General features: G+C 41.1%; 4 protein-coding genes and 1 long non-coding RNA gene across 8 annotated transcripts in view; 2 read left to right on the forward strand and 3 right to left on the reverse strand.

Moving 5' to 3' along the window:
• The window catches only part of TMEM151B (transmembrane protein 151B), a 1,470-nt gene extending 370 nt beyond the window's left edge, over nt 1–1,100 (reverse strand). Inside the window, exon 1 of the mRNA XM_063290375.1 lies at nt 1–1,100. This exon is cut by the window's left edge and continues 370 nt beyond it. Coding sequence (XP_063146445.1) covers nt 1–1,100 — 1,100 coding nt within the window.
• Nucleotides 1,101–46,383: 45,283 nt separating this feature from the next.
• On the forward strand, nt 46,384–80,521 carry NFKBIE (NFKB inhibitor epsilon). Its single transcript, XM_063304993.1, has 6 exons — nt 46,384–46,931; nt 74,559–74,661; nt 76,211–76,439; nt 76,557–76,645; nt 77,622–77,870; nt 79,852–80,521. Exons 1-6 carry the CDS (start codon nt 46,573–46,575, stop codon nt 79,924–79,926), a joined length of 1,104 nt encoding a protein of 367 aa, XP_063161063.1. The 5' UTR covers nt 46,384–46,572; the 3' UTR covers nt 79,927–80,521.
• On the reverse strand, nt 77,191–86,137 carry LOC134498748 (uncharacterized). Of its 3 annotated transcripts, XR_010068059.1 has the most exons (4): nt 85,565–86,137; nt 80,481–80,598; nt 79,860–79,929; nt 77,191–77,909 (listed from the first exon to the last, which is right to left on the reverse strand). It is a non-coding gene; the product is annotated as an uncharacterized LOC134498748 (long non-coding RNA). The 3 variants fall into 3 exon arrangements; XR_010068058.1 differs by lacking the exon at nt 79,860–79,929; XR_010068057.1 differs by having other exon boundaries at nt 79,860–80,598.
• Nucleotides 86,138–86,222: 85 nt separating this feature from the next.
• SLC35B2 (solute carrier family 35 member B2) lies at nt 86,223–100,863 on the forward strand. 2 transcript variants are annotated; one of them, XM_063305043.1, is made up of 4 exons: nt 86,223–86,344; nt 94,821–95,014; nt 96,287–96,447; nt 98,305–100,863. In XM_063305043.1, the coding sequence occupies exons 1-4, from the start codon at nt 86,334–86,336 to the stop codon at nt 99,241–99,243; spliced, it is 1,305 nt and encodes a 434-aa protein (XP_063161113.1). In that variant the 5' UTR covers nt 86,223–86,333; the 3' UTR covers nt 99,244–100,863. The 2 variants fall into 2 exon arrangements, with proteins under 2 accessions (XP_063161113.1, XP_063161106.1); XM_063305036.1 differs by having other exon boundaries at nt 86,235–86,344; nt 94,818–95,014.
• A 1,295-nt stretch (nt 100,864–102,158) lies between these two features.
• On the reverse strand, nt 102,159–120,304 carry HSP90AB1 (heat shock protein 90 alpha family class B member 1). Its single transcript, XM_063305023.1, has 12 exons — nt 120,168–120,304; nt 118,676–118,822; nt 116,557–116,763; nt 115,459–115,618; nt 113,978–114,111; nt 110,666–110,980; nt 108,880–109,045; nt 107,075–107,265; nt 106,572–106,719; nt 103,620–103,888; nt 103,167–103,500; nt 102,159–102,408 (listed from the first exon to the last, which is right to left on the reverse strand). The coding sequence occupies exons 2-12, from the start codon at nt 118,820–118,822 to the stop codon at nt 102,299–102,301; spliced, it is 2,181 nt and encodes a 726-aa protein (XP_063161093.1). The 5' UTR covers nt 120,168–120,304; the 3' UTR covers nt 102,159–102,298.
• Nucleotides 120,305–121,896: the final 1,592 nt, after the last annotated feature.

A 121,896-nucleotide genomic window follows, 5' to 3' on the forward strand; every position in this document is an offset into this window, starting at 1 on the left:
CTCCCATAATGGCAGGAAGAGTAAGTAGGGCAACCAGACAGACCTACCAAATCCATAAGGACAGCCTCTGAGTAGCTAGGCACCAATTGCTGGTTGGAGCGGATGTGCCACTCTAACTCTGTGCTATCGACTGTGTTGACTCGAGGCATCCGTCGGCAGAAAGGACGCTCTTCAGCTGGTGTTACTGCCACATAATCAAATCCAAAGAGTTTTTCTACATGGTAGTGGACGTAAGAAGTGCGGAACTCATTCAAGACTCGCAAGGGCCAGGACAAAGTCAAGAGAGCAGCCACCCAGAAAACATAGTGAGAGACATACCAAGGTAAATTGTCTGGGTCTGAGAAAGCCACCATGTACTCTTTGAAGTCCACATTCTTAAGATGCATGCCTTCCCTTGCCTCCATATAATCATCTAGTCCCTCATTCTCGGTGAAGAAACGGGCCCTCTGGGTCAGATAGGAGTTCTCAGATTCTACATTGGCAAAGCTGAAGCACTTGGTGAAGCGAAGCCGAGTAGCTGGGAAATTCTCCAAGTCAATTAGGTCCTTTGAAATGTCCTTCACCCCACAGTTGGAATAATCAAACTCTGCTTCTGCCACGTGGGTGTTGACTCTCTCATGGTATACCTGGGTGGTAGTATAAGCATCTCCGTTGCGGTAGCGGGTGACCTGACGTGTCCTTCTTACATAATGATAGCTGATGGCTTTCCACCAGATGCATGGTGTGGCCTGCTGCATCCTCTGGACACGTTCGTGCACACTCTCCACATCTACCTTGTACTGGAGCTCATTGCGAGTATAACAGTGCCAGCACTCCACCAGGTAGACCACATAAAGCATCACCAGGAAGGCCAAGGGAATATAGACATAGCCATTAGAGCAAGGGCTATCATGGTACATCATGGACTTTCCCTTATAAGCACTATCAAATGTCAACCGGGTCACCTTCGTCACGTGGCACCAAGTCATGGCTCCCATGCAGCCATACATTAAGAAGGAGAGCACCAGGCACTTCCAGTGTGATTCCCTACAGAGCGACTTGCTGAGTGATTGCTTCACTGGCCGCTGCTGCTTCACATGGTGAGGAGAAATCATGGACATTGTGGAATGGGGGGTGGGGAGAGCAGAGAGAAAACAGAAAAAATAATTACTATATAGTGAAAGAAAGGGAAACCCAGAGAGCTGCATTACTGCCTTAATTACCATTAACTACAAAATGAGTCACAGATGGGGATTCTAAGAGTCATGAATAGTGGCTACTTAGGATAAATCCTCTCAGCTTGCAGGCAAGAGGAGCAGGAGAACTGAAGTTATATTATGTATAATTCCTTCCCAGAATTCACACTCAAATTACTACAGCATCCTCAAATTACTACAGTAGAAGGCCATGACATTCCTCTCCCAAGCTCTGAAGAAATGTGGGCTTAGGGCATGTTGATCTGCCAGCTCTGTCATCACCCTCTTTCAGTTTAAATGAAAATGTTTTGTGGCTGGTTTCATTAAATATCTTGTATTTCACAGGAAGATGGAAAGGATTGCCCCATTCTCCCTCTTTCCCAGTTCTGCTTCTGCCTCTATGGACATTTTCCCTACCATTGGATGTCTAAAATATGAATACGCTCAGACAACCTGCCATCATTTTTTGCTGTAATTATGAAGCAGTTGGCTTTTTTCTTGTCCAGCTATTTTTTGCCCTCATGTTCAAGAGTAATCTCAATTATTGATATTTATGAAATAAAATATGTTTATGGACCAGACCTAATTAGTTTTCTGCCTTTCTATGTTTATGTACCCAGGGGAACATAAAGAAACAGTAAAGCCCCAGTATGTCAGCTACTAGAGGAAAGATAGCAGATTTCAATCCTTCTTAATTCTCTTTGGTAAACAGGCAAGAAATTGTACAGTCCTGTTCTACTGAGGACTACATTCTCTACAGGAGCAACCTGTCCAGCGCCTCACTGTATGTCAGTAGTGAGTAGGCTGCATTTTATCTTTCTGACATCCCGTTTCCTCTTCTGGCACCCCCCGTTCTCTATCTCAGTCTAATGCAGAGATGAGTAATCCTGATCCATGGAGTTACATGCAGCCTATAAACCACTTTTTGCAGTCCTGATGTTGCTACAAAAATCTGGCAGTGAATCACCAAGTATTGAAATTGGGTTTTGTGCAATGTTATAGTTTATGTAATGCTTTAGCCCTAGAATAGTTGGCAAAACCTGAAAAACTTAGAAATTTACAACCTTGTTTCCTTATGTGGTGCAGACAGTCACATGTGACGAGAAAAGCTTGGCCACCCATGAACTGATGTTTACTGTCCCATTTACAGAAAAAAAAAAGGCTTTTCCTTTGTCTGACCCAAGTGCCTGGGCCTCTTGATTATAAGCTGAATTTCCAACTGTCATTTGCACCTAAGCAGTAGGTTCAGAGATGAGTGAATGTAATTTATGGCTATACAGTCCGAAACAAAAAAAGCAAGAAATGTTTAGAAAATACTTCTATTTCCATGTCTCATTTCTAGGAACGTGGAGTGCAAATACAATGTAAGAAAAAGGGGTTTGCAGTCTCTGTCTACCTTATAGATCAATATACACATGTGTTTTAAACAAATGACCTTCATATTGTATAAATAACTCTTTGTTATAGGTAAAAATCCTGCCCTATCAAGGATTCAGTATGTGATAGCAACGTAAAACAGTAAGTGGCTTAGAATAAGCAAAATAGCATGTTGCGAACATGGCTCCCTTCTCAGTCTGCTTGCCAGACATTCAAAATAATGCAGATTGCAGCCTATCTATGAGATTCACATTCCCACAAGGGAGAGATGTTCTTTGTCTTTGTCATATATATACAGAGCCAGATACTCCAACTCCTCCCTCTGCTGAAGACAAAAAAGTTTTGTCCTTTTAAAACAAAAGGGAGAACTGAGAAGACTGTGCAGTGAGGCTGGATACAAGTGGGGTTTCTTATCCCGCCCCCTCTGCCCAGTCTCTGATTAAAGTTTGAAACCCCAGGAAAAAATGAATTTGAGATAAAAGAAAGCAAAGGATCTCTGCTGCATGAGGATTCAGTTTCTGAAGAAACAGGTGAATGTATCTAGGCAGGAAATCTGCACTAAGTTTAATTGTTTTCTGTATGGCATTAAGTCTACTTTTCTTTTTGCACAAGCTAGAAAAATTGGGGCTTATATCAGCCTTGAATCACACCTCAGGCAAGTTCAGGAAGACAGAAAGTTTCTTTACCAAGTCCTTGTGATCAGTAAAATTAATTTGGAATGCTCTATCTCATCTCTTTATAGATCAGACCAGCACCATTTTTTTACCTGCCCAGACCCTTGTCTTTTCTTCTGAATCCCAAGTTCCTTTTAAGTTGCTGTATCCTATGATCAGTTCATTACATGATCTCTTCCAATATTGAATGCTTTTTACTAAAGTTTTTAAAAATGTTTACATTTCAGCTTTTTAAAAATAAATTTATTTCCTGTGAACAGAAATATCACAGGATATTTCTACCCCCAAAGAGGTAGAAAAGCTGAATCCTCTAGTCATGTGCCTTTATGCTACATATTATTATTATTTCCCTTTTTGCATTTTTTTACATTTTTAACTTTTAATTGTAGATATGGCAGCACAGATTATGAGAGTCCCATCTCTCACCCACACTAAGATTAGGGGTGGATGCCAACTGAGATACCCACTGGAAGATAGGTGGTGGCAACTACCAAGCTGTTACCCCAAAGCAGGAGGTGGGAGTAGGGTGGGAAGATCAAGAAGTTTTAAGAGAGGATGTCTGAAACCCCTAGTCTTCCACCCAACAGGCTCAGCTGTCCATATAAAGACATTTCTAGACAGCATTTCTATCTATTCCCGTCTCATAGAAATAGTACGGGGATGGCAAATACTATATGAAAAACACAGTTTTAGAGTCTTTCTCCATCATATGAACAGATCCATATCCTAAAATCTGTCATTTAAACCGATGATCTTCTTGATCTATATTGACTCCTCCATATTTAACTGGCCATATTTATCTAGGATTAATATGCAATATTAATGTACAACAATTAGGAAGAAATAAGTCATACTTAGCAATATCTATGCATTGCTAACAGAATTACAGATGACTAACATGTAAATACATTACAAATCACCGTTTTCCTTTGGCTTGGATGGTGCTAGTTCTATTTTTGTATTTCTCACATTTTCTGAGTGTGATTATAGACATGGGAACATTGCTTTATAAATCTGCCACATTACCAGTCTGCAAGATGCAGTATCCTGGTCTAGTTGTTATCCACAAGGTTATTAACAAGATTTCTCCATGAGCTATTTGCATTCAGTTCTTAAGTGAAAATGTTCAAAGCATAATTTATATATTTGCTTTTATAGCCATCACTTCCCATCAAAAGTGGGAAGAGACTCCAGACCTTTTAAACTATGACCTTACAAACCAAGCAATGCCACTAAATCTGCCTAAGGTGTTTATATGAAAAAGAATTAAAATAACTCTGAAAACATAACTTCATATTTGATGCTAGGAAGGATGAACTAAGGATGAAGACCTCTTACAAGGGATTGTAGCACTGCAGTACCATAATCCAGCTGAAGCAATGACATAAATCTGAACACCTAAAGTAGAATGAGGAAAATGCATTAAACTTTGTGATGTGCATTTCTATCTCTTGGTTCAAACTGAAGGTTCAAACGTGACATGAACCTTAGAAGACAAGTTGGGGACAAGTATGTTTTCAGATTGCATGTGGGACAGAAGATTGCTAATGCAGAGACTGTCCATTAGCTACTGTATAGTCTTCTTCTGAACAGAGTAACAGTAAATCTTGTCTCCCCCCCTTTTTTTTAAATCCGTCCAATCATGTCCAATTCTCAGAGACTGCCTGGACAAGTTCACCCAGCTGGCTTTGTGCCTAAGGCAGGACTAGAACTCCCGGTCTCCCAGTTTCTAGTGTGATGCCTTCACCACACTGGCTCCGTCTTTCTCTAGCTAAAAGTAATTTTATTGTGAACTGCCCAGGGTCCCTCCTTGTGGGGGAGATGGGCGGTGATAAACATATGATTAATTAATTAATTAAAATAAAATAATTTATACTTTAATTTATACACAATTGTTTATCTTTCCCTAGTTAAAAGTAATTTAGATATTTATAAAAGTGAACTAAGAGCAGGTTGCTGTTTTCCAGAGGTATCCAGAACACCAAGGTTTGAGGCTCTGCAGTTCAAAACTTCTTAGCGAAGTATTCTCCTTCTGTTGGTCAAGCAACACTCCACCTAGGTTCAAATTATGGATCTGTAAGGACATTCAAGTACTATGGACTTTCAGTAACCTTCTAAAGAATATCTCCCTGCTTGGAGAATTGGGGAGTATGCATTACCCTGTAATAATGGGTTAATGTATTCTCATGCATCATGCACTAATTAGGCTTATATTGCTAGATTTAGATTAGGGAGGCTGGGGTTCCAATCACCACTCTGTGATGAAGCTCACAGGCTTACCTTGGACCAGTACTATTTCTTATCAATATTAGTAGATGATAATAAATGGAACTAAATTTGAAGAGTGATCAACCAAATATGTCACCTTGAAAGAAAGGCAGTAGTCTTGTACATACATAAAAAAGGACTTTAAAATGCCACATAGCTTTTGCTGTTTTGAGCTAACCCCAGACATTAGATTATTCCCATTCTGAGCATTGCATCACTTTGTTGCCACTAATGCATAGCCTAATATCTGTTATTTCTTTACAGTTCATATATATAAAAGGTTTTTATATGTATGTGCTGACACCAGATGCAGGTCAGCCACCCAAAAACAAACCAGAGCATCCAACAGAAAGATGAAAACCATGGAAAGAGTCTTGGCTGGACAGAAATACTCCCAGCTTCCCACTAGCTTCATTACTTCTAGTATGGAAGGTATCTAGTGCACCTTAACAAGCCAGATTGTCAGGTATCAGAGCTATCATTAACCCTTAAAATAATGGCATCTTGGGGTGAGTTAATTATGTCTCTAAGCAACATCAATCTCTCAGGAAGCAAGTGGCTAGCTCCATGGCCGATGGAGACTTGTGTCACATCAGAACGTATACTGAGAGAGAATGAAAAAGATGGGGAAGGCCACAGAACACTTCATGTGAATGGCTGAACATATCATTGCTCAGTGCTGATGTCTAGCTCAGGCTACCCCCAGCAGCACCTCTATCCCTTTTTAAATACATAGAGGATTGACCCCCCGTCTCTTCTTTTATTGTTATCCTAAAACAATGATGCAGAATTCTCTCAGCATCATGGGATACTATCACTTGGCTTTTCTGCACTTAGTTTCCTTTTCCAGTACTTCTGAGACTATTGCCTGCTGTCTAGTTTTGGATTCTCAGCTGAATTCCAAGAAAAGCATGAGACTGCAGGTGCGCATAAATTATGGCTAAGATAGGCAGCTGTATATTTCTTAAAACTTTGATATCAATCCTCCTTGATCTCCAGTAACAATTGTCATTATCCTTGTTCACCTAGCCAGCAATACTGAAATAGGGAAAAATATTGTTCCCTTTATTTCCTTGCATCTCATGCTCTTGTTTGTTATATTAAATATAATACTGTGCATTTGATTATTACATCCTTGCATTTGTATTTCTATTTTTCTTTGAAGCAACACCAACTCAGTTTAAGAAGAAGAACCATCTCTGCAACAGAACCAACTCCAGGTCCAGGTCACTTATGAACCTCAGTATCTAGGTGAAATTTGACAGGGATATTCTGTACATACAAGCAAACTTTTAGGTTGCAGGGAGAGAAATGGCAATGCATGACTAGTATTTCCTGAAGGCTTAGAATTTTTTTAAAAAAAGACCTTGATCAAGGTGTTGACACATCAAGGTGTCTGGATTCAGGAGTCTGGATTTTTATGCCTTGCGTATTTTTCTATCCTAAAATATGATTTTATTACCATCCACCTCTTCCTGCTTCTTCCTTCCAGCATACAGTCTGTGCCAAAGCACTCTATATTCTATAAAAAATACAATCAAGCTAATGACTTTGCTATTATAATATTCTCTAGATCAATTTTCACTGTACAGAAGTATTTGTTAGCAGGAGTCACCTACCTCTGTAGAATTGTGCCCTCACTGCATTGGCTTATATTATGCATCACCTGTATAATTTATTTTGAATATTTCATATTTTTGATCATGCACATACAGTTCTTGAAAGTAAAATTGGAAGCTACCCTTTCCTGAACAATAATGACTTATGTTCTGAGAAGGAAGTTTAATGTTGCTATGAATAATTAGGAAATATACCTGCATCTGTGGAAAGTTCTTTTCATTTATCTGAACCTTATCCAACAGTATTTGTCTACTGTATGACTGGATCTCTATTTTGTCCTAGGGATATGCAGGTAAGTATTAAGCATCACATGCATTACCCAATTATTTGATGTCATTTAATATAGAATATCTGTTTCTTCTTGGCACCTACTTTAACTTCCTGCAGATTCCATCAAGGGCCCTGAGCAGTAATCTAACAATCTAACCTGGACATAATTAGCACAATCATGGTGACATTAAAGTCTCCAATGAACGTTTAAATTAAGTAGATCAATCAAGACTTGGTCTCTTGCTTTCACACATAGCGATTAATTTCAGATGGCAATATTATCTTTCTTCAAGCTTGAATTTAAGTGTTTACAAAAGTTTCCAATTTTAGAATTTGCTATCTTAGTATCAGAAGTAACTAAAGACTGTGGAAAAAAAGGAAAAATTCACCCCCCTCAAAAAAATTGGAAAATGAAAATAATTAGACACTATTTCATGTAGCAAAATGTATATTTTGAAGCTTGACCCCCCCTCCATTTTTCTTGAAAATCTGTGTTTTCTGTCCAGAATATATAACATTTTTAAATACAGTGTTTAGAGTTTCTCCCACCCCTTTTTCCTAAATAAGCAAAAATTAACATGATTATCTTCCTTGGAGTTCAGCAGCTTGTAGCTTAATTTTGCAACCAAAATTTAAATCATTTTAAAGACAACCAAATGTATAGTTTATTAAAGTAATTAAATTTACAATTATTGTCTGAATAAATCATAGTTTTAAATTTTATACACAAAATATATTTTTTGCAAGCAAACCAAATTATGTACAATATATTTATCAAGTAACGAAGTGATTATCTGTAAAAGGGTGCTTGAAAATAAATATTGCATTTATTTCTATTTTCCTCTAATTTTCCAGTTTTTTTCCTGAATAAAACCCCCAGAAAGTGTGTATCTCCACTTGGAACAAAACATGACTGTATTTTAAGTAAACTACAATTATTGTATGGGATCAAGAGACAAAAAATTATTATTAGGGACAGGAGTAACTTGCCCTTCCTCTCCTAGAGAGATAAAAAATTCCCTGATAGAGAAGTTTTACAAGTTAAGCTGAAGTACTCACTGATGCTTCAGAAACAACTTAAAGCACTTCTGTTCCAGGGAGCCTACCTTGGATTTGTTTTTGCTTTCTGATGATGTTTTAATTATGATCTGTGTGTGGTGGGGTTTTTTTTTGTATTTGTTGTCATATACTACCTAAAGACCTTCAATATTGGGGCAGATAATAAATATGATTAAACAAACAAACAAATAAACAAAATAATAAATCTGTTTCATAAAAACACCAAGATCTCTTACTCTTAAGCATAGAAACAACACAAAGGAACAAAGAACCCAAATTAAGATAATGAGGTCTACCTAGAGAAAACTATGTTCCAAGAACAGCTTCACTAGGTGAATAGGAAGGAACAGAGCTTAGTGGCAGAACACGTGCTTTGCGTGCATAAATCCCCCAGGGCATTCCCTGACACTTTTAGATATGGCTGGGAAAGATCTAAAATCCCAGAGAGCCACTACCAGTAAGGGCAAATGAATGGTTCTCAACCTCATACTCCAGATCTGCATGCAGCACCAGAAGCCATGGCTGCAATTCCCAAAGTTTTTACCAAATTGTAGTTTTTAATATGGCAGTTGATGGAAATTATTAAGTACGTGACTGAAGACTAATTAACTATATTTAATTTAAATTGCATTTAAATGTTAATTTTCAGCATAAATAAAATTATATCACATTTAAATTCTTGTTCTGCCCCCTCCCCCAATTGTTTTTAAAGTATATTGCCTAACGTGCCACTGAAAGTTCAAGTGTGGGCTTTTGTTGAGAAAAAGTTGGGTACCTTTGATGTAGACAATACTGAGTTAGATGGACCAAAGTTGCAATTTAATATGAAAAAAATAATTTTTAAAGTGGTGGAGATACAGCCTGACTTATTTTTCAAAAAGCTATTTTAATGTAAATGTGGTTTTCTTCTAGCCTCCACTGCACAAATTCTTGCCTGTCCCCACTGCCATGGCTCTCTTTTAACGGCCCTCATCCAAGGAGGTTAAACATGTAAAAAGGTCAAAGCCAATTCCCGCAACCTTGGGACCCACACCACAAACCCTGATCCAAATACATCTATAAAACCATCAAGTCTACAGAACCAATGACACCACTGAGTTGAAAAATCAGTAGGCAGGAAGGCATAGAAATGCCAGATTTCAAGGAATAAAAGGCACACCTGTGAACACACAAAAATACAAGTGTATATGTTAATAAATAATCTATGTTAATAAATAATCAAATAATTAAATTTGTTTTCTGGATATATTATATACATACATAATAAAAACTGCCAAACTTTCTTCAATTATCTTGTCCTAGACTAGGAGTACCTCTGAAGAAACAAATATGTGATAATGTGAGGATTGTGGGGTCAGATATCTCAATAGCAAGAAATCTCACTGCAAGCCATCCAGGTCTCAGGAAAGAATTTCTTTATTAAGATCTAGTCCCTGTCCATTCAAAGACTCAAGTGATTCAAATTCTCTGGATCCCTCCCCTTTAGCTTTTCCCCATTCCTGCTTTGTGTTTGAAATTGGAGCTTGATAACTGCTTCATTTACCTCATTCCCGGCTGCATTCCTCAGGTTTCAGTTACAGTGATAGCCATAACAATTGAGTCCCATTCTAGCCGTGATGGTTGGTACTGCCTGTTTCCAGCAGCAATCCATCAATCCCCCTCCCTCCTGTACAATTCATGGCAGAGGAGAAGAACCAGAAACATTTTACAGTCTCTGGGACAAGCCTCTGACAGGTAACTAGAAACAAGACACAGCAGTAACTCAGGGAATGTTCTCATTGGTTGCCTTGGTGTAAAGAATTGGGTAAGTATCTAAGCTTGTTGTTATCAATTTGCTAATGGAGAATATAACTTTTCACACTGATGAAGACTATGTGTTGAAATGTTTAATGGAAGGGTGACAAAGAGAATCTTAAATCCCTTTATGTCATTCCTTTCCAACATTTCATTAGGTTGGAAAGAGTCTGTGCGTATGTGTTGTCTGTGGGTGCATGTGTTTGTGAATCAGGGTGGGTGCATATGTATTGACAGTTTGTGTGTGTTTCTACTTTCTCCTGTATTTTTCTATATTTGTGTGCACTGGGAAGAACAGGGAGGATTGCATGCACTCCAATCTGGGTCATGTGACCAAGAAGGAGGCGGGCTTAGAATGGAGCAGCAGCATTCCAAACTGCTGTCCAGCTGCCTCTCCTTATGGATGCATTGAAATATTTTTTTCTGGAATTTTCTTCTTTTTTGCTAAAGCCAACCCATTTCCAACCTCAACCTTTATTTTGCTGGTTTTTCCCACCAAACCTAATTAGGTCCCATACTGTTTTGGAGAGTTATCCTGCTGACAGAGAAACAGACCCCTAACTTCTTTTACATAGTTGATGTCCTGATTACCAGGAAACACACTGAGGCGAGGACTTGGTCTCTAATATTTATTAGTAGTACTTAACAAGAATCCTAACAAACTGAGAAAGCGTGGGAAAACCCAGCCATATAAACCCCAAAGGTTAAGGCGGTCCCGATCTGTGTCTCTTTGAATGGCTGAACAGTTCCTCAGTGCTACGCATGCGCTTGACAGTCTGGGTGAGAGCCCCCTGCTCGCCATCCTTACTCATGACAGTTAATTTCTAATATTCTGTTGAGTTGAAAACACATTTCATTTGCAGTTATTTGTTGGCACTCCAGTATAACGTTCCTGTATTTTTTAAGATGTCAGGGAAGTGAACTTTCTTAGTAATAGTCTACACAGTAGTAAGCTATTTCTTTTGAATAGCCCTGTTTTGCTCAGTCTAGGCCAGTGTTTCTCAACCTTGGCAACTTTAAGATGTGTGGACTTCAACTCCCTGAACTCGCTGGGATGTTCTGGGAGTTGAAGTCCACGCATCTTAAAGTTGCCAATGTTGAGAAACACTGGCCTAGGCTCAAGTGGAGAAGTGAAACAGAAAAGGCTTCTGCCTGAGTATGATTAAGAACTAGAACAGTATCTATTAGAATCTCTAAGAGTTGGGCAGTATACAAAACAATAACAATGACAAATAATAGAGACAGCAGAATAGAAGAGAAAGAACTGGAGAAAATCACAAAATATAAAGACCTGCAAGTAGAAGTAGAATGACTACGGCAAAAGAAAGCAAAAATAGTACCAATAGTAATAGGCACCTTGGGTGCAATTCCAAAACATCTGGAGCACCACTTGAACACCATTGGCACTGACAAATCACCATCAGTCAATTGCAAAAGGCAGCTTTATTTGGAACAGCTTACATCCTGCAACGATGCCTTTAGTATTATTAAACAACAACATCTGCCTATCCCAGAACTTTGGGAAGGACTTGATAGGTGGACAAAAATGCCAAATCCAGTCTAAACAGCTGGCTGCCTGTGCAACCAACCATCATAATGATGATGGTGATGATGATGATGACTTTGATCCCTGGACTCTGATCCCATTGCTTCCTTCCTTGATGACCAGACCTTGCTGCTACAACCATGCATAATCACTGCTCTCTTTGAATTATGTAGAGCTATAAAGTTTTCTGTGTGTCTGCACTGCCACCTATTGGTCATCCAGAATTCTGCAGCCCAGATAAAGTAGCCCAAAATGCTGATAATCAGTTTTCCCAGCTAGATTTTTATTTGCCTTCTGACTACTGTCTGCCTGTCTGTGGTAATATGACTGAAACTCCATTATATGATGCTAGATTGTGTTTGACTATATGTTGCCTGAGAAATGATTTATTTCCATACGTTTTGTATGGAAATAGATCTGGAGAGAGAGAAGTATATATACACACACATGGACACATACCCTGGACCTTCCCTCCTCCCTAATTACTGGCTAGCAGGCCAATCTTAAAGCCTACTCAGAGATTACATTCCTAAAATAATGTATACTTCCCAGCTATAAGCATTTTCACAAAGGGAGTAAGAATCCCTATTTTGAAAGAACTTCCAAATCAAAAGCACATTCAATTCATGTAAGAAGCATACATGTCAACCATAAGAAACATCCATTGTTTCCTGAACTGCCAGCACTTGACTTCTCCAGGAATCTATGTCTATTACACAATATTTGAATATTGTGAAAAAGTGGTAAGATGTTCCCACAAATAAAGCCACAACAGAGCATCTTGGTGGGAAGAAGCAATGAGTTATTAATGAATCAACTAGCAAACATATTCAAGCTGTCCTTCACAGAATTTTGACCTTAACAGGAATATGTTATAGACCAGAGCAAATCATTTGCTCAGTTATCACACATATTGCCTACAAAAACTGGCAGTAGCTGTGCAATGGTTCACACCAGTGCCTTTCCCAAACCTACGAGGATGCTTTGTCATTGGGTTATGGTCTTATAAATTGCTTGCTGAAGCTACAAAAACATTCTGTTCCTCCCTTTCAGTGATAAAATTTCCAACAGAAAAAATAATTGCTTCCCCTTTTCCTTCAACCAGTTCTAGAAAAACTGGTTGATTTTCAGAAAACTTGTAAAGATTGGTCTGTCATGTCAGAGGCTAAGGAAATTGCATGACATAACCCAAATCCAAAATAGTGTTACTTCACTTACTGCAAAATTATTAGTGCTTCTAACTGCAGAAGAGATGAGTTTCTAAGCATCTGTCAAGACAGTAACATATGCTTCTGGCTCAAAGATTGTCAGTTCTATTCATGGCACAATTTGCACTGGAGAAATTAAAAGTACACCAGGAAAAGACAATATTGGTGGATTCATTATAGATACATCATGTGGAACTGTTTTTCTTAAGTGGCATTTGATACTATCCCCATTTTCTTGTCTGTAAGTGTTGCCAACAAAACATTTGTCCAAGCAGTCGCCAGGAGTCAAGTCTGACTCAAAGACAAGAGAAAAGCGGTGTGGGGGAATAATGATTATCTGCTTATCAAACAGGACAAAATCATGCAAAAAGTATTATAAGAGAATTAAAAACACTGTTAAGGGAAACCAGGAAGCTCTATCATAGAATGCATGTAGAGGATGTAAAAATGTCCCAAATTCATTCTTTGACAACTTCATAACGGGCACAGTATAGGTAATACTGTGAGTATTAGCATGATTCCCCCTTTTGGGGGGAGATGGGCGGTGATAGAAATGTGAATAATAAACAAAATACATAAATAAATAATACAGACCCAACCAGACTAAGCCTGATTTGGTATAAGGTGGTTTCCTAAATTCTAATTTTTAAATCACAACTCATTCTAATTTTCAGATCTTGGTTTTACCTTGATAAAATCTGAGTACCAGAAGGAATTTTGGAAAAAAAAATACAGCTGAATTTCTTCTTATTAGCCTATGTGATGTACGCAGAACACATCATGTGACGTGCTGGGCTTGAGGAATCCAAGGCTGGAGTTAAAATCACTGGAAGAAACATTAACAATCTCAGATATGCAGATGATACCACTTTGATGGCTGAAAGCGAAGAGGAACTGAGGAGCCTTATGATGAACGTGAAAGAAGAAAGTGCAAAAGCTGGCTGGCAGCTAAACCTCAAAAAAAACCAAGATTATGGCAACCAGCGTGATTGATAACTGGCAAATAGAGGGAGAAAATGTAGAAGCAGTGAAAGACTTTGTCTTTCTAGGTGCGAAGATTACTGCAGATGCTGACTGCAGTCAGGAAATCAGAAGACGCTTAATCCTTGGGAGAAGAGCAATGACAAATCTCGATAAAATAGTTAAGAGCAGAGACATGACACTGACAACAAAGGTCCGCATAGTTAAAGCAATGGTGTTCCCTGTAGTAACATATGGCTGCGAGAGCTAGACCATAAGGAAGGCTGAGAGAAGGAAGATAGATGCTTTTGAACTGTGGTATTGGAGGAAAATTCTGAGAGTGCCTTGGACTGCAAGAAGATCAAACCAGTCCATCCTCCAGGGAATAAAGCCAGACTGCTCACTTGAGGGAATGATATTCAAGGCAAAACTGAAATACTTTGGCCACATAATGAGAAGACAGGACACCCTGGAGAAGATGCTGATGCTAGGGAGAGTGGAGGGCAAAAGGAAGAGGGGCCGAGCAAGGGCAAGGTGGATAGATGATATTCTAGAGGTGACGGACTCGTCCCTGGGGTAGCTGGGGTGTTGACGACCGACAGGAAGCTCTGGCATGGGCTGGTCCATGAAGTCACAAAGAGTCAGAAGCGACTAAACGAATAAACAACAACAAGCCTAAGTGAAGAGTCACAAAAAGGCAAAATCAGTGTTATCACTCTATGAAGATAGGTAGCCACTAGTAAAGGGTATAATGGACTAAGCAATTTCAGCTTATTTGTTTTGATCTGGTGTGTGCCAATAAAATGATTTAGATATGCTAGTAATCCTTCTGCAGTGTTTATGTGATACAAGCAGCAATATGGAGGTTCCTGACAAAATCAGAGTCTTTTATAATGATATTGACAATACAAGGTATCTCCCTAGACAGGCAAAGTGACGGGGGCTTCCTGTCAGCTTCATTTTTTTATTTCCCAATTTCCTGAAGTAATTTTTCTTTCTTTTTCTCCTTAGGTTTTGCTCACAAGAGACTCCAAGCCCTAGTTGCTATCTACATTGAGCTAAGCAGCTTCTTCTGTAAAGTCTAATGGGAATGAGAACACTTATAAACAGAAGATCAGAATTCTCTTGTACGGTACAGAAACAAAACCAGTGACTGTAACATTAGCAGCAGTAACTTCTCAACTTATTTATTATTCTTAATCTTCTGTGTGCAGTCATGCACTCAATTCAGCTTTCAGTCTGAATGTTCTTAAAATTCTGCTTATGTGCATATTTCTGTTAAATTTATGGGCTCCAAAAAAATCTGAGAGGCTTGAGGTTTCTTTAATTCCAACAATATTGTGGTTTCTACCCCTGTGCTCCTCCAACTGGAAGGCAGGCCCAAAGAACTCACAGATGTGTTAGCATGACACAGATGAGCTAGTATGTTGATACCTGGATAAATGACTGACTTGGTAAAGCAAGGCAAACAATCAGCTAAATGTAAAGTTGACCTGTTACATTAAGAGCAACCATATTTCAATTATATTCCAGACTCCTTTGCATAGGCTGGCTTAAAAAAAAACTGGGGAAACACACACACACACACACAGAGGCACAAATAACAACAAAAAAAGAACATTGGCCTTATCTGGGTCAGAGTCACTATAGATGGGTTGGTGGGAGGTTCACCTGTGCACCGGGGTGTGGGGGCCGGTAGGGTGAAAAGAAAAGAAAAAAAAAACAGATATAGTCTGCCCACAGAAGCCTTGTTTTTGCAACGCTGGTCTAAATTCTCACCTCTGTGTTCAGCAACCAGAGGGTTGACCTCCCATTAATCCACAATCACACAACATGGCTGACCAGAAGAGGGTAGTTTGACCCAAAATAGCCCCAGGGTTGTTTGGGGTTTAAAATGTCCATTGTCTACTCTAATGCTGAGTGGGTTTTTGTGTCTGCACATTAACTCTACTCTTGACTCAAATATTAGTTGGATATGTGAACAACAAAAACTGACTTTTTAATCATCTTTGATGGACATGTAAAAAGCTAAAAAAAAATTGGACTCAAATACATATATTAATCCAGAAGATTTTAAAGATCAATGTACAATCGAAACCAGAGACATTTCTTTTGGGACTGATGGATAAACAATTGGAAAAATCATATGGAATTTTGTTTTTATATATGATAACCTCAGCAAGACTTTTATATGCTCAAAGGTGGAAAGACCCAATATTACCTACAATGGAAGAATGGATGGTAAAGTTGATGGAGTTGGCCAAGATGGTGAAATTGACAGCTTTGATTAGAGAAAAGACACTGGCTAATTTTAAGGTGAATTGGAAGCCTCTTTTGGACTTTTTGCTTGAAACAGAAAAGAATGAAACTATGATATACGGATTTGATGATTAATAATATTAGTTGACAGTAAAAAAATGGATGTTATCTTGTAACCTTAGAGTAAGAGATTAATGTAAGTTTTACCTATATCTGTTGTAAAAGAAATCAGAAGTAATTTCTTTTTCTATTTCTGTTCTTTTTTTGTTTTTCTGCACTTCTCTTTATTCACTTCTGTTAGATTTTATCTCTCCTTTTTAAAAATTAATACAGCTATTATAGAAAAAATTAACTCCACCCTTCACCAGTTGTGTTATGTGTGGTAGTAAACCTCTGACCTCATCCTAATCCCTCCAAAGTTGTAAGCATGCATATCAAGATAGATGTCTTCTGTCCTGAAATCCATTCTCAATATAATGGAAGCCAACCAGCACTTAAACCATCTTCTCTTGTGTTATCTTACATTTAAGTAAGCTCACGTTCCTTTTTTCCCCCCTTTATAGGAACTGATACTGGTGCCTTTGAGAAGCTTAGCTCTTTCTCTTAAAATAATTCCTTTCTTTTATATCAGCATGACCCAAATTTACATCCATGCTGTCAGCCTATATAGTGTTTTCCACAAGGAAAACATGACAAAACAAAACACTACACTATTTTCTCATAGTCCAACCATAATAGCAGTCTGAAACACATTAATAAGAATTGTAAAGCTGCTATATATTGTCCATAGGCTGCAAATCCAGAGGGGTTTAAATCCAAGACCTCACCAGCCACTGAATTCCTATAAAACTTAAAAGTACATTCCACTAGGAATCCATCCATGGATGGCTGGATTTTTTGGTAGTAGAATAAGCCAAAAAGAAGAGAGCCAGTTTGGTGTAGTGGTTAAGGTATCAGGCTAGAAACTGGGAGACTGTGAGTTCTAGTGTCGACTTAGGCACAAAGCCAGCTGGGTGACCTTGGGCCAGTCACTCTCTCTCAGCCCTAGGAAGGAGGCAATGGCAAACCACTTCCAAAAATCTTGCCAAGAAACCTGCAGGGACTCATCCAGGCAGCCATCAGAAGTCAACACTGACTTGAAGGCGCAAAAAAAAAAAAAAACCCCTCAAAATGATCTAACAGTTTAAAATCGATTTTGGTCTATGTATATTTGTTGGTCTGAACTGATGATCATACACACAGAGAGAGAGAAACAGAGACAGATACACACACACACACACACACACAAAATGTACTTATTTTTATATAAATACTTAAATATAAATAATTTGATGATGGAGGGAAGCAGCATTCTTATCTGCAGGGTCTCATAACCTCTAACTAAATCCTATGCAAAATACATGGACACATACATTAGTTACAATGGACTTAGGAATGCCTAAGTCTGCATGAAATCATACTATTAAAATGGAAACAGTGAAAAATGAGTAGTATTCAAATTCTAGTGGTTACTTCTCACTTTAACCACTGCAACATTTTCCCTCTATCCTTCCTTTCTCAGATCTTATCTTGCCTCTATCCAAAATGCCAAACCCATTCATTTCTCTCATTACTCAAATCACACAATATTTTTTCTAATTTTCTACACTGGTTTTCTATCTTTCCAAGCTTTTAGCAAATTCATCCTTGTTTGGAAAGCCCTTCAGAACTTTATTCCACTTTTTCTCTCTGTTCTTATTTATGCCCTTATGTTCCTGCCAGTGACTGTCACTCTCTGTCACTGCAGGTAACTCAGTAATCCCTCACTCTGTTTGTTCATTTTTCCTAACTTCCTCTTTGCCTTAAATGGCATGCTAGGACACCTACTCGGTATTCATGTGCTTATCTTTTGAATCCCAACTCAGAGCTTTTAATTCTGGTGAAGACTGACTGGCTTCACACAATACACTACTGTAAGCTAAAATAGGTATTGCTGTTTTGTAGCTCACAGGTTCTGTTTGCACAACATGCTAAAATGGGTCATGGAAGGTGGCAAGCATGAAACTCTCTAATCCATCCAAATGACCAGCTTAACTAACCTAGAGAGAGGTTAGTTTATAACTCAAACAAACCCAGTCTTACTTGGGATTAAACTAACTTCCTCAGGCAACTATCTCCCCAGTGTCATGTGAACTGATTACCAGGAAGTTAACTGACTCTCTGACTCCTGAGATTGAGTCTGCATCTAAAAAAAGACCCTGTGAAAACTACCCTCCAGGCCACCTAAGGGAGTAAAAAAGGAGTAGAAATGGATGTGGGTTGGTAAACTCTCCCACCTAAGTCTAACCACAGTGGCACCAAAGCTAATCATGCCATTGCAGTTTTCTCCCCCTCAGGAAATGGAGAGGTAAATTGACAGCCTCCCAGCCTCTTTAGCAGTAGATGGACGGACTTTAAAATTACCATCATAGGACACCCCTAGTTATAGTGTTCTGTGTGCCACCTCCACACAAAAGGAAATTTATTAACTGGAGAGTTTGGAAAACCCAGATAGTGGTTAGTTTATGATTCAGTGTCTTGGGCGCACCTAAGGAAACCATGATTCATTTAACTATGGGCTAGCTTATTCTGTGAATACCGCCTCAGGCTAAAATGTTTGTCTTTGTCCCTAACTGTGATACACCGATAAATTTAACAGCATTATCCCAAATTTGTATTTTTAACATTTCTGCTTTTTATCTTCTTTAGTGTTGATATTTTATCTGTCAGCATTTTGCAGACCTTACTGCATAAGTTACACTGAAAAGGTACACTGATGGTGCTGTATAAATAGTAACAATTACTACAACAGACAGTCCTAATTAGGAGTTAGGAGCAAAGTTTTGTAAGGGGAATTATCTGAATGGAAGCTTCTGTCCTGTTCTAGATCTTTGCTCTAAGGGATGAATTAGGTAGTAAGGAGGCTTAGACTGTTATGCATGAAACAGCAAGCACCTACATGTGTATTGAAAAATCATTCTAAATGAAAGAACCTTGTATTAGAATTCAAGAGAAGAACGTGATATAGAAAAAAGCCATAGGGACTGGTGAAGGAGAGATGGGTATAAATCATTATTCCATAGCCAGATGCTTTGGGGACCGTGACTCTTAGATCATCCAGCCGATATGGATGAAAAAAAAAGGTCTGTAAACCAATCTTCATCAACCAAATGATTACCATATAATCTGGACTTCTATTCCACTTTTTCCTAGCTACTACCCATGCTTGCTGAGAGCTCATGGGAGTTATATTCCAAAATATCTGGATAGCACAGGTTGGGGATTGGATGAAAAAATCCTTTGATAATATAAATCCAAAAATCTCAAAAAGTTGATATATAAGTAATGACAACTAACTTGCATTCACAGAATTCTCTTGTGCTGTGCCCCTGGAACAGGAAAATAATATCTGTATTATTTAAGAAGATGCTTCCCAGAGCAATCCCTCAAAATTCTATATTCCTTTTCATTTTCAGAGTGAAGTCTGGATTGGATTAAATTATTTCAAATTTTACATATCTCCTTTTCCTTCCTTCTTTTGTGCTTTATTTTTGTGACAAGAATAGAAAACAATTTACTAATTATCCATAAATGTATAAAGGAAAAACTAGTTAGAGCACTGTAACGAAGACTAGAAGGGGATCATAAGAATGTCTCAGAATGTTGAAAGTCAGTAAAAGAATATCACTTTCCTTTAGCACCAAAAAAGAGGTGACAGATCATCAGTAAGCTACACAGCACTAACCAGCCACACGTATACATACAAGAGATGCCACAACTACCTACAAGATGTGGTATGGAGAAGACCATGCCAAAGATAAGATAGCATCTGTATCTGCTTCTTTCCTGCACTTTATGAAAAGAAGGAATGTTGAAATGTATGTCATTTGGAGCTGACTGACAGGTTTGCCAAAAAGCATCCACTGCATCTGCTATTTTATCTGCAATCTATCTTGTTGCAAACCTTATCCTGATGTGTGTTCTGAAAGAAAGGAAAAGTTCAGAGCAAAAAATAAGAGAGGCTCAGTGCCAGAGCACATGCCTTGCATGTAAAAGGTCCCAGATGTAACCCCAATTGCTCTTAGATGTGATCAGAAAATCCTTGTTACCTTTATCCAAAATGAATATATGGATCAATTCAAGACAGCCATCTCCTTGTTTCCATTCATCTTCCTGAGTTCACCTTATCCTCAAGGTTTATTCATCATATACATGAACGTTGTAGTTTCCATTTAGCATCTATGCTAACACTGAGGTTTAACTGAAAAAGTATCTCATCTTGCTAAGATTGCTAAGAGTTGGGTGCTGCAGTAGACATTAAGTGAAGTGAGTCACCAATATTTGTGACAAATAAACAGAGCAGGAAAATAGCTTAATTCCACATGTAAATAAATATGAAACTACACCGCTACCTATGTAAACAACAGTGAAATATGTGAAGAAACCATTTCCACTCTACAGCTCCTTTACTTTGTTTTGTTGCCATGAAACCCACTATCCTTGGATGCTTCATTTGTCCTCGAGGAGAAACCATTACCTCACAGCCTATTTTAGATGTTTACTCCTTAATGTATTTCAGCCACCTTTCTAGACAGAATATATAACAGTGCAACTGCATTGTTTTGCTCCAAATCCTACATGCACTGTTTTACCTTATATGGATTTATCTAGCCTGGTTTATTTCTTATTACTTGGTTCAAGATCAATCCAATGAAAATACCCAGTTTCCTCATACGGATGCATTGTACAACTGGACAGAAACCTCCCTTTTAGCCCACAAATAGATAACTTAATTGGTGATGCCATTCTTAAAAGATACAAAAGGGCAGGATATTATGGTTAATATTATTAGACTGGTTTATAGACAAAATGAATATTCTGATCTACAAGTACAGGACCCCAGGGCACAACAGTCAAGGTAACTTACACAGAATTTGAGAGAAAGGCGAGAAGAATCACCTCGTTTCTCCCAGGCGCTGAGTCTACAAGGGAAAACCGGGACGTCCTGCCGCGGTCGCAGGAATGTCCGCTGCAGAGGGGGCGGACAGGGAAGGACAGAGGGCAACAGTGCAAGCTTGCTGTGTGTATGCAAAATGCACTGTCCCGGTAACCGCCGGGGTTGCAAAGCAACCCCCTTGTCCAGCGGAGGGAACCATAACGCGATGCAACGAGCGTGCCATGCAAAACCGTCACATGCAGATGGTTAACGTGTTTTGCTACGGGCCGCCCGGCGAGAGCAGGCACCTCCGCTCTGGTCTCACCTCCTCACGGACTCCCTCCGCCTCCTCCTGAGGCACTGAGGTGCTGCTGCCTCTTTCGCTGCTGCTGGCCGCGGCCGCCGAGGCTGGGGGGGACATGGCGCCGACTCGGGGCCTCTCGGATGGGCGACCAGCAGGCACGGCGGCGGAGCATTATCCCGCCACGGCGAGCTGACAAGCGCCACCCGAACGGCTGCGTCGGGGCCGGGATTCCGGCGGCGGAGACGCGGTAGCCTTCGGCGCCCCCATAAGTCCGGGGCTCTCCGGCTGCGGAGAGGGCGGCCCGATGCCAGGAAAGCTAAGCGGCGAGTCGACGGGACCCTCCACGGCGTTTGCTGCGGCTCCGCTGCCAGGCACTGCCCCCGAGGACCTGGTGGCTTCGCGCCTTAGGGACTCTTGGCCGAGCCTAAGCAAAGCTCGCGCAGTCCGCCGGCGCGCACGCACCGAACGGGGACTGGTAGGGTGGGAAAAGGAGCGGGAAGCGAAGGGGCCGGTGGAGGACCGCTCGCATGGCGAGGCTGGGCAGCTGCTCAGGTGAAGCCGGGGGTCGCAAGATGGGGGAAAGGCAGAGGGCGGAGGGAAGGGTGGAGAGGAGGAAGGGGGCGCCTGAATGTCCGCGCGCGTCTCTTCCTCTTCTAAACCAAGCGCGAGTGACCTTGAGGCTGCGGAGCTCCAGTCAGCCTGCCGCTCTCGCCCCCTTTGTCTGCCCGGCTCTCTGGGCGGTAGGCGAGAAGCAGCAGCAACAGCCGGGCGTTCGCGCTCGCTTCTTCAGCTCCCTCCTTCTCCTCCTCCTCCTCGGCCCGCGCACCTCCCTCTCTCCTCATTCACAGCCGCCGAAGAGTCGAGCCTCCTTCCCGACGCGCTCAAGCAGAGAAATGCTCTTCACGCTGGCTGCGTCGCGCGCGCGGGGGGCGGGGGGGAGTCCAGATTACCTTGCGAGACCACAAAGCCTCCAAGGAAGGGAGGTCGGGAGGACAGGCCTGAGTGAGCTTCATAGATCTTGCGCATCCGTGTTTTCTTCAATTCTCCTTCACTGCAACCAAGTGTTAAATAATGTGTGTTTCCGATTTTAAAAGAGGGCAACCCGATTTCCTGCACCCCACAAATACTCCGGTAAGACTTTCTGGAGGAGTTTTATGGATAGGTACAAAGCCCCATAACTTATGCATGGCCTGTCTTATAGAATTAGCTCCCGTGCTAAATCAGCGTATCCAACTCGCTGCAGACGATTACAGTCCTTGTCAAGATAGATGAGAGGACGAGTCCCAAAGGCTCCATTAGTGGCCAAAATGAATAGCCGCCCTGCCAGATGCATGCCTCTCCACAGAAGAGGAATCGTTCTGAAAACGGGGAATCTCAGGCAGCAGAGATTGTGTTCAGAGATCAGGGTCGCAACTAGGGGGTGGCAACCGGGGCATGTGCCCCGGTCGCCACGCTGTGGGGGGCGCCACAATGGGCGCGGAATCCATGTTTGCCCCGGGTGACACAGACCCTAGTTGCGGCCCTGTTAGAGATACATGTTGGTTGAGCATTTCACTCGAATGATGAGAGCCTTCTGCCTTCAAAATGATGTGATGAGTCTCACATTTGAACTTTCCTAGAAATCAGAATTTCCCTGCAGGGATTCTTATCAGTCCTTTTCCACATCAGTGTCTTCTGTTTTGGTTTCTGTAGCTTGATAGTCAAGTGCTTCCTTTAATGGTCAAGTGCTTCCCTTTGATCTAGTACTACCAAAATGCCTATAAAACATTTTTTTTAATTGAGAGTGAAAAGTGTGTGGCCTCCTTCTGCATATTCTTGAATCTGCTTAGAAAATTACAGTTTTTATTTAAAAAGTAAGGTTTCTAACTCTTACAATTCCAGAAATAAGTTTGAAAGTTGTGAGCAGGCAAGCTTTTTTTGTGCTGAGGTTGTATTCAGTGGTATGCAGCATGGCAGGGAAAGCAGAAAGTGCATAGAACATTTTTAAAAAGATAGAAATGTGTATTTAATTAATTAACAACTCAACATATATTCTGCCTTCAGTAGTGGTCAGCCAGATCTTCTAAATGAGCCATAACAAAAGCACAGAAATCTTAATGGCCAGGACAGCACACTCCATCTTCCCCCTTCCTCCTCCTCCTCCTCCTCATCCAACAATATTTATGAATCTCAATATATTATATGTAAGCTTATGATATGTACATCCATATATTTTAAGTATATTCCATCATAGATACTTTCATTTGCTGATTTAACCCTTGAAGCTACCCACAGTCATATACAAGTGGGCAACTGGTGAAATTGAAATTATATTTATCACATTGTTTTTCTACATTTTCAGAAAGCTGGAAAGCATGCCTCCAGTATCAGTGGCAAGTGAGGAAGGTTAGAACTGAAAGATACAGGAACAGTAGCACAATCCACTGAGGAGGATGTTGAAACAAAACACCCAAACAAAAGGGAACCTACTAGATAGACAGGCAGCAGATCTTCCCAGGCTGGACAGTAACAGAAGATCTCAGCCAGGAAAAAACTCTGAGGGAGCAATAACATACTGAATGCAAAAACAGAACAGCATGCAACATGGTTCTGTTTTATTCAGAAAAATAATTGGGTGTAGCTTGTACTTATTCTCTGCTGACAAGAAGACGGAAAACCAGCACTCAAGAGAATTCCCAGAAGTGAGATGATGCAGTTCATGGCACATGGGAAAAAGAGCACATGGGGAAAGGTGCAGAAGAACAGATGGGTCACAATTCACAGCATGACGTAGACAAAATTTCCCACTTGAATTTAAGATGAGCACCAAGTGGCAAGCTCCAGAGCCCTCATCACTTCCGTGCATTTGCTCCTGGACTCTCTTGCTGGAAGTCTGCAGGAAAGGTATCAGCTGTTGTCTCCATTTTGCAGACCTACCTGCAAAATGCCTGGTTCACTGCTAGGTAATTCCTACAGGAATATCCTAGAAGTAGAGCAGTCTTAATCCAGTGCTGCAGGCTCTGGTAGTTGAACTGAGGGTAGACAGCTGTTTGTGGATCTGCTTGTGGCTACTTTGAGGTTAGTCACCAGGTTCTGTGGTATCAGTGCCAGTGTCATTTGCATTTGGGGTAAGGAGGAGGCATAATTTTTCCCTTGGGGGCATTTCTGCAATTGATTTGAATGGAGTTAGAATTAGCTATATCTGTTTCTTTATGGGAAGGCTGTATTTATGGGTTGTTGTGAATTTGAATGCCTCAGATGCTCTCCATCCTCAAAATTCCCCATTCAGCCCTCCTGTATTCTAATTCTGAGCATTAGGAATTTCAAGAACAGGGCAGTTTCTAAGGTCAGTAAGACAAGTTCCTATCACTTTTCCCCGCAGCTGTGAAGCTTCATTTCCAGAACAATGCTTCCAAATATATTCTATGGCTGCTCAGCATCTGATTTTTCATTTTAAGCCTACATCCCAAAATGAGTAAGAATTGACTAGAACATTACTTCCTTATTTGCATTAGTAATGGCTGGTCCTTCATATGTTGACAAATACACTTGTGGTCTACAGAGGTCAGTAGTAGTTCTGTCATGTCCCCCGGAATGCAAGAGATGAGTAGAAATAAAGTAGAGACAATCTGTTTCAGATCTCCACAACCCTGGAAGTCATTTCAACGCTGGATGACAGTGTGTTTGTTGAGGTCTCTTAGTCAATCCTAGGCCATATCTAGATAGCCAGTCTAATGTGCTGTCCTCTATGATGCAGCAGAGATACCAGCATAAATATGCCCTGTCTACAGAGCCAGTCTCAACTCTGCTTTGTTAAGGAAGCTGTGAGTGGTGCTGCCTTAATAGTTTACTGCAGGGCAGGATAAGATGCAGCATTTGGTAGATTTTCCTGCCAGTGGGAAAAGCATCCACCACTTGCTCTCCCTATTGTGAAGTGGGGCTGGGGTTGAGTTCTGACAGATGGCTAGAACTGCGAGTTTAGCCATCTGTCAGCGCCTGTTGGGAGTTCAAGTAAAGCATTAGAGGTTCTCCCCTCCTGCTTTTAGCGGGAGGCCCTAACCACCCCCAGATCCCCTACAGCACGTGTCACCCCCACTTGGAGATCAATCTGCACTGGGGATCTGGGAGAGTCCAGTCTGGCTTCAGTCATACTCTTTCCTCCCAGATTCCCCAAGCAGCATATTAACAGGTCATAGCAGTTAAGCCAGTTGATGCATAAGTTTTTTTTCTACTACCAGTGCTACTACCACTACATGTGCCATCAGCATGTGGTAGGCAGTCTGGTCTGGTCGAAATACAAAGAACTCAGGTTTGGCCACTGCCACCACTGTGCAACATGCCAAAGTGACTGCCAATGCACTGTGGTGGCAGTGGCCAAACCTGAGTTCAGTGCAGTGGAGAACGGAGAGGGGGCATGCCCATACTATCTTAAAGCAACCAGGAGGAGCAGAAGAGATCCCATTGCCTATCATGTCATCAGCTTTTGAGTTGCCACCAAAACACAGTGCATCGTACAAAGAGCAAGACTTTTGTTGAGAGAAAGAGGAAAATGCCATATTAACTTCAGTTCAGAAAAATCCAAAGCCAGTTTGGTGTACTAGTTAAGGCATCAGGCTAGAAACCAGGAGACCTGATGTCTGTGAGTTCTAGTCCCGCCTTAGGCACAAAGCCAGCTGGGTGACCTTTGGCCAGTCACTCCCTCTCAGCCCTAGGAAGAAGGCAGGGCAGGGCAGGGCAGGGCAAGGCAAGGCAAGGCAAGGCAAGGCAAGGCAAGGCAAGGCAAGGCAAGGCTTTCAAGAACTGTTAGTCAGGCATCCTCAAGACTAAGTTAGAGGGATGTGTAGGTGTGCAAATAGAATTGTTGTGTATATATAATTGTGAGAGAAGAAGGCCACATATGCTACCTGATTTCTCTTTGATATTGACAGTATTTTTCTATTTGGGACTTTGTTTGTTTATATTAAAGCAAAAACTCTTGGTAGTTTGTTCTCCAGGCAGTTGCTTCACTTTGTTTCTGTGGTTGCTCAGTTTCTATCCCTATCTATTGGAATAACAACACGGGATTTAGGTGTAGAGATTACTTTGAAATAATCACCATTGTGAAATTCAATTTGATTAGAGTGACTTAGGATGTGAGCATTCCTTCCAAGAAAAAAATGCACTTTTTCTTGAATGCACTGTTCAGCTTGCCCATTTCTTCTAAAGTGGGATACAAAGACTGTATTTCATCCTATTTCTCTAACTCTAGAGAAGTGGGGTGATTGGGATCCTGTATGTCTACCTTTTCCCATATGCAACTGGTTCTTAAGAAGGGCTGAGTCAGAGCTGATGTCTTTATGATGCCTGAACATTTCTCCATACTAAGTCCCCATACGTCTATAGTACAGTATTCCTTTCAAAAGATAGTGCATCCCAGTGAAAGAGAATTGTGGATCACAAGGGTTCCCAGATAAAGAGCTTTTAGTGCTACTAGTCAGCTAGCCTAGCTTTCCATCCTCAATGGATTTTCTGAGGTGAGTACATACAGAAGGGAGGAAAACAATAATGTCTAGCTGTCTTGCAAAATTAAGTGAATAAGGTGGGGTGATTTCACAACAGCAGCTTTTTTTAGTTGCCAGTTCCCTCTCCTTTTCATATCTCAAGTCTGACAGCATCAGCCACAAATTAACACAAGCGGTTTGTAAGGAGCACTCTGAATTACCATTTCAAGGCTGTCATGAATAGCTGACATCTCCTCCTTCTCCCCCCACCCAACAGTATTTTTTCAGAAACCCAAGAAGGAATTCTGTAATTGTCCAAAGCCAGCTCTCTATGTGATTCTTAGCTGATCCTAATAAACACATCCCTGTTGCTTTTCCTCATTGGCCAAGAGGACTGTTGGCATTTTTGTTGTGGTCTACTTTATAAGGAATCTCACCATTAAAAGGAAGGTGGAGCTGGATTTCATCTTTGCCTTCCTAGTGTTTCCATGGGAACGGTGGCAAGCTGGAGAAGCTTGTAGCAAATTTCTGTTTGCCATAGTGCCTCTTCCCTTCACCTAGAGAGACATAGCCTGGATCCTCTTAAGGTCGAGAAAGAGGGATAGGCTCTCTCCTTAAATGAAACACATACAACCTGAACCTGAAAAACAAGAACATGGAAGATTCTTTTGCTAAAAAGGTTCCATAATGCACTTCCCTTGAATAAGCATATTTTAAATAATGCAAATATATAATGAAATAATTTTTATGGAAGTATTTTACTTTGGACAGGCCATGGCGCTTATGTCTGAAAGCAAAAGCAAAATACTTTTATAGCTACCTAATATGTGAATATCAGAGCCTTGTATGGTGCAGAGTGGTAGGCAGTAGTATTGCAACCGAAACTCTCCCCATGACCCGAGTTCAATCCCAGCAGACGCTGGATTCTCGGGTAGCCGGCTCAGGTCGACTCAGCCTCCCATCCTTCCGAGGTCGGTAAACTGAGTGCCCGGCTTGCTGGAGAAGGTGACGACTGGGGAAGGCAATGGCACCCCACCCCACTATAGTCTGCCAAGAAAACGTCGCGAAAGCGGCATCCCCCCAGAGGGTCAGACATGACTCGGTGCTTGCACAGGGGACCTTTCACCTTTCACAATATGTGAGTTTAGTTGTAGTGTGAGGAAAGTGCTATTTCCTTTTCTGCTTCCTGTTGCTGGGCATTCTGTACAACGCAGACATTACAACAGTAGCACTGAACTCATTCTCCCCATGATGTACCCCACGGCACTGCTTTGAGCATCACAACTATAGAAAGAACCCATAGAAAGGCAGCTCCACCACTGACACAACACCTAAAGGACAAAATAAAATCCCTTGCAGTATTCCAAGCGTCCTTGCTTCTCCTCTAGCATAGGCATGCAGTCTGTGAGCCATATGCAGACCACCAGTTTCATTTTTGCTGTCCCAGACCTCCCAGCAGGACTTTATTCCTGAAATACAAAATGGTAATTTTAATAACTTTTTAAAATTACAATTTAAGCTGCAAAGGAAGTGTATTCAGTCTTGTTCAATAATGGGGGTGGGGCGATAAATTTCCTGGTGGTCCCATTGCCATATCGCCAACCCCTTTTGTAAAGAGTAAATTGCAGAGTTTCCCATACTGTAGCCCATAGTCTCCATATATTTACATTTGTTCTGATTCTTCAGACACAATAACTTTCTTAGAGGTAGGGCAACAGTGACTCTGGCTCCAGTATTATATAAATGTTTATTAAGAAAGTAGTAAAATGTTGATATTCATGATAAGAAATAGAATCAGATGGAACAGCAATGCCAGTTAGCAAATAAATCTTACTATTGTTTTCATACCTTTGTCTCAAGTTTTATACTAAGATTGTTGCATGGTTTCCTTAGTAACCATCTCATACACGTTATAGAGTTACATGACAATATGCTCAAGTACCTACTTTAATTGATGCATCTCACCCATTGTTGTTGAACTGAATTTGCCTTTCTGAAGCCATTTGTTAGATCATTGTGCAAACAGGCACTCAAAATATAATTGAAACTTGAGCTTTGTAGATGTGGATCTTTGTTTGTTGGTGACAGTAATCTTATGATAGCTGGTCAACTCCTTGAGTTGCAGGTTAGGGTATACCCAGCATATAGGAATGTCTGCCGTTTCTAAGTGGTATATGTAATCAAATTGACACAATTAAAACTACAGGGAAATCACATGATTGCTGTTACTGCTGATTCCAACTAATAATTAATGCTAGCAGGGGAATAACAAGAATGGGCAACCAAATTACACTACACACCACAAGTATCAAGTATTAGAAGGACTGCTCTGTTTCAAATTTGCCATCATTGGTTGTTCCTGACTTCTAATACTGGTACCATAGGCTGGCTGTGGTGTGTGTGTGTGTGTGTGAGAGAGAGAGAGAAAGAGAGAGAGAGAGAGATGGAGCTCAGAATCAGAGATCTAATGTCTTCTCCAGACTTTCCTCCTCAACGTTGTGGCAGAGAGCTCCAAATGGGCTTTCAGCTATATTCAGTCGAATTCAGCCGAAGATTTGCACCCAAGCTCTGATCCTTTCTGCTGCATTACCATACTTAAACCAGGGGGATGACTTGATTCTGCAAGAAAGATGAGGGAGTTAGGAGTGATAGTTTCTTCTTCCTAAGCCATTTTCATATTTTACACAGCTTTCACAATGAATCAAGGCTACAATATTGTCACCAAAATGGGAGGAAGAAAAATCCACAAGTACTTTATTACAAGCTGGGGAAGGTAGATAATTTATAACTTTTCTGGCAGAACCCTTTTTCTATGGGTTCTCCTGTAAAAGCTATGATAGGCTCCTTCCTGTCTTTCTGATTCTCCTAAACATCCTAATCTATTACTCTTCTACCAAGGACTTCTTCCTTCAACCCACCAATAAGAAAAATAGAAAAGAAGGTGCTCCAAATCCCAGAAATAAAGAACTTAACAAACCTAGTGCCAATCCTGAAACAAGGGGAAGCTGTGCAACTGTGAAGTCTTGCACACAGAGAAAGTTTTAAGATTTCTTTATTAAGCCAGTGAAGCCAAATATGTAAATATGAAAAGGAGTAGGAGCTTATTGGGAAAGGGGGAATACAGAAAACCAAGGGAAGGCAATATCAGATACATAATTCCAAATAAAACCAATACAGCTTTGCCTCTTGTCTAATATTTGGGGGGTTTAGCACATTTCAAAGTTGAGTGCAGTTGGAGAAAAATACTCTAGCCTCCTGTTTGGATATTGGTAAGCAGACCCTTTTTGCTCTCCTCTTCTGAACACTCTCCTCAGTTTTATAGAATACAAATAATAAATAAAAGCCAGCTTCTTTGGGGAGATTATCTAGTCCTTTGCTCAATAAAGCAAAATGTTCTATTTATTTATTTATTTTATTATAACATTTATATTCTGCCCTCCTTCATGAGGCTCTAGCTAGCAAATCAGAAAATTATCTAGTCACTGAATCCATTTTCCTAATGATCCTTGGTTTGATGATAAAGGTATGACTAGCTTCATAAATTATGTCGTTATATTAAAATGGATAATGGGAGAAATTTATTTGGGAATCAGAAGATGAATTTCTTCTATAAGGCTAAGGTTGGTGAGGCTGGAACATGTTGTTTAAACATATCTCAGCCTCCCAAGTGACCCATTAAGTATCCATTAATTCAGAAAGGCAAGAGAAAGGATCCTAGAGTTTAAGCCCTAGAGCTCAACTATATAAGTCTCTGGCATGTTGGCACTGTAGTGGGAAATTAACTGTTGTATTTCAGGCTTCATTCATGCATACAGTAAAGCTTCTACTCTTGCCAAGTTGTGTATAGAAGTCTTCAAGAGCACAATCAAGTGTATGGAGACCTGTAATTTACTATTTAGCCTAGGTGTGATGTTTGAGACTTCTATTCTGGACTTTTAGTATGGGGTTAGCTTGGCTCTTTCTGATAACTCTGGTTATTGGGTGGATCAAAAACATAGTAAATAAACATAGTGTCGTTTGGCATGAACAAGCCAAAGCCTGTCAATTAAAACTAAAGGCATTTCCAGATAGTATGTAGTCCCAAGGCTTTTGGAGGTCATCAAGTTGGAGAAGACTGTTCTAAAGTCTTGCTTTTTACTTAGAAAATCAACCCAATGTTAAATCCTTCAAGTTTGCTTAATCCAACTCTAAGGAAAAGACAGCCTTTTGCAAAGCCTCTAAAACTGTTCCAGTTTACAAAAATGCTTTTTGGTTGTCAAGGCATACCTGCAGCCTTCCAGAGACAAATGGGCAAAATTATTCCAGGCAGAGAAAGCTTTCTGTTTCATGTTTGTGCACCTTCAAGTCAATCTTGATTCTTGGCAACTACATGAACAAGTCCATGCAATTTTCTTGGCAGCAGTTTTGGAAGTGGTTTATTTATTTATCTATTACAATTGTAGAGCCACCCATTTCATGTAGTGACTCTGGGTGGTGTACATAATAAAACAATAAAAATACATTAAAACAATTTAAAACAATTTAAATTAAAAAGAAAAACAAAATAAAAAACAAAATGGTGAAAAAGCATACAAGAGAATGCATTCAATTAACTATTATATAGCCATCTAGCAGACTCCACTTTTATCGTGGATCCCCAAGCTAGTTGACAGAACAATGTTTTAAGGGCCTTCCAGAAGGCCAACAGGGTTGGGGCCAACCTCATCTTGTGGGGAATGATGTTCCACAGGGCAGGGGCCATTATAGAAAAGGATTTCCTCCTAGGTCCTGCCTGAGATGAAATTCTCTGGCTGATGGGACCTGCAACATGCCTCTCCTGCTGGACCTAGTGGTTCAGGTAGTTGTAACTGGGGAGAGGTGGTCCCTCAAATAACCTGGTCCCATGCCATGTAGGGCTTTACAGGTCATAACCAGGATCTTGTATTGGACCCAGAAGCAAACTGGCAACCAATGCAGCTTGCAAAGCAGCTGTGCAATGTGTGCAGTTCTATAATTGCCCGCACTGCTGCATTTTGCACTGCTGAAGCTTCCAGATACTCTTCAAGGGCATCCCCATGTAGAGCACATTACAGTAGTCCATTCAGGAGGTGACTAGGCATGAGTGACTGAGAGTTTGCCATTGCCTGCTTCCTAGGGCTGAGAGAAAGAGTGACCGAGCCAGTCACTCAGCTGGCTTCATGCCTAAGGCAGGACTGGAACTCAGTCTCCTGGTTTCTAGGCCAGTGCCTTTAACCACTACACCAAGCTTACCTGGATGATATTGTGATTTACAGCACTATCTGGGAAGAACATTTGCAGCAGTTAAAGAATGTTATTTCCAGGCTTGAAGAAGCTGGTTTAACCATTAATCCAGCCAAGTATCATCTGGGTTATTCTGAACTGCATTATTTGGGTTACATAGTTGGCCAACCAGAAGACAGAAGAGAAGAAGGTGCAGTGATCCAGGAGAAGCAGTCTTAAACTACTAAGAAGGAAGTAGGATTGTTCTTGGGAATTGTGGAGTACTATGGACCATTTATACCTAAGTTTTCCTCAAAAGCAAACGCTTTGAAATAGACAGTGGAAAGTCTCAAGGTTTACCTTGGAGATCATGAATTCACTGTAATCACAGACCACCAAGCATTACAGTCGTTTGATTGGAAAATATAAGATACTAACAAGAGACCCACTCATTGAAATCTTACACTACAGCCGTGTAAGGTTGCAATATTCTGTCTTGATATGTAATAGATGTAACTATGGTAATTTGAATGAGATATCAGTAAGTCCAGTGGAAGTCTTGGGGAACACACTCTAATCTTCACTAAAAGGGAGGGTATGGAGCAGGATAGAGAAGATAAACACTGTCTGCTATCCCATTATATAATCTTGCAGTCATATAAACTGATGATAATCTGAATCTGGCAAATAATTTGGAGGGAATCCAGATTAAGTCTCTCACAGGCAGAGGAAATTGAAATGGAGTAAGAAATTGACAGGAAGAATTACTGTTAGAATGCAACTCACAGTGGGAAGAAAATGTCTAGCAAGCAAAGATGGGTTTAGACAATCTCAGACTACTAAAGAGATTCAGGTTCCTGGGTGATTCATCACCCCAGCTTGCTCACCTGCCTTGCCTATGAAGCTGTTCTTAATGTATGAGCAGACATATGTGGAAGAAGGAAGACAGTCCTTAAAGTAACTAGGTCTAGCTGTTAACATCACCTGTATGGCACCTAACTGTGCCCTCAACTGTCATTTTTAAAGATTACTTTAATTAAAAAATAAATAGGAAACTGGCATACTGAAAGTAGGCTCTAGCATCCTATTTATTTTCAGGAATGCCTTTGGGCTTCAAAAAGTTCTAACTGGAAGTAGGAGCATCTTTGGAAGCTAGTTCATCTTCTGATAAATCAGTTATTTGTGAGTAATCCTGGTCATAATAGCAACCATTTTATATACCAGTCATTTTGTGCATGAGCTTACCACATGCTCTCAAAATACAAAATGTGTCATCAGCCTAACATTGCCTATCTCTGGACTAGGCTAGCTAAAATAATATTTAGTTACCACAGTCTACTTGCAGTCAAACAAAATCAATTAAAAGTTCTAAAAGATTCCTTCAGATTGCAACAGTATAGAAATGGGAGGGAGGGAGGGAGGGAGGGAGGGAGGGAGATCTATGGACAGAATCCATTGAAGCATGTAGCTTCCTTCTACTTCCCAATGGGACCAGTCCATAAATATAGTTATATATTGTGGCCAGCAGAGAAGATACAATTCGGAGAATACAAACTGATGGTTTAAATGGCATCAGCTCCAGGAATAGCTGGTTACCTGGGTAACATAGTCCAACTCGTTACTTATTCATGAGCTTGATGTGAGGTTCAGCTTTGGAGCTTCTGCCCAACCCAATCTCTTCTACACCTCTAGTGATAGCAGCTTGTCATCTTCACAGCTTCTAATTCCATGTCATCTATTATTGCAAGAAGCAGATGTGCTTCTCCCTTTTTTTCTCTGAAACTCTTTCTTGGTTCAGGTCTGAATTTTTTATGTTTCCCAAACCTTTGCTAAAATTCAGAATCAGTGCTGAAAACTCCCTCCTGGATTTAGTAAAGAAGAAATCATATGAAGCATTTGGGAACAGCAGCTAAAGATGGGACATAACTCCTAGAAATGAACTTATCAAGTGGTAGATCCACAGAGAACCTCATAAAGATGTCTTTGCTTTTAGAGAAATGTTGCCGATATGATGGTAAGCATGGTACACAAGAAATAAGATAGAATCCAGGATCCTCTGTTTTGTGAGCTGCATTGGTTGCCAGTGTGCTTCTGGGTGCAATTCAAGGTACTAGTAGTGACATAAAACCCTTCATGGCATGAAGCCAGGTTATTTAACTCCTCTCCCCAGTTATGTCTACCCATCCCATTAGGTGCAGCAGGAAGGGCATGCTCCAGGTCTCAACTATTACAGAGTGCCATCTAGTGGGGCCCAGAAGAGAGCCTTTCTGTCATGGCACCTACCCTTTGGAACATCATTCCCCCAGAGATTAGATTGGCCCTGACTCTGTTGGTCTTTTTGCAAGGCCTTAAAGACACGGTTTTGCCACCTGGCTTGGGGATCCAGGTGTGTACCTGAGCTTGTACAATGGCTGTGCTGATCTGTGTTGGTGGTTTTCTACCTCTGCTGCAAATTATGTGTATGTTTTTTTTTATTGTTTTGTGTTTTTTATGCTGTTTAAATTATTGTTAGATGCCCAGAGTCATGAGTTTGAGATGGGTGGCCATATAAATTGAAATAATAATTAAATAACTCTTCTTTAACTTCACACATCCAGAGCAGCCTTTTGGCTAATGCAGAAGAAACATGCTGTTCTGATGGTGCACTGCTTTATTGGCAGCCTTTGCGTGCACGCTAAACGATGTACCTCTGCATACTTTGTGACATAACCAAGAAATTGGGACCACCTCTTTTGGTTGACATACTGTGTGTCATCTACTTCCTTTAACTCCTAAAGGAAATTCAAAATCCATAGCCAGCTGGGTTATACTTTTGCAATATAGTATTATCATCCTGAAAAGTGATTGCCCTAACAGTGTAATGTGAAATAATTCAAAACTATCATGTCTAGGCTAAAAGTAAAATACTGGCAGTCCCATTATGCTTAAGGCATATCTTACTGCTAACTTTATTCACACAATGAGATCCCAAGTCAGCTGAAGTTAATGAACTGCACTAAGCTGCAGGGTTATCATGCCAGTTCCTGTTACTTTAACTGTACAGATATGTACTGAGACAGCTGTGGACTAAATGAAACATCCTGGCCCAATTCTTTATGAGATTAGGAATGCAGAAGGAGCATGTCTGATTGGTGGAATCAGAATTCTTCATATGTTGTCCAGTAGTTACCAAGGGAGGGGTAAAAGCACTATGGCACCAACTCCATCACCCAAAGAACAAAGACTACTGGGATATCTCATCTCATCCATTCCTCCCAGGAAGAACAATAGCAAGGAGAATATCTGGCAGATCCCAGCTATTGAAAAGAACAAGAGTGATGAACGGTGAAAACTGAAGTTATCCTAGGACAGGTAATTGATCAGTTGGAAACAGCTTGATTCTTTCCTTGGTTTCCACCAAGGAAGATGGTCACTACTAGAATATGCTACAATCACTACACAGAGCTTAGTGGTAGATAGGTGGTAGAATGTCAGTAAGTAAGTGTATGTGCATGTGTGTGCAGAGAGAGAGAAAGAGAGAGAGAGAGAGAGATCTCCAAATCATCCCATTCCAAGATAAAAGCCTCTTTTTGAAGGTTATGGGCTGTAATCTACCATGCTAATCCAGTTTTTTTACTTCCCATTTAAGGCTGACAGAGAGGGATTACCCCTAAATCATCCAACTGCTTTCTGTGCCTAACAGAGAATTAGAACCTGAGTGTCCTAACGGTCAGAAATCACGCTGAGATGAGGAGTAGGTCTCTAGTGTTTATTACTGCTACATTAAACAGAATCCTAACAAACTGAAGAAGCGTGGGAAAAACCCAGACATATAAACCCCAAAGGCTAAGGCGGGTCTGATCTGTGTCTCTTTGAATGGCTGCTTAACTCCTCAGTACTACGCATGTGTTTTCCACCCTGGATCGAGGCCCTCTCCTGCTCGCCATCAGTACTCATGACACTGAGTCTCCCTGCTTCTAATCCAGCACCTTAACCACTACACCATGCTGTCTCTCATACCATATAGATGTGTGTGTGGGAATACACACAGAGACACCATATATTGTATATTAATATGTGCATGTATGTATATAGAGAGCCAGTTTGGTGTAGTGGTTAAGGCATCAGGCAAGAAGCCGGGAGACCGTGAGTTCTAGTCCCACCCTAGGCACAAAGCCAGCTGGATGACTTGGACCAGCCACCCTCTCTTAGCCTAGGAACGAGGCAATGGCAAACCACTTCCAAAAATCTTGCCAAGAAAACTGCAGGGACTTGTCCAGGCAGTCTCCAAGAATCGGACACAATTGAACGGATTAAAAATATATATGTCTGTGTGTGCATGTGTGAAATATATTATTTCCTTACTGTCAATGGCATACTGTATGAAGACCTCATGATGTTTCAATAGCTTTCCTATTTACCATTATCTTTACTGAAGTCAAAGACCAGTATAAAATATAAATAGTAAAAAAAACAGGGTACATATAAAAAAGAACAAGTTGTAAATTAACTGGGCTTATCAATCAGTCAGCTGTGCCTTTGGCATATGATGTAGCAGAATTTAGCTACATTTAGGTAACAGTCATGGATATCTGAGAGTAAAAACTGTAAATAAAATTGATTGGAATGACCAGGACATTAGCTGAAATATGGGAATATCAACTCTGACCAGGTACCAGCATAAAACAGGCAATATAATAAAATGTTTTTAACAGTTTCAATAACCCCTTCACCTCATGCAGTACCACATTTATATATAATGTCCACTAGGCTAGTAATATAGACAAAAACTTGCATACAGCAGTAATTCCCACACAAACAATATTTCACGCAAATTGACTTATCTATACAGAACTAGGTAGTTTTCTTCATGTGAAAGTTATTTATGATGGGCTTTTTTCTGCATTCCTGTCCTAGTGTGGGTTGCCATCTGCTGGTAGGCCATAGCACTTAATGGCTAGCACAAAATCTGTTATAGTTTTTATTCAAAGAAACAATTGTAGTATCATAGAATTACGGAATTTGAAGGGACCATAGGAATCCTGTAATTCTACCATCTGCAATGTGCAAGAAAGCTACTTTGAACCATCTTTGAGAGGTGGTTTGTCTAGCCTCTTCTGAAAAATCCTCTAGAGATGGAGAAACCACCACCTCTGTAGCTGGACTGCCACTGTGCCACAGACTGCAGTGTCAGCATGTTTTTCCTTATATTTAAACAAAGTCTAGATCAGTGTTTCTCAACCTCAGCAACTTTAAGATGTGTGGACTTCAACTCCCAGAATTCCCTAGCCAGCATAGTTGAAGTCCTCACATCTTAAAGTTGCTGAAGTTGAAAAACACTGGTCTAGATAGTTGCAATTTATACCTGTTATTTCTGATCCTAGTTTCTGTGGCAACAGAAAAAAGTTCCTGACCACTTTCCCTATGGGACCTTTTTATGTACCTGAATACTATATCACATCTCTCCTTTTCTCTAAACTAATGTCCCCAGTTCCTTCACCCTGTGTTTAAAGGTTGTCCTTTTAAGTCCCTGTATCATCTTTGTGGTCCTCTTCTGAATTTATACTAACTGGTCAATATCCTTCTGGAAATGTGCCCAGAATTGCTCTAGGTATGGCCCACCAGTGCAGTTAGAAGGGGATAAGCATTCCATCCATCTTTGATACAATGGCTTTTCTAATGGAGCTAACAACTGTGTTAGCTCTTTTAACAGCTGTCTCACATTACTAGCTCATGTTCAGCTTGTTGTCAATGATCATACCCAAGTCCTTCTCAGATGTAGTGCCTCCAAGCCATGTATCCCTCTTCTTGTATGTGTGCCCTATATTTATTTCCCCTAACTGTAATACCTTACATTTCTCCTTGTTGAAAGACATCTTGTTCCTCTCAGCCCAGTCTTCCAATCTATTCAAATTAGATTGCAATTTTATGCTGCCATCCTGGGTTTTGGCTAGTCCACTCAATTTTGTTCATCACCAATTGTATACACAGCCCATCGATCCCATTATATAAGTCTTTAATAAAAATGTTGACTAATACTGGTCCCAAGACAGATTCCTGCTGGAGCCCCTCTGCTATCCATAAATCTCATTAATTCTGACTCTCTGCATATGGATAGCCTGCCAGTTGTGGACCCACCATACTGTAGAGCCATCCAAACCACATTTTAATAACTTGTCAATGAGATTATCTAGAAAACAAGAAAGGAAGGAGGGGAAAGAAAGACTATGAAATACATATTCAGTATTCTACTGCAGTTCTAAGTCTGTCTCTTCATCTTTCTGTCCATCAGCTATAGTGTTAATGCTTTTTATGGAATCAGTTAAACTGGGAAGGCTGTTTATTTGAATGTACTGTGTTTTCATTTGATAGACCAGACTTTTTATGATTGAGGAGATAAAGTAATAATCATGAAGGAACTGTTTATTTCGAAAGCAGCAGTACTGAAGGTGGTACTTTTCCATACCTACAAGTTAGAGTCAGTTAAGTTTAGCTCAGAGAAAGACTGTTTGGGGAAGGTTAGAAAAAAGTATTTTCTGCCTCACAAAAGTGCTTAAGTATCCTTAAGATAATTTTGCTAACTCAAGAAGAAAACACAGTATGCATTTCACATGATCACTTTTTAAATTTGTATTTGTATATGTTTTATATCTGTTTTAAGTTCTTTTTCTGATTTCAATACTGAAATGTTTTTTTCATCTTCAAGTTGTTGTTTTTTTATAAAAGGAACTTACGCTTACAGCAGTGCAGACCTATTTCATATATTTTTACTGGTAAACCAGTGAGAAAGTTAGTAGTTGGAAAAGTGGGTCCGAACTCAGTCAGCAGGAATATCCTAGTCACAGGATATAAATAATAGAATCATGGAGCTGGGAGGGGCCATTTGGGCTCTCAAGTCCAACTCCCTGTTGACGTGGACTGGATATTAAAGAAGTGAATATCCTGTGAATATAGAGAAGAAAGAGTTGTGGATGCTCCAAGCATTCAACACGGTGTGCTTGGTTCAGTTGGAAAGCCATTTGCCTCAGCCTTATGCGCTCTGCCAGCTTAAAGGAAGGTGATGAAAGTAGAAGTCTTCGAGAATATTCTCAAGACCCAATGGAAAATACTTTCCTGCTGGGGATAATCTTTTTCTGGAAAACAGATATAATTACAGAAGTTATATAAATTCCATCATTTCCCTAGTAGGGATTTGAGGGCACTTTGCCATGCGGTTGGGGGGCTGTGTACACATGTCTTTGTGAGGCTTCCATGGAGCTTGTGAAAAAAATGTGAAGATAATTTTGAGGTGTGCTCTATATGGCTGTGGGATGAGTAGTATCCCATTAGCAACAATTCCCACCTTGTCCTACCTCCTGGCTTTTGGGATTTCCCCCTTTGCAGAGGGAGGCAAGGCACCATGGCACCTTATCACCAATCCCCTATCCTTCACAGTGCTACCAAGTAGCTGTTTTGCTGCTCTCCCTGCATAGTGGCTGATTGGGGGATTATTTATTTTTTTTATAGCCACAAAAAAATTCACAAAAGGAAGAATGAGGTCTGAGTGCTAGCTAGGTGAAAGAAAGTACAGATAGTGGCCCCAGGTCTCCTCAGCTCTGGCAGTACGGCCTCTCAAACACAGATTGTCTTTACGGCAGTGTTTCTCAACCTTGGCAACTTTAAGATGTGTGGACTTCAACTCCTAGAATTCCCCAGCCAGCCTTGCCAGTTGCGGAATTCTGGGAGTTGAAGTCCACACACCTTAAAGTTGCCAAGGTTGAAAAACACTGCTTTAGGGAATGTAACTCCCTATAGAAAATTCTGTGCTAAAGAGAAGGGGAAGGAAGATTAAATACTTCAAGTCATCAGCAGGAAAATCTATGACTCAGAATCACCAGAGTTGTGTTCTTTGTGCCAATCAGCATTTCACTCTCATTCTCTCTCTGCATCTGGTGATGCCAGAGAGGCTCAGGAAAGGCTGAATGGTTTGATGTGGGTGACTACAGAATTAATGCTTCCCCACCCCTATGATGTAAGACTTCAAAATACGTAGGCGAATATCTGTAGCTTATCCCCTCAATCTCACACTGATATTGGGCTGTTTTTATTGTATACTAAAACTGTCTAGCTGTCATGTCACACTGATGCCTAGTATAATGACTATGTGAACCAACTGCAACCCTCCCACACACCCATTTTCACTGCAAAAGTTGCTGGTTTCAGTGCTAGCTGCACCAGATAAATCCTTAGAGCAACCTCCAGGAGCTGAACTGGAGAGACACCAGGATCCCTAGTAGAAGTCATCCTCCTTGGAGCAGCTTCACATCTCCTGTCTTTAGTATTTTATTTGCTTATTTCATATATCTAGATGGTATATTGTTATATTTATAACCTCTTTTCTCTGGGAGATCAAGATAAAATACAAGAGAGCTGATCTGATTGTTTTCTGCACAGCAATAACCCTATGAGGTAGGTTGCGCTGGAAGAGAATGAGTGATCCAAAGTCACTCAGGGACCTCCACTATCTGATGGGACTTGAATCTGGCTCTCCTAGACTTCAGTCTAATACCTTACACTACATCACATTTTCTCTGCAGGAGAAGGAAGCCAAGAAGGAACATTAAGTTTTGCAGTGGTCAATTTCCACATGAAGGACTGTTGTCCTGAGTAGAACCTGCCTGTTCAATATGTGCCATCTAGGAGGGCATGTTGCAAATTCCCCTCTTCTCCCCTGAATAAGCAGTCTTTATTCCCCATCCTGAGGTGAGGATGGCTCTCTTCTTCTTAACATTCAGGAAGGCTGTCAAGATAGTGTTTTTCCATAAAGCTTTTGGAGAAGGAAGTGCAATATAACTGGGATAGCTGCCTATGTGGCATCTGGTTTTAATGTAGTTAAAGACTGAGATATATTTTTAAATATTTTCCTGATTCTATTTATGAACACTGTTTCTTTATCCCTTTTTACTGTATTATTTTATTGGTTGTATTAAATGTAAGCTGCTTCAAATCTTTGATGAGGTGTGATAAATAAATGTAACCCCAAAACCTGAAGTATAGTTAGGAAATTAGTCCAGGAAAAATATAAAGTAGAGCCAGCTGGAGGTACAAGTAGGCACTCTTGGCCACTGTGACTATCTGTGCCACCAGTGAAAAAGCTAAATATGTGAGCTACATGATTGCTTCTTCCAGACAATGGAATCCCATCCAAAACAAACCATCTTCCCACTTTCTGGATACAGGAACTACTCACAATCAGTTTCTTTGTCTTCTCAAGATTCAGTCTCACTACACTGGCCTTCATCAACTGTATTACTAACTCCAGCCAAGCCCTAGTCCTGTACCTACCTAATCATATTTGGTTCAGCTGAGGTGGATGGAGTGGTGATGCTGGGTCTCATCTGCATAAAGTTTTACAAGGAGGCATTGTAATCTAGAGCTGAATCAATCAAATGGGTTTTGGCATGGATGTCAAACTTCCCCATAGATTTCATGGAAACACGAATATCTTGTCTTGTTAAATCAGACTAGTAAAACTCAAGATTCTATTGCCAATATTTGACTGAAAGAACTTATTTAAGTATTCAAATCTGTGTTTACCTTCAAGATACCAGGAATTAAATCCAAGACCATCTGCACTCTGTGCCATTCAGAAACAGTCTTCTTTCTACAGATCAATTTCATCATTTCAGGAGAGAGACTACTACACAGTGGATAGACCAACAAAGTTTATACTAGCTGTGCTTTTCTTTTTTTCTTTTTTGGCGGCTCAGCACTACTGTAGCAACAAGGTCAGAGAATAAAAACTGGCACCGTTGTACCCTTTAAAAGCGGGTGTTAAGGCTCCAATCTGTTAAATAACAAGGTCAAGCAATTTGCTTGTATTAGCTTTACTATTCACACTCTTGCCTTGGTGGTATGCACTTTTTCTTGCGTCAGTTTGTAATGTTATGATGGCTTTGATCACATAGGCACTGACCGTACCCTTCCTCATGGTTAACTGAATCATGCTTACTCAATTTACACAATTTCCTGGGTTTATGTAACACAGTGAAAATGTGGACCAGGTTCATTCTACACATGAAGTTAAAATACAGTTTTTTATTCTGGTTGCAAGTTATTTGCCTATATTTTTCTTAGCTGTAGGAGTTGCTGGGCTTTCTGTTAAAAATAATATGAAAAGGTAAAGAATATTTATATATTGTGTATACAATGAGCCTTCAGCAAAGGATTGTTACCTTGTTGTGGTGCTGGAGCTTGAGCACCTCAATGATGCCATGAGCTAAACCGTGAAGGGCCACCTAAGACGGGAAGGTCATGACAGAGAGGTCAGACTAAATGCGATCCCTGCGGAAGGTAATGGCAACCCACCCCAGTATTCTTGCCGTGAAAACTAAATGGATCAGTACAACCAGAGATATGTCGATATACCATCGGAAGATGAGACCCCCAGGTCGGAAGATGGTCAAAATGCTACTGGGGAGGAACAGAGGATGAGTTCAACTAGCCCCAGACATGATGACGCAGCTAGCTCAAAGCTGAAAGGACGGCTAGCGGCCGACGGTGCTGGTGGTGAACAGCGAATCCGACGTTCTAAGGATCAACACACCATTGGAACCTGGAATGTAAGATCTATGAGCCAGGGCAAATTGGATGTGGTTATTGGTGAGATGTCAAGATTAAAGATAGACATTTTGGGCGTCAGTGAACTGAAATGGACTGGAATGGGCCACTTCACATCAAATGACCACCAGATCTACTACTGTGGACAAGAGGACCACAGAAGAAATGGAGTAGCCTTCATAATTAATAGTAAAGTGGCTAAAGCAGTGCTTGGATACAATCCAAAAAATGATAGAATGATCTCAATTCGAATTCAGGGCAAGCCATCTAACATCACAGTGATCCAAATATACGCCCCAACCACAGATGCTGAAGAAGCTGAAGTAGAGCAGTTCTATGAGGATCTGCAGCACCTACTGGACAACACGCCTAAAAGAGATGTTCTTTCCATCACGGGAGACTGGAATGCTAAGGTGGGCAGTCAAATGACCCCTGGAATTACAGGTAAGCATGGCCTGGGAGAACAAAACGAAGCAGGACATAGGCTGATAGAATTTTGCCAAGACAACTCACTCTGCATAACAAACACTCTCTTCCAACAACCTAAGAGAAGGCTTTATACATGGACTTCACCAGATGGACAACACCGAAATCAGATTGACTACATCCTTTGCAGCCAAATGTGGCGGACATCTATACAGTCGGTAAAAACAAGACCTGGAGCTGACTGTAGTTCCGATCATGAACTTCTTATTGCACAATTTAGGATCAGACTAAAGAGATTAGGGAAGACCCACAGATCAGCTAGATATGAGCTCACTAATATTCCTAAGGAATATGCAGTGGAGGTGAAGAATAGATTTAAGGGACTGGACTTAGTAGATAGGACCCCGGAAGAACTCTGGACAGAAGTTCGCAACATTGTTCAGGAGGCGGCAACAAAATACATCCCAAAGAAAGAGAAAACCAAGAAGGCAAAATGGCTGTCTGCTGAGACACTAGAAGTAGCCCAAGAAAGAAGGAAAGCAAAAGGCAACAGTGATAGGGGGAGATATGCCCAATTAAATGCAAAATTCCAGAGGTTAGCCAGAAGAGATAAGGAATTATTTTTAAACAAGCAATGCGTGGAAGTGGAAGGAGACAATAGAATAGGAAGGACAAGAGACCTCTTCCAGAAAATTAGAAACATCGGAGGTAAATTCCAGGCAAAAATGGGTATGATCAAAAACAAAGATGGCAAGAACCTAAGAGAAGAAGAAGAGATCAAGAAAAGGTGGCAAGAATATACAGAAGACCTGTATAGGAAGGATAACAATATCGGGAATAGCTTTGACGGTGTGGTCAGGTAGCTAGAGCCAGACATCCTGAAGAGTGAGGTTGAATGGGCCTTAAGAAGCATTGCTAATAACAAGGCAGCAGGAGACGACGGCATCCCAGCTGAACTGTTCAAAATCTTGCAAGATGATGCTGTCAAGGTAATGCATGCTATATGCCAGCAAATTTGGAAAACACAAGAATGGCCATCAGACTGGAAAAAATCAACTTATATCCCCATACCAAAAAAGGGAAACACTAAAGAATGTTCAAACGATCGAACAGTGGCACTCCTTTCACATGCCAGTAAGGTAATGCTCAAGATCCTGCAAGGTAGACTTCAGCAATTCATGGAGCGAGAATTGCCAGATGTACAAGCTGGCTTTAGAAAAGGCAGAGGAACTCGGGACCAAATTGCCAATATCCGCTGGATAATGGAAAAAGCCAGGGAGTTTCAGAAAAACATCTATTTCTGCTTTATTGACTATTCTAAAGCCTTTGACTGTGTGGACCATAACAAATTGTGGCAAGTTCTTAGTGGTATGGGGATACCAAGTCATCTTGTATGCCTCCTGAAGAATCTGTATAACGACCAAGTAGCAACAGTAAGAACAGACCACGGAACAACAGACTGGTTTAAGATTGGGAAAGGAGTACGGCAGGGCTGTATCCTCTCACCCTACCTATTCAACTTGTACGCAGAACACATTATGCGACATGCTGGGCTTGAGGAATCAAAGGCTGGAGTTAAAATCGCTGGAGGAAACATTAACAATCTCAGATATGCAGATGATACCACTTTGATGGCTGAAAGCGAAGAGGAACTGAGGAGCCTTATGATGAAGGTAAAAGAAGAAAGTGCAAAAGCTGGCTGGCAGCTAAACCTCAAAAAAAAACAAGATTATGGCAACCAGCTTGATTGATAACTGGCAAATAGAGGGAGAAAATGTAGAAGCAGTGAAAGACTTTGTCTTTCTAGGTGCAAAGATTACTGCAGATGCTGACTGCAGTCAGGAAATCAGAAGACGCTTAATCCTTGGGAGAAGAGCAATGACAAATCTCGATAAAATAGTTAAGAGCAGAGACATCACACTGACAACAAAGGTCCGCATAGTTAAAGCAATGGTGTTCCCCGTAGTAACATATGGCTGCGAGAGCTGGACCATAAGGAAGGCTGAGAGAAGGAAGATCGATGCTTTTGAACTGTGGTGTTGGAGGAAAATTCTCAGTGCCTTGGACTGCGAGAAGATCAAACCAGTCCATCCTCCAGGAAATAAAGCCAGACTGCTCACTTGAGGGAATGGTATTAAAGGCAAAACTGAAGTACTTTGGCCACATAATGAGAAGACAGGACACCCTGGAGAAGATGCTGATGCTAGGGAGAGTGGAGGGCAAAAGGAAGAGGGGCCGAGCAAGGACAAGGTGGATGGATGATATTGTAGAGGTGACGGGCTCATCCCTGGGGGAGCTGGGGGTGTTGACGACCGACAGGAAGCTCTGGCGTGGGCTGGTCCATGAAGTCATGAAGAGTCGGAAGCAACTAAACGAATAAACTACAATGAGCAGATTAAAAAAAAAGTTTTGATAAACTCTTGTCTGCAAATTTGTTGAAGTGACTTCAGCCCTGTCCTGGTGTTCAGGAGTTCTGCATATTGAACACATGAAGGGGATTGAAAGAGAAAGTGTGTTAACCATGGTTCCTGAATGCACATGTGTTTGCATCTGTACATTTGTAGAAAGATTCAGGAACTGAGGTTCTCTTCCGAATGCTCTAGAACAGACGTGGCAAGGCCAGCACAAGCTTTCTTTTCCTAAATAGGGGTTTTCTGCTGTTCACAAACCTAGTGTGGCTGAGCACAGATGGATCAGCAGTGCTGAGAAGCGTACGGATTCATTAAGTTCAGCATCTGGAAACTGCCAAGTTGGGCTGCTTTCTAACTGTTGCTCTTGCCCCACATTTATTTATTTATTCCATTTAGCTAGAGCCGTAATTCAGTCAAGACTTCCGGCTGTTAACAACGACATTAATGTTTCCACAAATTTAAAACATCCAGGTTAAATGAAAACGATAAAACACCCACCATACATTATCATCGGGGGAAAAAAGATTAAAAGAATTCATAGTCTAACACCCGACCTCAAAACCATCTCAACACATTCAACCTCGAGGGTGTCATCTCAATGCACGAAAGCTATTGGGAAGAGCTACGTCTGTAGCGCTTTCCTAAAGAGAGGGCAAGTGTAACCTCAGCGCAGACGCTTGCACGAGCACACTAGCGCGTTTCAAGACGAGCGGAGGAGGAAGCCATTTTCACTCGCACCGCTAGGTGGCGTCTGTGGACTCATAGTCTCCACTGCGGGGGAAGAGGCGGATTTTATTGCGGTGCAGCTGGGAGGAACCCAGGCGGAGCAGGCTTGCTTGCCGTTTCTTCGCAGGCTCCGGTTTGCGCTGTTCTCGGCATGAGCCTTCTGGGGTTTTCACTTTCTCCTTTCTTTCGGACTTTGCGCGTGCCGGGCTTTTAAACGCCAGCGCCCCGTGTTCCTTTTGCCGGGCGCTTGAGGGGAGAGCCTCGCCGCTTCCTGCGCTGGGACCATGTCGGGGATTCGGAGCTGCGGGGAGAAGAAAGAGATGCAGGTGGAAGGCGGCGGCGCGTACCTGGAAGAAGGGCAGTGCGACTCGGGCATCGGTTTTATCCGCTCCCTGCATGGCCAGCCTGGGGAAGGAGAGCCCCGGTCCCCGGCTGCCGGAGGGATCCCGCTGGATAAAGTTCCCGATCCTTCCAGTCAAGGCAAAGAGGAATCAGCAGACGAGAGACTCGATTCGAGTTACGGCTCTTCCTCTATTGTGGAGTCCTTGGAGGGGCTGGAAGGGGCGCCTAGCCCGGAGGAGGAGGAAAGGCTCAGGCAGCAGCTGCTGGAGACCTTTGCTTTCCTATCCGAGGACGGAGACACGTGAGTGACCCCAGCGCGTCCTCATGTGCGGTTGACAGCTGGACGATTTGTTACGTGTTGCTGCGTGATTCTTGCATCCATATGTGCTTATTTGGTGTAAGGAGCCTCGTTCCTGGAATTTTAAGGGAGGGAAACTGTCTGCAGTTTTATGGGGAAAAGAAAAAAAAGGGGGGGTTGTTTTCCCCACCACATTTGTGAGTTGGTCATACAAATAGGTATCCCGCCTGCAGTCACTCATGCATGTGTTATCTGCGAGATGGAGAATGCGGGAAAGACACAGCAGGGTTGCAGTATTTTATGAGTTGGATGAACTCATCTGTTCTTCAAAATAAAGGTGATCCAGTAGGTATACAAGACTATCATGTCAGCCTGGGGGAAAAAACAAGTTATGTTATGCTTTTTCACCCAATATCAAAATATGTATTTTGTCAATTCTCATCATACTTATACACAGTAGGAAGCCTGGTCAATATGAGTCTGGAACTGTGTTGAAATCACACACACACACACACACACACATGAGATGAAGCTGAGGTTTGGAACAGATGATAGGATGGGGAAAATTTATGAGACCTGTTCCTCCTCTCGCAACCTGCCATACATCTAAGTTGGTCAATGCTGGCTTGTTCTTTTGATAGGAGTTGCTTATTCATATGTTAACCTGCCTATATAATGTCTTATAGCTTGAGGCAGCTCTTGTGGAGGCAACAGCAGGTCTATGGAAGGAACAGGTGGAAGGAGGCAAGAGGCTCAAGGGAGGTTGCTAAGGATGTCTACAGAGAGTTGTCTGACCCAAATCTCTCTCCTGGCAAGACATCCTTTGAGGAGATGGGTGGGCTTCTAGAAACAGTGAGCTGGGGCTGTGATTGCAAGGTCTCGTTGACATATTGCTCTGGTTCCATTCTCTTACTATAAAGAGGTGAACTTAGAGCAGTGCTTCTCAACCTTGGAAACTTTAAGATGTGTGGACTTCAACTCCCAGAATTCCCCAGCCAGCCTTGTTGAAGTCCACACATCTTAAAGTTGCCAAGGTTGAGAAACATTGACAGAGTATCTACTTTAATGATCACCACCATTAAACCACTCATATTTTTTCTAGCCTCCTTTGTAGGATAAAAGCTGGGATTTGATCATCAGATGCCCTTTCCTTCTCTGCTGGGATACTGTAACTTTGGTTAACCTTTCTTTTCCTGATGGGCCTGTTACATATACTGTTACCCTTGCATACCTAGAGGATAGGGGTTTGTTCCATAAGACATGGAGAATGCAATGCATGGGCTTCACTCTTGGTTCTCCTAACCAGCACAAATAATGTGGAGAAAGATGATGTATTATTTAATAACATTTTATATTGCTTCCTATGCAAAGCATTTCTCAAGGTGTACAGTAACAATACATTAAATTAATATATCAACCACATGCAGTTAAATAGGAAAAGAGAAAAAAGCATTTCAGAGAAGGTCTGTATGGAGAAAGAGCATGATAGCTGGGGCTGATGTGAATTATAATCCCACGCATCTGGAGGGCACCACATGGGGAAGACTGCGACACATCCTTTCCTCCTCCTGCTTCTGCGCTGAGTTTCTTCTGCTTTTCCTTGCCTGCTTTGTTTCCTCTTCCTTCCCCAGGGCTGTGGATATGATAAAAGGGGGGGGGGCTCACAAAGGATGAGTGGAGAAAGACTTTGTGGGAAGAAAAGGAGCTGCTGCTTCTTCCATGGTCCATCCCTGCCTCATTTTCTCTGCCAGGAGGGGACAAAAATGCAAGCTAATCCCTTCCAGGAGTAAAGCAATGAGAACAGGTCCTCTTCTTTCTGCATGGAATTCTTCCTTTGCTCCCCACCCCCTGCTTTGGAGTTTTTCAGTGGCAATCTGTGTTCTAAAATACAGGCTAGCTTCATTTGTTGCTTTGGGGATCTCTAGTTTCCTTGGTTGGTGTGCTTTTCTCTAGCTATGCAGTGTTTTCAATTGAGGCAGAGCTAGCTGGGGACAAGAGATCTTGTTAGCCAGCACCTCAGAAGGGTTTCAGGTTGGGGAAGGCTAATAGAAGAAAGGAAATGATGAGGATAAATGCTTCTAGCCCGATCAGATATTTGCTCATGATAGGGAAGCTGGGGAGATCTGGGCTTTTCCTTCCTGGTCTTTCCTAGTTTAAAGAACTGGGTAGAGAGACAGGAGACAGCTGACCTCCAAGAGCCTGGAGCAGTTTTTCTCAGCTTTGGCAACTTTAAGATGTGTGGACTGGGGAATTCTGGGAGTTGAAGTCCACATATCTTAAAGTTGCCAAGGTTGAGAAACGCTGGCCTGGAGTAACAAATACAGTACATATCCCATTACAAAAGGTATCCTGTTCTGCAAAATGTGAGTTACCTGAAATAATAGGTTGTAGGGTCAGAGTTTAGGGGGGCTGGCCTTTCTCTCTTCCCAGCACAATGCAGGAGATTCCGCTACTCATCTTTTCCTCCTGTGAAATGCATAACCTAAAAACTCTGTATGCATTTTTAAAAAGCATGGGGGGTGTTTAAATTATTTATTCCCCACCCCCCTTCCATTGAAAGGTGCAACTGCTAGCTTGGTGATCTTGGTCTGTGGGCATCCAGTGTAACAAAGCTGGAATACTTTCTATTCATTATTTCACAGCAATCTGTGATGGACAATTATCACTTCCTCATGACAGTTCTAATGATGAAAGAACAGTTTGTGGCTTCAGATTTCTACTTCCTGTTTTTTATAGTTCTATAATGAGGCTGGTTCTTGAGGACCAGTGTTTGCAGCTGATCACTCTGGAAGAGGACAACTACGTAGCTGTCTTGAGCTGAACTTCAAACAGTACTTTTTGTTGTACACATGTGTGAATCAATCTGGTTCTCACACGGGTAATGTCAAGTGATGATCTTTATGTATGAATGACCTTTCACAGATAGAACCTAGAAACAGTCTAGTATAGGCTTACTGTATTTATTTGTGAGTTAGTAATCCATTTCAATCAGATAACTCTAAGCAGGATATAAGAGTGTACGAGAGTTGCTGTTATGATAAGAGTTAAAGGATTTTGTGGACTCCCTGGTGCTCTCTGAGCCTTGTTGTTTTCTTGCAGACGTTTCATTGCCCGATTAGGCAACATCTTCAGTGCGAAGAGGGAGTGGGACTTGCTCTCAGTTTATATACCGTGGCTTGCCCTGCTAGTGTTGGTAGGGGTGTTCTCTCCTTGGGAGTTCCTTGATTGGGCTGTTGTTTGCTGCTTGGTTGATTGACTGAGTTAATAGTTCCTTGATTAAGGTGTAATGTGCTGTTTGATTGTTCATTGGGTGTTAATCCTAGTGTTAATCTTTGCATATATGGGTGTTGATTAAAGGATTTTAAAACTGTGTTCAGGGCTGTGCCATGCATATTGAATCAAAATACCAACCATAAGGCATAATTTTAAAATAAGTAATCTTGAACGTCAGTTGGAAGAATTGTGATGGTTCTGTGGGAACTGGATTCCCAAAACATGGAAATAGCAGTAATGACAACTGGCTTCTGTCACAAAAACCCTTTCTGCCTGTCAGCTAACAGTGCATGAACAGAGCCTCTGAAAAGGGATGGTAAGGTTCAACATGAATGTAGGTAAGTTAATTTGAGGATGATGGGGCAGCAGCAGAGGGGATAAGTAGGCATAATGTCCTGAAGTCATATTTGGGCATTACTGGTGATACCAAAATAGGACCCAGTTTCCTTTTGCAGAGTGCATCAGAACATGTATGATCTTTAAGACCAAACTTCTGGTTCTCATGACTCTTCAGAGAAATCAAAACCACACTTACTTTAGTAGTTTAATTTAGCATGCATTCCATTAACCTTTCAAAAGACAGTGAAAAGTTTGGGAAATGAAATGTGTGTGTGATCATTTCCTAGGGTTCTTTTACCCGCTCCCCAGCTGTACAACACAGTATCTGCTATGTTTGTTGGACAGGGTTCTGAATAATACCGTCAGTTATCAACCATATTTGCTATGCTCTTTATTATGAGGTACCCATAAGAGGGCAGTTGGTGGAGAAGGAAGCTACTAGGAAAATGAAAGAAAATAGAAAGGCAATGAATTCATTTAAATGAGAAATGCATTGCTTCTTTTTGGTTTAAAGGGTATTAAGTAGCTCCTGTGGAAAACTGAGGAATTGCACATAACAAGGCAAGGAGGTAAATGAGTACGGTCAAAGTGGGTTGATGTGTCAGGATCCATCTCTGCCACATTTGTAGTAAGTTAATTTCTCCCCTAGACATGCCCTCTCCCACTTTATCCACCCTTAAAACCACAGGGTTTAATTTTAACATATTTGGAAATCACCATCAGCAGATGCAATTCTTGGCCCAAGTTAATCCCTGAAGCCTGGCTGATCATAAATTACTCGGAGCATAGAATCCCCCAGCAGCCATCTTCTACTTATGGCTAATGGTAGTGCTAGCTCTGTTCTTGCCTTACCACACTAAAACAAGGAGGGGAGCAGCAGCTGAAAAATCAGAGTGCGCTGCAAATATTTGCAGGGACAGCACTTGAGCAGACTATTGAAAATTGGTGACAATTACAGAGGAATTATAATGTTGGTTACCAGGTGACCCTCGACCTCAAGATGTGCAGCTATGCTTTAAAGCTTGGCTGGGAGGTGACCAATTATTATTTTAATTGTAATTGTAGTGCAAGGAATCAGTTCATGTGAGTTTGTCTGTAAACTGAATATTGCATATCCAGTGCATATTGACCAGAGATATGGAGGACACTTGCTTTTCTCCCTCAGAAACTCCAAGTCTTGGATCATCTCTAGAAGAAGGTAACCATGGACTGTTGTCCCAATGGGTGGGAATGACAACAGAATTGGATGCTCTCCTCTTCCTAAAGAGAGGACCCAGAAGGGCATCTTAGTGTGGCTCTTTGCTTCACTTCACAGAGAAGATTAGTCCATGCAGCTCCTGCTTAATAAAGCATGGGATTCCCCCAGCTAAGTTGTAATCTGAGAAACTGTATGGAAACTGTTGTAGCTATTTTGAATATGCCTTGAACTCTAGTGGGAGGAGGAGGTGTCAGGGAAGCCTAACACTGTAGCGTGGGGGTTTTGTCCTATGCTCTACTGACTGGTAAGAAATCACATGACGGCAGCTCTAGACTGGATAGAAAATGGGAAGGTTATAGAGTTTATTTAAATCTCACTTCAGGGGCTTTTTCAGTTTTCATGTGGTACTTCCTATACATGAGCCGTATTTAAGATGCTTTGGCTTTTGTGCACTATGTGGAACATATGGCTGCGAGAGGTGTGCATGCTTTTCCTTAGCCTTATGGTAAGGCACACATTCCAGTTAAAGTCTTGTTTCCATGATGTGTTTATGACTGAAATAATCCTGATTACCTTCAGTGAATCCCTTAGTTTTTCTAATGTTACAGATTGAGCATATTACTTCCAGGAAAAATTAGTAATTTTCCAGTTGAGATAGGATTTTGTCATCTGAGCTTACTGTGAGCAAGCAGTTAGAAATCATGTTGCGTGAGCGTCAGGTGATACCTGGAAATTTTAAAACATGACTGAGGGTTAAAGTGGGGGTGGTTGTACCATTCATTTTCATGTGCTGAACATGTATGTGAAGAGGGGATAACTTTGGCTAGCTCTCCCCTCTTTGCTATCCCCCCCACTTGACTGCATGTTTAACTCAAGGACCCGTCCACGTAATTGCCAATCAGAATGTGCTGTTATGTGGAAAGAGCTAATATGCACCCACCACTTACTGTATATGCATATCCTAGTACATGGATATGTCTCTTCACATGGCTAGTAAATGTGTGGGTAGTGAGAGGAAAACAGCGTTAACCCCACAATATTTTCAATGTGTGAAGGAATCATATAAAACCTTTAGAAGTTCTCAAACTAATATACAGTATGTTCTTGCCTATGCAGAAAACTGAGCAAAATTTCATAGTAAGTATTATAACTGATTGGAGGAGATCTGTGTTAGTCTATGGTGGCAAAAAATCAGAAGTCTGGAGGCACCTTTTCTGACTAACAAATGTTATTAAAAGGGATAAACTTTCATGAGCTACAGCTTACTTCATCAGATGCACAGAGTGGCTACACTAATGTAGGATTTAATTTGGGCTAAGGTGTGGGGGAGAAAAGAGGGGAAGGCAGGATGGGTATGCAGATGCAGGTTACATGTGGGACAGATTGCCAGTACTGTATCAATTAACAGTTGTGATGCATTAAAAAACCCACTGTGTTAAGACCTTCTGAGATTGCCTAAAATCTTTTCATGTATGCACGTTCAGCAACCTGTCGCACCAATGGTGGAGTTAAAGCCCTGTTTTTCCAAAATAGTCACTTTGAGGTCTGCTATAGAGTGTCTTGGGAGGTTGGAATGCTCTGGTACTTTGTCCTTACTTTGAGTTCCAATATCAAATTTGTGTCCATTAATTCTTTTATGCAAAGTTTGTCCCATTTGCCCTACATAGAATCCAGAGGGGCATTGCTGCAGTTGATAGCATATATCACTAAAGGAAGAGCATATGAAGGGGCCTGTAATCTTGCATATGTACTTGTTGGAAATGCTGCTGGTATAGAAGTGGAGGAAAAGTAGAAATCTGGGTTTCTTGCAAGATCTGGTTCCCATGTTAGCATCATTGTCCTGTTGTTTCTTGTTGCTAGTGAACATCTGCTTCAGGTTGGGTGGTTGTCTGTATGAAAGTATGGGCCCAGTCCCTGAAGAAGTATAATGTCATTGTCCAGTATGGGCTGTACCTTTTAATGTGTTTGAGGGATTTCAGCTGTGAGTTGTGACAACCAGTTTCTAAGCTCAAACCACTTCTTTTATGCTGCTTTATTTGCAAGGAGCTTTCCTCACACAGAGTGGCATATAATCCCCTCGTTATAGGGGTTTTTCCCCTTATTATTGTAGTATTCATTGCAATTTTTACACACACTGAGTGTCTAAGATAATGTAACAGGGTGGAACATGGGGAAGGTTCATGATAGCATGCTTGGTTAATGTTTGTGTGTGTGTGTGTGTGTGCACATGCCTTCGAGCCATTGTTGACTCCTGGCAACTGCCTGGACAAGCCCCTGCAATTTTCTTGGCAAGATTTTTTTTTCGGAAGTGGTTTGCCATTGCCTCTTTCCTAGGGCTGAGAAAGAGGACTGGCCCAAGGTCACCCAGATGGCTTCATGCCCAAGGCAGTACTAGAACTCACGGTCTTCTGGTTTCTAGCTTGGTGCCTTTACCACTACACCAAACTGGCTCTTCTAGTCTATATCAGCCCTGAATCTCTTCTTAATCCTGGCAGGTATCACCAGGCTTGGGCTCTTTGTAACTATCAGTCCTGTCCCATCACGTGCATTTCCCAAATCCCTTTCTCTTATGGTTCCCTCCTCCTGCTGGGATGTATCCTGGGAGGGGTGCCTAGTGTTGCCATTCTCTGATTAGACATTGCTCCACCCAGCCATCACATAGACACGTTCAAATGCGGATCTTATTTATTAAACACATTTATATAGCCACGCATCTCATTCAATGTAACTCTGGCTGGTGTACAACCAACAATTAAAACAATGTCACAACAATTAAAACACTTCTAAAACATAAATAAAAACAAGATTGCAGGAGAACATCCATCTAAACACAATGCAACCATTGCAGAGGCTCCCCATGGGATCCCCAAGATTGCTGGAAGAAGCATGTTTTCAGGGCCTTCCAAAAGGCTAACAGGGATGGGGCTAACCTCATCTCGGGGATGATGTTCCAGAGGGCGGGAGCCACAGCAGAAAAGGCATGTTGTCTGGGTCCCATCAGATGGAACGCTATAGCAGATAGGACCCTCAGCATACCCTTCCTGCTAGACTTTATGGGACGGGTAGATGTGATCTGGAAGATGTGGTCCCTCAAATAACCTTCACCTGTAAAGAGAAGTCAGATTAAGAAACCTTCAATCTTCACCTGTAAAGAGAAGTAGCGCAGTCCATTCTACCACCTTATTCTTCTGCAGGTGTACCCTAGATGGAAGAGTGTTTTGACATTTTGAAATGGTGACTAATATTGAGAAAAGGCAGAGGCAAGTTTACACTGTGGGTTCTGCCACACATCAAAACAGGGATTACTTGCAGATTTAAGAATTATCTATAAGATGTGTATCCAAATGCCCCTCATTTATCTACAATGTGCTGATGTATAATTCTTTTTCAATTATTGGTCCTGTCATCATAAACCAGAGATAGCACTGATTTAAAGGGCCCAGGGGACTTGTAAATTAGTATTTTTAAAAATCAGTCTCAATCTGCACCTTTGGGAACAGGTTTCCTGGATGTTTCAAATGTGAAATGACATATGTTGGCACTAATATATGTTTGTGTATGTGTATTCTCTCATTCATTCATTCATTCATGGGGTCTGAATTGGGAGTGACTGATGAAGAAAAGGTTCTTAGAATTGTAGTGGATAGCTCAGTGAAAGCATCAGTCCATTGAGCAACTATTGTTAAATATGAAAAAAGACAAACCAGACTCTATGTTAAGAGTCGTTTGAGAGAAATTGAAACTAAAACTGCCAATATCTTAATATCTTTATATGATGTGGCCCCATGCGGAATACTATGTATCATTTTGGTCACCGGAAAATACTATTGTGGAGCTGAAAAAGGTATAATAAAGGGCAGCCAATGTGATTAACTCCCCTACAAGGAACATTGTATCATTTGGGGGACAGGCAGATACAGGGAGACGTAATAGAAGTATATAGAATCATCTATAAGTTGGAAAGTATGGACATAATATTTTTCTTTTAGAATATCAGATTTTAATGTTATCCATTGAAGCTAAATGCAAGGACATTTAGAACCGATACAGGAAGCATGTATTTATGCACACACAGTTTAATTGAGTTTTTTTCAACTAGATGGCCACAAATGACATGGTCTTAAAAACTCTAGACAAATTCATGGAGATCAGACTGATGATGGCTAATAATGTCAAGGGTAATATATTAGGAGTGTGCAAACATCATCTGGAACTTTCTGGGAATGGAAAGATCTGGAGAACCCTGGAACATTTCATTCTTCTCCCAGACAAGATTGATCCAGACTTTCTGGCGGTGGCTTGGTTTTTCAGAATTTTGGAAAATTGTTGGACTGCTAGCCCCTAGAATTGACCAGATTGGTATGGTTGAGAGAAAAAAAAGGGATGTTATGTGGAACACTCCTGGAATGTTTTGCATATCCCTGTTTACACAATGTCTCATGAGCAGGATACTTGAAATAACAACTGCTAAAGAGTATTGTGGAAGAACCTATCACCTTTCTGTTTGTGCTTGGGAGCTTCCTGAGTACATCTGATTGTCTATTACTGGATTTAGTTTGCTGGATAAGACTGGCTGTTGGCCTTATCTAGCTCTTACGTTTTTATCTGCAGAAGCTTTTGCCTGATGCAGATTTTCTAGTTCCATTTCAGCCTGGCTTGGAATTTAAAAGCTATTGGTTGATGGATGATCCCTACCTGGAGGAAGATGGGAATGTAAGTGTGGGATGGTTGTAGAGGGCATGGTAACATAATGATTTTGTTCCTATTTGCAGGATTGGTTTCAGGAAAAAGAAAATATAATGTAGTTAGCAGCTTACAAGGCTTCATTAAGTTATGAGGCATCATTTTATTCTCTATAACGCCATAGCATTATATGAAATCACTGGTTTCTAACATATAATACTAACATAACATAATGGTTAGTATTATACAAAACTGAAAATTTGCAGTGAGGTGTTAGCAGATGATACTCGGCCCTTTTCAGCGTCACGATAGGTAAGGCTGTGCAAGTGCCTAGATTTAGGTTTGATGGGATCAATAAACATTAACTGAATTCCAACAAGACAGGCATTATGGATACTGTAGTTTATCCTTGAAAGAGCAAGGGACTTCCTGATCAGCCTTGAGTGACAAGTAGTATCTGTGGCTTATTGTGTCTTTTATCAAATGGACTGATTACAACTATAGCTGCAAAAGGATAGTCTGGCTGGTCTATTCCATGCGTTAGTGACCTCTTGGTCAGATTACTGTAGGGCATGGGTGTCCAACCTTTTGGCTTCCCTGGACCACGTTGAGTGAAGAGGAATTGTCTTGGGCCACACATAAGATATGTATTATAGTTAATGTATACAAGTAATAAAACTTCATTTTTTATTTTTTATTTTATTATAAAATTTAGAAAAAGAGGGCAACATAAAACTAGTGGGATATTTGACCTTGTTTTGTGAAACTAATGCATCAGTGTCTGGTTCGATGAAAGTGGTTGCAATTCTCAGTGAGATCTCAAGGTGCTTGTCAGAAATTTTAATTCTAATTTTATTCTTCGTGTGCTTCATCCTTGAAAATAGTTGCTCACAAATGTATGTGCTGCCAAAAAGCGATGTCATGAATAAGGCGTGATTGTGAAGCAAGGGATATTTTTCTCTGGGAAGACAGGTCTTATAAAAGTCCAGTAGAGAGACATGATTAAATTTTTCTTTGAGTTGAATATCTGATTGCAACTCTATGCATTCCATTTGAAAATTCAGAGGTAATGTAGTTATGTCAACTGAAAATGGAGTCGAAATATACCAAAATATTGATGATTTTTCACGAAATCTTGAAACCTGTTCTCAAATTCCTGTGTCAAACCAAAAAGCAAGGCTGCATATTTCTCGCTGTTCACAGGACTGTGTTTAGCCAACGTATTAAAATATATAAAATTATTTTCCATAACTTGAGCTTGCCATACTTTAAGTTTCATTTCAAACGCTGTTATGGTTTGAAACATTGCAGTGATAAGTTGGTTTTCACCTTGAAGATGCATATTTAACTCATTTAAATGAGCGGTCACATCCACCAAAAATGCTAAATCTGTGAGCCATTTTTCATCTTCAAGTTCTGCCACAAATTTTCTTTTTGATTCCATAAACGACTTGATTTCATTTCACAAATCATAAAATCTTTTCAGCATTTTACCCCGACTTAGCCACTGTACTTCAGAAAAGTAAATGATGTCCCCATAATCAGCATCCACACTTTTAAGGAACTCCTGGAATTGGCAATGATTCAATCCCTTGGCCCTTATGAAATTCACTGCTTTGATGACAATTTGCATGACATCCATTTTTAAAGCTTTCGCACATAAATTTTCTTGATGTAGAATGCAATGATACTTCATCAAACATGAGTTGCCAGCAGCATTTGCATCATCTTCTATCAATTTTGTAAGTCCCTCACTTTTACTAACCATCACCGGGGTGCCATTAGTAGATATACCAGATAAGTTGACAGTGGTTAAAGAAAATTGCTTTATTGTCATTTTTACTGCTTTGTGCAAATCAAGATATTTAGTTGTGTCTTTTAATGGCACCAAAGAAGCCATTTCTTCAGTGACATTATATTTGTTATCAATACCGCTAATAAAAATGGCAAGTTGATTTTGGCAGAGTGCTAGGAAAGCATTTGGCCCAGGAGAGATCAGAAAAGTCAAACACCAGGCATTTCTATAAAAATAATTTATTTACAGAAAGCGACACATATTTAAAGGCTGTTTGCTGAGAGGAGAGATTTCTCTCAGCTGCATACTCTCTGCAAGCCTACACAGAAGGGAAACTGAAACTAAAACAAGTTTAGGCAAGTTCCTCACTTAGGCAATGCAACCATTAACACCTGAAAAGGGGACAATTAAATTCAACCTCTTCACCTGGCCAAAATGATTAGTTACCATAGTAACCTTAATCTGTAGTAGAAAATATATTAACAGTTGAGCCATATCTGTAGCATCAGTATTTTCATCCATCGGCAAAGCATAAAATTTGAAATTAGCAGCTTTACTCTTCAAACCTCTTTCAATAGATTTTCATATTTCTTCAGTTCGCCTGGCTGTAGTCTAGTGAGACAAGCTGATTTTGGAAACATCGTTTCTTTTATCAGGACAAATTATATCTGCCACACTTTCCATACATTGCTTAATAAACTCACCATCGGTAAATGGTTTTGATTTTTTTGCAGTCAGATTTGCTACCAAATAACTAGCTTTTATAATAGAGTCCTTTTGAGTTGTGACTTTTTAAACAAAAATTGTTGAGACAACAGATTTTTTTTCAGTTCCACTAATTTGCCTTTACAACAAATTCCTTGATGCGCTTCAAATTTAGCAGCATGTTTTTCTGTATAATGCCTTTTCAAATTGAAAACTTTGAAAACTGACACATTTCCCCTACAGATTAAGCATAGGGCCTTAGTATTTGTCTTGACAAAAAAGTACTCATCTGTCCATTTTTCTTTGAATAGTCTTCCTTCATCCATGATTTTTCTCTTTATTTTCTTTTTTGGGTTCTGTTTTCTGTTGAAACGACGTTGAAACCATGCTGAAATAAATTTATTTAGGAATAAAAAAATTTTTAAGAAATAACACAACAAACCCATTGTAAATAGGTAGGCAAATAAAGAAAGCAAAGTTTAATAATCAAACTTAAATGTCTACTTAATAATAACAATAAACGCCTGTCATCACAGAACACATGTAGGTAGGTTGAAATATTATATATAACGCCAAGTCGCCACAAGCTGACGTGTGTAGCAGGCGGCGGCATTGGCACTGCACTGCCCCCTCCCCTACACAGTGTTCTGTTGTTTCTATCTATGCAGTCCGTGCTCGAGCACCACACAATCGAGTCACAAAAAAGATCACAAAATAATGTTAAAAGTTTATGATTTTTGGCGGCAGCATTACTAGCTGTTCAGGGCCGCATGTGGCCCATGGGCCGCAGGTTGGACATGCATGCTGTAGGACATGGCTGGCTGGGGAATTCTGGGAGTTGAAGTCCACACATCTTCAAGTTGCCAAGATTAAGAAATGCTGCTGTAGGAAATGGTCTGCAGCCTGGAGGATGCATGTAGTTCTTAAGACATGTTGTATAACACCCAGCCCCTTTACAGTCTCCCCTTGCAGATCAGTCTGGAAGCTGCTGCTAGGGTTTTAACTGGATAGCCAGTTGGAATCATTACATCCCAGCCCAGTTCATGGAACTGGAGCTGGTGCTGGTTTTTAAAGCCTAGGTGGTTAGTGGCATCATTATCTGTAAGTGCTCAACTCATAAGAACATCTGGCAATGATGATCTCCAAGTATTGCTAGAAGGAGCCTGGTAGTACCTTTTCTGACTAACAAATCTTATGAAAAGGCGTAAGCTTTCATGAGCTGCAGGTCACTAAATCAGGCACAGCAAAGCTGATGTCTTTTTATAAAATTTGTTAGTTGGAATGCCAACAGACTCCTGATTTTTTGCCACCATAGACTAGCATAGCTTTCTATCTGCAAAGTATTGCTAGGGAATTCTTTGACCAAGGAAGGAGTACAGTGTTCCTTTTTGTGATGCTCAGATGATAGAACACCCTTCCCATAGAAATATGGCTTGTACTGACATGCAATCTTTTTGGCACCAGATTTTTATTTTTAAAAAGTTCAGTAGTTTAAGCTACATTAATTTTATTTGTACAGGATGTTAAATTGGGTTGTATTGATTAAATTGTGCTACAGTGTTTTAACTGTCCAGTAATTCTTCTGTGGGGATTTTGTTTTAATGCTTCATTTTATATTCTGTTTTTAGTATAACTTATTATAGTCATGAGAGCCAGTTTGGTGTAGTGGTTAAGGCACTGGGCTAGAAACTGGGAAATTTAGACACAAAGTCAGCTGGGTGACCTTGAGCCCATCCCTTTATTTCAGCCCTAGGAAGAAGGCAATGGGAAACCACTTCTGACATCTTGCCAAGAAACCTGCAGGGACTTGTCCAGACAGTCACCAGGAATCAACACTGACTCAGAGGAACCTAAATAAATAAATAAACTCGTTTTACACTCTCCTACTATCTACAAGGCTGGTATAACCACTACCGCCACCACCACCACCTGCTGTCTTTATAGGCCTGCTGCATGTATCTCTTCACCTCTTGTTACACAACTGGCAGTGACTCAGTAGTAGAATTTATTAAATTCTCATTATCCCTCCCCCCACACATAAGGCTAGAGAGCTGTTCCTTGTTGACAATAATCAGTCTGACTGCATGTATAGCAGTTTCCCAAATTCCAATGTATAGTATAGTGACATATGAAAAGGGAGGATACTCCTGAAAACAACAATAAACCAAATATGACACTGGTCATAAACCTTCTAAGGTTGTTGCATTTTCTATCAGGTTCCTTCTTTTCACATCCAACGAAGTAAAAGATGCAGGCACTTTTCATAAATATTTATGTGTTTATCCTCACTAGAACTTCCCACGTGCAATGTGTTCTTTGCTAAATTGAATATAAATTTCCAGAATGTGAGAAAGGTATTGAATGTAATAAATAGAAACTGGTTGAAATAATTTTGACATTTGGAAGAACATAAACATGTTTGTGAGATAGGCTGTTGTCCCTGTGGGTAAAAGTAATTTTCTGATGACTTGACCTTCAGTTGTCTATATTCTAAAATGCTGCACTTCTATCTCTTACTAATATGAAGATCTCTAGTTACTTGTTTACTTAGAAAGGTTTGCAAAACTCTAGGAATGCTGCAAAACTTAAATAGCAGGGAGGAGACTGTTGATTAGGATAGAGGAATGTATTGGAATACATTAATATTGCAAATGTTACTGCTGGCAAATTTCATTCCTTTGCAGAAAAGTTCAGAATGATGACCTTAAAAAAATTAACACGAAGCATGGAATTCCCCTTCTCTTTTTTTGGAGAGAAGGTTTTTGTAACAACAAATTCAGTATTTCCTTCCTTTTCTTTTTCTTTTTCTTACTCTTATTGTTAATGTTAGGTTAATGGCTCAAATATTAGCATTACCTGGTTTAGGGAAAAACAGATAATACAGTCTGGTTTTAGTAATGAGATTCCTTGTATTGTTTTAGCTTCTGATGATGCAAGAATACCATTTTGAACATGAATCCCTCCAGAATGTTTGTCCTACAGCTTCCATCATCCTTGACAATTGGCCAAGCTGGCTGAGGCCGATGAGAATTGAAGGCTGAAACAACCAAAGGCATACATGTTGGGGAAGGCTTGTGTATTTATGTATTTCTAGTCTCATATATACTCGTAAACCAACAGAACTGAGCCAGTGCAGAACTGAGCCAGTAGAGCATTTGTCTTTCATCTAAAACATCATGAATTCAGTACCCAGTGATTTCAGTTAGGGTGAAATAGTAGGTGATAGAAAGATCTGTGTCTGAAGTCCTATAGACCATTTGCCAGTCAGAATGAATAATACCTGACTTGGTAGAAAATAATTTTCTAAGTTTTTAACAGAATAAGAGATGGGTCCAGATTAATCTCTTCCAATTCCCCATGTATTACACTAGTCTTCTCTAATATGCCAATCTCCAGATGTCTTGGAATTATAGCTCTCAAATTTTTAAGCTATATGTTGAAGCCCAGACACATCTGGAAGGCAGTTCTGCACAGATGATCCCTTTTGCCTTAAGGCTGGCTTCCTGTAACCACTGAATAGTTGAAGTCCACACATTTTAAAGTCATCAAGGTTGAGAAACACTGCTGTAATGAGTTGATGTTTCCTTTGCAGGGAGATGCTTATCCAGAACTAAGTTAGAGAAACATTGGTACAGAGGAATGCACTGGACTTGGAGTTCAGCCTCCACTGAATTCCAGTCTCCTTTCATAAATTTGGAGGATTGTATCTTAGCCAAGTTTTTGGTCTGAGTGATGGCGTTGTATCTGATATACAGAAAGCCTCCAGCAATTTATTGAAATTATGATGCCATCCTACTTTGCCTGTTTCATTTAAATGTTATTCTTGGATACTATCACTAGGGTAAGGAGATTGAAAGGGATGAGAAAATTACATCAACTGTTTTGCATAACAAAGAAGAGCTAATATTAGAACTGGACTCCTCCTCTATCTCTCATCACACTTGGCCAATTTTGGAGGGTGGGATTACAGCTTCAACCTTGGCCTGGCAACTAGATTATTCCTTAGCAGGTGTGCAATCAGTAGTTCCGCTTTCTTCCCACTTCACAGTGTAAAATCCAGGCCAAGGTCAAGTAAACAGCAGCTGAAGCTTCACTCCCACCCTTTCTTGCCTCATGACATGTTTGATCAGGGGCTTCCCACTTAGGCACCAGCACATTCCCACTCCCTCTCTTAGCGTAGGTGTGCTTTAGTCTGTGGTGTTTCCACAGATGCAGTTTTCCCATGAATTTTACTCAGGCAATGAATGTCTTCTGTTTTGGATGGTAACGGGTTGTTCTCCTAGGGAAAAAAAAAATTTGAAATCAAATGATTGTGCATGTGAAACCCTTTTAAAAATCGTGAACTTTTTTGCTTCTGCAAATTACAGAGAAAAGTAAGCAGCCGTGTAGTGTAGCTGCCTTCTAACATATTCTGCTTAGCCCTTTCTCTGTCCCCCATCTGGTGTTTTACTAGTTGATGCCAGACCACTTTTCAGTCCTGCCTGTCCTGCCAATTAGAATCAGAAATATGTTTTTTTCCCCCTTTCTTAATGAAAGAGTCCCACAATTTATTTTATACCTCGAACAAAATTCTGGACTTATAGAAGACATATTTCCCTTCTTTGTGTATGTGAATTGGCACTTATGAGATGCTCTGTCATCTGAAAATATTTGGAATTTAATTATCATGATGGTTGGTTGGAAATATACTGTGGTCTGTGTTTATTTTGTTTTGTCTTCAGAAGAAGAAGCCTGACACTTCAGCTGATAGTGACTATTTAATACCTTGCGAATGTGGATTTCGTAGGCCTGAGACACAAATTGCAGAATGACAAGGTGGAATCTTGAGATGGTAGAATAGCATTTCATGCAAGGGGAAGGTCCTTCCCCGCAAGAAAGAGGTAGCATGATGGATGGATGGATGGATGGATGGATGGATGGAGATAGACAGATAGATAGATAGATATTTTAGTTTTGTTGTCCTGCTTTTCTTGTTAAGGAAGGAAAACATTATTGATTGCTCATTTTCAGACTGTGGTAATATAGGCTATTGTATCTTTCACTTTAGGTAAAGGTAAAGGTTTCCCTTGACGTAAAGTCCAGTCGTGTCCGACTCTAGGGGGCGGTGCTCATCTCCGTTTCAAAGCCTTGGAGCCGGCGTTGTCCATAGGACACTTCCGGGTCATGTGGCCAGCATGACTCACGGAACGCCGTTACCTTCCCGCCGAAGCGGTACCAATTAATCTACTCACATTTGCATGTTTTCGAACTGCTTGGTGTGCAGAAGCTGGGACGAGCAACGGGAGCTCACCCCGCCGCGCGGTTTCGAACCGCCGACCTTCCGATCGACAGCTCAGCGGTTTAACCCGCAGCGCCACCGCATCCCTCTTTCACTTTACTGCATTGTAAAATAGGTTCTTTCTTTGCAGCAAGCATACTATACTGATTGGAAATGGTGGAAATTGTAGGGCAACTTATTTTTTAGAGGGCATGTTAGGGAAACCACTTGATAGAGTTACATGAGATGGGCTCCTGTCCCAGAGAGGCTTGTAATTGAACCAGATGCTTGGATCTCATCTCTTACATTCATCCTGAAGTTTGAAGAAAGAGGAAACATGTAGAACCAATGCATCTGCATGGCTTCTGTATTTCTAAATTATTTGAGTGACTTTAGACCAGTTCACATAGCCCTATCTCCCACTCCATACAGGTGACTCAACTCTCCCACTAAATTTAAGATTTGAAGAAATTTTTCAGATGAGATGATGAAGACGATCAAGATTTCATTAGATTTGCATCCTACTTCACTCCAGCAGATCAATATGGCTTATATGGGGATCTACCTTCATTTTATCCCTACAACAAGAACTGTGTGAAAGTAACTTAGTCTCTCTCTCTCTCAGCCTAGTTTATGTCACCAGTGGCTTGTTTCTAAGCTGCTTCCTATCTAAATCTACCCAAGGCTTGTGATAGCCAAGCCTCCTTTTAGAATAGAGCTGGCTGGTCTTGTTAATTGGGTGGATATTCTTAGAGAATTCACAGAATCCTGTTTTTCTTGCACTGCTAAGCTTAGCTCTGTCAGATAAAGGAGGCAGTGGTTAAAGTTCACTTCAAATTGTTTTGGAAATTCCCTGCTCTAATCAGCTGGATTCTTGCATAGGGAAGATGGATTTGTCCACGGGCATGGATACAGGAAGTAAACAAACAAAACGAAACCCAATGAGCTAATAGAATGTGTATAAAAAAACAGTGGAAAGTGGTGATCTGGCTCAAGGCATGGTTAAGAACATGTGAAGAGTTGTGCTGGATCAAACCAAGAGCCTGTGTAGCCCAGCATTCTGTTCTCCCACTGACAAATCTTCTCATGTTAACCAATCAAACATCAAACACAAATAGAACGTAAGTACATTTTATCTAGAACTTCCCAAGAACTGGTATGCAGAGGTTTGTTCTCTCTGTTGATAGCTTTTGATAGCCTTATCCTACAGAGTTAATCCAATCTCCCATTACAGATTCTCAAGGTGCCAGTTATCACTATATCATGTACTGTATGGGCTGCTTCCACAGCTAATGCTGACCATGGAGGAGTATTCAGTTGATTTTGTTTTCAGGAACATCCACATCTAGTCTAGAAAATCCTAGATTCAAATACATACACTGATTCAGTGGATTTTAAAGATTAATATACAATTGAGACCAGAGGTGTTTCTTTTGGGATTGATAGACAAACAGTTGGAAAAAAGTTATGGAACTTTGGTTTTTTACATGGTAATGGAAGCAAGATTATTGTATGCACAAAGGTGGAAAGATTTGGCATTACCCACAGTGGAAGATTGGTTGGTGAAGATGATGGAACTTGCTGAGATGGCTAAATTGACTTCTTTGATCAGAGAAAAGACAATATCTATGTTTATTGCTAACTAGAAACCCCTTATAGATTTTTTGAAAATCTGAAACAGAAAAAAAAATGAACGTATAATTTATGGTTTCAGTGATTAGACAGAATAGATTATAGAAAGAAGAGAGTTATGTTGTAACCATGGAATAAGAGGTAAATTTGGAAGTGTACTTATAACTTCTGCAAAGATGATCGGAAGCTACTTCTTTGTATATTTTTCTTTCTTTTCTATTTTTCTTCTCTTTTTCTTTCTTTTTTCCACTTTTAGCTTTCTCTTTATTTTTCTTTACCTTTTCCTTTTCCTTGTTGTTTATTCATTTAGTTGCTTCCAACTCTTCATGACTTCATGGACCAGCCCACGCCAGAGCTTTCTGTCAGTCGTCAACACCCCCAGCTACCCCAGGGACGAGTCTGTCACCTCTAGAATATCATCCATCCACCTTGCCCTTGGTCGGCCCCTCTTCCTTTTGCCTTCCACTCTCCCTAGCATCAGCATCTTCTCCAGGGTGTCCTGTCTTCTCATTATGCGGCCAAAGTATTTCAGTTTTGCCTTGAATATCATTCCCTCAAGTGAGCAGTCTGGCTTTATTTCCTGGAGGATGGACTGGTTTGATCTTCTCGCAGTCCAAGGAACTCTCAGAATTTTCCTCCAACACCACAGTTCCAAAGCATTGATCTTCCTTCTCTCAGCCTTCCTTATGGTCCAGCTCTCGCAGCCATATGTTACTACAGGGAACACCATTGCTTTAACTATGTGGACCTTTGTTGTCAGTGTGATGTCTCTGCTCTTAACTATTTTATCGAGATTTGTCATTGCTCTTCTCCCAAGGATTAAGCGTCTCCTAATTTCCTGACTGCAGTCAGCATCTGCAGTAATCTTCGCACCTAGAAAGACAAAGTCTTTCACTGCTTCTACATTTTCTCCCTCTATTTGCCAGTTATCAATCAAGCTGGTTGCCATAATCTTGGTTTTTTTGAGGTTTAGCTGCAAGCCAGCTTTTGCACTTTCTTCTTTCACCTTCATCATAAGGCTCCTCAGTTCCTCTTCGCTTTCAGCCATCAAAGTGGTATCATCTGCATATCTGAGATTGTTAATGTTTCTTCCAGCGATTTTAACTCCAGCCTTGGATTCCTCAAGCCCAGCATGTCGCATGATGTGTTCTGCGTACAAGTTGAATAGGTAGGGTGAGAGGATACAGCCCTGCCGTACTCCTTTCCCAATCTTAAACCAGTCTGTTGTTCCGTGGTCTGTTCTTACTGTTGCTACTTGGTCGTTATACAGATTCTTCAGGAGGCATACAAGATGACTTGGTATCCCCATACCACTAAGAACTTGCCACAATTTGTTATGGTCCACACAGTCAAAGGCTTTAGAATAGTCAATAAATCAGAAATAGATGTTTTTCTGAAACTCCCTGGCTTTTTCCATTATCCAGCGGATATTGGCAATTTGGTCCCGAGTTCCTCTGCCTTTTCTAAAGCCAGCTTGTACATCTGGCAATTCTCGCTCCATGAATTGCTGAAGTCTACCTTGCAGGATCTTGAGCATTACCTTACTGGCATGTGAAAGGAGTGCCACTGTTCGATCGTTTGAACATTCTTTAGTGTTTCCCTTTTTTGGTATGGGGATATAAGTTGATTTTTTCCAGTCTGATGGCCATTCTTGTGTTTTCCAAATTTGCTGGCATATAGCATGCATTACCTTGACAGCATCATCTTGCAAGCTTTTGAACAGTTCAGCTGGGATGCTGTCGTCTCCTGCTGCCTTGTTATTAGCAATGCTTCTTAAGGCCCATTCAACCTCACTCTTCAGGATGTCTGGCTCTAGCTACCTGACCACACCGTCAAAGCTATCCCTGATATTGTTATCCTTCCTATACAGGTCTTCTGTATATTCTTGCCACCTTTTCTTGATCTCTTCTTCTTCTGTTAGGTCCTTGTCATCTTTGTTTTTGATCATACCCATTTTTGCCTGGAATTTACCTCCAATGTTTCTAATTTTCTGGAAGAGGTCTCTTGTCCTTCCTATTCTATTGTCTTCTTCCACTTCCGCGCATTGCTTGTTTAATAATAATTCCTTATCTCTTCTGGCTAACCTCTGGAATTTTGCATTTAATTGGGCATATCTCCCCCTATCACTGTTGCCTTTTGCTTTCCTTCTTTCTTGGGCTACTTCTAGTGTCTCAGCAGACAGCCATTTTGCCTTCTTGGTTTTCTCTATGTCCTGCTTTGTTTTGTTCTCCCACGCCATGCTTACCTGTAATTCCAGGTGTCATTTGACTGCCCACCTTAGCATTCCAGTCTCCCGTGATGAAAATAACATCTCTTTTAGGCGTGTTGTCCAGTAGGTGCTGCAGATCCTCATAGAACTGCTCTACTTCAGCTTCTTCAGCATCTGTGGTTGGGGCGTATATTTGGATCACTGTGATGTTAGATGGCTTGCCCTGAATTCGAATTGAGATCATTCTATCGTTTTCATGGATTGTATCCAAGCACTGCTTTAGCCACTTTACTATTAATTATGAAGGCTACTCCATTTCTTCTGTGGTCCTCTTGTCCACAGTAGTAGATCTGGTGGTCATTTGATGTGAAGTGGCCCATTCCAGTCCATTTCAGTTCAGTGATGCCCAAAATGTCTATCTTTAATCTTGACATCTCACCAATAACCACATCCAATTTGCCCTGGCTCATAGATCTTACATTCCAGGTTCCAATGGTGTGTTGATCCTTAGAACATCGGATTCGCCGTTCACCACCAGCACCGTCGGTCGCTAGCCATCCTTTCAGCTTTGAGCTAGCTGCGTCCTCACGTCTGGGGTTAGTTGAACTCATCCTCTGTTCCTCCCCGGTAGCATTTTGACCATCTTCCGATGGTATACCGACATATCTCTGATCCATTGAGTTTTCACAGCAAGAATACTGGGGTGGGTTGCCATTACCTTCCGCAGGGATCGCATTTAGTCTGACCTCTCTGTCATGACCTTCCCGTCTTAGGTGGCCCTTCACGGTTTAGCTCATGGCATCATTGAGGTGCTCAAGCTCCAGCACCACAACAAGGTAACAATCCTTTGCTGAAGTTCCTTTTCCTACCTTATATTAATTTGTATTAGTTTTTATCTTTTTAAAAAATCTTTAATTAAAATGTTATGTCTGTCTGTCTGTCTGTCTGTCTGTCTGTCTATCTATCTATCTACACATCTAGTATAATTTTAGCTTTTAATTTGTTTGAGAATATTTCAATGCAATCAACAGTGTTTTTTATTAAGGCTTCTTGAGCTCCCTCCAGCTGCACTGCTGAATATTGGTGGTACAATTACTGAAAATTGAAGATATATATTTTTTTTTACCATTGTGAGGTAGGAGACAAGTACACTTAAAATGGGGTTGGAACAGTTAAACAAGCAAACCAATAAACTAAAGTTTTCCTTCCCCTAAAGCTCAGAAAACCCCAGCTTCAAGCATGTGCATCATTCAGCCCTGCTAACTTTGCATAACTGTTCTATCCATTTCAGCCCTTGCCCCCTCCCGAGATAAAAACATGCCCTCCTCGGTCAGCCCTGTTCTGACTAATATAATTTCCTTGGCTGTTTTTAGCTCTGATAAGTCTCTGATTGACACAATATGCAGCTCAGGCATTAACACTTCTCATGTTCAATTTGCTGCTGTTTTTCTGGAAAACCTGCTCAGGGACATCTTTGAGAATATGTTATTGCTGTTTCAAGAATTTCTGTTTCAGATTAGATTCCCTTCCATCTATAGTTTTCCATAGATCATGTGATGGTGAACCAGATGACTCCTATCATGATCATGGGCCATTATGTTGTATGATCATGAAGATGATCTAAAAGATGAGTCTCCTTTCATGGATGTATACACTTATGTCACTCTTGCCTCCACTAACCTGGTTTTGGGAAGTTTTTTTTCTTTTCGAATATACTGCCAAAGCTTTGATCAGACCCAGTGGTGGGATTCACTCTTTCTGTTTCTCTGCATTATTTGGAGGAAAGGCCCCTCTCAAATCATATTTACTACTTGGACAAGTATTAAATAAATACAGTACATACTTCCGTACTTCCCTTTTTATCTGTACAACTATTCCGTGAAGTCTGCTAGGTTGAGAGAATGATTGATCCCAGATTACCAGACACACTTAAGAAATAAGTAGGGATTTGACCTTCGGTCTTCCCAGCTCCAGCTAGTACAACTGACTGCTTTTCTTCAACCGTTGTCTTCCTGTTTCCAGTGTCATTTCTACCCCTTTGCTGCTTCTGTATTAAACAGTAATGATAAAAGTATAGTGTGATATTCTAAACTATATCCCTAAGTCTATTGGAAATGCTACATATCATCTTGCTTTTCTGATAAACAATAGATTTGAAAAATGACCTGCAAATTTAACCTGTGTACCTCTTGCAATGTTTATTTAAGGTGTTATACAGGAGTATGTAGCAAGTCTGAGAAGTTAGTTGGCTCACATAAAGGGCTTGCTGACATGGAAAGCAGTTTCAAAACTGGCAGATGGTAGATGTGGGTGAAGCTGAGCTGTGGTTTTAAAAATGTTTTCCTTGTGACAGTTTCTTTCAGCCAAGCTTATAAATGGCTATTTGCTCCATTGCACAGTCGCAAAAAGCATAAGGATGGGCTCTTTTCCTTCTTTTTCTTCCAAGGTTTTCAAATGATGACATAGTACTGTGCGGGCATCTTAAATATTCCTATTATGAAGTAAATTAATTTTAAAGCTAACATGGCGGCTCATTCTTAAAACCAATGACTTCTTGGGATGGGAGGGTTGGGCTCTATGCCTGTATGGTTGGTGGTGATGATTTATTGAAGAACAGAGGAATAATGGCCAGGAAGAGCCCAGATCAGATCCAGCCCAGATTCCTTCAACCATGTTGGACTACAGTTACCAGACAGCATAGGAGAGAGGGGTGCTGGCAGGGAATTCTGGGAATTATTGTCCATCTTCTGGAAAACTCCAGATTGGAGAAGGCTCACATAGCTATAAAAAAGCAATCTACAGAAGTTCCTCTTTTACTACACTGTTTTCTTATTTCTTAATTTTCCATTGATCATCTGCAGGTACTGAACCACTACAAACATGCTTTACAATGCACATCAGAAGATCAATTAATAATAAAAAAAGAATATCCCTGAGGGGACTGGCAGACCCATCCTAACACATTGGCAGAACAGTCGAAATTACCAACTACTTATTTTTTAAAAAACGATCCTTGGTTTTATGCCTTTAACCCCAGGGACGCTGTCCTAGAGAAAAGTGCAGCTTTGTGGCAAACTTCACAAACCTTTACAGCAAAAGACGGTAGCTACGCAGTAAAAAAAAAAATTTTTTTTTAAAGATTGTCTGCAAGGGGAGGGTTAATTTTTCAATGCAGCCTTGTAACCCCAGCACTGCCAAAGTGGACGCCAGTGCCTGGGCAAGGTAACCTCTGGCTTCCCCCAGCAATTTGTATCTGCTGGAAAAAGCAGCTGTGCATTGGCTGCTTGGTCCCCCTCCCCCATCCCGTTGCTAAGGTAACTGTGGTGGGCAAGGAAATTCCCCACACCATGTGACTTTGGGCTTCCCCGGGGCTGGTTGCCTGAACTGCAGCCTCTCTATTTATGGAGCAGAACATTCATGCTTTTGTGCACATCTCTAAAAAAATAGTCTGTAATATGGGCACACAGGGGCCATTCCAGGTATTTTGGTGCTTGTGAGGTTAACCACCTTTCCGTCCTCCCTCCCTCCTTTTTCCTGATTGCTCCGTTAACTTCAAGCACACCCTGCCAGCTTCCTCCCCTTGCCTGCATGGAAATCCCCTTTCTTAGACTCCCTGGACACCAAAGTGCTTCATAATGTACAGTAAAAATGAATCCTTGATTTTAAAGACCCATTTGCAAATGCATCATGATCTTTGTAAAGTTGGTTAGCTTCCTGGAAACAGGTTATATCAACCAAATTAATGGTAGTGTCCTTTTTAAAAAGTTGGCAGATGCTAATAATGCATCTTGCACTGATTCTGAAATTATTTCTGGAGATAGGAAATGATTGTGTTTTTTTTTAAAAAGCTTGGCCTGGAAATAACAGTATTTTTTAAAAAAAAAACTATTTTGCACTTATTTGCTCACTTCAGCAAACATTTAGTTTAACTTCTATACTAAAAAGATTACAAAGCTTTTTTTTCCCCTTCTCGAATTATATCTGATTAGGCAGTAACCTAACTCTGCTTCAGTTGTAGTCATATAATATTTCTCCTGCTAGTAGCTAAATACTCATGGAAAAGTTCATAGAATTGCGTATTTTAGATACCACATAGATTTATTAGCCATATTAGGTTCTTTATCTTGTGTAATCCCCTCTCCAACAGAGTCTTGTACAATGTGCATCCCTATTTATTTTTTCATTGTCTTGTTCAAATATCTGCCTTCTAATCCACAGGTGTTCTTTTTTATCCTTTTAATAGCAGCTTTCTCAGAATAACCTTATTGTGGCAGGAGTTACATATTGTATACACAGGATTCAGCTGAGTTTTCATGAGTTCGGTTGCATGCTAAATATTGGAAAAGTATAGTTATAAAATAATATTTATATTCAATATCAATGGTTATTATAACAACTATTGGTACTATATGCTAAGAAAGTTAGCAGAATTGCCCTTACATGGTAGAGTTTAGTATGAGCGGCTGAGCAGTGGCGCAGCTAAGTAAAGCTGATTATAACTTCACTCATAATGTATACAGCTAACATGCTGGTTTTTTCCTGCTTGCCCCTGGTAGTCTATGCTTTAGACCAGGGGTCGGCAAACTTTTTCTGTAGAGGGCCAGGTCTCACCCCTCCTCTGCCTCTATGGGCACAGCTGGCAGATCTGCAGGCCAAAGAGCATAGCAGCCATTGGACAGCACTGGCTTGCCAGCAAGGAGGCTGCTGATAGGCCACCACCATGTGCCCACTCCCCCCACCCCCAGGGAGCTTGGCTGCGGCTCATCCCTGGCGATCTGCCCATCCGTCCACTCTCTACCAAAACGGCAGCGGACTGGATTTGGCCCACGGGCCCTAGTTTGCCAACCCATACACGCTTATATATATAAAGTCAAAGTTGACTTTTTTCTCCTTTCTCTAATAAACCAGGAATGTTAAATCAGAGAAAGGAGGAAAAAAATCAACTTTGATTTTATATATGTATATGTGTGTGTGTTTTGTATTTTATATTCACTTAAATCATAGAATTATAACATGGGATTTGCTTCAACTGCCCTTTTAATAAATGCATATAGCTTGTTTTAAAAGTAAACATAACAAAAGGAAACATCTGTATCTAGGGACACACACAGCTGGGTGTTGTCTGTATTAAATGTTTTTTAAAAAACAAGATAGAAGACTACAGCAACCATCATTTGTCCTTACGCACTCATGATGTCCCTGGTGCAGATGTAATGTTTGCTACTCATCTGCCCTTCTCTGAGTAATTATTGGAGGGGGGAATGGAGGTGGGAGATCCTGGGCTGCAAAGCTTTAGAATCCAGCCTTCCTACAGCATTTGACTGAGACTGTTTCCTGCTCAATAACAATAACTAAGTAGAAGTGTCAGTTCTACCACTTCTTCTCTTGCCCATGTGGACTGGAGCTCGATGTCACTTTTAAGGCCACTGAAGAAACTCAGGTGCCTCCCACGTATGTCTTAAACCAATGCTGGGCTGATAAACATTTTGCAGTTTCTTTAAAAGAAAGTTTCTGTTTTTCTGCTTTATTCTTAGGGAGGTTGGAATTTTCTTTTGCATTTTTCTTGGTAGCATTTTTGAGCTTATTTATTGTTGGAGGTGCTAAAAGGTGGCACAGGAACAGTTGCTCTTACACATCTTTCAACACCCTGGAGCCTCCTGGCCGCTACATTTCCCAATCTGAAGAAGAGGCGCTCCATCATGATTGATTTATTGATTAAATTTATATTATTTATTAATTAAATTATGATGTTTTTCTGTTAAAATTTAATTACAAAGCAGCAGTCAGGAAAGCTACAGATCACTGGAAAGATCATTTACTGTGAAGGAGAGGTACTCAAAAATACCTCTTAGCCATGTTGTTACTAAATAAGTGCAAGAATACCAATCTTCAGTGACAGAAGTTTCACTAAACTTTTTTTCTCCTTTGAAATGAAATTCTCTTTTATATCAAATTGAATGAGATCCATTCAGTTTGGATTGAAAGAATGTAGGAGAACTTTTCTGCATGGCATTACTTAAATTTTACTGCCTGTCTTTGAACCAGAAGGTTCTCCTCCTACCCCCACCCCCTCTCTCTGTATGTGTGTTTTAAAAGCAAACATATATTTGGGTTGCATTTTAGGTTTGAATATTGATAGCACTATATTTGTCTTATGGCAATATCAATTAAGTTGGTGGGACAGTTGCTGAGAATGTATGGCTCACTTTTCAACGGCTTGCCATGCATTTAGAGGCATGTGTCTTCTCTTCAAACTTTAGAGCTCACCAGGAAATGAATGGATGACACGTTGCAAGCAGTAAACATCTTTGCTGTGTAAAGTATATTTTGGCCTGTGAAAAGGTGTAACATGGAAACTGTTACAGTACACATGCACAAGTCTGACTCAATTTTCCAATCTGCAAGGGTGCTAGTTTACCTCTAAGAGCTAAACATAAACCAGCCACTGTGGCTTTGCTGCACAGGAATGTTTTGTTTGCTTGAAGGGAAGTTATTCTTTATTTTTTCAGGTTGGCATGACTAATGTTTTTTCCCCTCAGGTTACTTCACCTGGCAATCATCCACTGCATGCCATCTATCGCATTCTGCTGCATTGCCCAAATGCCCGTCGAGATTTTGGAATTCCAGAATGATTTGTTCCAAGTATGTGGTGAGAGATGTAAAGAAGGATCAGGGTTACTTCTATTCTAGCTGGAAGAAAGCAGGCTGCAGTGTGTTAATAATCTAAGGCTGGAAGCTAAAGTCGTCTTGATGATAAATAAGCATTTCTGTCTGTACTCTAGAAGTGATTTCAACACAGAAATCTATTATGCTGCTTCACTGTAACATTTCTGGAATTTTTTCTTGGAATTTTTGTGGTATTATTTCTTACGCCAAGAAGTTTTTGGCACTCTGTTGTTAGTGGTCCCCTTCACATGCAACAGCCTGTGGTCCCCTTCACATGCAACAGCCTGTGTATCTTCAAGCAAGGCTACAGGGTCAAAACTCTTGTCTAATTAATGAGGGAGAGTCCAGATAAGTACTGGGATACGTATATGGGTTGGCAGGAGTTGAATATAACTTGATGGCACATAATCAGTCAATCAACAAAATACATAGATGTGCGTCTGCATCAGCGAAGTGCAGCAGAAAAAAACCAAACAAGCCAAGATAGAATTGATAGCTAGCATTGGCCCTTTATTTTTCTCCAGGATTGTGTACTCTCTGAAATTTAAAAAAATAATGAAATGTTTTCACCATGGTACTCCAAATTCTTTAACCTACATTATTTAAGCTTGCATAGCTCCTTATTTTTTCCTTATTTTTCTTCTTAAAAAAAAGATACCTAGAATAGTGAAAACATGTGGCTGTGTCCTAATCTGAATTTTATAATTTCTTAAAAAGTTAATAACCCTTTTCATTTAAAACGATTGTTGTTACTATCTGAGTTATACTGACCACTTGACAAAATAAGTTAATTTTACAAACAGTGCTATATGTCCTAGTTCCCTTTACTAATCCATCTATGTAAATGCTTATATTGATTTCTAATATTATACTATATTCATTTTAGCTGCTATTAATAACCTGAGTATACATTGTAAATACACAGATTCAAAATTTCTTTAAATAGCACAAAAAATAACTTTAGCAGTCTCAGGCATCTGGTAACCTCTCTTTTGTTGACAATTACATAGCACATTAATCTAGAATAATTTAAGATGTAAACAGGACCAAAATTATAAAGAAAATCTACTTTAGATATCTGAGATTTCCAGAAATAATCTTGATCATCAGTGTCTCTTTTTTGCCTTATATTGCAGTAGATAATCATTTAATTGTGATTTTGTTTTAAAAAGCAGCTCATACAGCACTAAAGATCTACCAGCCTTATTCATTATTTGCATATTTAAAAGATATTTATTCTGAATAGATTTTTCTGACTTCTGCTAATCATGGGAAGGAATAAAGAACCGATTCTGAGTATGGAGATCTTATCACTGGAAATTCTACTAAGTGCCAACCTCTGGATTTAGAGGACTGTCTAAGCATTGCCCACTTGCTTCCCTTCCTCATTTTCAGGATGCTAAACTTTGCATCCATTACTGAATTCTATATTTCTCACGGTGCAGTTAAAATCCAAGTGAATCCACGTTCCGTACCTGCCTTGCCTCCTCCCCAGCCCACAATCCTCTTTTTTTGCCATTTGCAGACTCCACTTCACTTGTCTGTGTATCTGGAGCAGTATGAAGTGGTGGAAGCACTAATTCTGAAAGGGGTGAACACAGCATTGCAGGACCGCAATGGAAATACTGCTCTGCACTTGGCCTGTGAGCAGCAGAGTCTGGAATGTGTTGAGCTGTTGCTGCCTCTGAAGAAGTTGGTCTCTGACATGGAGACTAGAAAAACTCTACAAGATCTGCAACTCCAGAACTGGCAAGGTGAAGAAGAGTATGGAGTGATCCCATTGTGTCTGATGAGTGTTAAAGTCAGTGCTTAAATGCTTAACTTGTAACAAGTTTCTTGAGCTGTTTGGGTTTCTTTTCTCCTCTCTCCAGGCTTGACTTGTCTTCACATCAGCACCTTGAAAGGGAACCTTCAGTTGATGGCATTGCTGGTGCAGAATGGGGCTGACATTAATGTGCAGGTAAGTTAGGGACATCTAGCAGACCTCCATCTCCCAGATACGTCAAAGCCATGCCTTTTCTGAAAATGTCTTACTGAATACAAAATTCTGCATGCTGCAGAATTTAAAAGTTGGCTTTAGAAGAAGTATTGGCATGGCTAAGTTTAATGCTGAAAATGTAGGGAGTGCCTAGTGAAATCTCCAAAAGTGGGGAGCAGGGATAGAGGAAGGCTAACTGAGCTGCAGCTTTGCATAGCTCCCTTCCTTTCCTTTGTGCAAATAAAACAGGATAACTTTTAACTTACAGGATAAAACTTAAAACTTGTTTAGAATGGAATTTGGATTTAGTTAGCGATTACATGTCATCAACAGAAGATTGAAGATTCATTCTAGAAAGCTAAACGGTCAGACTAGGAGGGGAGACTGCCTGGAAATCTTAGGGCTGTGTAGATGACTGGGAAACAAACAAAAAAGAAACAAACATCCTGAAATAAGACAACAACAAACCAATTCTGCATTGATGCCAACAAAATGACATCAACATGAATGTAGTCACCAGGAGTCAGTTTTGATTCTAAGGAGTCATGACTGTTTCAGAAATTATATACAACCCTGATTGCTTCCTATTGGACAGGTATACTAACATGAGTGCAGTGGAGCCTCCTTGTTCACTTTTTGCATCTCCAGGAACAGAACGTTCAGACCCTGACTTAGGAACTGCTTTGCGTTTGTGATCCCAACCACAGGCTCTTCTAGGTTTGAGCAGTTTGCTTGAATCCCTCAGGTGCATTGTGGCCCAGAAGGAGCTTTCTCTTTCTCTTATTTTGTTTGGAGCTGGTTTTCATTGTTGGTCCTTTTTACTCCAAGGCCAAGAAGCGGCAGGCTTTTACAGTGCAAGATCTAAGTTTCTTGCTGTATCTACACAGAAAGGTACGTTCTTTGGAATTTTGCTCACGAGGTCTCCTGAAATAACTGATCCCATCTCTTGCTCTCTCAGGATGGCACAAGTGGAAAGACTCCCCTCCATTTGGCCGTGGAGAACCATGATGAGCTGGCTGTGAGGCACCTCCTGCGATTGGGAGCCCAGGTGGATTCACAGATGTACAATGGATGTACCCCACTGCACCTGGCTGTAGGCAGGAATGACGCTGCCATTGCTGCAGTCCTCTGCCATTCAGGAGCAGACACCTTACTGCGGAATATGGAAAATGAGACAGCTCAAGATCTGGCAGATGGCAATGATGATGTGAGAATCTCTCTGGAATGAGTTGCAGTAGATTGGGCTCTGTAGGCAAGAGCTAAGTAATCAGATTCGGTGGTAGACTAAGGGTGGGCAATGTTTTGAGAGTTGGGGGTCCATACTTCAGTCTGTCAGTTTTCTAAAGGGCAAGAGGCTATCAAGTGACAACACAAAATGGTGTATTGAGATGTTTGGCCTGTTTGAAGGGATGTTAAGAATGGGGAAGGGAAACCTCTACAAATCCTAAAAAATGCCCCCAAGTGGTCATTTTTCAGAATGTGATTTGGAGGCTGGGGGTTTTAAAAGCAGGGACTGGCACCATATATCTCTGAGAGGCTTTCCCTTCCCACACTGAACACCACCCCCAAGGCCAAAAAGTAGAAAGATGAAAAATGTCCATTTTGGGTTGTATTTGAACGGTTTTCAGAGAGGGAATAGAAGCAGCATCCTTCCTAGAGGATTCCCAGTCCCATTGTTAATTGAGAAACCTTCCACCATCAAAATGTGGCCATTTTGCCACTGAATTTTATCAGCATACTCTCAGGGTGCTGGAGGACCATGGGAAGCCAATTAGTTGTGGGTTCCCCACTCCTGATCTAAAAGTAAGGCAGAGATGCAAGTTGTATTGTATAGATCTTAAGTTTTAGCACACTGTATTTAGCAAAAAAAAAAAAAAAAAGCAGGAATTGGTTGTTCTGGTGACTGCAGTTGCCTCTGTTTCCATGATGCTCTTTGTGCCTTTGATTTGCCAAATTCCAGTTCACATCCATCTGATCTTAATCTTTAAGGCTACGTGCAGGGAGGAGCTGCTAAACTGGCTAGTCTGTCTTGGTGTTGCTACTGCTTTGGCATTATTGCAGCTGTTTTCAGTTGTAACCAACTGCAGAAGGCAGGACAGGCAGATTTCAACAACTATGCTGCAGTGAAGCGGGATGATAACTGATGTCCTTCCTACAGTATATCAAGAAGATGGGGATCTAAGCAACTCAGAGCTACATGTAGGTCAAAATGAATACCAGCTCTTACTCTGAAGCTGAATAGTATTGCCTTCATTACTAATATATCGGCAACTGACTGAAATGGAAATCAAAGGCCAATGGCCTCCTTAGCCTACATTCACAAAATGTCCCTCACATGCTGTGAATCCCACCCTAATTCAGAGGACATGGCCATTCTAGTCTCCTCTCTGATAGAATGGATAGAGTTCTGCAATGTATTTAAGAGAGCTGAATTCATATCACATCAGATAGCTATTTGCTATCATATTGCCTAATTTACCTCACCTCCTAGGTAGTTAGGAAGATAAAACATTATAGCCTGAGCTGCTTAAGGAATGCAGGATATTAATGCAATATGACTGATGTTCCTGACACCTAAGAACAGTATTATTCTTTCTTTGTGTAGTAAAGCTCATGTTCTTGATGTGGAGGAAGTTGTTAAGATTATCACGTGCAGAGAACTATTTCAGAAAACTGAAGTATTCCTACTTGTTCGCATTAGGATAGAGCACAAACTAATATCGTATTCTATGTAGTACCTATAATGGTGAATCTAGCCTTGTCTGGGAAAGCTTGGGGTGTCACATAAGTGATCTGTTGAGAGGTGTTTTCTTCCCTTGTACGTGATAGTCCCCAAAGCACATATAAAGGGATCATACATAGTAAATTACCTGTGAACATCCTGCTGTTCAAAGGAAAAAATACCACAAAATGTTTTCCTGCAAAATGGGTAGAAGGGTTTAACAATAGAGGTTATTGCTGTTTCTGGCCACACTAGATAGTTGACAATATTGTGTGAACTGTTTGTGCTCTGTACTTTTGTCAGGCATTGAAGTGACGATTGATTGATTGTGTGGTGTCATCAAGTTGGTGTCGACTCTTAGTGACCACATGGATAGATTTTCTCCAGGATGAAGTGGCAATACTAGCTCTTTGGTATGCACCCTTCATGACTGCTAACTGTATAATTATTTGGCTTTTGTTGGCAGATCCTTACACTTTTGCCTTTTGATGACCTGAAGATCTCTGGAAAGCCTGTGATGTGCTCCAGTCGGACATCCTAACATCTAAATGGGAAAGTTAATCTTGTGAGAGGGAGTAAAACATTGCTGCTTGAGGCTGACCACCAGTGAATCATTCCTCTTGTCATAAGATGAGCCTTGGGGCAACTTCAGCCATTTTTGAGACTATGGAGCCAGTGTGAGAAGAGGAAATCACTTTGTATGTTGACTTTAAATCTTGACCCTAGTTGCGGGCCTGCTAGGGAGCAAACCATTTGGGTCACCAGATCAAAGATACAGACGGTTTCTAATGTGTAAACTTTACTCCAGAGCAGGGAAATTCCCAGTTCCCTCCCTCCACTGTTTGCTGCCTGGGAGTGGCTGTTTGTAACATGGCAAGTCCTGGATGGCGCAATGAACTGGGATGTCCTAGGGAGAGGTTTGGCTCTTTCCTTTCTTCCCTGTTTTCCAGAGAACAAGCCTCTTCCAAAAAGAAGAAGTGGCTGTTTTAGAAAGCCTTTTCTGCCAAAGATCTCCTTGATTTTTATATCCTTTTGTAACTTGAGATCTTTGCTTCTTCCTTTCTTTTCCAGTTGCGTTTTTTTTTCCCTTTTCACCTTTGTTTTCCAATGACAAAATAAAATTCTTAAAGTGAAAGGATCTCCTGCGTTTATTTGTTGATCTAGATGCATTCTCTTCATGTAATATATTCTCCATCTGGAAAAAGTCCTTCTGCTGGAATAGCAAGGAGAAGTACAAGTCAGATTTAAACCACACTGCATGAAGAATCCCCTCCCCCTGCAAGAATTTCAGGGTCAAGGGGAAGTCTGCCACAGGAATGAACTTTTTTTCAAATTTGGCTCTGTAAGTTGCTTAGATTTAAGATATTCTACCACCTTGTGGCCAATTATAACACTGGCTTCCTCCTGTGCTTGCCTCAGAACCACAAGTTGCAAGATTATACTGTAAATGCACTTCAGGCAAAATATTCTGCTGCCTTTATGGATCTCTGCAGCTTTGTACAAGTAGAACAGACAAAATTAGAATATTTGAGGAATTTAAAATCTAGGTGCTTCTGTAAATGCTCATGGTTTATCTCTCTGGCTTTTGACCTTCATTTGAGCTTGCATGAAGAGGCAGTTCAGCCTACTTTTATGGTGGGTAAATTTATATTCACAGAAATGAACATCATTGTGTATTTTTGGAGTCTGAATATTTAGGAGTAAATGATAGCTCATACACTGCATAAGTTCTTTGCCTCCTCTAGTGAAAAGAATCATGTTCAGGATTGGCCAAAAGATAGATTGGAATCTACTGATAATCTCTGGGTAATTTGTGATACATTAGCAAGGATGCTTAGATCCCAAACTGACTAACAGTAACAACTTGAAACTGAGTTAATTTTTTTTGTAAAACACATGAATGTTCTGTTCTTTATCAGTCAAAAATTCTCATCTACAAACGTACCCAGGAGGAATTGTGTTCCTTAATTTATAAAATAAGTTATAAGTCATGGCATGGGACTGGGTTATTTGAGGGACTGCCTTTCCCTAGTCCTATAGGGTCTGTAAGTCAAAGCATGCTCTGGGTCCCCTCAATTAAAGAATGCCATCAAATAGGACGTAGGAAGCAGGTCATTTTGGTTCAATACCTGCCCTCTGAAACTCCATGCCGCCCCCTTGTGCCAAGGTTAGATTGGCTCCAATCCTGCCAGCCTTTCGCAAAGCACTGAACACCTGTATGTACTCCAGGACATGGGGGTAGGGAAGTCAGATGGCCTCTGAAATCAGATGTTATTGTGTTGTTAAGGGCATCCAATCTGATGCCCTCCAGATAAATTGGGACTGCTGCTCCTACATTGTCCAGCTAGAGTAACTACAGGGTTTGCAGGCTAGAAACTGTACAAAACCAGAGGGCACCAAATTAAGAAGCACTTGAAATGGGGCATCCAGAAGCCCAACATGGCTTTATCAAAAATAAATCATGTGAGACAAATCTTTTATCTTTTTTTAACGGGTAACTTACTCTAGTGGACAAAATGAATGCTGTGGATGTAATATACCTTGATTTCAATAAAGCTTCTGAGAAACCTTTTGAATGTTTTATATGACTTTCTCATTGGCAAGCTGTTAAAATTTGGTTTGGATAACACTACAATAAGATGGGTCCACAACTAGCTGGCTAACTGCACTCAAAGACGGCTCAGTGCTGAGTTGGAGAGAGGTAATTAGTAGAGTTGTGCAGCTACCTAAGTTTCATTTCAATATAGGGAAGACCTTTGTGAGAGTATGAACAGCACAACAGTGGAACAGCTGTGGAGTCTCCATCTCTGGAAATTTTTAAGAAGAGGCTGGTAGCCACATCTCATGGATGATTTAATTGATTTTCCTGCACATTGCAGAAAGTTGGACTACATGATACTTGTGAGGTGTTTCACTCACAACAATGCATTTTGCAGACAATGCAGCCACCCTGGAAGACATGTATGGGGTCCCCTCACTAACCTTTGCCCAGACTGAAGAAGCTGCTTGGACAAGCAGCGAAACGTTTCTACCAAAAAGACAGAAATCCAGTTGCCATGACTCAACCTACAGACAATTCCACCTGGATGACTGAGAATCTTCAACATTTTGCAGAACATTCTTTTTCAATATTTTGCACAGCCCTATCATGCTACCATGTTCTGAAATAAATCACTTATACTGCATTTTCCATTTGTTAAAAAGATATATAGCATGATCCACAATATATGGTGGCAGTCTCCAATTAATGATAAAAAGAGATACCTAAGAAAACCAAGTTATCAAAAATCTTACTAACTGCAGATTCTTGCTAAAGAGGCAAATGCCCCTGCTACATCTAAAAATCTTTGGTGTAAATCTGACTCTGGGTAAGTATGGCCTTTCATCCTGTGCACCAAACTGGAGGTGGAATATATAATACCCTACTCATTTAGGGAAATTCATTCTTCTCCCACATAAGCATACTAGCAGAATGTCACTGCAAACATTTAGATTCAATTGTGACTCCCAAGAGAATGCCCACGTCTTTCAGACCTTATGTCAGAAACAGCCCACAGATTTTCACATGCCTACACATCTTTTTCTGGAAGAGGAGTCGCACATCACCCTTTAACAGTAAGAACAGAAATGCTTTCTGTTCTTTTGTCCACCAAAAGCAGCAACAGATAAGTTCTTTCACCCATCCCAATAGCTCTTCTTCAGGTGATTGCTGGGGAAATCACCAGTCAGCTGCCGAAGTAAAGGCTGAGATCACGTGCTTTCTGTTCTGACATTAGGCCAATATAATGCAATGTAAATTTAATTACTGTATACATATAATCATAGCCAGAGGAGGCTGACAAATGTGTATAGACCACCTTTTTAACAATGAGTACTTCCAGTAGTGTTTAATCCACATTATTAGGTAGTATGTGCCATTTATAAGATACAGAAAGTTTTGATCAATTTGACTTAGGCATTGATTTGAACAACTGATTGATTTAGGTATTAAATTCTCTCATACTTAAATGTAAAATGTATTAGTCCAAAAGCATGATCTAATGTGTAGAGTTAAAACCGTCCATTGCATTTAATCATGAAATATTATCAGAATAGTTCTTTATCTGGCAAAAAAACTTTAGTGATGCTTTTATTCTCAGGATCTTGATTTGACAGTGTGTTTATATTCTGCCTTTCCTCTTATATTTTGTTCATAGTGCATATTTAAGTCATATGGCATCTCTATCTAGCACTGTTCAGTCAGCCAGTGAAGGTAGTGGAGCCATAGAAGGAAGATCAGAATAAAAATAAAAAACTATTGTCTGGCAATAGTTGGGGGGTGGGGTGGGATGGGGACACCTCATGGTCCTTATATAACCCACCAGCTCCCCATTTGTAGCCTGCCAAGCAGCCACGATTACACCATCATAATGGATGAATGTTGGCCATACAATTTTGGACTGTTTTTAGCATTTCAGGGAAGGTAATGATGGGAATGGTAACAGTTTGTCTCTTAGAGATTTCCCACTCTCATTCCCATCCATAGCTTCCATAAAAATACAGGATGAAACATTTCAGCTACATTTATTTGTAGTGCTCTTGCTGCATCACCCGAAGCTTCCTGGAGTCCTCAGGAGACCAAGGGCTGAGCTATGACTCCCAACTGCTCAGGTGTTGCCCATTCCTGCTACAACCTGAGATGTGACAGGACCACTAGCTACAGTATGTGCTTCTGTATTCTCTTCCTTCTAACTAAGGCCAGCCAAGTGCCTCACAGAAGCTTATAAGCAAGCTAGCAACTGCTGCTCCTGATCAAAGCAACATCACTTGGCCATCTGGTTTACTCAACCAAAAGAGAATCTATACCCATGAATTTGTCTAAAAAGGCCTTGCACTCTTAGTGTGTGAATGGAAATTTTCAATTTCCCTGTGTTCCAACAGCAGCACTTGGTGTTGATATTAGATCCTAAGACCAGATAACTGGAAATAAGGAAGTCTTAAGGAATCTCTTGTTGAAAATGGAGAGTCCAAAGGACTGTCTGCTGCTCAATATTAAAAAAACTAACATAATGTCCACAGGCAATGCCAAACCAGTGCAGAAGACTAAAGAACAAGCTGAAGAAGTAGCACATCTTATCTTCCTAGGCTGTGCAGCCATGAAATAAAGAGACATTTGTTACTTGGGGAAAAACAAAACTATAACAAGTCTAAACCAAATCTTAAAATGCAGAGACGTTGCACTGACAACAAAGTTACATACTGTTAAGGCCATGGTTTTCTCTGTTGTAACATACAGCTGTGAAAGCTGGATCGTCAGAAAGGCTGAAGAAAGGCAAAGAGATGCCTATGAATTGTGGTGCTGGAAAAAGCATTGAGAATAAATAGTTTGGAACAAATCATTTGATACGACATGAAGTAAAACCAGACTGTTCACTGGAAGCATTAGGAATGAAGCTTTACAGGTAGTGCTCACTTAATGACCATTTGTTTAGTGATGGTTCAGACTTACGACAGTGCTGAAAAAACCAACTTACAACCGGTGGTCACACTTAATGACTGTTGCAGCATCCCCATAGTCATGTGATCATGATTTGGGTGCTTGGCAACTGGTTCACGTTTATGACCGTCGCAGCATCCTGTGGTCATGTGATCGCCATTTTCAACCTTCCTGGCTGGCTTCTGGCAAGCAAAATCAATGGGGAACCATGTGATTTGCTTAACGACCATGGCAATTCACTTAATGACTGCTGCAAAAGTCATAAAACCAGGTCAGATTCGCTTAATGGCCACTTCACTTAGCAACCAAATATCCAGTCTCAATTGTGGTTGTTATGTGAGGACTACCTGTATTCTGGACACATAATGAGAAGGCAGGAGCAAGCAGAGAAGACCCTGATGCCAGAGGTATCTGTGGTGGGAAGAGAGGGCAAACAACGAAATGTGCATCATGATGCAAACTCTGCCCTTTACATGGTTGCCTGTGACATTGCCATTCAAGGAGGAAAGGGCAGAGCTTTGATGTGATGTCTTAACTTATGTTTTGTCATTTTGGCCTCACTATAGTTAGGAAAGGATACCTATGCCTGATCCTTGGAAAATCAAAGGCAGTTTTTTAAAAAGGCAGACAGAAGACCAAATACAGTATTCTCACTGATGACACAAGCCAGAGTTTACAGAAGAACAGAGATACAGTTACTGACCTACAATCCTGGCGAAAGGGATGTCCATTAGGTCACAGAGACTCAGCAGCTACTGAACAAAAACAGCAACAGTCAGACCAAGCAGAATTGGAGCGTATTGTACAGTGGTAGTGCTTCCATTTCCTCTGGATGAAAAGCCTCCGGAAGAAAAGCGAAGGCCATAGCTATAATGGGAAATACACATCCTCCTTATCTTACTCTCACGGGTACCAGAAATGCTAAATATAAAATAAAATTAATTTAGGAGGCATAGGGGCAAATTAAAAAGCAGAAACTCTGGCTACTAGGTGCAAAGTCAGTCAGCCTTTCAAACCTGGGCAGGCGATGTTGTTTTCCAGTGCAGGGCAGGCTTTGCCAGGCGCCTTGCCTTGCCTCCGCTGAAACTTCCCCATTCGCGGGCGTCCTCGGAATGAAACAGCGCTTGCTTCTTGAAACGAGAGCGGTCGGGGGTCAACCTTGATTGGAAATCCTCCCAGAGCCGTACAGGAGGGGGGTCTGAAACGGAAGCGCTCTGCTCCTGCTCAGGGACGCTCTTTCATTTTCCGTCCCAGTCGTGCCCGGCTTTCTCCCCGCCTGAGGGGCTCCTTCCCCCTCGGAACTGCGTCCCTTGCTGGCGGCCTCCGGGCCGGCAGGTGACGCTGTAGGGCCTCTCGAGGCGCAACTGGCAGGGTGAGCCGCCGGTTCCTGGCCTGCGGCGTCGGGAGGGAGGCGCGGCGGTTTTCGAAGGACCCAAGTGCGGGGAGCGTCGCGCACCGGACCCGCCGGCACCATGGGCCGCAGGTGGGCTGCTTTGGCGTCGCGGGAGGGAGAGGGCCTCGGCGGGGGAGGCAGCTCCTGTGCCCAGCGGCGCACGGGGAGGCGCCAACCCACGCCGGCATCTGGGAGTCTCGGATCCGGCCGAGCACGGAAGCCGATGGTGGGGCAAGCGGGGCGGTGGGTCCCTTGAGGAGCTTGGTGCCTTGGGGAACAAAACAGGGAGATTTAACCTGTCGGGTGGGGGGGGGTGGCTGCCCTTCTCGAGGCCTCGGGAAAACGGCTAGGGCTGGGCTGCCTCTCGGAGCCCCGCGGGATGCCGAGGAGCTCATTCCCAATCCTGGGCAAATGTAGCGGGGGCCCCGTCTCTGAAGTGGGGACGTAGCAAGGCTTAGAGCAGTTCTGGTTATGTGTGCGGTGTGGAGACATTTCCACTGAAACGTGGGGCACTTTGGGCTAACATTTTATTTTTCCTCGTTTCGGCCGTCATCGCGAGGGGGATGATAGCCATGGCTAAAAATTAACTTTCTCAGATTGGACGCCTTGAAATTTTATCCTCGATGAAATTAACGTTCAGCAGTCCACAGTAGAGAAGGAGGCTACAGAGTAGCATTTCATGCTCAAGGCTGACCCTTCACTGTAATTTGATAAATACCTGGGTAGATAATGCTACTGTTAAACTGGATTGATTTGAAGGGACCTGTGCTGCATTTTAATATTTCACATAATTGCAAATTACCTATTATTCCTAAACACCTATCCTACTGCAAGCACAATGTTAAATAATAAACAGAATAGCTGGGCTGTAGCACTTGGATAGCATGGTGGTTTGGATTCACATTAACAACTGCAAATACAGCCTGCAGAGCAAGAGTTTTAAATCTAGATAATTTATGAATCACCCATTTGCCACATAGCTGAAAATTTCAGCTCTGCTAGAAAAAATGCACAAAACATTTTTTTGCTAAATTTGGGTGTACAAAGATGTGATTAAAGTGCATTCACTGTGTCTGTATAATTCTACGCATGATTGCTAACAAATTAAATGGAATTTATTCATTGAGGCCTCATTAGATTTGCATATTAAATTTTTCCTGAAAAGGGTTTCTCTGGCACTCAAAATTGACAGTGTAATTTTTATATTGCATATCTTCTCGTGATAGTGTTTTGAGATTGGCCATTGATTTTCATTCTGCCCTCTGTTTATTAGAGCTAAAAACAGGACCACTTAGTTTATAAAGGGATTTGAATTTTGCAGACCATGGACTGCAGTTTGACTGGATCACACTGGCCTTGTTTACACGTCATGGTTAATCTAGTGATCCTGTCCTCCAGTGAATTCAGTCACTTTTGACTGGTATCATACATCACATACAACACTGGATTTGGTTGGCTGCCAGCCAAGGTTTTAGTCCTTCCAGCTAAAGACAAAGAGAGTTGGGAGACAGTTACAACCCTCACCACTTCCTGCCTCTTTTTTCCTCCTCCCAATGGAGGAGGGGGAATTTCTTTTGGCAAGAGCAGGATCAATGCTACTATTTAACAGGTTTTGGAGGGGGGCATAAACTGTCCCCACACATTTCTGTTTCCTTTTCACCTTCCCCCTTCCAAGTGGCTGCTGGGATGAAATGGTTACAGAAATAGATTGTATAGAGAAGTTCTGTTTTTTATAAGATCTCTCTGGAACTTTGTTGTGATCATGGATGTTGGAAGGGACAGTTAACCCTCATGTTAAACCCTCAAGTTTACTTACTTGTCCAAGCAGTTGCTAGCAGTCAAGAATAACTTAAAGGCATGCGCACAAAAAGTAGTTTTCACACTGTGGGGACAGTTAGTTGACTGATGGGAATTAGTTTAGCCCCAGACAAGAATGGCTCTGTTTAAGGCTAAATATAACCCTGTCAGGGTTAATTGGCAGGATTAATTAGCTGTGATTTTGGAATTTGCGTAACATGTTTATCCCACCCCCTTCTCCATTAGCAGTTAAGCATGTTGTGCAAATGGGGTTCTGTGCCTTGGCACAACATTAGATAATCTCAAATATGCATCTCTGCAGAAAAATAAAAACAGTCTCCCACAACATGCTCAACTGCTAGATTTAACCATATTTGAATCCTACTTGTTTTACACAAATAAGGCTGTAAAGCTGTTGACAACCACCACCCCCCGTAAGAAAAGATTAAAAGCAAAAATAATGTGTCCTCTGAAATTATATCAAACAACCAGTAGTAAAATACAAAATAAATTTGGTACATTTCAAACTTACTTAGAAAAAGCACTGTAATCACTTGGCATCTCACAGTTTAATAGAGTAGGGACAGGATGAACCTCTTTGTGGAGCTATGTTACATAACTATAGTGTCAGCACTGAGATTTGCTACCTCTCCCCTTTCATCTATTAATTTATATAGAATGAAAGTGAAAGACAAATCTCAGTGTCATTAATATATTTATAGAAGATTCAATATCTCCAGATGATATATTCTAATTTCATTTTATATTATCATCAGCCTGATTTCATTTTATATTATCATCAGCCTGAATCGATCCCCTGCAGGATGAAGCCATCTTTATTGAAGCTTATGGACCATAATCTACCATGCTGGTCCAATGTAGTTTAGTGGATGTTTCTCAGCTTCCCAGTCTAGGACTGAAACAGAGTGACTGGCACAAACTCATCCAGCCAGTGTTCATGCCTAAAATAGGACTAGAATCTGGGTTTCACTGTTCCTAGTCCAGCATCTTAACCGCTATACCACATAGGCACGTTCTCTCTCTCTCTCTCTCTCCACACACACAATTAACACACAGTTAATTGGCCTGATCTGTTAATATCAAAGTTTAGTTTGACATGAATTGTGTTATTTTTAGTAGTTAGTTTTTAGAACAGTTAATACCCTGAATCAATCAATCAATCATTAGAGTTGGCCTTCCAAATGTCATCCTTCCCTCTAATCTGAATCTCCACATAATTCTTCTGATCATACATTCTCATTCCACTCATAAATTTTGATGATCTCCATACCACATATACTGTACTAACACCCAAAATACTCATTACACAATCAGAAGAAACTTGTGCTAATGGGTTTTGGTACAGAGCTTTGCATTGGTGTTATAAGTGTGTGTGTAAATTTATAGAAGTACTCATTTTTGTTCTTATTCACGCTATCTGTCAGGGGAAACAGGCCAAGAAGCACACTGAGTCGATATCTTCATCTCTAGTTCTTTATTATTCTTTCCATTCAGACAGAATCTTGCCAGACTGAAGGTGCTCTAACTAACCTAAGTGTAAATAATCAGCAGGGCGGAGCTACCTTGAACCTCTTAGCTTTCCCACAAACAGAATCCGGACTGTGAAATCTCTTATCTGCCTGGAATGCGCCCCCTCCTCCCTGGGAATGAGGGGCAGCTCCAAAATCCACCACACTATCCTCTTTTTTATTGGTTAAGACACCACTTACCTTATTCCTAAAATAGTGCATTGCAAATCCTGGATTTCTGTAGAGCTGTAAGAAATAAGAAAATAAGGCTTATTGTCTAATATATTATTGACCTATTGTCACATTGTCCATTTGTATTTATATTTACATGCAATAAAGGGGACTTAAATTTTTTTGGATTCTAAATCATAATCTGTCAACTTCAGCTTTTTATTTTGTCAGTTTCTATGAGTTTCCTCTCTGCAAATTTGATGATTTTTTTGGCAGGAAAGCTTGCATTGTTTCTTGCATTCAGACTGCAGAATGCCTTTCTGCTGCAAATTCCAATCATAGGAAGGCTCAGTTTTTCATAGCACTTAAATTATGGGTTGTTAGTTTAGATTTTCTTTAGTTCTTAAATTGTCCTTTGTTGATGATTTCAGCTGGCAATGATTAACCTGCAATTTGTGGTGACAAGTAGTGATTGCCTCCTGGTAACCAGGACCAACTATACCAGTGTTTCTCAACCTTGGCAACTTTAAGAGGTGCTGACTTCAACTCCCAGAATTCCCTAGCCAGCATGCTGGCTGGGGAATTCTGTGAGTTGGAGTTCACACATCTTAAAATTGCCAAGTCAAATGTAAGCTGTATTTTGAAACAAGTCCTGGAAGTCGCTTCTGATCACACAACAGATTTCCTTTATCCAAAATCAGAGAATTCCCTGGGTCCATGATAAAGTGAATAGCTAATTCTTTAAGCTTGGTTAGAAACACTTTAAAGAAATATATACAATATCCTATATTCATACTCTGCATTAATCAATCTAGAGCAACAACTGTAATCTGCTGTTTCACACAGAACATTGTTAGACTATGGAGTTTGCTCTCATAAGCTTTAGTGATATCTGTCAACTTGGATGACTTTAACAAGGGGGACTAGGCAAATGGATGGTGTTCTGTGCTACTAGTCAGGAGAGTTGGGTATTATCTCCTGGCTCTGGAATTCTGAGTAGCTTTGCTGGAGGACACAAATGGAGAAATACTGTGATGACTGTCCCAGAAGCATCTCTGTTTAAGACAATGTCATACTAAATAGCCTTCAGTTCAATTCAATCAGACTCTGATGCTTTTGTGTTCTAGTTTGGTACTTGAACACACTAATGGAAATTAGACTTTACCATTCATTCATTCATTCATTCATTCATTCATTCATTCATTCATTCATGTATATTAATAGAGAAGTTATAAACCCTTTGCTATTCCCAAACTACTCTAACTCTTGTTCATACTTGTTATGTCAGAGGCTAATGAAGCATCCATCGAACTATAGTTATAGAATGGCTACTTAAGGACGAAGGGGCATTTTTAGGATACTTTTCTCTTCCCCTCTTTGTTGTTTATTGCCACTGGCAACTAGAATTGGAGTCTATGGGGATCTGTCATCTCCTACTTCAGCAGTTGCCTGAAGGGCTGAAATGGAAAGGATGGCCAGTTTTGTCACAAATATCCCTTACCCTGACAGAGAGCGGCTTAACTGCTGGGGTGTGAAAAGTAGGCATATCCAATTAGATGGGAACAGTAAATGTACATATGAGCTCAAGTTTCCTGGCTAGTTTGTGAGTTATGAAAGGTTCTTTCATATCTAATGCTAAAGCTGATGTGGCCAGCCAGGCAGAAGTAACAGCTTACCTGTAACACTGGCTGCTCTGTCACAGAAAGCTGGAAGGGAGAAACAGTATTTAAATCATTCTTCACTGGCCAGGGAAATGCTAGTAAAGAACGGAAGAGAATCATTGTTTGGCTGCTTCATTCTCTGTGCCGGGAACCAGTAATTCTAGAATTCTTTTTCCAGTTCATAATAGATTGGATTCAGCCTGGTGAAAATCAGCCCTAAAATGCACCAGCCCTAAAAGGCACTGGTGCATTTTAGGGCTAATCAAGAAAAGAGACACCTAGAAGGTTGAAGTAATCAGGAAGAACTATAGCTGAAACATAGTTCATTACTGACTTAGGAGTCCAGTCAGATTCATATTTTTATGAGAAATCTTCCTCCTTGATGAAAGATCAAAGCTCCACAAGGAAATGCATATCTAAAAACTTGTGTTATTAACACTCCAGTAATTGTGGCAAAATCTGTACCACAGAATATCCTCGGGTCCCTTACAGCAACTGGGGCTCTTGGAATAATAAATGAATGGTATGTGGAGGGCTGGTGGTGGCAATAGTTGATAATTATGTGTAGTGTGGAAAAAATGGATTGAGAAGTTTTTCTCCCTAGTAATGATAAAATTGAGGGGAATCCAATTTATTTATTTATAAGATTTATAAGGTTGCCCAAGTTCATGATGACTCTGGGCAACTTAGAAGAATAAAAACAATACAAAAACCATAAACCATAAACCAAGCAGAAAAGAGATAAAAGACATCCAAAAGAGACAACCTTCCAACTCAGCAGAGAAAATCCTATGAGAGGCCCCCTGCCCACCATAATCCAGTGCCTGGGAGAAAAATCATGTTTTAATTATCTTTCGAATGAAGACAGTGTAAGAGCCACTGAATCTATGGGGGAAAGCTGTACCATAGGACAGGTGCAATGACAGGGAAGGCCCACTTTCTGGGTCCCATCAGGTGACATTGTTTGATTGATTGGACCTGGAGCATGCCAAGGAGCACACACTCCTTCTTCATTCTTCCCTCAACACAAAATTCACAGTGACCCTTCCTCTCTCTGGTTCCCTTCTCACTAGGGTTCAGGGGCCCCCATTCTCACTGTTAGGAGGGACCATCTCCAGTGCTTTCTATCTTTCACCCAGGCAGTGCTTACTCCCTTCAAGCCCCACAGAATGTTGGACTTCCACGGTTTGCAAAAGTATATTTTATAGAAAAAGAACAGAAATTTGAGGATTTCAACATTTTTCTAACAGCTGTTTTTGTATTCTTGGACACATTTGCTACAGAATGATTAAATAATGCAAGAGATGTTGAAATTAACCTCACAGTGAAATGGGCTGTAAATTCCTGTTGAGACTTTCTCAAAACCACGTTTTTGTTGTATCATATCTTGCAAAAAGTCTTGCAATTAAACATTGTCTGCCCAAGGCAGTTAATGGGAAGGAAAGGGAAATGCTATTGGAATGGTTGAAGGGCTGGGCTTTCATTAAGGGGGATATTCTGCTTTGAAAGCTCTTTCAGGCTTTCGTAGTGGAGTAAATATTAATTTGGCAGAAATTCTGTGCATGCTCAGAAATAAGCTGTTTTCTTGTAAGGAGTAGCTTCTGAGTAGACTTTTATTCAGAACATTTGCATTCATGAAAAAAGAAGGAGAGGCTGTCTGCAGCTGCAAGCAGCACTACTTCCTCCATTGCTGGGGGTGGGGAGGGGATGTAGGTATTGCAAGAGGAAACTCAGTTAAGACTGCCACGTCCACATTTTGCCAGTCATTAACCTTAACCTTGCAGCAAAATTCTCATTGAGACCCTGTAGGTTCTCTTCAGTGAATAGGATGAACAGACAATTGTACGGCATTAATCTACTTACCCCTTTTGGATACTGTAATATCTCTTTTGTGCAGTCATAATGTGGTTGCACAACAGAAAAATATTAATCCCCTCCTACACATATTTTAATTTCACTCTAAGATCTGAAAATGTGTCATTGTGATTTCCTCCAGATCTTAATGCACAAGTTGCTAAAACATAACTCCCCAAAGTCCAGACCGGTATGCCCAATGGGTGAGAGATGCTGTGGTTTTAGCAGGATCTACGCAGTTGTTTCAGTGAGAGAACCTATTCTACTTTCCGTTGTCCTTGAGAGAGTAGTTCTTAATACACTCTTTTTTTCCCCCACTGATGTGCCTAGAAGTGGGAAAAAATGCAGCTTTATTGTGAGGACTGTACTTTTTTCTGATTGTAATTCCCTACTGCTACTGTTGTTTGCTTTGTAGGAAGGTTGTTCTTAGTTCCCAGATGGGACTTGTTCTGCTTGTTCAAATATGCATTGTGTAAAGGGCAAATCCGCGCAACGGGGTGAGCTCCCGTTGCTAGTCCCAGCTCCTGCTCACCTTGCAGTTCGAAAACATGCAAATGTGAGTAGATCAATAGGTACTGCTTCGGCGGGAAGGTAACGGCGTTCCGTGTCATCATGCCGGCCACATGACCACGGACGGGTCTACGGACAACGCCGGCTCTAACGGCTTAGAAACGGAGATGAGCACCACCCCCTAGAGTCGGACACGACTGGACTTTACGTCAAGGGAAACCTTTACTTTACCTAAAGGGCAAATATGGCTGAGATCCTCCAAAGTATTAAGAGTTTGCCACTAAAATTCTAATTATATTTTTAAATTACCTTTAAGGAAGAAAATGTAATGATTGCCCAGTCCAAATACTCAGAATCACAAGAGATTGCTAAATGAAATGTGATTTATTAGGAAACTTGTGACAAGTACAGAGAAAGCTGAGAATGACAGAAAGCGCGCCAAATACAAACTAAAAACCCTCACGGCAAACGTAACCCCGCCTCCCTACCAGCAGAGCCACCCGTCCCAGGTGCTGGCAACCGTCAGCTCTTCTAGCCTGGGAAAGCAACCTTGAACACATGAGATAATCCAAATACATTCCAAGCTCACAGCCAAGAGATAAACATACTCCCAGCAGGAACTGTCCTCCCTGCAAAGATGAAACACGCATAAAGCTAATGACATGCGAAACGTTACGATGTACCAAGCACATTGAAACGGTGAACATGACAGAAAACATGAAAAGGTGAAAGACTGTTACACTGAGAACTTATCTAGGCCCTAATCTTTGGCATCATGCCAGATAAATAGAAGAAGTAACAATGTCACAAATAGGTACAGAAACTACAAGAATGGTCTAACTCAGCCTGGAAGGTACAAGCAGTTTTGAAACATTTACTTTGAAAATCCCATTGAAAAAAATGCATAATTGTTGTTCCTAGTTTTGCCTAGTAAAAAAAGAAGCAGGGGTGGGGATGAGGCAGGTCTTTCATTTTACCTCCTTGTGTGTTTAGGGAGACGTGTGGATTCTCTTTGCCTTACTGCTGAATTCTTCTTCTTAGCAGATTCTGCCTGGCTCTTGTGCTAACTGCTCTTCATGCAGTGACTGGAAATGAAGATGCACCTGTTGTTCACCAGGACTCCTGGGGAGATTTTTGGCTGTTACGTTTTTTAGTTAATGCTGCGGGTTATGCAAGCATTGTCGTGCCAGGTTTCTTGCTTATACAGTATTTTAAGAGGAAGAATTACCTTGAAACAGGTAAGTAGCTACAGAATGCAGCTCCTTTTATCTACTTGTGAGCTAATTATATAAAGCTGTCCAGGTACTGAACTTGTGTTTGGAACTGGTAGTGGGCAAGATAAGGGCAATAAACAAACTGACTTGCAGGAAGTCCGAAGTCCTTTGAATGGGTGACTCCCATGTCCAGGAGGTATAAATGTTCTCAGTCCTCTAAAAGATCAAGTGCATCTCTTGACAGTTTCTTTGAGCCTGCATTGTCCTGGTTGGCCTTGGTAGATACTGTAAAAGTTCCTTTACTGCCTCCAGCTGGTTCACAAATTATGACTGTTTCTGGATGAGGGTTCATGCGGCAGTATTTTATGCTCTGGCAGCCTCCCCATTGGATTGTTAATGCAAAATATGAGTGCTAGGCTGCCAAAATGTTCAGCCAGATGGGACCTTGTTAAACAAATAGTAAAGGAGTGGCCTTGGTTGCCTATTTTTTTTTCCAGTTGTTTTAATTTTTGAAATCCTTGTTTGATACTGAAATACTTTGCAGATACCTCTCCCTTTACCTGCCTGCGTCCTAATGTCTGCTGGGATCTGCTTAAGATACCCCCTATACATTTAAATTAACAAGAGAGCCCTCTTATAGTGTCCTGTGCATGGAAGTCCCATCTAAATGTGCACCGTGTTTCACTGTGCCCAGTGAAAACTTTATTGTCCAGTAATTTCAGTTTTATCTTCTATTTTTCGATTGTTTATTATTATACTGTATTCTGATTCTGTGACCAGTTTTGAATTTTTTCTGTATCTGGGTGAAAAAAATACATTCCTAAGAATAAAAATTCTTAATACTGGGGAAGTACGACTGAAGTACTTCACTCATAGCCCAGGGTCTTTTCTTCAGTCACTCAGCTGTGGTGTTCTCCACCAAACATACTCATATGTTTCTCATTTATAACTGCAATAAAATGTGTGCTCAATTTCTCTCTTATTAGCTTAGCAATCTGTGAGCGACATTCACTTTCTGTGGCATTGTGGATAAGAGACATAGAATCTGAATCTGTATTTCCATGACTTCAATTTCAATTTCAACAGAAATTCAGAAAGTGTATCTTAGCAGAAACAAGTACCATGAGAAAATGAAAATAAAACTGGATTAGAGAAAGGGTGGTACAGTGTTTGAAAGTCTCATCAACAAACCAAATTAGGGATAGTGATGGCAGGACTAATTTTGTAATTAGCTTTAATGAATGTAGTCATTGAGATAATTGATTGCTGTAGATAATGTTCTTTGTTCTTTCTCAGGCCGTGGAATTTGTTTTCCAGTAATCAAATCATGTGTTTTTGGCAATGAGGCCAAATCAATGCATCAGGATGATACCATTTTGGCAGCTCGAAATGAGACTGTAGAGTCATCCACAGCCCGTCAGGTTTTTAAGCTGCTATTCTGCGCAACTGGCCTACAGGTAAAGAACAGATAGGCTTTGGACCACCCAGTTTTGGGATTGACAGGAAAGTATGAGAAAGCCAAATACCAATTTTGTGATCACAGTTGGGAGTAAGTGTTATGTGTTGATTTGGCTAGTCCAGTTCAAGGAAAATAATTTATATGACTGATACATGTTGCATGAAATACTTCACCACCTGTTAAGTACTGTAATAAGACTGACTTCTCCAGCTGGTATTGGAAACTGACAATGTGGTTAGCTCATAGTTGAATTTATAGATAATGTAGGGTCCAAATTCTCTGCCATCTAATTTTCATCTGTCACTGAGATAACTGAGCTTATAGATCGTGATTTGTTTAGTTTTGGCTTAACATAATATAGAATCCCAGCTATTATGCTTTGTGAACATGGTTTATTGTTTAGCATTATTTGTGAACCAGGGCATTATGGTTTATTCTACAAGCCAAAGTTAAATTAATCAATGGCTTAACATGATGTGTGCTAGCCAAATTCTTCTTGGGTCAGCGGTATATGCTGAGTGCTAGGAAAACGTGTAGAAGTTTGCAGTATCTAGAACTTAGAATCTTTAAACTCCCTTGGTTTCACCTTTTACATACATGCATATACTGTAACATTTCACCCAGTCATTTCTGAACTTAAGCCAAAAGAATTGGCTCACATAGATGTTACCCATGATGAGGTAACATATTTACTGTACTAAGGAATTAATAGGCTGAAATATTAAAAGGGAAATTCCTGCTTATCCATGGGGCAGATAATTAATGTATTAATGATACTTTAAAACAGGGTTTCCCAATTTTATATTACCAGGAAGTTACTGGGTTTTTTTTACAGTGCTTTCTTATGGCCTCTTTTTTGGCATTTTACACAAGTGCAAAATGACAAGCAGGCTTTTGGGTGTAAATAAGATAACTTTTTAAAAGCTTGAGTTGCCCAATTGCCTGCTCTCCTCTTTCCCCTCCAGCCAGACACTGATAACATGACAGCTGCAGTGCCCTGGTCAGAGGGGAAAAAATTATTTTTTCATGGAATTTTTAAATAAAATTAACAAAGCATACTGTAATTGGCCTCTGGGGCTTGACTTTTGGTACACCTTTATCTGTTCGCTAAAGGACCAGTTTGTTTCTTTGCTATACAAGAGCCAGTAACATCCTGTGGACCACATTTTGGGAAACTGCTTTAAGCTTATAAACAGTTCTGCTCAGTCAGAGTGAGCTCCTTCTTCAATCACCTGTTACCTTGAGCAATTACTGTGTGACCTAGTCCTTCCCATAGGTAATAGTTCTTCCCAGCTGAAAATGTTTGGGTAATTTCTTCTGAACTAGCAAGGCATGGGGAAAACTGTTAACTCTACTCCATAAAGACTTCTGTTTGCAAAAGCATGAGCTTTGGCAACATATGTATTCCTACTGTATTTTCTTTTTCAGTGTCTTTTTTTAAATGAAAAAAGTGAAATATGTTAACTATGTTGTGCTATGGTGACACCTGCTGATGTTCTAATGCTTTTTACAGATAACAATTATTCTTTTGGCATTTCCTGCTTTGAGGCTCAACTAGTTGTTTGATTGTTGTAACATTAACCTGTAGGTGGTGCCATAATCTAACAATCTCTATTTGACCACCTCAGATACTTTTTCTGGTAGATTATCTTCTACTTGTAAGGGGTAAGAGAATCTAGTCAAATCTGACTTTTAGCTTTCAGTTAGTTTTGATAAAGTGTTTACAAGCATTTAGGTCACTCTGGGTAGATAGAGTTAGAAAATTCCCACTGAACAGAAGTCAGGTGGTCATCATGTGCCACTTCCTTTGTAATAGTTGCCTTCCTAATCTTCTTTCTTCCCTCTCACTTGGTAGATCTCCTATTTGACATGGGGTGTCCTCCAGGAGCGTGTAATGACCAGGACATATGGAGCAAGTGACTCAGAGCCTGGAGAGAAGTTCAAAGATTCTCAGTTCCTAGTCTTTATGAACCGGATCCTGGCCTGTACTGTGGCTGGCCTCTATTGTGCTCTGATCAAGCAGCCCCGTCATGGCGCTCCCATGTACAAGTATTCTTTTGCTTCCCTCTCCAACATTCTCAGCAGCTGGTGCCAGTACGAAGCTCTCAAGTATATTAGTTTCCCCACACAGGTGCTGGCCAAAGCCTCCAAGGTGATTCCGGTCATGCTGATGGGCAAGCTGGTGTCACGCAAAAGCTATGAGTATTGGGAGTATTTAACAGCAGCACTCATTTCAGTAGGAGTTAGCATGTTCTTGCTCTCTAGTACTCATGACAAGCATCTCTCCACTGTCACTACCTTCTCTGGCGTGATCCTCCTGGGTGGCTACATTGCTTTTGACAGTTTTACTTCCAACTGGCAGGATGCACTCTTCACCTATAAGATGTCCTCAGTGCAAATGATGTTTGGAGTGAATGTCTTTTCTTGCCTATTCACCGTGGGCTCGCTGCTGGAGCAGGGTGCCTTGATAGAATCAATAAACTTCATGGCACGGCATTCAGAATTTGCTGCACATGCTGTACTTTTGTCGGTGTGTTCCGCCTTCGGACAGCTGTTCATCTTCTACACCATCAACCAATTTGGAGCAGCTGTCTTCACTATTATCATGACTCTTCGCCAAGCCTTCGCCATCCTGCTTTCTTGTCTCATCTATGGCCATGCAGTCACAGTAATGGGTGGGCTGGGAGTAGCTGTGGTTTTCATAGCCCTTTTCCTGCGTGTCTACGCCCGCAGTCGCATGAAGAAGCGAGCAAAAAAAGTGCCTGCTGGTGAGGGCACAGTACAGAAGGTTTAGGGGCTACAGGAGAAGCTGTGTCCTCCACCAGATCCAAAGCACTTGCTTAATCCTACTCATGAACTTAGGAGCTGGAAAGGGTGAAGCTTGATTATTTTTTCCCAGATATTTTTTGAAAAGGACTGGGTTGGCTTGAAGGAAATGAAGGAGTGCTTCTTACTGTTAATGTCTGAACTTTTTTCTCAAAACAAGTGGTACTGAGATCCTTTTCCCAGTGAACAGATGGAGGTGAGCCTCATATGCTTACCCTGACTTGTTTTATAAGAGATGGCTTATTTATGATCAGGGCAAAGTGGAGTTGTTTTTGTACCGTTCCCATCCTACTGCTGCGTGAAAGGGAGTAACAAGAATAAAACTTTAAGAAGTTCTAATCAGAAAATATCCAGGCTTCACCGTTGAAAGACCAACCTAGGCCAGCCCCCACAGGAAATCTGGGACTTACCTTACTGTGGGTAATCTTTTTTATAATTGGGGTTTAACTTAAAAAAAATTTAAAAAAAATTCAGCCTCCAAAAGCCATAGGGGGCATGGCAATATTTTGGTAATACCAGATGTTCACCTCCCCTTTGTTTTTCAACAAGATTTGAGGAAATGCTGAAGTACAAAATCAGCATTTAAAACTTTCAGATGCCTAACATACCTGCTTTCCATCTTTTTTACATAATCACATCAAGTTTGTGGGGATTGCATAATGGCAGCTGGGACCATCTGCAGCCCACTTACTCCTGTCCTACAGAATCTTTTGCTGGATAGTGGGCTTTTTCAAATTACTGTTACTTTTCTGGTTTGGTGTACTTATATTTTGCTGAAAAGTTTAGACAGTGCACCACATCTGCTTTTGTTGGTTCTTGCTTTTTGCTAGCTGACCGTCAGCCATTCATCCATTTTCTTGAACCTTGAGCCAATTCTTGGGACACTTTCCTGGGATTTATAATTGCAGCAAGCAGTTCAGAAAAGCACATATATTATCTTTTTAAGTACCTCTCTGGAAAAGGCTCAATGGGATTTTTGCTTTATTGTTGCCCTTGACAAGATGGCATAGCTGTACATCCTGACCTCTTTTGCCTCATCCCTCCCCTAAGGACTTTGCAGAGGTTGCTACAACTTCTCGGTTTACATGAGGAACCAGCAATACAAGACAAACAGCCTGGCCTTGTATTCTTCCCACAGGATGGTTTCCCTTGAAACTTGAGTATTGCAGACTTCTGGCATATAAACACCCATTTTACATAGCATGCTCAGCATGCTGGAACTGTTGGTGAGGGGAACTTTGAATGTTGTTGCTCAAAGCAGCTCCCTGGTCTTTCCTTTTATTACTTTTGGAACTAAGACAGTAACTCTGGGCTGTACAGGGCAGGAGCAATTGATGTAGTTCTTTTGTCCAAATGCAATTGCTCTGAAACCTTGCTACAGCATTAGAGTTGTCAGCTCTACCCAGAACGTCTGGATTTTACCAATTTAACAATTTTATTGCCAAGCTGATATTGTGCAGGGGAAATGTTTCTCGAAACACAACTGTCTTATTTTATTAAATTTATGCAGCAAAGAAATGGCTCAGGTATGTTTGGTAATCTGTAAAATACGTTGAGCATAGGATGAAGCAAACTAGTCTCTTGCAGGAATTGCTTGTCATGTGGAAAAGTCCTCTTAATCCACGAACAAATTAGAACAGGTAACTTTGTCCAGAGTTGTGATAAGCAGTTATCCTTGTTTACAACTTGGAGCTTTTTGCACCTGTTAAGCTGGAAGTTATTGCTAGATGAGGAATAGCCCAGTGTACAAATTGACAGTGGTAGGGCTGCAGCCACTCTTCCTATTCCATGTGTTCTATAACGAGGGTACCGATATCTTGCCTGTAGAGATGACACCCCCCGCCCCAAGCCAGCAAAGGAGAATGGTTGCAATATTGGACCAGGGAATCATCTAGAGATACAAAAACTGGATTTTATGAGTAGCAAAAATGAGTTAGGCTGTATGTTCTCGAAGGAAGAGTAATAGTGGCATTGCAGTTTGTGATAATGGAATAGTGTATATCCAAAACAAAACTCATGTTTAGCAAGATATGCAGATCTTTTGGTGAACAGAAAGTGAGGCAGCCCTTGTCTATGCAGAGCTGGTGATATTTGACAATACTATTTTTTCTTGTGGCTAAAAGCCCTATTTTGTTCATTTTCACAATCATCAAAGTACTGTGGTGGTGGTGGGGGCTTCGAGTCAGCTTTTGACTCCTGGGGACTGCCTGGACAAATCCCCGCAGTTTTCTTGGCAAGGTTTTTCAGAAGTGGTTTGCCATTGCCTTGTTCCAAGGGCTGAGTGAGTGACTGGCCTAAGGTCACCCAGCTGGCTTCGTGCCTAAGGTGGGCCTAGAACTCTGAGTCTCCTGGTTTCTAGCCTGGTGCCTAAGCCACTTCACCAAACTGGATACTCTCTGCATATCCAAAATTGACGCATGATTTCTGATTAGACAAGTGTTCTACAACATCCAAACTAGAGTTGCTGTAGTTCAGGACCCACAAACTGCCCCCCGCTTCTAAGTTTGGCAGTGAAGTCATCTGGGCAAGACCAGATGATGATGATGAAATCCACAACCCCATTTCATTGTAAACCATATTCTTCCTTATTTTAATTCCAGTAAAACAAAACCAGATACAGTGAACAAAATTGCGAGTCCCTGCTTTCTGAAGACAATGGACAGCAGCAAGGGATGGAGGGGAGAGTCTCACTGCTGTATTAATGGGAAGGACATTCACTGGGCGTTCACCTCAGCTCTAATTGGATGGACGCTTGGTGATCGAGCAAAACCTAGACAAAATCTTCATGGAAAAGGGAGGGAGAACCCTTCGAACCACTGGCCTGATCTTTTCCCCCTAAAGCAGCATTTTTAAGCAAACAGACAAACCAGATAAATGTGGAAGGCTGCCTGCCACATTGGTTACCACTTGTACAAGAAACAGAGACCGTCTTGAGGAGTGCAGTTAACACTGCCAGGCTTCCTGAGCAAGGCGATGGCATGGGGGAAGGGGGAGGCAGGACAGGAAAGACCCGCCCCTTCTCTTTAATCCACCTCCTCCATGCGCGATGCATCCTCATCTCCTTCCAGGGGAGGGATCTCTTCAGATACAGTTGCAGGGGATTCTTCAACAGCAACGTCTTCTTCATCAATTCCTAGGGGGAAAGTATTCAGTAATGCCAAAGTATTCTTTAGACCATGCCTGGTTAGAAAAAATGCTATACATGCATGACCTTAGTATCATTGAAGGAAAGGTCTACAAATATACGTAGTCTGACTAAAGCTCTATAGTCCACTATGGATATACTATAAGGTTATAACTTAAATTTTAGAGGTATGAGTAAACTGCATTTAGCACCAAAGTTTATTCAACAATTTAAACATGAAGGTGGACAAGTGTGTTCACCATATTGTAGGTTAGTGTTTTTGCATATGGAGCAATGTATGTGCATATGTAACTAGTCACAGACCAGGTGAAACCTGAGGCAGAGCACTCACTGAGTATATAAATGGTCTTTCAAACTGCCAGTTTGCATCATGGCTACGAATCTTTTCTTGGTGCTTCAGACTTTGGTATCTGATTCCAAGGCAGTGCTTCACGTCTTTACCCACAGCCAGCCAATGTGAAAGATTGCAGTGTTACGTGGAGCCCCCATGTAGTTTTCTTCACCCTCTCAGGACAAATTTCTCAATGTTAAAAGGTTTAGTGCAAATTTATGGAAAGATTTCCAGGAGTATTGTTACCCAAATCAAGAAGGTATGACTTAACTGAAGCCAAATATCCACTGTTTAAACAAGCCCTGGGGGTGAATACATCAGGGCAAAATACTAATCCTGTGAAGCAGTTATTTAACAAGTTTTGCCTCTTCAATAATAAAAATATCAGATCCCTGATGAGATCTCAGCAACTCACCTAATCCCAGCTTGATCATTCTATAGATGCGGTTAGAGTGAGTCTGTGGATCCTCCAAGGAGAAACCAGAAGAAAGTAATGCTGTCTCAAAGAGAAGTACCACTAGATCCTTGACAGCCTTGTCATTCTTGTCTGCCTCAGCCTTTTGACGCAAAGTCTCTACAATGGGGTGATCAGGATTTATCTCCAGATGCTTCTTGGCCATCATGTAGCCCATAGTAGAGTTATCTCGTAAAGCCTGGGCCTTCATGATACGTTCCATGTTGGCTGTCCAGCCATAGGTGCTGGTGACAATACAACAGGGGGAAGAGACTAGCCGGTTTGAAACGGTCACCTACAAAGATAAACCAATTGTAGTCATGGCACTTCATCAATGTATGATGGGGGCACAGGTATACTGCCAACATCCATAGTGACATCAGCAGTTAAAAGGAGACAACATGACAATCTCACCTTTTCAACCTTCTTCTCCAGGATTTCCTTCATGAGTTTGCAAAGATTCTCAAACTTGGTTTTGTTCTCTTCCATCTTTTTCTTTTCATCTTCATCTTCAGGCAGCTCCAGGCCTTCCTTGGTGACTGACACTAATGTCTTTCCATCAAACTCCTTCAGTTGTTGAACACTATATTCATCAATGGGCTCCGTCATGTATATCACCTCAAAACCACGCTTCCTCACACGTTCCACAAAGGCAGAGTTGGCCACTTGTTCCTTGCTCTCACCTGCAGTACCATAGAGGAGGGAGTGGTAAATGTCCAGTTATACACCTGGACTTCCAATAATACCATAGAACAGTTCCATTTTAGATACTAAGTCCCACAAAAGGCATGCTGTAGGTGGCCTTGCCCTTGGTCTCACTTAGACCCTTCGTTGATGCCTTAGTTTTCCAAAATTTAAAATGTTCAATTTTAACATTAAAGGCACAGGTTAAAGATCTGTATAGTTAGCAAAACTATTATCGTGTCTCCAAAAAGAGCCCTTAAATTTGATAGAAATATAGTCCAATGTACCGCAATTACAGGAAAACTTTGAGAATGGGACAAGAAGCCTTCCCCTTGAACAGGAATTCAAAGCATGTACTTTTAATTATTCTCAAAGTTAGATTTGCTAACAGATTAATACTGGTATCAGAAAAATGGGTACCCCCATAAATCTCCAAATGTATTCCAAAATGTGATGGTTAGTCTCAATATGCTGATTATTAAAACCCTCAAAATGGAACTTTCAATGGATATAAATTGAATAGCATTTGATCTGTAAAGACAATCCTATTTCTTCTTATCAAAACATATATAGCTGCTAATACAAATATTTAAAATTTAATTTAAGCAACAACTGTCCCATAATCCTGTCATTCCTCGATTCCCAATACACAGAAAAATATGATCAATAGAAAAAATGGGAAGACAAAGTCTTGGTAAGAACAGTTATCTGTTCCATGCAGTTTTCTAACAAACATTTTCAGGAATGGTTTGCCATTGTCTTCTTCCTATGGCTGAGAGAGAATGACTGGTCCCAAATCACCCATTTGGCTTCCATGCCCAAGGCAGGATAGAACTCAGCTTTTCCTGCTTCTAATTTGGTGCCTTAACCACTAGACCAAACTGGCTTTCATGTAATTATTAACAAGAAGCTATTCTGCAATTAATAGATCACTGAATTGATTATAAATTTCAACATAGTTCCAAACAGTGATATGGGTAGAGAATATTTTGGAAAAAGTTCTATCCCACTTTACTATATACACTGTTCTGAAATATGTATCAATAGTTTTTTCATTACCCATTTTTTAAAATTGAAAAGCATAAGGAAAGATGCTATTGTCTTTGAATATTTACATTGTTTTCTACAGTACGTGACACACTTTAAATCACACTGAGTGTATCTTCCTCTTTTTCTTCAAATATTTCAGACCAAATACTTGTGTATTGGGACAAATAACTAATAAAACTTAATTAAGATTTTTAAATTTTATAATAAAATTTATAATAAAATAAACATGCCATATTACAACACTGGTAATTTTCCAATGCAAATTATCGTAAGTGGCACTGGAAATTTTGCAGTAAATCTACTGAACTGATTTCAAAGTATTTTTTTTCCTAAACTTCCAAAATCTCACCAAATAAAATTACTGGCAGTATTTGAAGAGTAGTGTGCTTTGATAGAACAGTACACCAGGTTATCCTGAAAGAATTCAGAAAGTATGGGAAAAGATATTGGTGATTTAACTCAATGAGTCAACTCTTAAACTTGTTATGTTGTAATTCCTTTTAAACCCATCTGATCAAATAATCAAGAATTGACAATAAAAATAATGTATAAGTGGTATTACTTCTGTTTAAAATTACATTACAAATGAAAGCAGTTTTTTACTCTGCTAGACAAGTTGTTATAAAATGGTACACATTGCCACTTCTGAAACACCACTTATTCTTTCTGGGCAAAAGTTTTTGAGGAAATTGGAAAAATTACTTAATAATGTTTGGTAATTAATTCTACTGGTAGATTACTGTCCATATTTCCCAAGATCTATAACTGTTGAAACACAAAAATCTCATTCTAGTTTTCAGTTAACTACATTGCTGCGAAACACTGGTTAAACCAAAGAAATAGCTAATACTGTTAAGACAGTAGTAAAAAGCTTTGAATAATCCCACAATTAAGCATGGAATAATTCAAATTTGTTCTCCATTTTGAGTTAGATCAATGAAGGAGTTTCTAATAAACTGCCTCCATCTACCCCAGGTGGAACTTCCATCAGCCAAGGGGACATTCCAGCCTTTCTGTGATGTCAAGGGCTGCATTTCCAAAGTTGGTGGTACCAGGAAGCAACGCAGAAGAAAGGACAGTTTTACATCCACTGTTAAAATGTGAGGCACACAGTAAATCAACTGCACAAAGACCTAGGCCTTTGGAATGCAAATTTCATTTTCTATTATGTGTGCCAGTTTTGCATAATTTCATCTGCAGGTATTTCAGTAATGAATCACCATTTTTAACAAAGCATTGAAAAAGTAGGAAGTTTTAAAACTTAGATATGGCATATAGAATTTGTAGAAGGATAAAAATATGAATATCCACAAGCCCTTCTCAAAGGCCTTCTATTTCCTTAAACACTTAAGTTAAAACTGCTTAAAGATTTTCAGTTCAGGTCTCAGTAATCAAGTTTAGAGAATGGGTTTCCAACTGAGCTGAGCCCTCCCACTCCACTCCACACCCATAAGATCTGGGGAAGGCGATATTTTCAGTACAGGTTGATATTACTGGCTTCCAAAGAACCCAGAAAATTCGATTTTGGTCTTGAAACTAAGGTCAAGGCCAAGACGATGGCTTTTCAAGGCAATCAGCATTCCTTCCATGTGGTATGTTCGGACAGGGCCAATCAATGAACTGTCCACTCACCCGTGATGTAATAAATGCTCTTCTGGTTGTCCTTCATTCGGGACACATACTCTGTTAGCGAGTTCATCTCATCTCCAGAATGAGAAGTGTGATAGCGCAAGAGCTCTGATAGACGTTTCCTGTTGGCAGAGTCTTCATGGATCCCCAGCTGAAGGTGAATGAGTTTTTATATATTTATATATTTGGATTTATATTGATTCTCCACCCTTACTGCAATAGGGCAATCCAAATTAAAAAGACAGATCCTGATCCCCTACATGTAATCAAAATTTTCATTTAAATATGGAAATGAACTGAAAACTATAACTGGGAACAACCACAGATCCTTTTCTCTTTATGTAAGGAACTGAAGGGTTTCTTTTTAAACAGACATGCCTACCCGAGCTTAGCTGTGCAGTACTGATTTCACAATTTGCACTAGTTCAATGATTCATTAAGTTGGAAACAAACTAAAAAGTATTTCAGGTTGTTGTGCTACCAAATGAGTTAGGCAGAACTCTCACCTTCAGATTTTTGGAAAAGGCCTCATAGAATTTTTTATAGTTCTCTTTGTCTTCAGCCAACTCTGCAAAAAGTTCCAGACATTTCTTGACAATGTTCTTGCGAATCACTTTGAGAATCTTGCTTTGCTGTAGCATTTCACGAGAGATGTTCAGGGGCAGGTCTTCAGAATCCACTACACCTCGGATAAAATCTGTGTTTATAAGAAAAACAAAGGAAATCAGGGTGGGGGGAAACCAGCTGTAGCAGTGATGTAATTTGGGTAAGAATAGACTGGTGAATATTTTCTTAAACTCCTACAGTGATCTGAGGATGAAAGACAATGTGTATAAATACCACGCATATTTATTCTCCCTTCTCCTAAAGTGCCTTTTGTTCATATTTAACGTCTGATTGGGTTTATGTACTGAAGTGAGGAACAACTCTTTCCCATCTAACAATGTGCTATAGAAGCCTGAGAAGGGTTTTCTCTCTGGTTTTACCTGGATTTGTTGTTGTGTATCATTCCCTTGCTTGGACCACCTGGAACTATTTATTCCCAAGGCATTCCCTATATCCCTACAGAGTAGGCCATGCAATGCATTCCAATTGTTCTGAACAACTCCCAGTCCCTTCACATTGGCCAAGCTGACTAGGACTGGTGAAAGTCCAAAACACCTTGAATGCATCAAGATGTCTTCCCCTCTCCAGTGAAGCAACTTATGTTATCTGTTGTACAGAGACCAACGCTGGGAAAGAGGTTAGGCCAGGTAATTCATCTACCCAATCCCATTAATCATGTTTTTAAACAAAACGAATTCAGTGATAATACGCTTCAAACTTTTGGAAGGAATAGTGCAAACAGGAATGTGCTAAGGAAGTTAATCTCCTTTCTGTCTCCCTTTAGCAACTAATCTCTCCTCTCCCTGCTTTTGTCAGTTCAATCAAAGAGGAGAACATGATACAAGATCGAGGATACTGGGCTGGCAGGAAGGGACTACAGCTCAGAAGTAGGACACTGGCACTGGTAAACCCAGCTTTTGGATGAACTATCACTATTAGTAAGAACAGGTGACTTCAGAGCAAAGATGATCCTACAGGTCAAACATGGCCTATTGTAATTCCACCAACCTTGTACAGCTGTTGCTTGACAGATGCACTGTCCACTTCTGGGTATCTAATGGAGGATTACATAGACATAAACCCTATTCCCACAACATGACTTGAGTCGGGGATGGATTAGTGTGTCATGGGAAGTGCAAAAAGGGATTAACTGACCCAGTCAATTAACTCTTGACATAGCCCAAAATAGCCTCAGTAGTACCAAGATGCATGTGTAAATATTTGAACCCAGACTAATGACCCAGTCTTCATATCTAGTCCTCCAAGCAAATGAAGGACTTGAGAAAGAATGGCTGAAAAAGCAAGCCTTTCTATTACACAACTCACTGTCAGGTCAGGCAGCCCAGGACACAATTCCCCAACACTGATTGCCTGCAGCACTTTCTGCTGCTTTCCTGGCTGATGAGGAAGGAGGCAGTGATTCATGAAGCCTCACCAGTACTTTCCTGATGCAAAGTCTCATGGTACACCAGGCCCTGGAGAAAATAGGCAAGAGCTGTGTATTCCCAAGATAGTGACTTTGGGTCCACTTACTGTCATTGTGTGCTGCTGAAACCAGTTCTAAAGAGTTTGGACTGCATTCGTGGGTGACTGAATTAAGCATGTTGTGGGAACAGGGCGATTGTAAATGCAAATTAGTCAGGTAAAGGGAAATTAAACAACTCGCCATTCTAGCTGAAGAACGCAGGAAAGATGCAGGACTTACTCAAGTATTCTGGGATAAGTTCATCACAGCTGTCCATGATGAAGACCCTCCTGACATAGAGTTTGATGTTGTTCTTTTTCTTCTTGTTCTCAAAAAGGTCAAATGGGGCCCGGCGGGGGATGAAGAGAAGCGCCCGGAACTCCAACTGCCCCTCCACAGAGAAATGCTGGGAAGATTGGGAAGAGCAGACAAGCCCATGAGCAACTGACTAACTTCCAATTGGCTAACACCCACTTAGAAAAATGCCACCCTTTGCCACAAAGAACATTCCTTCCTTCCTGCAATGTATTTGCTGCTCCATTCCAAAAAAGGCTTTAAGTGGCTTACTAGTAACACAAAAATAAAATATACAGAACGAAGGAAACACAACAAAACTCTAAAATAACAGCAGCAATTCATTAACATACTTGAGGCAATGCAATTATGACAACCACCCTCACCCACTGCAGATGGACCATCAATTCCCAAAGCTTTCCAGAACGGCCAGGCCTTGGCAGCATTTTCCTGAATGCCAGCAGGGCTGCTCCTGACTTGACCTCAGGCTGAGCCCTGTTCCGAAAGCCAGGGGCAGCCCTAGAAATGGCATATCCTTGCGGTCCCTGATTATGGCAATACCTTAACGAAGGCACTTGAAGGGCGCGCTCTCTAGATCTTGCTGGACGGCAGAAACCGCGGGAGAAAATGGTTCCACAGGTTCCTGAGCCAGGTAGGGTTTTAAATAACCAGAACCTTGAATTGTACCCAAAAGCTAACTGGAAACCAGTGCAGCTCTCACAGTCAAGCTGTTATTTGGGCAAACTGAGAAATAACTTCAGCTGCTGCATTCTGGCCTTTGCCCTAAGCTGGAAAGCTATTTGTGGTAAAATCTGCTGAAATAAGAAAAAACTCTTGAGTCCTGATTCCAACTTAGAATCCTTATACACTAGCAGAAAGTCAGAGTTTCTTCCCATCCATTTAAGAATACGGAAGCAGAAGAGCAGCTCCAATTGTTAATATCAGGAGCTGCACCTGTCCCACTTCCAACCCTTCCCAAAGCTGCAGAGGACAGACGCTTGTTCTAACGTGGAAAGCAACCCCACAGACAGACCTGGCTTCCAACATAATCTTCTACCTTGGACTCTAACAGAGCAACAGAAACAAGAAGGGGAGGGAGAGTCCCGTTCTCCCCCCACCCCCTGGCCTGGCTTGAAGTGCCACGCTAGGTATGACATTAAGGAAAAAAACATGAGGGACAATGATGTAACTGGAACTGTGGTTCCCATTATCTCCATTCACCCAACTTCCAGGCAGAGTCTTCTGTTCACTGTTTATTCTGCATGCCAGACATTAAGAGAAGCACTGAAGGGAAAGAAAGTTTTTCCTTCAAAGGGTGAGCTGCCTTAAGCACTCTCATCGCAGAAAGCTTAGCCAACAGTAAGGAACACCTTAAAATATTCTGCCACAAGGGTAAGAGAAAGCAGAAGGGACGAGAGAGAAGGTGACAGCTGTTTGTCTGTGAGAGCTGCATTAACGGAAAAAATGTGAAAGGTATTCTGTAGCCATAAAAACCACAGGTCAAGATACAGGGCTCTACCAGGCAGCTGTAAACAGGTTCCTGGGCCAAACATGGCCAGTGCTCCAGAAGCCCAGCATGACCTGCAGCCTGGCCCCTCCACAGCCTTCTTTGGAATCATCCCACTTCTCATGAACCAACAGCTGCCATTTGGATGCCTCTGCTAATTGCTACGGACCCTCTGCCCAAACAGACCCCCAGACCAGTTCCACACTCATCTTCCAAGCCACTCACTTTGACAGCCAAGTGGTCTTCCCAGTCATTAGTGAGGCTCTTGTAGAACTCGCCATATTCCTCCTGGGTGATGTCATCAGGGTTGCGGGTCCAGATGGGCTTGGTCTTGTTCAGCTCCTCCTGATCGATGTACTTCTCTTTGATCTTCCTGGTCTTCTTTTTGCTCTTGCCGCTTTCCTCCTCCTCCTCATCGGAACCCACATCCTCAATCTTGGGCTTCTCTTCATCTTTGGGGGCTGCCTCTTCCTCCTCCTCCTTCTTCTCCTCCTCCTCCGCTTCGTCGTCACTGATCTCCTTGTCACGCTCCTTTTCCAGCTACAAAGAGAAGGAAATGCTTTACTAAGGTTTGTTGGGCGAATGAGGGAGGGACATATTAAGTGGGACAGAGATACGGCGCCCCTTGCATCAAGTCTCCTGCAAGCTTTCAGAAGATGAGGCAAGTCCTCTCCTTGTGGCAGTTCAGCAGGAGCTTTGAGCTTACATCTTTTCTAACAGCTCTTTGAGCTTTTATGCTAAGAGTGTACACGAGAGTGCAAGCTTTGAATTCAAAATGAAATGATGCTTCTGAGCACACAAGCACAGTGTCTGTCTATAATTCCATGAAGTAGCCACACCTTTTCCTTTTGCCCTTTTTTGCTGCTGAACCCAAAGCCCTGCGCAGCCATAGCATGCGTGGTTTTTTATACATTTCTATTGTAACCACCCAGAATAATTGGGAACGGGTGCATATAGATTTATGCACATAGTAAAAGACTTCCCCACAGGACAGAGAACCTCTCTGTACCAGATAACACAAGTTGCTCTGGAACCATACCTATGAGCATCCATGGGGTGTGGGATGATAACACATGCATGACATAATTGTGTGTATGCCATCATTTTGACTTCATCAGATTTGTTATAGTGTTGACTATATTTTGAGTAAGTCAGGAAGCTTCACATTTACCCCCGAGGTATCAGTTAAAATTTGTCCAAGCTCAGAAAGCTTATCTGTGCAGAAATTATGGATCTGAATGCATCTTCTAGGTGAAAGAAGGCACACTAAGAGCGTATGCATAAACAGAGGGATGACTTTCTCCTTCTGCTACATTCAGCAATGCAATATCCAAAGACAAGTGACACAACCCTTCAGAATTTCCACTCTGGTGGAAGAAGGTAGATCCAAGAGCCACACAGAACAAACAACCTTCCTTCTCAGTGGCTATTGAGGCTCACAGATTATTAAAATTAGACAGAAAGGACCTTGGAGGTCACTTTATGCAGCACCTGCAATGTAGGTTATAGCTACAGCATTCCTGACAGATGCCCATTTAGCCTGCCTTAAAAAAAACAAAAAACCTCCAGCATCAGAGTCCACCAATTCTTGAGGCACATCTCTTCCAGTGTCAAATACAGGTAGTCCTGAATTTACAATGGCAATTGGGACTGAAATTTGTCACTCAGCAAAGCAGTCATAAAGCATGACCATATCACTCAGCGACAGCAATCCCTGCAGTCCCTGTTGCTGTCGTTAATTGAACCTCACATTCATTAAACAAGGAAATTTCCTGCTGGCTTCCCACAACCAAAGTCAGTTGAGAAGCTGACAGGAAGTTGCAAGTCCCAGGATGGCAGGCAGGCAGGCAAGTGGCTACTGCCTGGTGAGGAAGGGAGCACGGGGAAGGGTTGGGGAGGGTGCGTAAGATGCATGGCACAGGTCAGGTGTGCACAAGGGAGGATGCATGTGAAGCATGGAATGGGGAATGGGAAGGTCTTAAGAGGTGCTGTGTGGGTCAGGGAGGGTGTGAAGGGGTACACACGAGGCATGGGCCAGGTGCGCTGGGGCATGGTGTAGGCTGGGGAGGGTGTGCAAGTGGCTGGCTCGGCATGAGCACAGAAGGGCTGGAGAGGGGCATGTGGGTGGGGGAGACTTACTCCAGCAACTTGCGACCTTCCCCACTGGCTTTCTGGGGAAGCTGGCAAGGAAGGTTGCAAATGGTGATCACATGATCACAGGGAACTTGGCAACCAGTGGTGAGAATGGGTTGCCAGGCACCCAGATCACAATCAAGCAACCGCAGGGGTGCTGGGTTGGCTGGAACTCCAAGGGCCATCTAGGGCCGGTCATAACCACCATTTGTTCAGCACTGTTGAACAGTCGCTGACTAAATGGCCATAGGTCAAGGACTACCTGTAGCTCTTTGCATTAGGATGTCTCTTCAAACTTTAGCCAAAACCTGCTTCTCTGCAGTTTTCACCCACTGTTTTTATTTCTGCTTTTTAGAACTAGAGAGAATAAATCTGCTTGCTCTGTGTGCAGGATAATCCTTCAGATATCTGAAGACCATTACCTCTTCCCTTTTATCAAGGCTAAACAGTTTAACCATTCTTCAAAAGACTTGGTTGAAAGACCCTTCACCATTCTGATTATCCTCCCCAAGATTTGTCAATGTCCTTCTTACACTGCATTATTTTCAAACCATATTTTGGGAATGCTGTTTCATAGTACTCTTTGAAAAGGAATACTAGATTGGCAGCATCCAGGTAGTCTGAGTTGAGAAGCTAAACAAGGCAGGGGCTGTTTCATACTTCAATGGAAGACATCCAGGACTGCAAGCTAGACTGCACAGTTGGAAAAAAATATCCCAAGAGGTGGCTGTGATGAATTACTTCCACCTGGTTCCCAAGAAAACCAGAGGGAGATGTCCATGAAATCACCTAAACTCAATTCAAAAGGGATTTTATTGTATTGGCAGATTATGGATGCCCTCTTACATGTCTGTGTGTTCTGTAACTCCTAAGCCAAATTAGATAACCCTGCAGCCAACCCAGAGCAAACCACCCCAGTAGTTACTTGCAGTCTGGGAAATGTAACAAAAATAGCTCTATCAACCCCTCGCAACCTGCCAGACATTTGTCTGGGCTGTTTAGCTTGAGAGGAGGGTGGATTACAAATTGTGCAAGTCTGCTCAATAGTCATTCCTTCAGGTCTGTTTGCTTCATACACTGGCCCTGTGCTCTCTTTCAGTGAGAGACTGAGTTAGTCTCCTCTACTCTGGAGGGGCATTTACATTAGGTGGCCTGGGTAAAACCCAAATGCTATGGCAGGAAAAAGAGATCTTCAAGCTTGGGAGTGTTCAGGAAGTACTCCCCAGCAGCATGAATATGAAATTGGTTCCAGCACAGAGCTAAAAGAAGCAATGACATTTATTCCCTAGACCAGTGTTTCTCAACCTTGGCAACTTTAAGATGTGTGGACTTCAACTCCCAGGTTTTCCCCAGCCAGTCTTGCTGCCCTATACACTACCAGACCTGTTGCTCTCCAATACATACATAGAGGGTGATGGGGTAACCAATGAACTGTGAGTGCTTCTTCACAACTTCCTTGATACGACGTTCCTCCAGATACTCTGTCTGATCCTCCTTTAGGTACAAGATCACTTTAGTGCCTCGGCCAATGGGTTCACCTAGAACAGGCAAAGAGAGCCATTTTATCAGGGTCAGATACTGCACTGAGCTTTGAGGCCTGTGCTACTTAGTCTGAAGCTGAACTGAGCAATCCAGGTCAGAACTTAAAAATGGGAGTGTTTCTAGCAAAAGCCACATTACACTGTCCAGCAAATGCAGGAGAAAGTCTGGGCATTAACAAAATTGTAGATTGTAGTTTGGACAGGACAGAATGAAACTTGAATTGTGTTGATTGCTTTTTTTAAGTATAAGTTCCTAGGGTTTGTAATGAGATATTTTTCAAGCGTGTATATACGAATTCCATACCTATAAATCCTACCAGTGTATGCTTCATTCTGCTCTCTAGGAACTCTTTTTCTTTTATAGACAACTCACACAGTAATTCTCACTATAATATTCTAAAGAGTGAACATCACAAATCAGGGTTTCAGAGTTAAGCATGATTGCAATCTGGGTGCTTGGCAACATTGCAGAATTCAAATTGTTCTTATATGCCAAACAGCCAACTTGGTTCTTTTAGGCTATTCTGCCCAACCTGGAATATTACGCTTGGAAAAATATTAGGACAGCTTTTGAAAAGAAAGCTAGGGATCTCAAGGAAGTTATTACCTCAAATGATACTTGCTGCTTATACGGAAGTTTTGTATAATTGCTTTGAGTATTTCTTCCTAGTTCTACCTACATCTCACCAACCAGACCAAAGCTGAATCTCTACTTGCCACAAGGGTTCCCCCCACAAATATACACACACTGCAAAGGAGTATGATTTTCTACAAATAGTCTTCATTCTGAAAGAAGCCCTCCTGAAAAGCACAATATTGCCTAAGAAAAAAATGTTGGTGCAAAAAAGTAACAATGGAAACAAACAAGAAAAATGGAGTAAAGGCACCCAATGAAACATAACTTCTGGGGGCATATGAAAACATCAGTTATAGGTATGACTCACAATGCTTAACAGCAAGTTGCTGTGTTTGTAACTGCATTCTAACTAATAAAACTACAGTAAAAAGCTGTGGCTTCAGTTCAGATATACCTATTTTAATCTAGTAAGTGATATGGAATCAAGAATTTCATTTTATGCATCCAGCTTGCCCTAAGGACAATAAAAATGCAGACCAACCCATTTTTAAAATATTAAAAATATCCTGCCATCTAATGTTGACCATTCCACCACTGTTGCTCAGGGTGGTGCAGCAATGTCCACTTAGTAATGAACAGGGCTGTCATAATCTCTCTGATGCTTCAAAACAAGAACTGAAAACCCTGGTTCAGCCTCCTTCTCCCTCCTCTCCCATCACTCCTTAGATGGCAGATGGCGTTTTCCAAAAGCACAAATCACTGCATACCATGATCAGTACGAACGGTGAAGGAGCCTCCTGCAGATGACTCCCAAGCATACTGCTCATCATCATTGTGCTTGGTGATGACCACAACCTTCTCAGCCACAAGGTAAGAAGAGTAAAACCCCACACCAAATTGCCCAATCATGGAGATGTCTGCACCAGCCTGGAGAAAGAAGGGAAGTGACATTTACAGAAAGAAACAGTAACTTATATACCACACCAGATTACAAACACAGGTTTTGACATAGCCAGAAAAGCATGTTCTACCCATAAGGAGTTCAGCTCAACTCCTTATACTAAATTTAGCATCTATAAGTAAGAATGGGGTATAAATCTGACATATCTTGAGAAGATTCTACATTCTATGACCATATTGTGAAAGCACATCTTGGGCATAGGATTCCATATCCTGTAATGTTTGGTTTTGATTTTATTTATTCAATTTGTATAGCCACCCATCTCACATATGTGACTTTGGGTGGCTTATAGAGTTAAACCACCACACTCAGTATAACCATTTCACAGGCTCCATGCCACCACCAGATCTGCAGACACAATGGCAAAGCCATGTCTTTATTTTCAAAGCAAGTTTTTAGCCCTGGAAATGCCTTGATGAGGTTTTAATGTACACAAATGAACTGGACAGTATCTCAAACAGTCAAAGGGATCCAAGAACCCTTTTCCACTAGAATAAATCATGTCCATAATGCTAATTCGCTTAAGGTGAGTTAGCTTACTCACTAATCAACTCAAGTTAGCAAGCTAAACTTGAAGTCTTAGCCCCTCTTTTGTTAGTTACTCAGACTCCTATTTTGATGCCCCTGCCAGTTTTGACTCTGCCCTCTGGACAAGAAGCTCTGAGATATTCTTATTCTTGACAATTTTGTCTTTTAGCAAAGGCGCTTCTACTCATACTCAGTTCCTGTACACAGAAGACATGAGAATGCCAAGGGAATACAGATGATTACCAATTTTGAGGATATACATATTTATGGCAAAATGACCAGACTATGAGACAACTTTGATGTCATAACCACACAGTCAAGTGAAGGCCCAAAGCATTAGACCCCTTTACCAAAAGACTGGATTGAAGCCACTCACCTGCAATGCTTCCATGAAGGCTTTTGTGCCAGACTTGGCAATGGTGCCCAAATTGTTGACAAGATCTGCCTTTGTCATCCCAATGCCAGTGTCCACCAGTGTAAGGGTACGATCATGAGGATTGGGGATGATATCTATTTTCAGCTCCTTGCCATTTTCCAGCTTTGAGGGATCTGTTAGACTCTCATAGCGGATCTTGTCCAAAGCCTAGAAGGTTAGAAATGGTATGTTTTGTGAATTCTGTCAAACTTCAACCATCATTCAAGCATCTATGTTACCTCTAATTTTGAAGAAAGACATTCCAGGAAACTAAAGACCTCCATTTTAAATCTTAAAAGGAAAAAAAGAAACCATTCCAAAGCATATATCTAGTGGATTGATGTACTTACTCTAGAGTAACTTCCCTGTCAGAAAAATTAATACAATTTTACCACCTATTCAGAAGGGCATCCCATTGAATTCAATGGAGTTCATTCCTAGTCATAGAATGCAGGATCACAATCTAGCTCTGCTTTATGAGCTCCTAGAAATGAAGGGGGCCACCGTATTATTGCTTTCTTCAAAGTAAGGCTGATGTTCTCCTATTCTTCATAATTTAATCAAAGGATTTAAAGATGTAGTTTGTTATGGAATAAAAAAACCAGACATGATAAATGTCTCTCATATTATTCAATGAATTGGATGATCTCAGTAAATTTCAAACCAAACAAAAAACATGTAAGGACATGTAATTATGAAATTTACAACCATAAAATGAAGTGATGATCTTGGCTTAAAGGAATTCAGTAGTGTTCATCAGTAATTATCATTCATTATAGCCAGTTCACATTTACAGAAGCATGGCAGGGAGGACAACTGTTTTACAGTTACCTGTAAACCAGAAATGGGAAAGGGAGGAGGGCCTTAGGTGACATGCCCCTAACATGCTTGGCTTTAAGGTGCAAGCTGGAAACCGTATTTCAAACAATAGGTAGGGCCAGGACAGACAAGTGGGTAGAGCCAAGATAAAACTACCCTGATTTGTTATTTTAAATTAAATACGGTAACCAGGATTACTCTCCCTGAATTTAATATGCTAATATAGTAAACACTGCAATTCAATGGCAACTTTTTAAAGAGTTCCAAACTGCATTCAAGACTTTCAGGGGACATATGAGGCATTCACCCTGAGATAAATCAGGGAGGACTATAATCTTCTTGTGGGATGCTCAAAGCATGTGCTGGCTACTAATAGGAACAGAACACTGAGACAGACGGACCTTTTGTGTGATCTAACTAGCTATGATTTTATGCCCAGTGGCAGACACTCTGGTCTCTCTCCCAGTATGCCAGGCCACCAGTCTATGCTTCTTTATGCCTTTATATTATAAAAGATGGAACATTAGGATTAAGTTCCAAGTCATTAACAGTAACACACTGAATCATTTCTGCAACTACTGGACCTCCTGCTAAGCTCTTCTGCAGTATTATCAAAGCAAAAACTATTTTATAAAACTTCCATCAATTAAAAGAAATTAAGTCTGCTTATCTTCTAGAAAAAAGTATGTAAGTATATGCATGCAAAAGAAACTCACAAGAATTACTAGCCTACTGGCAGAAGTGCAACAGGGAATTCTACTTCCCCTAATACCCACTTGGTTTCTAAGCTGGGCCCAGTGGAAGAACAGCACTCTGCTCCCTTTCCTATCAAACCCATCATCTGCTTACATGCAACTCTTTTCTACCAATGACTATTAGGCTAGTATTTAAATATAACACTGCCTTAAAAAGCTAGACTTACATCTTAAACCTGAAACAATGTTCTTTAATCAAATACACTGATCATGGTAAAAAAAAAAAGCTGTTTGAGGTCCAATAATCAGAACAACATAGTACCATGCTATTACTGTTGGGTTTCATACTGGGATGTCATCCAGAACACTTGACACAATTTTCTCCAACCTGGTGTCTTCCATATGGGTTGGATTTAACTCCTATCCCTTCAGCCAATAGGATGAAGGACTACAAGGATAAGTGATTTAAATGTCAGACTTACTCAATCCAATCCTAGTATTACCAATTCCCCTGCACTTGCCTTCTACTCTTCCTCTGCCCCCCAGCTCCAAGGCTCCATACTCACATCAGAGGCATTGGAAATTATCTCCCGCATAAAGATTTCCTTGTTGGAGTAGAAAGTGTTGATGATCAGGGACATAAGCTGGGCAATCTCTGCCTGGAAGGCAAAGGTTTCCACCTCCTCTTCACCATGCTGGATTTCTTCAGGCATCTGGAAAACAACTCAAGAGTTCATGCCCTTTGCAAGAAGCATAAATCTCTTCATAGAATGCTCAAGGGTGCTTCACATCCTGTGGACTGTAAGAGCCAACTACCTTATGAGATAGATCTCTAGCACTGCCACCCTTTAAAGATGGAGTGATGAAACTGATAGCCTTGTATTCCAGCCCTAGCTTAATAGCCTCAGGAGACTAGAAAGAAGGAAGTAAATGGCTCAGCAGAGAGCAAATGGCATGCTGTCTTCCTCTATACTTATCAAAAAAAAAAATTAAGCCCTCTCCCATTCCAGCACAAAGCATGACCCCTTGTATTTCCCCCATCTCCACTTGGTCCCTATAAGATTACAGTTGCAATGAGCAGGGTGCTACAGCAGAACAAGGCATTTTTAGATGTTGCAAAACCTTTACAAAGCCAAAAGGTTAGAAACCCGAGCTTCAGCTGTTCCAGAGAAGCCCAGCTCAAATCTAGCTTTAGATCGACTGACTTCTAACAAATTGTCATCCTTCACCCTAAATTCCCCAAGAACCAGGATTTATAGCCAGGATTATTTCAAGGTTGAAAGAGATCAAGGCTTCAAAGGGAGGCATAACCGCAACACGTTTTGTAACGCTACGTGGAGATCGACCCCCTCTTTTTCTTTGTTCTTTTGACTCCTATTCCAATCCCGCGTAAATTTCCACGGATATTACCGAAAACAGCAGTAATACGAGCCGTAGATAGCAGGCTAAAGAAAAAAACGTAGATCAGGGTTTCGGGCACAAGGGCGGCATTTCTGAGTAAGGCGTGATGTCAGCGTACTGGCAACTCGCGAGGAACAGAAATGAAAAGACGCCTTTGCAACACCGAGGAACTGGCGAGGGGCCATCGGCAAAGGAGCGTCCGTGTATCCGAGGAAGGCGCAGCGCCAGACAGGTTTCTCCCTGCTCGCGAAAAGGCGGATACTCTTAAGCCAAGCCGGTGAGCGGACGGGCGCGAATCCGGGGCTCCACATAGAAGCCTGGCAGGCGGAGGGCTGGCCTCGCGCGGAGCACGCACCGGCCTAGGCCTAACCTCGCGGCCATGCATGGATTAACACGGCCCGGGCACGCCTAGGCGGCGAGGCCCGTTCCCGGGCGGCTCGAGCGAGCCCCGCGAGCTGAGACCGGCGCAGCTAAGGAGCCGGCGGCCGAGGCGCCCCGCCCGCGATTCTGGAGCCCGGGAGCACGTGGCCCGGGGACTGGCTGCCTTGTCCGTCTTCCCTGCGCCAGAGGCCGGGGCAGCGAGGAGGACAGCCTCGCGGGGCGGAGAGGTGAGATTTTCGGGCTCATTTTCATTTCTGGGTGGAGGAGGCCGCTTACTTTGATCGGCGGCGGGAGACGAGCCTGGAGCACGGCGTTACCTTCCGACGGTGAGCGCGGCACAGCCCGGAGAGGAACTGCTGTCGCCTCCGTGGGCCCTATATAGAGGCTGAGTCCGAAATCCTCCGTGCCTTTGCTCCCTCCGCCTTAAAAGGGCCTGTTTCGTGAGCGACAGCACCCTCTGATGGTGCTATTGTGAGGCGGTGTCTTTGTTCTTCTCCAGTTTGAAACAATTCCATCTCTTATAATGGAAGAAACCTTTTCAGTCGATTGATTGTAAGAGTTCTCATCTCTTAATATCCACGTATTTGCTTCATATATTTTAAAAACAATGTTTCTAAAGCCCCCAAAACATGTATTCATTTGCATCCGAGTCTGAAATCTCAATTCATATTTTTCCTGTTTGTATGAATGATGCACGGGCGAATTAAAAGGGAATGCTGTTTTTATGATGGCACACATTATCTTCATTTTTTATAAGAGCACATATTAAGAGTTTTTTTAAGCCTAGTTTTCATTCGCGTTCAAATTGCTTTGATTAACGGATTAATAAATTAACAGCACATATTTTTATTTGAAAATAATATTTAATTCATTGGGGTGTGCTCCCAGAAAACTAGGCACTTAAAACTAGATTTGTACAACATGCATGCTGACCTGTGGTTGATTAATTTTTTCAGTTCACACAATACACTGAACCATAAACGAATTTCATGGGCTGGATTTACCTAACATACTAGACTGAAATGTAAATGACTAGCTTGCAGCTCAGTAGGTCATGCAAATCCAGTCTAAGTATTACAGTTATAATAAATTTTAAAATTTGCATCACCTCCAAAACAGAACTGTGGTGTATTCTTCCTTTATTCCATCTTAAATTATCCCTGAAATGCCATACATACCACTGAGTATCTCTACAAAACCCACTTGGTGTTAAAATGTTTGCACTAAAAAAAGGGGGGGGGGATTATAAATGGAAGCCTTGTTCTAATTTAAGGCAAAACTGTTATGAAGCCAGTACTAAAGGAACATCAGAGGGTTTATTTGTTGCTAAGCTGATCTGGTTGGCAATTATAAACCTTAGAAACCCAGCCGTCAGATTTGACGTTTCATTACCTGACTAGGTAACATCATCAGTGTGCAGTGATGTTACCTAGCTGGGCTGGGTCATGAAACATCTGCAAGCAAACAACCAAGCTCAGAGAGCACCAAGAACTCCACAATAACAGAAGAAAATGGATAACTTCAAGACTCTAAAATGAGTAATAAAATAGAGTTTTTGTACATAGCACCTTGCCCATCAGATGCTGTCTGTCTGTCTACTAGTTTCTCATATTATTTTAAAAACAAAAGATGTGGTTAGAGAAAAAGTACATGGGAAAGATTGAAAAATTCTTTTTTCAAAAGTCCAAAGCTTCAAGATCTGAAAGGCTCAGGCTGAAACCTTCACAGAATTTCTACTTTCTATTTGTAATGATAAATAGTTTTATAGTGCATGGCACAGAGAAGTTGGGTTAAAGAATAAATCAGCTGGAAAATGGTTCCAGCGGGGTTCATGGTACGGCTTCGCATCCGTTTTTAATGCTTGCCGCACATCATTGTTGCAATCTGTTCTCCAGTCGGGTAGAAAAAGGATTTTAATCGTGTCGTTTGTATTGTGGGACCCACCGATCTTTCTCTCTTAAGTGAAAGAGAAAGCGATGGGCGGAGATGTTCGGGATTAGCGCCT

This window comes from Candoia aspera, chromosome 1 (genome assembly GCF_035149785.1).
Source record: "Candoia aspera isolate rCanAsp1 chromosome 1, rCanAsp1.hap2, whole genome shotgun sequence".
Lineage (NCBI taxonomy): Eukaryota > Metazoa > Chordata > Lepidosauria > Squamata > Boidae > Candoia > Candoia aspera.

Excerpts from the sequence above, each read along its gene's own strand:
- SLC35B2 (XM_063305036.1), top strand. Across the intron at positions 95,015-96,286 it reads GAAGAATTACCTTGAAACAG|GCCGTGGAATTTGTTTTCCA; the intron begins GTAAGTAGCTAC and ends GTTCTTTCTCAG. Across the intron at positions 96,448-98,304 it reads TCTGCGCAACTGGCCTACAG|ATCTCCTATTTGACATGGGG; the intron begins GTAAAGAACAGA and ends CTCACTTGGTAG.
- HSP90AB1 (XM_063305023.1), bottom strand. The coding sequence starts at position 118,822 with ATGCCTGAAGAAATCCAGCATGGTGAAGAGGAGGTGGAAACCTTTGCC. Across the intron at positions 110,981-113,977 it reads GTTACCCCATCACCCTCTAT|CTGGAAAAGGAGCGTGACAA; the intron begins GTATGTATTGGA and ends TTCTCTTTGTAG. Across the intron at positions 103,889-106,571 it reads GAGCATTTATTACATCACGG|GTGAGAGCAAGGAACAAGTG; the intron begins GTGAGTGGACAG and ends ATGGTACTGCAG.
- NFKBIE (XM_063304993.1), top strand. The coding sequence starts at position 46,573 with ATGTCGGGGATTCGGAGCTGCGGGGAGAAGAAAGAGATGCAGGTGGAA. Across the intron at positions 76,440-76,556 it reads GCAACTCCAGAACTGGCAAG|GCTTGACTTGTCTTCACATC; the intron begins GTGAAGAAGAGT and ends TCCTCTCTCCAG. Across the intron at positions 76,646-77,621 it reads GGGCTGACATTAATGTGCAG|GATGGCACAAGTGGAAAGAC; the intron begins GTAAGTTAGGGA and ends TTGCTCTCTCAG.